At 43.4% G+C, this 114,242-nt stretch overlaps 2 protein-coding genes across 3 annotated transcripts; both read right to left on the reverse strand.

The window, feature by feature from the left end:
* Window positions 1-11,415: 11,415 nt before the first annotated feature.
* rabl2 (RAB, member of RAS oncogene family-like 2) lies at window positions 11,416-35,084 on the reverse strand. Of its 2 annotated transcripts, none has more exons than XM_060843129.1 (8): window positions 33,436-35,084; window positions 29,521-29,550; window positions 23,670-23,749; window positions 21,033-21,112; window positions 19,786-19,897; window positions 17,825-17,922; window positions 16,797-16,880; window positions 11,416-12,525 (listed from the first exon to the last, which is right to left on the reverse strand). In XM_060843129.1, exons 1-8 carry the CDS (start codon window positions 33,540-33,542, stop codon window positions 12,445-12,447), a joined length of 672 nt encoding a protein of 223 aa, XP_060699112.1. In that variant the 5' UTR covers window positions 33,543-35,084; the 3' UTR covers window positions 11,416-12,444. The 2 variants fall into 2 exon arrangements, with proteins under 2 accessions (XP_060699112.1, XP_060699113.1); XM_060843130.1 differs by having other exon boundaries at window positions 33,401-33,456.
* A 10,028-nt stretch (window positions 35,085-45,112) lies between these two features.
* On the reverse strand, window positions 45,113-110,876 carry LOC132826691 (hematopoietic lineage cell-specific protein-like). The gene is made up of 15 exons (XM_060842761.1): window positions 110,790-110,876; window positions 93,805-93,890; window positions 85,975-86,048; window positions 83,112-83,241; window positions 82,435-82,545; window positions 80,657-80,711; window positions 73,206-73,316; window positions 72,248-72,358; window positions 68,982-69,037; window positions 67,562-67,631; window positions 65,863-66,011; window positions 60,966-61,196; window positions 58,075-58,198; window positions 57,720-57,788; window positions 45,113-46,714 (listed from the first exon to the last, which is right to left on the reverse strand). Exons 2-15 carry the CDS (start codon window positions 93,886-93,888, stop codon window positions 46,578-46,580), a joined length of 1,512 nt encoding a protein of 503 aa, XP_060698744.1. The 5' UTR covers window positions 93,889-93,890; window positions 110,790-110,876; the 3' UTR covers window positions 45,113-46,577.
* Between the last annotated feature and the right edge of the window lie 3,366 nt (window positions 110,877-114,242).

A 114,242-nucleotide genomic window follows, 5' to 3' on the forward strand; every position in this document is an offset into this window, starting at 1 on the left:
AGTAAGTGTGGTAAGGGCTTTATTTGGTGAGGGAGGGTTGGGGCATCAAGTTCAAGACATGTGGTGCCCTTCGAAGGGCAATGCCATTACATTCTAATCAACCTGTTCAGAGATGTTATTACCCCCCTCTGGAGCAGGTGGGAGTTGAACCCAGGTCTCCTGGCTCAGAGATAGGGACACAATGACTGCACCACAGGAACCCTATCCACCATGACATAGGGATGTTTCTTTTCCCATCACCAAATCATCCGTCGTATTTTTCCTGTGTGAATCACCATCAGTAAATCACCTGTGTTTTCCAATTGATTCATTTACATGGAAAGGCTGTTCAAGGCAAAGCAGAAGGTGAGGGAGAAGTTGGGAGGGAGGGAAGGGACTAAATCAAAATGGAGTTGGAAGGGGAAGTAAAGCACACCTTCCTCTCAAAGTCCTCTCCGTGGTTACCCTAGCATGAACGTAGCCACAGAAAAGAGGCAAGTTACACAATTATCCATACACTGAAGACAAAGCACACCTGCATGCACTACAATCCTTCTGAGTCTGAGGCCTTAGCCTCCTGCATGCAGAACAACTCCTGGCCCCAAACACACCAGACCATAGCACACAAGATAAAGCAAGAAATGAGGGAACTAAATGCAAAATCAGGGTGAGCTGTGAGGAGGATGTACAGATGCTGCAGTGTGATTTGGACAGGCTGGGAGGGTGGCCAAATGCATGGCATATGCCATTTAATGTGGATAAGTGTGGGAGCAAAGCTAGGAATGCAAATAATTATTTGAATGGCTGTAAATTGAGAGAGGCGTATGTTCAACAACACCTGAGCATCCTTGTGCACAAGTCACTAAACATAAGTACGCCAGTACAGCAGGCAGCGAAGAAGGCAAACTAAATGCAGGCCTTCATAGCAAGAGAATTTGAGGACAGAAACAAGGATGTCTTGTTGCAATTGTACAGGGCATTGGTGAGGTTACATCTGGAATACTGTGTGCAGTTGTCGTCTCCTTGTCTGAGGAAGGATGCTCTTGCTCTCGAGTGATTTCAGCGAAGGTTTACAAAACTGATTTCTGGGAGTAACAGGACTGACATATAAAGAGACATTGAATCCTGTAGGTGTCATGGACTTGGTGTATTACTCCCACAACCAGCTGTCGAGGCAGGGCACTGAAGTACTCACTAATGAGTGCTCACCATCAGGTGCACTACTCTAGATAAATTACCCATGAGGTTTCAGTATCTGAGCTGGTGCGGGGTACAGGAGACAGCTTCACCACCTAGTCTTCTGAAGCCTCTGTACTGTTTCTCTCAATCTTGTGTGGCTGTATGCTACTTGTCTCTCTAAGAAGTTGGACGCAGACCGCTCGGGGTCACGTAACTACACACACTGATCCATTCAATGTAGCGCGCATGCAGCCCCGGACATCTAAGGGCATCACAGACCGATTATTGCTCAGAGATAGAGAAGGGTTTATTTTGTAGGGTGGCCATCTTATCCACAGCCATTATAGACATCCTACTTGCAGCAGACAGGAGAGAGAATGGCGAGAGCAAAGACTAGAGGTCATAATATGTTAACCTGACCTGCAATTGGAGGTAGGACAACAATGGACCATGCATCATACTTGGTTGCTGGGACATAGGGGTTTCTGTCTTCATCAGAATGAAGCAAGATTCTCTCTTTCTTGGGATTGAAAAGCCAAATGTCAGCTCACCAACCACCCTTACTACCTTTTCAGGCTATCATTGGCTGTTTTCTCCTGAAATGAGAGAAAAGGGTGGATTGAGTGGTACAAACGCGGGTAGTACAGTTGTTAGTGCTGATACAGCGGGGAAAAGTGGTGAGCTGACAGTGAGTGAGTGTGTAGGCAACACAGGCTCTGCAAGGTTAGCAGGGTGGGCTGAATGACAGCAAGTGAGAAAAGATATTGCATATGACAGTGAACCTCGGTGGGAAATGGGTTCAGTAGCTGAGATAGAGTATGAGCTAGCAGAGAGAAAACAGTGGCTCCAATCCTGGCAGAGCAGAGATGATCAGTCACCTTCTTATACTGCTGGTGGTTCTCCCAAACCAGGAAGGCCACACTGACCTCAAAGCATGCTGCCCGGGTGAGGTGTTGTGGCTTCCTCTGGTGGTCCTCTGGGCATGGAATGTCCCCCTTCTGCACCAGCCCTTCCATCATGACCTCCAGGTTCCTGTCCGCAAATCAGGGCATCAATAGCCCCATATTCACCATGTCCGAAACGTCGATTCTCCTGCTCCTCGAATGCTGCCTGATCTGTTGTGTTTTTCCAGCACCATTCTAACTTGAGTCTGATCTCCAGCATCTGCCGTCCTCACTTTCTAAATATCCACCATGTCTGGGGCAATCATCCTGAGCCATGCAGGGCAGCTCTGGACTAATGCTGCCTGACCGAATGCACAATGGCATTTTAACAATGGTGTCAGCAGCACGGATCTCAGAACATTCCAGCAATAATTAGTACTTCTGGTTACTGCTTGTGAGAGAATCAAGTTAGCATCAGACAAGAGGGGCATTATAGAGGCATGGTGGTTGGCTAATGAGGTGCATTCAGGATAATTGCGAAAGAGAACATGCTGGCCCTGCAGATGCCCTCCATGAACTTCGACAAAAATGACATTTGGATAATATATGATAACATTCAGCCCATAGGTCATTTTCTGTCAACATGCTTCCTAAGATTTAACCGTGGTGGTAACTAGCTCACTTGGCATTGAGAGGGAAGGGCAAAGAATGGTGGATAGGGTTTGAGTTGGCATGAATGGACATTAAATTGTCATTGGCAAAAATTACGGGGCATGTGATCTTTACTCAGAGAGTAGTAAGGGTATGGAATGTTTTGCCTGCAATGATCGTAGATTCACCAACATTAAGTGCATTTAAGTCATCATTGGACAAGCATATGGATGTACATAGAATAGTGTAGGTTAGAAGGGCTTCAGATTGGTATGACTGGTCGGCGCAACATCTGTTAGATGTGAATAGTGATTAAAAATCCACGCAGTGCCGCAGAGAAGATGCTCACTGGTTGCACTGTGAGCTCTTGCTCTCTCTTGCTGCCTATCATTTCCCAAAGACCCATTCCTTCAGTCCACATTCACCCAGAGTCACTCCTCATCTCTGCGACTCAGTCCTTCACTCCTCATCACTCGGACTGTATCTCTCTCTCAATTCCCATCACTCAGACTCATACCTTCAGTCTTCATCACTGTGACTCAGTATTCAGTCCCCACTGTCTATTCCCACTCCCTTAATCCTCCATCTAAATTCATCAAGATCTACCTCAGGTTTCCCCCAAGCACCTCTTCATATTCAAAATTCTCCTCATTATGGTCAAGTTCGTACATGGCTCCACTCATTGACTATCTTAGTAAGTGTTTCTAGTCTTCCAGTGTCTACATACTCATTCAGGAATGCATGCTGATTTAAGTTATACCATCAATGGTAAGAGATATGGAGCTCTCTAGTGCTAAGCTCTGGAATTCCTTCACTAAACCTCTCCCTCATTCTGTTATACTTTTAAAAATACTATTTCTTTTACTAAGCTATCTGTTGTTAAATGTCTTTGTCATTTTCATATATGGCTCAGAATTATTTTTTGTTTAATAATGCTCCTGTGAAGCAACTTCAGAATTTTTACTACATCAAAAACATTTTACAAAGTCATAATTTTGTTGTTTGACAGGGAAAATGAGAGTGAGTGAGAAAGAGACACAGAAAGATAGATAGAGAGAGAGAAAATGAGTTGGATAAAGACCCGTTTGCACAGCTGTCTAAGATGTGGACATCTTTTGCAAGTTACTGAACCTACAGCAAATGAATCCCAAATATCTTCCAATAAACATTACTCCCCGAGCCCTACATCACCCTGCACAGTGCAACCAGTGAGCATCTTCTCTGCGGCACTGCGTGGATTTTTAATCACTATTCACATCTAACAGATGTTCTGCTCAGTCCACAGAGGGACCTGACTGACTCTCAGCTCCGATACTCTGTGTAATTAGGTTGAATCTGTCTTACTGCTTATTAACAAGTGCCTTTGGGGAGCGTGGGAGCACAGCATGCTTATAAGAGAGGTACATCAGTTCCAGTCAACTGAGTCAGCAATTCTGCTGCTGTGCACATGACTCCAGTGATGATAATGTTATACAGACATCTATATACCCACACACACAGTTCCTGCACACATGCTGGTACCCTTTCTTACTCACTTCACATAACATGCACCACTTGTCTTGATACTCTGTACACACATCTTACCATACATGTACAATCCCCACATCCACAAGAATGACCAGCACACACACACAACCATCCCTCTCCCAGGTGCACACGCTCACCATCAGGTTCCATTCAGATTTAATCAGCTCACTCCCCCTAAATACACTCAAAAGAAATGCTGAAACAAAATACTATTTCAGAGATGTTCTGGTCCACAATCCACTCAGTGCAAACTCATTAACTGGAGCTGCATATTTTAAATATTTATTTAGATATCACAGTGAATTGCAATTACTGATAATTATTATTTATAGGCCAGATCTTTGGACTGAAATGTTTTGTACAGTTTCTATCCTGAGAGAACTGTTTTTTTTTGTTATCTATTTATTTGAATTGCTGCAATAATGGAGGTGATAGTGTTTCTGTTTCAATCTCATTGAAAAATTCATAACTGGTTATTTTTCAGGGCCAGCCTGGTCTAATGGGCAGATAGAACAATATTGTCCAAAAAAATCCTGTCTATATCACTGGGTAGAAAACTGAAACGCAATATCATTGCAAATGAAACCAGGAGAGTCACAGCAGAGGGAATACTTGGGACAGTGGGGAGAAGTGGTTTGAAAGGAGATATAAGAATGGTGAGGATCAGCCAACAACAGTCTGCATTCCATGAGTGAACTAAAGAAAACAGAAGAGCACCTATATTCAGAGTTTGGAATAATCTGGCAGATGCGACAGGAGACAAGCTTTTGCAGATGTTCAGATTTGTCCAAGTGGGATGGAATTTGAAGGAAACAACTTTTTCTCAGTTTTTATTTAATACCACAGACTGAGATTCCAAATCTGACATTGATATCTTTACACATAAAATTAGTGCAATGGTCAGGGCCCAGCATGTGCAGACAGAATGAGATAAGACATTAAAACGTGTTCCACTTATTCAAACAGTCACCTTGGAACCCATACATTGATAAAGGTGAATCACAGCCTCTGTCCTAGTGTGTAATTTTGGCTCAGGCAAGTTTGTGGACATCAAAAGAATGGGGCCTCATTCTTTCGACAGCAACTTTTTGCTTCGTTTGCTGGCCAATCTAGTACGTTTATTCCAAGTAAGGCAGTGAGTCATATAGGTCAGCGAGACCAAAGGTTCCTTTTATGACCTGTAGCCCACTGGTTTATTTCTGCTCGCACAGCTCTCCAGTGCCCTTTGAGACATGCAAAACCAGTCAGTTCCATACTACTTAACAAGACAAAGTAGGGCATCAATGGAAGACAGATCTGGACATAACAGTAATGTTCCAAACGATGGAATAAACTGCTTGTGCTCATCATTTAATCTCACATAGAAGCGCATTGAAGGACAACAGGTCTACATGGTACAGGTAATCCTAATTCCAACTACAGCCCAGAGTTTATCAAAGATACAAATAAAAGTTCAATGTGGGGAAGTGTTGAAATTACAAACTTGGGAAAAAGAATTTTGAGGACAAAATACTTTTACAAAAAGATGAGAGATTTGTAAACAGAGTCATAGAGATGTACAACACAGAAACAGACCCTTCAGTCCAACACGTCCATGCCGACCAGATATCCCAACCCAATCTAGTCTCATCTGCCAGCACCCGCTCCATATCCCTTCAAACCCTTCCTATTCATATACCCATCCAAATGCCTCTTAAATGTTGCAATTGTACAAGTTTCCACCACTTCCTCTGACAGTTCATTCCATACACACACCATCTTCTGCATGAAAAAGTTGCCCCTTAGGTCTCTTTTCTATCTTTCCCCTCTCATCCTAAACCTATACCCTCTAGTTCTGAACTCCCCCACCCCAGGGAAAACACCTTGTCTATTTATCCTATCCATGCTCCTCATGATTTTATAAGCCTCTATAAGGTTACCCCTCAGCCTTCGACATTCCAGGGAAAACAGCCCTAGCCTATTCAACCTCTCCCTATAGCTCAAATCCTCCAACCCTGCCAGCATCATCCTTGTAAATCTTTTCTGAACCCTTTCAAGGTTCACAGCGTCCTTCCAATAGGAAGGAGACCAGAATTACACACAATATTCCAACAGTGGCCTAATCAATGTCCTGTACAGCCGCAACATGACCTCCCAACTCCTGTAATCAATACTCTGACCAATAAAGGAAAGCATACCAAACACCTTCTTCACTATCCTATCTAGCTGTGACTCCATTTTCAAGGAGCTATGAACCTGCACTCCAAGGTCTCCTTGTTCAGTAACACTCTCTCGGTCCTTACCGTTAAGTGTATAAGTCCTGCTAAGATTTGCTTTCCCAAAATGCAGCAGTTCGTACTGAGAGAAATTTGGATGAGCCTGTACACAAAACACAAAGTTAACATGAAAAACTTGAAATTAGGAAAATTCTAACAAAGGGGTTGGAGCAAGGAAGTGTTGTTACGAGGGTTTTGGTGAGATTGTTCCTGAAATATTTTGTACAACTTTGATCTCTATGCCTAAAGAAGGACATGCTTGCCTTAAAGGCAGTAAAACAAAGCCTCATCAGATTGATTTCTGGAATGAGAGATTGAATAAAACGTATTAATATTCACTGGCATTTACAATGAGAAGGTAGTTCACTGAAACATAAGAAGGATTTATTAGGTTATCTGCTGAGAAGCTACTTCTCCTGGTTAGAACTAGGATCATAGAATCCTTACAGTGCACAAAGAGATCATTTGGGCCACCGAGTCTGCACCAGCCTTTCAAACAGCATCACACCCAGATTAACCCCTTACCCTATCTCTGTAACCCTATATTTACCATGGCTAACCCACCCAGCCTGCACATCTTTGGACTGTGGGAGGAAACTGGAACACCCAGTGGAAATCCATGCAGATACGGGGAGAATTTACAAACTCCACACAGACTGCAATCAGCCTCAGGTCCCTGGTGCTGTGAGGCAGCGGTGCTAACCCTCTGGACCCATAGTCTCAGGAAAAGGAGTCGGTTGTTTAGAACTGAGAGCAAGAGAAATTTCTTCACTCAGAGAGCTGAGTATCTCTACTCAGGGACTGGGAACATGTAGTCAACTACGCATTCAAGACTGTGATCTATAGACCTTTTTCAAAACTGAAGGGAATGAAAGGATTTGGGAATAGTGCAGGAAGATGGAATTGAAATAGAGATTCAGCCGTGAATTGTCTGAACTGGAGATCAGATTCAAGTGCTGAAAATGTGTTGCTGGAAAGGTGCAGCAGGTCAGGCAGCATCCAAGGAGCAGGAGAATCGATGTTTCAGGCATGAGCCCTTCTTCAAGTGATTCAAGTGGTTTACATTTGCTCCTATTCCTTGTGCTCCCAACTACATTTCAATTATATTACAACTGAAGGCTCCTTCTGAAAAAATAACTTATGATATGCAACTATAAGGTTCAAGATCAATAAGTATAAGTGCAAATTATTAAATAATGCCAGTTATGAATAGATATGCTGAGACCACTGAAGGATCAGAGGTGATGCACTGATCTAGTTCTTTAAACTTTCTGAATGAAACACAAAAAGGCTGAAGTCCAGGTTAATTCATGGCTTTCCTATGCAGAGACTTTTAGCAATAAATGCAGAATACTTCTTCAACAGCTGCAGATTTTACACAGGAATTTATTTCTCTGGAAAACTGCCCAATGTGGAGTTTTATTGACTCAGCAGAATTGCCATGCGTAAGATGCATCACCAGCCTGAAATAATTTTACAACCATATTAAAAAGTCAAAAAAGTAATTTACAGATTAACATTGATCTAAGGTTATACTTTGGGTAGGGGCATTCAATCTAAGCTCGAGTCAAATACGATAAGGAAAATAAAAATAATAACACAGACAAGTTCCAACAGTATTTACAAAATAATCACCTTCTCAGACAGACCCTGGAAACAAAGAATGACTTGTTTTTTATACACTCCAGAGCTGTGGGTACTGAGGTAACTAAAGCTCGATCCACACACCCTGCTGCAGGCAGGCTTTGAAGAGATGGGTGGATGGATTGCTGGGGTTTTTGCATACTTCCTACTGCTTATGCTTAGCCTCCATTTGGGCCAATGGAAGATGCTCAAGATGGTTAACATCTCAACAAGGTGGGGTGGCCTTACACAAGATGGTGCATATTTTCACTGAAGCTCTTTTTTATTCATTCACAGAGTGAAGACCATCATTTTTGGCCATCCCTAATCGCCCAGAGGGCAGTTAAGTATCACCACATTGCTGTGGGTCTGGAGTCAGATGTAGACCAGACTAGGTAAGGATGGCAGTTTCATTCCCGAAAGGAATTAGTGAACCAGATGGGCTTTTCCAACAATTGACAAAGGACCCATGATCATTATTAGACTCTTAATTCCAGATATTCTTATTGAATTCAAATTCCACCACGTACCACGGTGAGATTCAAACCTGGGTTCCCAAAACATTGGTCTCTGGATTAACAATTCAGTGGTAATACTACCAGGCCATTGCCTCCCTCCTCTTGAAGCGCTTTCTCTGATAACTGGCTTCCTCAACAAAGTTTGGAGTAGGGAGTTCACTTCAGAAGTCTTATGTCAGGCATGCAGAGAATGTCACTCATCCATTGCAGCGGATGACTGTAATCAGTGGGGATGTTGGCTTACAACATTGATATTGGAATGGTTTTCTGCCATTGGATTGGCAGTACTGTTCAGAGATATCATTGAGGATACTTCAAGGGATTTGAGATATCTGCTGTATGCTGTCCTTATCCTCAATGCATACAGAAAATCAGGTAGCACCACTATGCTGCAGATGTGTTGTCAGGTTTCAGGTCTTTATCATCAAACGCTTTTCTTCAGAAAGCCAAATACTGAGCAAACGCACTGGAGGCAGTTTTGAATTTCATCATGTGTGAATGTCTGCACTTACTGTAACGAGGCTCCACAGGAATGAGAATTGATCCACATTGTCAGTGACTTGCCATGGACCCTGACAGCTGGGGGACAGTGTTGCTCAAGTGAGTGAAAGCTAGCAGAGGACTAGTGACTTCCAGGCATGTAGACAAAGGCGCACTCTCTCATATGCCACAGTGAACATGTTGGCAATGCCACAGTTAGTGCACATACCATCACTATCAAACAATGACAAGACAAAATACAGGAGAGAGACAGAATGTTATCTTTATACCACGTTGCCAAGCAATCTCTCCCTCAATGTCATCAATACTAAAGATTCAATCATCAACTTTAGGAAGCAGTGAGGAGGGCATGCCCCTATTGACATCAGTTGAACTGATGTGGAAATAATTGAGAGCATCAAGTTCCTAGCAGTGATGATCACCAATGATCTGTCCTGGCCACCTACCCTGATGCAACAGTCAGGAAGGTACAACACCTCACCTTCCTCAGGAGGCTAGGGAAATTTGGTATTTTATAAATGCACCATTAAATCCCTATAATGTTGAAATAAAGCCATTCAGACCATCGTGTTCACCCAACCTTCCTAACAATATCCATTCAGACCCACCTCCCTACTTTATCCCTGTAACCCCGCCTTTCCCATGGCTAACCCACCCAGCCTGGACACAATGGACAATTTAGTATGGCCAATCCACCTAATCTGTACATTGTTGGTCTGTGGGAGGAAACCCACACAGATGCGAGGAGAATGTGCAAACTCCACACAGACAGACAGTCACTAAAGGTGGAATTGAACCATGACCCTGGTGTTGTGAGGCAGCAATGCTAACCACTAAGCCACTGTGCCACCCTAGAAAGCATTCAATCTGGATACATTATGATTTGGTAAGGCAACTGCTCTACCCAGAACTGTAAATTAACTACAGAGAGTTGCAACACAGCTCAGTCGATCATGCAAGCCAACCTTTCATCCATTGACTCCATGTACACTTCCTGCTATCTCAGAAAGGCAACTATCATTAAAGACTCCTCCCACCCCAGTGATAATCTCTTCCAACCTCATACAAAAGCTTAAACACACGTACCAATAGGTTCAAGAACAGCGACCTCCCTGCTGTTATTACACTTCTGAACGGACCACTCAAATTTCAAATCTGATATTGATCTTATATTTTGTGCACCTTCTTTGCAGCTGTAACTCTGTATTCCTCACTCTGTTTTATCACCCAATGATCATCATTTGGTATGATCTGCCTGTACTGCACACAAAACAAAACTTTTCACTGCACCTAGGTACATGTGACAATAATAAATCAATTCAAATATCTGTGTACTGCAGCTTGTCAACCAAGGTTGGGATGGTCCTGGCTCTGGACTGATAGCAGTGCACAGTGAAAGGTCTCCAGATTATCCATTGGAGAATCTCCACAAAAATAGGAAGCTCCACAGATACGGGGACAGAGTGTGACAGTGAGGAAGACAGAGGAAACCACAGTGTGATGAGATACCCTTGCTTGATACCAGTTTCCACACATTTTGGGTCTGCGGTGGATCTGAGAATTGTAGCACTCGGACAATAATCTTTAGATCCCATATCCATGTTAGACACAGAGTAACGTTCCTGCTATACTGTCTGATCGATGCATTTGGAGACGTAATTCTGGATCATCCCATTGCAACACATTCTTGTTCATCGTCAGGTCAAGGTCACTTCAAAGCTGCAAGTGCACCTCTCATAGAAACCTGACTCAACTCAAAGCCAAAATAGAAAAGGTGCATTCAATATACCTGCTTCAAGCCATTAAAACCACTGGCTAAATTTATTGGGGAAAGCACCAGGCCTCCTCCTCCTTTCCAAACTTTAACACAACAGCCTAGTCAACTGAAGGAGCTCCTGGACTGAAACAGACAGCTGGGTCTGGTCCGTCTGTTCTGTAACATGCCCGAATGCCAAAGGATGCAAATTGCTCCATATTGCTTCCTAACTCGAAGTACGATATAGTTTGCAGTTTCCAGATTCTCTCCACAGTCTCACCATCTTAAGTTGCAATCCTCAGCAGTAGGCTATGTAAATGTAGAAAATACCAAAGGCAAGATGGAACAATGTGGATCCATATCCTTGCTGATCATGCTCTTTGCTGCCTCAGGATAAAAGGCAGTTGTGACAAGTTGCACTGAGCCCTGGCTGAGGTATGAGCAGGGACTCTGAGCTCAGCCGAGCTGCTGAGTATCATATTCAATGATCGGATTTTTAAATGGATTCATTTCAGACTATAAACCATGAGAGCATTTGAATTGTTTTTAATTAATGCCACACTGAGTTGATACACTAAGTAGAGATGAGCACTAAAAAGTCCTTCAAGCGTAAAAACATAAATGTAGCAACACCTGTGCTTTGAACTTTCCTACCCCCTGAAGATGCTGACTCCTCCCTGGGTATGGATTCTAAGTATTCTCCTGCACAAAGGGCTCAGGGACTGCTTGCGGGCAAACTGCACCTCTGTCCAGAGGATGGCAGCCCAAGCTAATCCGACATTACATTATATTTGCATGAATCCAAACACACAGACTTTTCAACAGGAGACAGTGGGTAATAATTAAGAGCAGGAACTCCAGTTTCTTCTCCCCTTCACAGTTCAATGATACACCAATGGTACAGAGGTTTGGCAAAGGTGATCTGAATCAGTGGCTTGGAACAGCCAGTACCACACCAACAGGTATTTTATCCCATCCTGTGGACCAGAGGACTCCACACCACTTGATTTCTTTCTCACCCAACACTGATGACAGCAACTCCACAATAGTTTTTTTAAAAGCCCCATGAAGAGGGGTCAAGCCAAGAGGGGTCAAGCCAAGAGGGTCACACAACAGACACATTTTCAAGTGCAGTGGAAGATCACTAGAAAAACAGACCTTGGGGATGGGGAACAATTCTTGCACATTGCTACTCAGAGGCAAAGAGGGTTGATACAGGAATGTCATGGGATATAAACAGCAGAGCTGCAAGACATTGTGCTGCTCTCACACCGTTCCCACCCTACCCAACATCTATACAACTGCTGTTTGTGCTCCAGTTTCTTTTTGTTTAAATAGTTGAGCAGCTTGAGTGAGGAGAATAAGGGAGAATAAAGTCCTCCGCAGGCCCGGAAATGAATTTGCCATCACACTTATAAATCAGCCATGCTATGAAGTAGCTTCCTTATTCAGTGTGTCGAGGTGAATGTTAGAAGATGAAAGTTCAGAGATGAGTTTCTTCCCACAATGTAGAACAGAGTGCATCAGAGCCTTCACTCCAATATTAAGGCTCCTCTCCTTGGCAAACATCATCATGGTGATTGGGTTTTCTCATTTTTTGATTTGTCATCATCTTTGGCAGCAATATCTTCCTTTACTTCCAAGTCAAAGTTCTGGTGGAGAAGGGAGAAGGTAGAGTCAGCCTGGTGTATAAGTTAGAAACACATATCCGTCACCTGACTGCTGCAGGAGTCCCACAGCCTCACCTTCTCTCCATTTCCACATACTAGTCCCAAAATGATCCCCCCACTGCCTCACTCTCTCCACTTAATTATAACGTTACCAAACTAACATTATATAAAAATCTGCAGCAGCCAATATAAACAAGTAAGAGTCAAATCTTAGAGCAGTGTGAAACTCAACCAATGCCAGACTGTTTTTAAGCACTGAGACAACTGGCAGTTAAGATCAAGCAACCATCATTAAATGCAACAAGAGAGATTTCACGCCTCACGGAGCACGAGGGGCAGAGAGCCGGGCTCACGGAGCACGAGGGGCAGAGAGCCGGGCTCACGGAGCACGAGGGGCAGAGAGCCGGGCTCACGGAGCACGAGGGGCAGAGAGCCGGGCTCACGGAGCAAGATAAAAACTAATTCCACAATATGTATACTTACCTACATGCTCTGAGATAGCATTCCCATGGCCAATGACCAATGTGCTGGTAGAAATTTGGAGGGTGCGACAACATTTACTGGTTGACTTTTTATTAACTGGGTATAACACTAGGCCCAGTCATCTCAATGCAGCACAACAGTACCACCTGCCAGGACAGCACTGAAACTGCAGTACAATGCTGCTGGAATATTAGCAGAGTACTGGATAACTAAAGGCTGGCAGTGGTGAGATATGTATGAAGAAGAGGCAATTTAAGCAAACAGCACATTGTACAAAACTGATAGAGAGGGCGACAAAGTCAGCAACACACAAGAGGAAATCATACACACAAATGGAAAGATAAAGATGCTGGTTGTGGCACAGAGTGTGCAGAAGTGTGGCGTGTGGGGAGAGGCTACAGATTGAGGCAGAGTGTGGCAGGTGATACACACTCAGACAGATCGCAGGGCAGCACAAAGAATTTTATGTATTTTTTTTAAACTGATGGAATGGCAAGGCTAGACAGAGGCGACACATTCTCTTCCAAAATTGGTTCAAATTGCCTTAGTTAGATCTTTTCACAATGTAAAACATTCCCCACCAATCCCTCCCCAGCTAATACTTTATGTAACAAGCCAAGGCCTTGTCACTGCTGGAACCGAAATTGCAGAGAGCAGGTTAATCTCACAAACTGACATCTATTCTCTGCCCCACTGAGCTCAGAATGAGATCCATTCTCCCAACAATCATCTTGCAAATGAGGTTTAGTAAATGCAAACTTTCAGAAAGGATAAAAAAACCCATCTGTGTTCGATTAGCTAATCTCAGTCAAAATGTCATCTATTACTACAACTTCCAAGAGTGCCCTGAGCTTGGGACTAGATGAGGGTATAGTCAGTCAGGATTCTCCCTCAGGTTTGCCGAGACTCCCTGCTGGAATCAGTGGGTTTGAGAATGCTCGGTGAGAATGCGAGCAGGACCCTTGCTGTCAAACAGCTGTCTTGACCAGTAAATGAAGAATTGGGAAGACCGTATGAAGGGATGCTGGGAGGCAGTTGTTATTTGCAAGAAAACCTAACCTCCTCTTCCACTGGGTGAGAGAAATATCAGCTAGTTCTCACTAAGTCTCTCTGACCTATGGCTCCTTTCTAATCAAATTTAATGCAGGTTCAGAAATGGCATTGCATCTCCCTCTGGAAATTTTGTAACCCTTTAACCGTAACAGTGACTTCTGAACACTTCCCAACACTTTAGGTTAGATTAGATTCCCCACAGTATGGAAACAGGCCCTTCGGCCTAACAAGTCCAGACCAACCCTCCGAGGAGTAACCCACCCAGACCCGTTCCACTACCCCTACATTTACCCCTGACTAATACATCTATCAATTTAGCATGACCAATTTACCTGACCTGCCCATCTTTGGACTGTGGGAGGAACCCAGAGCACCCAGAGGAAACCCACACAGACACGGGGAGAATGTGCAAACTCCACAGAGTCACCCGAGGCAGGAATCAACCCCGGGGCTCTGGCGCTGGGAGGCAGCAGTGCTAAGCATGGAGCCACCGTGCAGCCCCATGGCCTGCCTTTCATTCTCTGAAAGCCAAAGGAAGCTGGGTTGAACTGAGAGCTTTCTCATGCTGAGCCAGTTGATATTTTAAGAGGAACCTGTGCTGGCTGCAGGATCCATGATGACAGGCAACCTTATCTCAAAAGAGCACAGGATTCCAGATTCCCGTCCTCTTCATTTTCCAACATCTTAATTTCATCATCTTTCACTGTCTTGTTGAAATGATCTTTCCCGTCATTCCCAGTTCTCTCTTAAAATAAAATTCCCTGCACAAAATGTCCTTGGTTCTCATTACCAGCACAATGCTGTCCTCTCCCAGCCACACTTGTTGTTCAGTCCATTCTAAGGACCAGCACGTATCTTGACTTCAGGGTGTAATGAAGGACACAATGACCTGTTCTTTTACAGCTAACACATATTGACAAACCAGCCACAATTCAGAATATTTTTCTTTCAGAGGATGTGGGCCTGGTTGGCTAGGCCATTTGTTATCCACCTCAAACTGCCATTGAGAAGCCTTCTTAAACCGGGTGGAGTTTAAAGACTAACTCTTCTCTTTTTGTTTGGATTGTGACCCAGAAGGATACTGTTTTAAGCCAAGTAAACAGCAGAAGGAGATGCTGCACTTTTAAAGACAAGTTATTGGAATTCATTGTGAGTTGCAGTTTCACAACTGTGTTCAAACAACGGGACGATTGCTCGATTCATCAGTGTCGGCTGTGTGTGTATTCAGGGCAGTTTTGCTCAAAGACAGTCTGTTCATTAGATTTTGAATCAGGATGAGCTGAGAGAGTCAGCAGTGTTCAGCAGGACAATCATCTGACTGGTTCCTGGGCTTGGGGACAGCCTGTCCATGAATACAGTAGCGGAAAGCCTTCAGATCCTAAAACGGCAGCATTTCTGTCACTGCTTGCTGAGCAGAAACAAAGAATTGGAAGATAGCCAGTTATTCTCATCTACTATTTGTCAACAATTTGCTGTCTCCAGCCAGTGACTGAGGCCAAAAGATGAGCATACTAACTAATCAGTATCTACAGTAAAGCAATGAACTTGGAAAGAAGATCAGAGATTAGGAGGAGTCGGAAAACAGCAAAAGGACACCTCACTGCATCCTGTGGACTCATGCTATTGAACCATGTCCCCTTATGTTTGTCCTCCATCAGAAACACTTACGTTCTTTTGTTTCACTATGTCCATCTGCACATTCATGCAGAGGTTTAAGGGGTAGAGTTTAAGTTATATTTTGTTTGCCTGTGGTTATTTTAAATAAACTGCAGCTTCCTGTTAAGTCCAGAAACTTGATCAGTGTAACGTTAACCTAATTATCCAGGAAATGTGGGGACTTTGAGTTGTGTGGTTACACCTTTAACTTTTGCGACAAGCAAGGTATCAGTGAGACTCTGGTAGCGGCACATTTTCCTAAATGGGTTGTGACAGGTGCAAGCACATAGTGAAGAAGAGGTCACGTAACTGTAGGTCAGGAGAGCAACTTACAGGTAGGGATATACACATACATCAGCTGCCTTTGTCCTTCTAAGGGCAGAGGTCATAAACGCGGAAGGTGCTGTTGAGCAGCTTTGATGAGTTGCTGCAGTACATGTTGTAAATGACACACATGAGATTAAACATTTAAGATGGGTGATGGGATGCCAATCAAACAGGTTGCTTTGCCCTGAATGGTGTTCGTCCTCCAGAATGTTGCGGGAGGTGTACAATCCAGGCAAATGGAGAGTACTTCATCACAGTCTCGACTTGTGTCTTGTAGATAGTAGATGACTTTGTAGAGTCAGGTAGTGAATTACTTGCCATAGAATTCACAGTCCTTGACCTCTCTTTTAGTCAAAGTAGCCATATATTACCAATCAATGGTAATCCCCAGAATGTTGACTGTGAGGGATTCAGCAATGATAACGAATGTCAAGAGGAGGTGGTGAGGTTGTTGGAGATGGTCATTCCCTGGCACTTGTGTTTTAGCAATGCCAGTTTCTTTTATTTGCACTTCTAATCATTTCCCAGCAGCCTCTTCTGAAAACCACAAATCCAGAGAAGACAGAAGCAAGCCTGACCACAGTCACATCTGGACTCGAACCTGAGCCACTTGCCTGTGGAACATGAGCAGAGAAAGTACAAGACCGCAGGTACTCCAGTTAATTCCTGAGGCTGAAGGTGCTGTGAAGGTTCTACAGGTGAATTCACACCTACCCCAGCAACTGAACACTCACCTCCAGCTCCCGCATGACTTCATCCATGAAATCATTGGTGTTCTGTTTGTACGACACCGCTAGCTTTATTGTGTCCCGAAACAGCTGTAGAGAAAAGAACAGGAAAGGATGAAGATGCAGGTATAGGTATTTAAGGAAACCATAATTTTGCATGTTTTATAGCACCTTTTGCAATCCTGGGCACCACAAAGCGCTTTAGAGTTAACAATGAAGCATAGGCACACAATAACATTGTCAAATTATGATCGCAATTACGTACACATAAGCTTCCAAAAACTCTGTTGAGATACTGATTACATCATTTTTGTCTATCTTACAGTTGTGGCCCCAAATTTTGGTCCGGTCCACAGGTGGAAAAATAATTTATATATTCACCTAATAAAACTACAATAATCTTAAAGGCTTCAATTTAGACCTGCCCTCAGTCTTCTCCTTCATAGGCAAAGGAAGCTTCAGACTTTTCAATAATCCCAGATAACCTTTAATTTTGGTGAAAATCTTTTTTTTTGCATTTATACTGGTGCCTGTTTCCTATAATAGAAAGGAGGATTGTTCAAACACGCCAGGTGTAGTCAAAAGCAAAAATAGACATTGTGAGACAAACTCAGGAGGTCTGGCAGCTTCTGTGGACAGAAAACAGTAAATATTTTGAGGCCAGTGACCCTTCAGGTTTACTACATATTTATCATAATTTCTGCTTTCCAACTCCATTCCCTTAGAAACAAATCTAGTGCTTCATTTGACTCTTTTTAAAATGGTCTTCTTAACACATCAAAAGTGGAGAATTACTGCACTACCCTTTCACTATCTCACAGGGGGAATTATTACTGAAATAAGAGCCAAGTTGAAAAAGACAAGAATCAGATTTATGATTGGACGATAGGTTATATAATCTGCCCACCTCTGCTCCATCTCAACCACTGGACTGCAGCCTACAAAATGGCTCCCAGTGGGTACATGCACAAAAAGGTGCTTCAGTTACACAAATGAAATGAATGTATTGCCCTCTGTGTACACACCACACTTGCCTTGACAACATTGGTACCATCTGCCGCTGACACAAAATAAAAAGGTAGCCCCTGTTTCTTGGCGAAGTTGAAGCTTTTCTGTGTGATTTTCAGATCAGCTGAAAGACAGAGAGCAGCAAGTAGTTAATTTAGTAGTAATCACAGTGCCTGTTCACAGTACTAATTCTCCTGAGCATGGAATAGCCAACAAAAGAATATTTGAGCCCTCACATTCCATCTCTTGCCACAACATGCACGGTTACCTTCTCCTTCTGTCCTCTCTCCCTGCTGTCTGCCCCTTACCCACTGTGCTTCTCATCTTTACTTCCCAAGAAAAGTCTCAGGAAAGTGAGCTCAGTGAAACAGCTCTGGTTCCTTATCAATTACGAAGAGGTGTTCTCCGTCCCAGTACTGTGGCTACCACCTCACTGCAGACAAGGATGATCTGAGACCTCTAATAGCTTGAGCATGCCATTTCAGTATGGCATGATTGGGTTACTTTAGACTCATCAAGTTTAAGGAGAATTGAACAATGTGCATGACAGTAGATAGGATAAGAAAGGAGTAATTATCTTAGTCAGAAATATTTGTTTTTACATCTTCCTTTCTCCCCAGTGTCAGTCCACTATCTACAAAACACAAGTTCAAAGCAAGATGGGATATTCACCACTTGCCTGGATGAGTGCAGCTCCACTGACACTCAAGCAGCTCTCAGCAACATCCAGAACGAAGCAATCTTCCCAACTGGCACTATATCCACTATATTCACTCTCTTTGCCATCAGCAACTGGTAACTGCATCTACAAGATGCACTGCAGCAACTCAACAAGGCTCCTTTGACTGCATCTTCCAAACCCTTGACCTCTACCACGCAGGATAAATGGCAGTGGATGCATGTGAATACCATGACTTGCAAGTACCCCTCCAAGAGTACTCAGAACCTGGCTGGACCAATTGGTGGAGGTATTCACCAATAACTTCAACCTCTCCTTACGACAAGTCAAAGTCCCTGTCTGCTTCAAGAAGACCACTGTGATCCCGGTACCTAAGAAAGCACATGCAATGTGCCTTAATGACGACCTCCCAATGGCTCTCACCTCAATAATCCCAAAGTGATTCAAAAGGCTGGTCACGGCCCATGTCAACTCCAGTCTCTCATCCTGCCTCGATCCTCTACAAATTGCCTATCGATATAACAGGTCCACAGCAGACCCTGTATCTCTTGCTCTGCACTTTTATCTGGAACGTCTGGACAACAAGGACACCTACATCAAACTCCTGCTCATTGACGACAGCTACACAGTACATGTGACAATGCATCAAATCAAATCAAATTAAATCATCCTGATTTGGAACTTTGTTGCAGTGCTTTAACTGTGACCGGGTCCAAGTCTGGAATTCCCTCCTTGACAGCATTGTGTGTCTACACTGTACTAACTGCAGCAGTTCAAGAAAGCACCTCATCACCGTTTTCTCAAGGGCAGTTCGAGATGGGCCACAAATGCTGTCCTAGCCAGCAAAGGCAATACCCCATTAATTAATTTTAAAAAACCTGAAGGATGTTAAGACAATCATACCTGCACTCCCGTGTCCACTCTTGAATGAGCACACCCAGACATTTTTATTCTTTTCTATCCCTATTTAAATCACTCCAAAATACTTCACATGTGATGAGGTTTTGGAAGATTAGGTAGACAAGACCAGCACTTAATATGTGCCAAACAAAACTTATGAAGAACACCCAGGAAATTCGTTGCAGAAACAGTGAAATGGACGTACAGGATGAAATTCCCAAAATCCTTAGCAGCCAAATATGATAACAAAGTGTGAAATTCCTCCTAATCAATAAGCTGAATGAGCTTTGTCATTAGCATCTACGTATGGTCTCTTGTCTTGTTCATTTAAAACTTCATATGGAGAAGAAAGACCAGAATAAAAGTCATTGCTTCTCACACTGCCAGATAAATAATCTTCAAACTTACCGTCTATTTTGTTAGCAACAACCACACAGGGGATTTCTGGCCGAGACTCCCTCAGCTCTGTGTACCAATTAGTCAGGTTTTTGTAAGTTATCTTCCGCTGGACATCAAACACCTAACATCAAAATTTTTAAACATGAAATTAGTTTTCTTCTAATTAATAGTATCTGGTCTGTTCTTTCTGCACCTTGACAGATATGAGACAGAGTAAACTCCCTCTAAACATGATGTCAACTATTTCCCACAGCAATGACATGCTGGATTCAGTATACAGAAAGTCATCATAGAATCCGTACAGCGTGGAAACAGGCCATTTGGCCCATCGAATCCACACTGACCCTCCGAACAGCATCCCACCAGATGCAGCTCCCTACTTTATCCCTATAACCATGCATTTCCAAGGGCTAATCTAGCTAGCCTACATATTCCTATACACTACGGGCAAATTAACATGGTCAATCCCCCTCAACTGCACATCTTTGGACTGTGGTAGGAAACCAGAACACCCAGAGGAAACCCATGCAGACCGGGGAGAACATGAAACTCCACACCGACTGTTACCCGAGGCTGGATTCAAACTCAGGTCCCTGGCACTGTGAGGCATTTAACACTGAATGTTGGTGTTTCAAATGTGGAAGTGGCAGACATGTTACAGGCTGCTCACTACAGGTTCTACTGCTTCATTGGAAATTATAGTTTATTGGCCCGTTGGTGAGAAACTCTAACGTTACCTGAAAAACAAAGCGGGTCTCATCACAGATGGGTAGTTCAAGTATGAGTCAAATGTCAATGGAAGATTTTAATCAAGCCACCTTTGACAGCAGATTTGTTACTGATGCAGACAGGTGTGTGAAACTCTGGGAAATTGTTGGCGATCAGTAATCCCATAATGGTAGGTGTGGCAATGAGTACTCGGATCTTTCCACTCCAACTCCAGGTAAGGCTGCCAGTGGGATCTGGCTGGGGGGGGGGGGGGGGGGGATTTGCTGTTAGGTCACACAGATTTAAAACATTCTCAAAGCATTGACATTGCCTAGTTGTGTCTGATGTCCTTGGACTTTGCGAAGATTTCTATGTCACAACTCAGATTAACATGTTTACTTTGTATCAGGCAAAATGAATCTCACTCTATGTTGTGTTTGGAGTATAATGAGATGATATATTTCAATCTATTAGTTAGTGATAATGCACTTTATTTCTGAAATAAATAATTTTATATTTTGTACTGAATTGGAATTAAGACCACTCACCATTATACAAGCATGTGCCTTATGGTAATAAGATGGGTGCATACTCTGAAAACGTTCCTGGCCTGCTGTATCCCAGAAATCTGTGAAAGAAAACACCCAGTTTCACCTTCTCTATTTCAAATCATAAATGTTAAAATTAAGGAGATCCTAGCCAACAAATTATTTTCGCTATGTCTAAACCTCACCCACTCTTGATCATAACCCTTCTTTCACAAGTGTTTCAATCCATTCTCCTTGCATACTTAACTGCCCCAATTCCTCGGTTTGGATCATGTTCTTCCACAGAATCGTAAAGAGGACACTATCCTCTCACTTCTTTTGGTTTCAACCTTGGTTCAATGATAGATTCTCAGACACGAGCAAAAGCGTGATGTTTGCAAGCTTTCAAGATTTCAGCACATAACCTAAGCCAAACCTTCAGGGCAGTACTGAGGAACACTGCACTATCAGACGGGCTGTCTTTCAGATGAGACATTAAAGAGAGGACACATCTGACCTCAGGCTAGGAATACTGAAGATCCCACTGCACATTGAAAAAGAACACAGGAATTCTGATGCTCTAGCCAAAATTTATTCCACTTTCACTAAAATTGATGATTTGGTCATTTACCTTACTGCTGTTTTATGCAAAATGGACACATTTTCAGAACTACAATACATCAAAATTATTTCATTTGATGTGTTGGGCTTTCTGACATTCTAAGGTTGTGAAAGATGCAACATGAATTTCATTTATGTTGTTTTTTCCCTTTCAATTTGATCTTTACCTCAACTACATTATCCAACTTTGGAGACCTATTCCCTGATCCTATGTGCAAACAAAATTTTCAATCTTTGTCTAAAAAGTTTGAACTGTCCCACGGGATCCATAGGCTATTAGGAGGAGAGATTCCCACTGTTTTCTGTGAATAGCGTTTTCGTATTTAATTGCTAAATGGCCAGGCTCTAACAGGACCACTAACTATCTATTGTATGAAAATTTTGATGACTTGACAACTCAACCAGTCAGCAAATTCAGAATATTTTCAGTGCAGAAGGGTTTGACCCAATCAAGTCCTGACAGCAAGCCAATAAGTCCCACTTTCCCTCTCTAACCCCATAGACTAACAAATCACTTCAATTTTCCTCAAGTGACCATTCAAATTTCTTTTGAAATCACAGTTTCCACTAACCTGATGGGCAGCAAGTGCCAGGTCAGAACCATGCAATGCATAAAAGGTTTTCCTCACGTGCCCCCTGAAACGCTTGCCCAAAACCATAAATCTGTGTTCCTTCATCCTTCAGTCATCAGCTAATAAGAGTGTTCCATGTCTATCTTATCCAAAACTGTCATAGTCTTGCATCTCACACTCAAATCTTCCTCAATCTCACCACCTTCTCACCAACCCAGACTTGTAGTGAAAATCCCTCATACTTGTATCATTCTGGTAAATCTCCTGTGCTGCTCCTCAAGAGTCCTTACGTTTTTTTCCAAATTCTGGTGGCCAGAAGTGGATACGATATTTGAGTTTTGGCCTAATCAAAGCTTAATTTTGATTCAGCAGAACTCGCTTTTGTATTCAATACTTACTTAACTTGAAACCTAAAATCTCTAGGCTTTGGTAATTACTTTCTCAGTATGTCCTACCACCACCTGATAACAATGCACACGAAACCCCAGGCCCCCCTTTCACTCCACAATCTTTCGAACTACCATTAACTCAAATACCCTTGTCTTTATCCTTTCACCAAAATGTAGCACCCATCTGCTTGGTGTCTTCCCATTCTATTAGCCATTCTCTCATTATCATCCTTATTCTTTTCTTCTAAGTTTGATGTCATTCACAAATTTTGAAATTTAATTATGCATTTCAATACCCTGGACCTAGTACTGACTCGTGCAGAAAAAAAACACACTAATATCTTTCAGTCTGAAACAATAATCTTTAATGCTTTCTGTCCTTTAAAGAAATTTTACATCCGACCTGACATTTAAATTTCATTTGCTATAATTTTGTTAACCAGCCTGTGTGTGCATTTTGTCAAACACTTAAAATCCATCCAGGTATTATCCACTTCATCAATCTTCTCTAATACTTCATCAAAAAATTCAATTAGTCAAGCACAATCTGCCAATTACGAATCCAAGCAAGGTTTCCCTCATTAACCCAAACCTCTTCAAGTGAGTGCATATTGTTTTTCCCTTTTATTTTCAAAACATTCTGGATGTACGTTTGCTCGCTGAACTGGAAGGTTCTTTTCCTGACGTTTCGTCACCCTACTAGCTAACATCTTCGGTGGGCCTCAGGTGAAACACTGCTGATAATTCCTTTCTATTTATATGTTTGGGTTTCTTTGGGTCGGTGATGTCATTTCCTGTGGCCTGAGACCCACTGAAGATGTTAGCTAGTAGGATGACGAAATGTCTGGAAATAAATCTTCCAGCTCATTGAATAAACCTACATCCAGAATCTCAACCTGAGCTACAAATCTTCTCAAAACTCGTTTCAAAACATTATTGTTGCTAAATTAGCTAGCCTGCAGTTATTAGGGCTGCATTCAAATCTGAGTGGGGGGTTTTTCCTGAATAGACAGGACCCCTCTCCTTTAGTTTTGGTGCAATGAAAGTCAAGAATAATTCAGAAATGTAACACTTACCCACAAGAACAGTCTTGTCATTGACAGTGGTGGTGTACTTGTACAGTGTGAGCGCATAAGTGGACAACTGCTGAGGGCGACTGCAATCTGAGTTAAGGTATAAAAGACTCACACAGAAAATAAAATTATCCTGCGAAATAAATAAAAATGATATACAAGTTTTACATTTAACATTTTCAACATATTACACTATCGCTCATTTGTGATACAGCTACAAAAAACGGTTGCCAGAGTCATACAGCATGGAAACAGACACTTCGGTCCAACATGTCGAACATGTTCCCAAACTAAACTAGTCGCACCTGCCTGCGCTTGGCCCATATCCTTCCAAACCTTTCATGTCTACGTATTTACCCAAATGTCTTTTAAACATTGTAACTACATCTGCATCCACCACTTCCTCTGCCAGTTCATTCCACACACTAACCACTGTAAAAAAAAGTTGCCCCTCTTGTTGTTTTTTAAAATTTTTCTCCTCGCACCTTAAAAATATGCCTCCCAGTTTTGAACTCCCTCACCTTATGGAAATTACCTTTGCTGTTCATCATATCTATGCCTCTCTTGATTTTATAAACCTCTATAAAGACACCCTCAACTTCCGATGCTCTAGTGAAAGAATATTTTTCTAACTCAAACCCTCCACTCTGGCAACATTCTGGTAAATCTTTTCCGAACCCTCTCCAAGTTAATAATATCCTTCTATAATAGGTTGACAGAACTGCATACAGTACCCCAGAAAAGGCCTCACCAATGTCCCAGATACTGTGACATCCCAACAACTATACTAAAGTCTGAGTATTGAAGGCAAGCTGCTAAATACCTTCATAACCACCTTGCCTACCTGTGATGCAAATTTCAAAGAATTATGTACCTGAACTTCTCGGTCTCTCTGTCCTACAACATTACTCAAGGTCCTACCATTAATCATGTAAGTCCAGCCTTTGTTAGTTTTACAAACTGCAATATCCTGCATTTATCCAAACTCCATCTGCCACTCCTCAACTCACTGACCCAATTGATCAAGATCTCTTTGTAATCTCAGATAACCTTTCTCACTGTCCACAATACCACCAATTTTGATGGCATCCACAAACTTACTAACCCTGCCTCCCATATTCTCATCCAAATAATTTACATAAATGGCAAACAAAAGTGGAACCAGTACTGATCCCGATGAAACACCGTTGGTCACAGGCCTCAGTCTGACAAACAATGTTCCAGCACTACCCTCTTTCTCCCACCGGAAAGCCAATTTGTACCCAATTGGTAAGCTCATCCTGAATCCTGTGTGATCTACCTTTATTGATCGATCTACCATGTGGAACCTTATCAAAGGATTTTCTAAAGTCCAACATCTACCACTCTGCCCTCATCAATCATTTTATTACTTCCTCAAAAAAACTCAGTCAGGTTTGTAAGACACGATTTCAACTGGATTAAGGCAAATTTTAATGGTATGAGACACAATTTCCTTCGCACATACTTGGCTTCTCCAAATGCATGTAAATCCTACCTTTCAGAATAATTTCCACCAAATTACACATCACCAATGTCAGACTGACAGGTCTATAGTTCCCAGGTTTCTCCTTACAGCCTTTCTCAAATAAAGGCATAACATTTGCCACCTTCAGTCCTGTGGCACCTCACCCATGCTTAATGATGATACAAATATTTCTGCTAGGGGCCCCACAATTTCCTCTCTAACTTTCCACAATGTCCGAGGACACACTTGATCAGGTCCTGGAAATTTATTCACCTTTATGTTCCTTTCCTGTAACGTATACAGTTTTTAAAACATCAATATTTATTTCCGAGTTATTGAGCCCCCATTTCTAGTTGCGCAGTAAAAACTGACTCGAAATTTACTATCTCTTTCATCTCCTGAAGTTTAACACAAATTTGACTTCACTGATTTTTAAGGGGTCCTACTCTCTCTAGTTCCTCTTTTGCCCTTAATGTACTTATAGAACGTCTTTATTTTATCCTTAACCTTATCTGACAAGGCTATCTCATATCCCCTCTTTTCCTTCCTACTTTCCCTCTTAAGAATGCTCCTACACTCTTTCGTGTCAGTTTATACTCTTCAAGGGATTCATTTGATCTCAGTTGTCTATATTTAATATATGATTATTGTTTATTCTTGATGTGCACCTCAATATCTTTATTCTTCCATTGTTTTCCACTTTTATCAGCCTTACCTTTCACTCTAACAGGAACATAATGCCTCTGAACTCTCGTTCTCACACTTTTGAAAGTGTCTAACTTGTCAGTCGTCCCTTTACCAGTGAACCAACCATTCCAATCAACTTTTGAAAATTTTTGTCTCATACCATTAAAATTTGCCTTAATCCAATTGAAAACTTTAACTTTTACATATTATAGTGTTGTGCATTTATATAACCCTTCAATGTCGTAACGTTCCAACGCACTTCACTTGAATGTATTCACGCCATATTTGACATAGAGTCACATATGGAGATTTTACAGCAGATGGCCAAAACCTTAATCAAAGAGGTAGCTTCTTAAAAGGTGGAATGATTGGCAAAGACAATTTTTTTTAAAAAACCATGAAATTACTTTGTATCTTTTTTTCCAAAAAAAACAAACTTATGTCACATTGGAAACAACATGAACATACTCCAGATGTTAGAAAATTGAAATTAAAGCAGCACTGCACACTCATTCAACTGAAACTCTGATATTTCCTCGTTCCACAGATGTTGCCTGCTTTGACAAGCATGCCCAAATTTCATGCAAAACATTACAAGCTGCTACAAATGGTGAAATTGACTTCAGTTCACGAATAGCTACAATTATCTAGATGAATGGCGAGTTGTTTTTTTAAACCGCCAGTAGCAATACTTCAGAGAGTGTGAAGTTGGTGTAGGATTGGATTCACATTAATAGGTTTAGAGTATTATTACAGGTCATTGGTCAACAAGACAGTTCTTACTGCAATCTAACTAGTTTCCTTTACTGAGAACTTTTCAATTCCAGAATTTTTAAATGAATTCAAAGCCACCTAGCTTGCTGGGATCTAAACTCTCATTCTCGAGTTTACTACCTTAGTAATATAAGCATTGTGTTACCAGGTCTGTAGCATTAGTAAAGGTAATGTATAAGTACAAAAGAGTATTAATTACATCCCACCAGCCTCCATTTCCAAAGGCCTGTGACCAGTGGACGGCCACAAGGATTGGTGCTGGTTCCACTATTTTTCATCATTTACATAAATGATCTGGATGTGAGCATAAGTAGTACAGTCAGTAAGTTTGCAGATGACACCAAAATTGGAGGTGTAGTGGACAGCGAAGGAGGTTACCTCAGATTACAATGGGATCTTGATCAGATGGCCCAATGGGCTGAGAAGTGGCAGATGGAGTTTAATTCAGATAAATGTGACGTGCTGCATTTTGGGAAAGCAAATCTTAGCAGGACTTATACACTTAATGGTAAGGTCCTAGAGAGTGTTGCTGAACAAAGAGACCTTGGAGTGCAGGTTCATAGCTCCTTGAAAGTAGAGTCACAGGTAGATAGGATAGTGAAAAAGGCATTTGGTATGCTTTCCTTTATTGGTCAGAGTTGGAAGGTCATGTTGCGACTGTACAGGAGATTGGTTAGGCCACTGTTGGAATATTGCGTGCAATTCTGGTCTCCTTCGTATCAGAAAGATGTTGTGAAACTTGAAAGGATTCAGAAAGGACTTACAAGAATGTTGCCAGGGTTAGAGGATTTGAGCTATAGGGAGAGGCTGAACAGGCTGGGGCTGTTTTCCCTGCAGGTCGGAGGCTGAGGGATGACGATAGGATAAATAGACAAAGCCCCTTCCCTAGGGTCAGGGAGTCCAGAACTAGAGGGGATAGGTTGAAGGTGAGAGTGGAAAGACGTAAAAGAGACCTGAGGGGCAACTTTTTCACGGAGAGGGTGGTACGTGTATGGAATGAGCTGCCGGAGGGAGTGGTGGAGGCTGGTACAATTGCCACATTTAAAATGCATCTGGATGAGTATATGAATAGGAAGGGTTTGGAGGGATATGGGCCGGGTGCTGGCAGGTGGGACTAGATTGGGTTGGGATATCTGGTCGACATGGACAAGTTGGACCAAAGGGTCTGTTTCCATGCTGTACATCTCTATGACTCCATGATTGTAACCTGCCATTTATATCACATCCAATGGATAACACACCAGGTGCATATTCCCCTCCCCTATCTTGTCAGCATTTCACAGGGACGGTTTCCTCTGGGACACCCTGGTCTGCTCCTCCTCCACTTCCAAAAATCTATTTACTCCCACGACACCTTTCTCTGCAATCACAAAAGGTATAACACCTGACTGTTTACCTCCTACCTCCTCACTATCCAAGGGCCCAGACACACATACAGATGAAGCAGGGAGTTGCCTGCATTTCATACAAATCCAGTCTACTGTATTCGCTGATAATGTGGCGGCCTCTACATCAGGGAGATGAAACACAGACTGGGTGACAACTTTGCAGAACACCAATCATCTCTCTGTAAAAATGACCAAGCTTCCAGTTGTTTGTCACTTCAATGTAACACCGGTGTTTCCAAGCCAACATTGCTGCCTCAGGCCTGATGCAGTGTTCCAGCGAGGCTCTACACCAGCTCAGAGTAGCATCTCATCTTTTGTTTGGGGATCTTGCAACCTCTCAGACTCAACGTCGAGTTCAATAATTTTAGAGCCTGATTATATCCTTCCAGCTTTTTTTAAACTTACCCCCACAAACTGGTCTGGTCAGAACATGGGCTGCTTTCAGCACAGACAACCCATTCTCCCCCACTCTTAGCTCTCATGATCACTTTTACAGCTTCTTTTTTCTGTTCAGCTTACTATCAACAATCCCTATCTACTAATCCCTTTAAAATCTCTCTCTTGTCTCTGTTTCCACCTAACCATTCTCTTTCCCACCCACCCCCCCTTCTCCCCCAATAACACCAGGCTTCAATACAAATACCACTTTTACCCAGCTGCGATCAGTTCTAAAGAAGGGTTAATGGACTCAAAACGTTAACCCCACAGATGCTGGCAGACTTGCTGAGTTTCTCCAGTAATTTCTGATTTTCTATTAAATATCACTGTTGGGGCTGTATTCTCAATACTCACATTCTAATGGCCCATTCATGGCAATTTTTAATCTGCCTGTATATTTATTGGTGAAATGAAAAGTAATATGTACAAGTAAGAGACTTGGTTACTGAATAATGACAGAAGATTGTTAAGCAAATATACATGTGTAAAGTACACTTAACTATTTTGAGTTCAACTATTTTAAAATCGATACAAGTGATAAAGAAAGGTGTTGCAGGTTTGACAGTAGCTGTTTCGTTCTCTAGTATGATCCAGTACATTTTTCATGAGGCTACTTCTAGCAAAGGACTTTTCACCCCCTGGAAATCTGAAATATAACCTATAAAATAGATTCACCTGATTAGTGCAAGAGAAAGAATGGCGTTAGAATCAGTGGGGACAGGTGATCAGAGCTGGTGAGGTCAAGCCAGACTTTTGTTAGAATATAGAACAATACCACGCAGAACAGGCCCTTTGGCCCTTGATGTTGTGCCGACCTGTGAATTATTTTCATCTCATCCCCCTACACTAGCCCATCATCATCCATGTGCTTATCTAAGGATTGGTTAAATCTCCCGAATGCGGCTGAGTTGACTACATTAGCAGGTAGGGCATTCCACGCCCTAACCACACTCTGTGTAAAGAACCTGCCTCTGATGTCTGTCTTAAATCTATCATCCCTCAATTTGTAGTTATGCCCCCTCGTTCATGTTCCCATCCCTTGGTGCGTGACCTTGTTGTCCTTAGAGAGCTCAAAGGATACTATCCATCCATCAGGAACCGTTCCATTAACCTGCAAAAGTACACCATCAAAATTATATTAGTACAATTTCTTATCTTTCTTGATTGACTGCCCCAATGTCTTTTACACCACCTCAGAATTTCCCATTTGAGGATGACTTACCCATCTGTAAAATCCCCTGGAACTCCAGAACTCCCAAAAATCAACACCAAACCCTTGGAGTAGAAAGTGAGGACTGCAGATGCTGGAGATCAGAGCTGAAAATGTGTTGCTGGAAGAGCGCAGCAGGTCAGGCAGCATCCAAGGAACAGGAGATTCGACGTTTCGGGCATAAGTCGAAACGTCGATTCTCCTGTTCCTTGGATGCTGCCTGACCCGCTGTGCTTTTCCAGCAACACATTTTCAACCACACCCTTGGAGTTTCTTTCACCTGTATCACTGTTAGTGGTACTGTCGAAGCTATTGACTTTGAAGAGACAGGGTATCTGACTTTGGTTGTTTTTTTGGAACTTTCAAAACAGCAAATTCTGAACCTATGACCAGGGAGCAAAAGCAGGTCATTCAGCCCCTTGAGTCTGCTCTACTATTCAATAAGACCATAGTTGATTTGTTTTGAATTCCACATTCTCATCTACCCCTCATAACCTTTGATCCCCCACCCAACAAGAACCTACCTCCACCTTAAGTATATTCAAGACCCTACCTTCACTGTCTTCTGAACGAGATAATTCCAAGAGTATACAACTCTCTCAGCAAAAAAAGAGCAACTCCTACTTTATAAACTGATTTTTTTTTAAGATTACCTACAGTGTGGAAACAGGCCCTTCGGCCCAACAACTCCACACTGACCCGCCGAAGCGCAACCCACCCATACCCCTACACTTACCCCTTCACCTAACACTACGGGCAATTTAGCATGGCCAATTCACCTAACCGGCACATTTTTGGACTGTGGGAGGAAACCGGAGCACCCGGAGGAAACCCACGCAGACACGGGAAGAATGTGCAAACTCCACACAGTCAGTCGCCTGAGGCGGGAAATGAACCCAGGTCTCTGGCGCTGTGAGGCATCAGTGCTAACCACTGATGTCCCCTAGTTCTGCACTTGCCCACAAGAGAAAGCATACTTTCCATGTTCACATAACTTCCCTTTCTCAAAACTGTACTGTTGATTGCCTTGAGATTTCCAAAGTATCCAACCTTAACCTCCTTAATGATCAATAATTGACGCTTTCCCCATGACAGACATCAAGCTAACTGGCCTACAATTTGCTGTTTTTTGCCTCCTTTTCTTCTTGCATACAGCAGTTATAATTGTTACTTTCCTATCTGACAGAACTTTTACAGAATCTAGCAAATTTGGAAAAAGAACGCATTGGTTTCTTCATTCAAAGTTTAAAATATTACTCTTAAACCTACTTTTCTCCCTTTCAAACTGAATGTTAAATACAAGCAACGTGTCGTTGTCGTTACCCAGAGGTGCCTTTATTGAAGTGGTTAGTTATCCTGTTGCATTATGCAATACGAAATCCAATGTAACCCACTCTCTCGGTGGTTCCAGAACATGCTGCTCCAAGAAATTCTCAAAAAAATGCTATAAACTCCTTATCCAGCCTACTATTGCCATTCTGATTTTTCCAGTTTATGTGTACATTAAAATCACCATGATTACTGAATTCTCTTAATCATAAGCATCCGACCCTGTCACTACCTTCCAGGTGCTCTGCTATTTCATCTTTTATGATGGACTTTAGCATTTTCCTCCTACTGGTGTCAAGCTAACTGGTCTATTATGCTCTGCTCTCTTACAGCTTTCCTTCTTAAATAGTGGAATTACATTAGGCTAGCCTTCAATCCATAGGAATTGTTCCAGAGTCCATGGAATTTTGGAAAATGACCACTAGTATACCTTCTACTTCGAGGACCACTTCCTTCAGTCCTTTGGGATGAAGGTTATCAGGTTGTGGGAATTTATCTGCCTTGAACCTCATTAGTTTCCCCAGTACCAATTCCCTACCAATACTAACAAATCTGTCAATTCCTCTTACACACACACACTATTTCCTCCTAGCACTACATTCCATTTTGCTACCACTCTGAATTAGCTGCTTGTACCACGGTACCATGGTCAGTCAGCTGATCCACCCTGCACCTCATCCAAAGTAGAAAGAACCTCAAACCAGTTGGACAACTGCAAAGGCTGAGCCACCTACTCTCTTGGACTCTGGGTACCCTTACCTGCCTCACTTGCAGTCACACCCTCCTTTTCTTAAACACTGACCAAATTGGAAGAGCACATTGCAAGGGGCATAACCAACACCTATCATGACATATTCAGGTCTCCCTCCTTGATGTGCTGTACTGTTTGTAGTTCAGCCTTTAGTTCATAAACTCTAAACACTTACCAAACGCGGATTTACCCTGGACCACACTCACATCCAGGAGTTCCTACATGCTGCAGCTATAACACACCGCCTGCCATCCTTATTGTGTTTTAGTTGGCTATCTAAATAAGCTATTTAATTATATATGTATATATATATTTTTTTTAACACATCTTATTTACCCTATTAGCTCTTGTACTCTTGTAAATCTTAGAAAAATATTGTACACCTTAATCACTTACCAGGTGCCCACCAGCTAGCTCCTTCCCTGTAGCAGAGTAAGAACCAATACCAACCTACCAGCAAGCTGCCTCCATGTCTTTCTTTTTTCTGCTCTTCTGATGCTGACTGCTTCTTGGCCCTTTCTTCGCTGCTCTTTGTGTAACTACTGCTTCACATCTGCCTTCATTTCTTTTGTCCCCTCCAAAACATTCAGCCTATATTCCACCAGAACATTTCCATCCTTATTTCCAAGTGTCAGAAGGCTCTGGAATGCAGCATGGTTCACGTACATGGGATTTAAACATAGGTTGGCAGATTTAGTTTCACCACAGCACTACAGTTACTCTCCAACCAGGACCTCACATCATTTCAGTAGCAGCCTGTTTTCTAGGGCAACTTCCAGCTTGTCCCTGCTCACCACAGCTTCTTCTCCAACTCATGCAAGAAACCTGAGGACCTTGACATTCCAATAAGTGTGACCTACGTTTACTTAATTTTACTTCCCCTTCCTTACTTTTCCTCAGATTTCTCTCCTCTTTACCATCCTGTCCAACAAACCTACCAGTTCTAATCATGAAAGGTGACTGAGGGCCACACCAGCAGCATGGTACAGAATAAGCATTCATGTCAAACCAAATTGAGGCCTGCAGGAGAAAGACAAGGAAGGCTAATTTCCTGTTCCTTGGATGCTGCCTGACCTGCTGTGCTTTTCCAGCAACACATTTTCAGCTCTGATCTCCAGCATCTGCAGACCTCACTTTCTCCTTGAAAACGGGCACAGTCTGACTGCACTGAATGGCCTGTTATTATGCTTGTACATTCTATGTAATTTTGATTGGTCATTTTCATGTGTTCCTAAATGATTAGATAAGCACCCTGGTTATGGAATGCTTGATTATTGTGGCACAGATACAAAGAGACTAGGACCATCACAGGTTCCAAGTCCATACTAGATAATCCCTGCATTGGATCAACCCTCCCGTCAGTAACCTCTGGGAGAGGGATGGGAGAAAAGTATGCAAGGGATTGTCCTTCTCTTTATCTTTAAGCAAATCCTGCCAGACAAGGTGAGAATGCACCTGTCATCAGATGACACACCAAGCCAGGTTTACAATGCCCTGACCCCTATAATCAAACAGCCCTTGTTGTCCAGGCTCTGAAATGAGGGTCAGTGGGTGAAATATTGGAGGGTTGGTATAATCTGTCCCATAACAAAGAGCTGCTGTTCCAGGACAGGATGGGGACGAATAACACCCAATTGTTTTGCTGTAATCTGTCTCTTTACATTTACATACCTGCCAATGTATGCTCACCCAAACGTTTTACTCACTTGGACTTCCCAACGGCACTGTCACCGAGACAGATAATTTTGATGTGTTCATCGCCATCGTACTTATCTTGGTTCAGGTCAGAGAGACTACTACTCTCTGTGGCCATATTCTTGCCAAAAATGTCACAGTTTCGAATGACTGCACTTGATCTTCTCCACTAACTGCTGGCTGTGTGTGCCTGCTGCTCCTGCAAGCACTCTACACACTCTAGAACTCCCACTCTGCCTCTAATCTGCCGACTAATCTGCACATAACAATTACCAATTCTCCCACTCTCTCTTCTTATATCCTTCCTTGGGTCACTGGTCTTTTCGTGTATTATTCAAAAAGCCAAACTATCCCCAATTTAAGCCCAACATAAACTCCTGACCAGTGTTCTATTTCTAAAATAGACTGATTACTTCAGTGCTGAACGCTTCTTTATTCATCTTCCCACTGGTCTCACAGTATCCAGTTCCATAAGTCTTACCCTGCCCCTAATTATTTTCTGTTCGTCTATATTTCGATTCTGCGTCAGTCTTTTAATCTCAGACTCCACTTCCTGTCCTATGATCCAGACACCTCTTCTTAACCTATCTGTCACGATATGTTCTCTTAGTTTGGCTATCCCTGCACTTCCTTCGTGAATTAGTTTCTCTCTCGCTCTGTCCCTCTGTATTTGTATCGTTAACAGAAGTCTTGATTCTCTTACCCTCTGACACTGTTTCTTTGCTTTTCTGTCCAAACTTTTCACACACTAAATCTTTTCACACGTGTTTTGCTCCCAGATGTTGCTATTAACGAATGCCTTCACTGTGTCAGCCGAAAGTCAGTTTCTCTCTAAGGGTCTAATTTTAAATCACTGCCTCAGGTACCTCTGTCTCTCTGATTCTCAGTAATCTCAGTCTTGGCCAACTGCCCCTTGATCAAGTTTTTTTTAAAAATGTTGCACTTTGTGAGTGTGCTTTTTGTAATAGCATTATTTTTATATCTCACACCATTTCTTCTGCATAGGTTTCAATTGTTCTTAGCTGTCTAACTGGCTGCACCTTTCTGTGTCTCAATTTCTACGTCTCACACTCACACTCTGAATATAACTGCCCCTTTATCTTTCTGTCCCCTCACTCCCTTTATAAGTTTACTTTGCTGTCCATAAGTTTTTTTCTCTCAGACCTCTTAGCCCCAATAAAATTATAAATAAAAATAATCACAGCATGTCAATTTTGCTCTGTAGCTAAGTTTACCAATATGTATATGTTCCCTTTCTCTTCATATCTCTACCTACGTATACAACCATGTTATACACCACCCCTTTGCTGATTATCCCTCAGCTTCTTTTAATGCCAATCTGTGTTCATAACTAAGCCTAACCTGTCTCTATCCCTCTATCTGTATTCCTTTTGCTCCAAATTTCTCCCTTTGCTTCTATTCCTATTTCTTTTCCCTCTCTACGTTGAAGCCTGTGTCCCTTTCTCTTTAGCCCAGTCTCTCTAGTTTTTTCTCTCCCTCACTCCGTCTCCTTTTCTATTTCTCACTAATCCTCCCTCCTCTTCTATTTTTGTTACTCTGTGTCCCTATTTCTCTCCCTATCTCTCTCTCTTTTACTATTCCTCCCTCTCCCACTATTCCTCTCTATTTCTTTTTCTCTCTCCCTTCCAACTCTATTCTTATCTCTCTATTCCTCCCTATTTCTCTCAATCTCTCTCGCTCTATTCCTCCCCCTCTCTATTCTCCCTCCCTCTCTTTATTCCTCCCCCCCCTCTCTCTCTCTCTATTCCTCCCCCCCTCTCTCTCTCTATTCCTCCCCCTCTCTCTCTCTCTATTCCTCCCCCCCCTCTCTCTCTCTCTCTCTCTATTCCTCCCCCCTCTCTCTCTCTCTCTATTCCTCCCCCCTCTCTCTCTCTCTCTCTATTCCTCCCCCCCTCTCTCTCTCTCTCTCTATTCCTCCCCCCCTCTCTCTCTCTCTCTCTATTCCTCCCCCCCTCTCTCTCTCTCTCTCTATTCCTCCCCCCCCCTCTCTCTCTCTCTCTATTCCTCCCCCCCTCTCTCTCTCTCTCTCTATTCCTCCCCCCCTCTCTCTCTCTCTCTCTATTCCTCCCCCCCTCTCTCTCTCTCTCTCTATTCCTCCCCCCTCTCTCTCTCTCTCTATTCCTCCCCTCTCTCTCTCTCTATTCCTCCCCCCCCTCTCTCTCTCTATTCCTCCCCCCTCTCTCTCTCTATTCCTCCCCCCTCTCTCTCTCTCTCTCTATTCCTCCCCCCTCTCCCTCTCTCTCTCTCTCTCTCTCTATTCCTCCCCCCTCTCCCTCTCTCTCTCTCTCTCTCTATTCCTCCCCTCTCTCTCTCTCTATTCCTCCCCCCCTCTCTCTCTCTCTATTCCTCCCCCCCCTCTCTCTCTCTATTCCTCCCCCCTCTCTCTCTCTCTATTCCTCCCCCCTCTCTCTCTCTCTATTCCTCCCCCCTCTCTCTCTCTATTCCTCCCCCCTCTCCCTCTCTCTCTCTCTCTCTCTATTCCTCCCCCCTCTCTCTCTCTATTCCTCCCCCCCTCTCTCTCTCTCTCTATTCCTCCCCCCCTCTCTCTCTCTCTCTATTCCTCCCCCCCTCTCTCTCTATTCCTCCCCCCCTCTCTCTCTCTCTCTATTCCTCCCCCCCTCTCTCTCTCTCTCTATTCCTCCCCCCCTCTCTCTCTCTCTCTATTCCTCCCCCCCTCTCTCTCTCTATTCCTCCCCCCTCTCTCTCTCTCTCTCTATTCCTCCCCCCTCTCTCTCTCTCTCTCTATTCCTCCCCCCTCTCTCTCTCTCTCTCTATTCCTCCCCCCTCTCCCTCTCTCTCTCTATTCCTCCCCCCTCTCCCTCTCTCTCTCTCTCTCTCTATTCCTCCCCTCTCTCTCTCTCTCTCTATTCCTCCCCCCCTCTCTCTCTCTCTATTCCTCCCCCCTCTCTCTCTCTATTCCTCCCCCCTCTCTCTCTCTCTCTCTCTATTCCTCCCCCCTCTCCCTCTCTCTCTCTCTCTATTCCTCCCCCCTCTCTCTCTCTCTATTCCTCCCCCCCTCTCTCTCTCTATTCCTCCCCCCCTCTCTCTCTCTATTCCTCCCCCTCTCTATTCCTCCCCCTCTCTATTCCTCCCTCTCTCTCTATTTCTTTCTTTCTTCCTTCCTCTCTCTCTCCCTCTATTCCTCTCTCTCTCTCTCTCTCTCTCTCCCTCCCTCTCTCTCTAATCTGTCTCCTCTCTTTCTGTTCCTCTGTTTCTTGCAGCTATGCAACAGACGCCAAGAAGGGCCCCGGTAGGAGCTGTCTAAGGAATGCCTGGACGGTCGACGCCAGTACCGATCTATAAATGGGACTAATACAACAAATATTACAAACGGGATAAAATATAAACAACAACTAAGTAAAGTCCGTCACCGGCACGCTTTCCACAGGATCCCAACTGGACAGCCTAAACCATTCCCGATACCATTCTCCGAAGACCCCAGTCCCGCCTCCAGGGGACGGCCGGCCCATCGTGTAGCCCCGCCCCTCTGGAGCCCCGCCCCTCTGTAGAGTCCCCCTTCGTGGCACCACTCCCACATTGTGTACCTTTCTATGAGGAGCCCCGCCTCCACAATAAGCCCCGCCTCCACAATAAGCCCCGCCTCCCTGAGGTCCCACCCTAACCCCAGAATGAGAAATCCCATCATTATCTTATTTTCATTTCAGATTTTCAGCATTTTGCAGAGGGAAGGTTACACAATAACTGCTGTTATATCTCAGATCATTCCGCTTGCAGGAATAGGATAGAATATTCACAGCCACATGCACTTTTACATGAAAAATACAGTGGGAAGTTTGATAAGATGCCCCACCATGGCGCCTACATCAATGATAAAGAAAAATAAAGTTTATCAATTTCACCAACACCTTCCACCCTGCCCTCAGGTTCACCTGGACCATCTTGAACACCTCCCTCCTCTTCCTTGACCTTACTATCTCCATTTCCGGTGACCGACTCAACACAGACATCTCATTCGAACCCACCGACTCCCACAGCTATCTGGACAACACCTCCTCCCTCCCTGCCTCCCTATCCCTTACTCCCAAACCCTCCAACTCTGCCGCATCTGCTCCCAGAAGGAGCAATTCCATTCCAGAACATCCCAGATGGCCTCCTTCAAGGATCGCAAACTCTTCTCCCATGAGGTCAACAATGCCCTCCAGCGCATCTTCTCCACTCCCTTCACCTCTGCCCTTGAACATCACAATAAGGATAGAACTCCCCTGATCCTCCCCTTCCACCCCATCAATTTCTGCCATTTCTGCCACCTGCAGTCAGACCCCACCACCAGAGATATATTTCCCTCCCGCCCCATGAGCACTACGCAGAGGATGTTCCCTCCGTGACTCCCTCGTTAGGTCCAAACCCGTCCCCCCACTAACCCTCCGTTCACTCCTGGCACCATCCCTTGCCACTGCAGGACGTGTAAAACCTGCGCCCACACTTTCCCCTCATCTCCATCCAAGACTCCAAAGAATCCTTTCACATTGGGCAGAGATTTTCCTGCACATCCAAACACCTCATCTACTGTGTCTGTTGCTCCCGAGGTGGTCTCCTGTACACTGGGGAGACAGGACGCTAACTTGCAGAATGGTTCACCGAATATCTCCAGTACACACACACACACACCCAACAACTCCACCGCCTTGTGACTGACCATGTCACCTCCCGCTCCCACTCTGCCAAGGACATGCAAGTTATGGGCCTCCTCCACTGCCAAAACAAGCCACCCAAAGCTTGGAGGAGGAACGCCTTAGCATTCTCCAACCACACAGCATCAATGTTGATTTTACCAGTCTTCTCAACTCCCCTCTCCCCACCTTATCCCAGACCCAGCCCTCCAACTCAGCAGCACCCTCTTGAACTGTCCAACTGTCCATCTTGCTTCCCATCCTATCTGCTCCACCCTCTGCTCCAAACTATCACCATCACCCCCCACCTTCATTTACCTCTTGGCTTCCAAGCTATCTTCTCCCCCAACCGCACCCCCCCCCCCTCCCATTTATCTCTCAGGCCCCTTGGGCACCACCACCCCATCCCTCCATTTCTGATAAAGGGCTTCTGCTCGAAATGTCAACTTTCCTGCTCCTCGGCTGCTGCCTGACCTGCTGTGCTTTCCCAGCACCACACTTTTTGACTCTGATCTCCAGCATCTGCAGTCCTCACTTTCTCCAAAGTTCATTGCAGTTTGGTTAACGGCTCCAGGGTTCGAGGAAAGCCAATTAAGGAACAATGAACCCTGAAGTTGCAGCCTGGATGAGACTGCCTTGTCGGGCTGCTAGAACACTGGACCAGAAGCCTCTGCTGAAGAAGACCACCACGCCAGGCCGAGACGGCCTTCCTGGACAATAAACAGGCGGCTGGAATACCTGTATGCTGAAGATGAAGAAGACCTCCAAGTGGGACAAAACCATCACACAGGGAGACTGTCATGCTGTGCTGAGACTGCCATCTCTCCTCCTTCAGATGCTCTGACCCAGCAGCAGACTCAGAGGCTGGCCTGAGAGTCATGGACAGGGGAGTGAGTCCGGCTTGATGATGCTTCTCCTTTAACAAGATTATGTTGTCCTTGTTTTTGTTTCTCAGGTGGTCATAAAAGACTCAGGTTCCGAAAAATCTGGGTTTCAATGGATTTTGGGGCTAATTTAATTATAGCTAACAGACATTGTCTCAGGCAAAAGGCTTTTAAGTTTATAAAAACACTTGTACAATGAAAAGGGAGTGGCCAGTTCTCTCAGTTCAGCTTTTCCTCTGGTTTTGGTTTGGTCTGGCTATTCACTGAAAGCAGTCAGGCAGTTGTGAAAGCTGCTGGATCCAAAGAAGCAGGTCCAGGCAGATCTTCCTCTCCCTCTGACATCTCTGCTGTAAGACAAGGGGTGTTTATGGGGATTGTTGCAAGTATTGGGAACAGCATCTTTACGTTGGGGTAATCTGCTGGGTTTTTGGATTGGTGAAGTTATTCAGTATTCTGTTTTCTTTTGTTTGTGTTTCATTTGGTAATCTTGTAAATAAATTCTGTTTTGTTTAAAACTAAGCGGTTTGATCAGCTGCATCACTCTTGGAAAATCCATGTTACACTTGCTTAAAACAATGAACAAAGTTCGGGTCTGAGCTACTTGCTTGAAACGTTTTGAAGGGGTCTGGCCTGGTCCATAACAACCTGCTTCCTGTTCACCGGGAGATCCTGGGCTGGAGGAGAGCTGTGTCTGGCTCGTCCCCTGTTTCTTCCACTGCCACCAACACCAGAGGCCTCCTCCCTGACCTGTCACTCTCCAGATTCCAAAAAAAAACAAAGAAAAAAGAAAAGAGAAAGAGCCAAAGGAAAAAAAACACAGAAAGAAAGCTGATGGCAGTGGATGAGCCCTGGGCTCAGCCTACCTACTCCGCCACCACCTTGATTAAAAAAAATTCCACCAAAGTACAGCAGATGCTGGGACATTGAGTAATTTTAAGGAAAAGATAGACAGATGAATAATTAATAATCATGGAATCCACACAGTGTGTAAGCAGGCCATTTAGCCCATCAAGTTCGCACTGAACCTTCAAAGAACATCCAACCCAGAACCACCCCCTAACCTATCCACGTAACCCTGCATTTCCCATGGCTAATCCATCTCATCAGCCCATCCCTAGACACTATGGAGCAATTTAGCATGGTCAATCCACCTAACCTGCACATCTTTTGCTTGTGAGAGAAAACTGGATCGCCTGCAGGAAATTCACGGTGACCCAAGGCTCGAATCAAAGCCGAATCCCTGGTGCTATGAGACAGCAGTTTGAACCATTGATGTGTTGAAGGGTTGAGAACGGGCAGCAAAGTGAAGGTGAGGCCACAATAAGATCACCATGATCTTATTAAAAGCTGGAGCAGGCTGAATTGTCAACTCCTGCTCCTAGTTCTTGTGTTCCTCTGTAATATCAACTTTGAACTGCCACATGATGTACTTTATAAATGTAGTTTGAAAGCAAAATCTCCAAACCAAAGAATAAGGGATGTTGTTTACTGATGTGGTTAAGACTTAAAACAGAAGGAAAAACTGAGGGACGCAGCTTGGTTGAATGTTTGTTGACTAAAATACTGTTGTATCTTTTAGGGCACAGTTGAGGTGAAGTGTTAAAAGTTTAACTAGGAGGTGAAGAAGTTTCAGCTGGACAGATGAGATGTCATTTGGCCCCCATCACTCAGGCGGAAAAAGATTTTATTAAGAAAGGAATAACGCTGTTGTATCTTTACATTGGGTTGCCAAGGTTCTAGGAAATGAGAATTAATCTCCCAGCTGGGCTACCCAAGAGAACAATAGCCGAGATATTAAAAGAATTAGATGCTTTTTGATTTTCTACGAACAATTTAGTTGATTGGTTATGTAACTGATGTAATAGGTTGTTTCACTGGATTGAGCTGTAGAAGGCAGGAGATTATATAATTGACACAGCAAGTGCATGCTTGAGCAGAACTGGCAAGCCAATTTATCCATCACTTTACAGCCAATGAGTGTTTTTGTATAATGTGGGGGTAGCCTTGCCTTCTGTACAATAATGGCTTATGATTAGATTAGATTACTTACAGTGTGGAAACAGGCTCTTCGGCCCAACAAGTCCAGACCATCCCTCCGAAGAGCAACCCACCCAGACCCATTCCCCTACATATACCCCATTCACCTAACACTACGGGCAATTTAGCATGGCCAATTCACCTAAGCTGCACATTTTTGGACTGTGGGAGGAAACCGGAGCACCTGGAGGAAACCCACGCAGACACAGGGAGAATGTTCAAACTCCACACAGACAGTTGCCTGAGGCAGGAATTGAACCCTATCCTCTGGCACTGTGAGACAGCAGTGCTAACCACTGTGCCACTGTGCCGCCCAGATGTCTGTATGTATGGAATGAGCCACCAGAGGAAGCCTTATGTTTAAGATGACCTGGAGTGGCTCAGGAACCTCACCATCTCCAGCTGTTTTGTATTTGCTGTAATGTAAGACAATGATCGAAGAAGCTGCTGGTCTCTGTTTACCCTGAGCCCTTTTCTTGGCTGACTGTCCTTTTTGTTTCTGCTTACTTTTTCCAATCCCCTCCCAAACAATCATCCATCAGAGATTACGTTCATTAGCAACTGCCTTCCAGTCATCAGTATCAATGTCAGTCATTTTCATATCTCACTTACAAAGTGTGAGAGTTTGTACTGCCATTTGTAGTATGGCATGTCAGAATGTAGCCATATATAAGCTTGAGAACCAAGATATAGCCTACTTGAGTTTTCTCCACAGCTCAATAAGATTTAACCTGTAACTTACGCCTAGAGAGCACAGGTTTAAGGTGAGAGGTATAAAGGGACCTTAGGGGCAAATGTTTCACACAGAGAGTGGTGCATGTTTGGAATGAGCTACGAGAGGAGCAGGTGGAGGTGGGTACAATTACAACATTTAAAAGGCATCTGGTTGGATACATAATAAAAAGGTTTTAGAAGTATATGGGCCAAATGCTGGCAAACGGAACTAGGTTAATGTAGAATATTTGGTGAGCATGGACGGGTTGAATTGAAGGCTGTATTTCTATGCTGTACATTTCTAAGATTCTTCAGATTTTCCCACCCAATATTCATATCCACTGCTTCCCTTCATCTCCAAAAATATATCAATTTCTGACTCAACTGGCTGAATAAAAGAAATTGCTGCCAGTAATAGAAATATCACAAACCAATTAAAGGACACCAATTAAAGCTTTTTGACAAAGAAAACAATGCGAACATGGTTAGAATCTTGAATAGCCGGCTCGAGAGTATGGTGGGGGCAGATTAAATGAAAGCCATAAAAAAAGTAAGTACCTGAATTTTGTTTTAAAATGCAGGGTCAGAATGTGGGAGAATGGGATTAGATGACTCTTGTAGAGAGGCAGTAGAGACACAACAGGCAGAATGGCTTCTTGTTTATAGCTATTCTATGATACTATGAGAACCTGCAGTGATGTCATTCCCATGCAGTAACTGGCCTTGTCTTTTGAGCTGACAAGGAATGTGGTTTTAGAAGATCTTGTTGAATGTTATTCTTAATGAGTGGCTCTATGTGAGAATATTTTTTTAAAAAAGCTATTGCTTGTGATAAGATTTCCAGTCCTATTTTTGGCTTGAGAAACCAGAGAGCAAATGTACACTTCATTGTTGAGTGACTACATGTTAAATAACCCAGGCATTCCCTCCTGGTTATAAAACATTGAATGCTTCAGTACCGTTTTAAATGAAACTGGTGCATGTATGAATCCTTTGAAAGTCAGCAGTAATTTTACTTTTTGATTTCGGATAGATAGGCTTATTAGAAATGCTTAATGATGGAGTCATTAAATAATCAGCTTTGTCTGATAAAACCTGGCCATTTGCTGTCTTGTTTTGATCTTGGAAACTCCGGGCTTACAGAGGCCTTTGGTGCAATGCTCATTAATGGTACGAAAGCAATTTCAACCATTGGGTCATTGATCTAGCTTGACTAGAAGTTCTGTGTCCAATGCATGCTCAGTTTCACACAGGCTGAGCAGATTTCAACTCACATCCTCATCTAATGTGTTTCAGTCATTTCAACATTTCATGTTGCAGGACTGAGTCAAAGCTACAGAGAGCTAAAAGCCATGTACAGATCACACAAATCAGCATCGAAAAAATGATTCTGGGAACTTTGAAAATTTCTATTTTGGTGTCATAAAATGGCTTAAAGGCCAGGGATAAAAATAAATGCTGATTTATTTTACTTTTGTACAAATCTATCTTTCATGGTAATTATAATCTGTAGCTTAGCTGGATATAAAATACCCTGTTAATGTGATAATTTCAATCACGGGCATAAAAACAACTAACGATCATTAATAGAATCTATATGGGCTGTGGAAGGGAATTAATTGGGAAGGAGACTAAGGGCTTGGAGGGGATATAACACTGATTAATTGGATGCAGCTTGATATGAGAAAGAAGGCTTGAAAAACTGTTTCATTACAACAATATAGGTTTCAAACCAGAAAGATAAACAGTTGTTTGGTCATATAGAACTGGAATATTGCTGAAAAGGGAGTCACAAGTGTTATATCTTGCACTCATCAGGACAAACACAAGAATTCCATATTTCACTAATTTGCACGCCAGGGGAGAAGGATACCGACTGATTGGCTAATCAGCATTGACAGGCTCAAGCATATCTTTTGTGTTTGTCTTGGGAAATGTACAATGAAAGTGTTCAGCAACATAACTCTCTTTTCAACAATCGTCAGGCAATATACTAATGTGCTTCAGGGAAGGTAATTGCCATCCTTACTTGGTCTGGTCTACATGTGACTCACAAACCCCAGCAATATGGTTAACTCTTAACTGCCTTCTGGACAATTAGGGATGGACACTGAATGATGGCCCAGCCTTTGACAGCCATATTCCATGAATGAATTACCAAACTATAAAAGTTACTAAATTCGAGACTGTGGAATTCATATCTAGGCTTTGTGTTTGAGGCAGGCATTGGGTCAACTTTGAACACTAAATTGGATTGTGGCTGAAAGAAAAGAGAAAGAAAACTTAGTGGGCGGCACGGTGGCACATAGTGGGCGGCACGGTGGCACAGTGGGCGGCACGGTGGCATTAGTGGGCAGCACGGTGGCATTAGTGGGCGGCACGGTGGCACAGTGGTTAGCACTGCTGCCTCACAGCGCCTGAGACCCGGGTTCAATTCCCGACTCAGGCGACTGACTGTGTGGAGTTTGCACGTTCTCCCCGTGTCTGCGTGGGTTTCCTCCGGGTGCTCCGGTTTCCTCCCACAGTCCAAAGATGTGCGGGTCAGGTGAATTGGCCATGCTAAATTGCCCGTAGTGTTAGGTTACGGGTAAATGTAGGGGTATGGGTGGGTTGCGCTTCGGCGGGTCGGTGGTGGACTTGTTGGGCCGAAGGGCCTGTTTCCACACTGTAAGTCTAATCTAATCTAATCTAATCTAATCTTATTGCAACAAATGTGATTTGGAGCATTTGCTCACATGTTGTATGCATACTGACAAAAACACAGTCCATTTATTTGAGAGTGGTTGGAGAGAGATCAGTAGCTACAGTATAGAAAAGCACCAGTGTGGTATCTCTGTACTGTCTCCTCATCACAACTTCCAGATTTATCCTGAACAAGCTGTGTCAGCCGCTGTCTGTTTCAGGCTTATGATTTCCATCTCCTAATGGCTGAAAAATCCAATGGTATCTGCTCTATCAGACGTTTCCAAGTGTAATTAACAGAATTGATCAGCTGGAGCATCACAATCTTCCCCTGGCATTATTAAAACTCATTAGATATACTCCAGGAGCGATTGTTATAGTTTCTCCTACAATGTCCCATCAAATATTCCGGAGGTTTGTACAGTGTGTGATAAATAACTCTTCACTCACAAAGTGAAAGCTCTGTGCTGACACCAGGCTGAATCAAGTTAAACATATTAAGGCTGCTGTGTGAATGTCTTGCAAACCTTTCCTGATATATCCCACTCTGGAGCTGTAATCATGGAAGGTCCAGACTGCAGTAATATGAAAGGTTTTTCACTGTTATGGAAAAGTTATATTACAACATACAATTGGTTCATCAAGGTACGAGTCTTAGGATCATAACTATAGGAACAATGGGAGAAATGAGAGGAAATATTTTCACACACACAGCACTATTAAAACATGAATGTTTTATTACAAGGAGCTATTCAGGCAGACACCAGAATAACAATTAAAAAGGAATTGAATGAGAATTTGAACACTTTTCCAGCATATGCAAAGTCAATTTATAATTCCAGCAACTTGAAGCATTGTGAGCTAACCTCACAGGTCCCTGATCGTTGTGTTAGTTCAGCAACATGGAGTGTAGTTTGCACTCGTGCACAAAGGTAGCTGTCATCATCACAAAGTTTTCATGAGCGATGATTTGAGGCTATCCAGTTAAGAAATGCCAAAGTGCAAAATGACCAGTTGATGGGGTCAGAGACAATACAGTGATTAAAAGGGGACATCTGCTGTCACTTTAGATCATAAGTCAGTGAGGAAAATTCAAAATGTGACCAACTGATATGAAATAAAGCAAAGGACACATCTGAGCTTGGGACCAGGACGAGGAGAAAACTTGCTGGTGATCACAGAACCCACTGGTGGCTGATAGCCGTAAGGTGCTTAGTAAGAAAATAAACAGAGGCAAATACACAAAAGTACTCAGAGTATTAGTCTTCCATTTCCCTAACCCTATATAGTACTCATTCCTGGAGCACGTGGATAACAAAAATACCTATGTCAAGCTTCAACTTATTGACTATAGTTCCACCTTCAAAATTACCTGAACTGCCTGTATTGCACACAAAACAGAACTTTTCACTGTACTTAGGTACATGTGACAAGAATAAATCAAATCAAATCCACAGTCTTCCCAGAAATAGGGCACAAAAGACAAATCTCCTAAGGGGCATAGGACAAATAGTCAGATCAAGGAACAATATCTTGCAGTACAAGACAACTGGTCATCCGGTCAACCATGTTAAGTACTTTGAAGATGGAGAGAGATGGAGCAATGGAGTTAATTGATAACAAGATGTTATCACAATGTTTATTCATCAATTTTGTGTCTGAAGGAGGAATACATGGAGGAGCTGTTTTACCATGAGATAAAGTAGACCGCAAGGAGCCTGACAGAAAATACTTCATTATTTGCAGCTGAGTAAACATCAGTCGAATGTGTAGTGAGCAATTCTAATCTGAAAACTCATTATTCCACACTAAATAGAAGAATGATAAATGGAAAGTCAAGGAATTTGCTCCCCAGGCAAAGCCAGCAAGTTTGGCAATTAGATAAGAATTTGGAAAGGAAAACATAAAGGATACAGGGAAATAAGATTAGAATAAGTAGATCTGAATTAGCGCTGACAGACAGGGATAGTTGGTATTCAAATTTTCTATGCTGGGATCTGTCAATGTGGTAACTCTTTCAATCATAGAAACAGCAGAATTTGGGTTTTAATGAGAAGCAGAAGAAATTATTTATGTTTTGCAGATGCAATATTATTAAAATCTTGATAAGTTTTAAATCCAGTTGTGGGAGGTTTGGTATTGATAGAGAAAGGTGAGATAAACTCCATTTGCATTGGTCTATGCTCACTGTATCAGCTCCACATAATTGGCTGGGAAGAGTCCGACCTTGCCATTGCATTGGCCCTGCCACCAGCCCTCATCAACCATCTCGATGTTTGTAATGATGTCTTTGGGATCAAAGGAGATTTCGTCGTCACCCTCTGTAACATATTCAAAGGAGAACTGATGGTCAATACAAAAGCAAGTTGCTGTCGAATCAAGCCAAACATTTCTGCAATGGCTGCAATGGGGAGCAGCAAATTATTTCCCGATTCTTTAAGAAAGCTTTGTATTTATATAGCACCTTTTCAAACCTTCGCATGTCCAAATAGCATTACAATCAATGAAGTGCATTTGAAGCATAGTCACTGTTATAATGTAGGGAAGACAACAGCCAAACAGTGTACCAGAATTCTATACAAACATTAATAATGAATAAATAATCTGCTCTAGCAATGTTATTTGAGGATAATATTACTACTGTTCATTGAATAGGACAATCAGACTTTTGCTGTCATTGTGATTATACTTCAAACTTCCTTTATCAGCTGTAAAGCTGTTTGTGGCATCCTGAAGGCATCAAAAGGCAGGACAAGACACTGCTTTCTTTACGTCCATTTCTACCCCACCCAACAGAGCAATGGGACCTCAATTTAATATTAGATTAGATTACTTACAGTGTGGAAACAGGCCCTTCAGCCCAACAAGTACACACCAACCCACCGAAGCGCAACCCACCCAGACCCATTCCCCTACATTTACCCTTTCACCTAATACTACGGGCAATTTAGCATGGCCATTTCACCTAACCTGCACATCTTTGGACTGTGGGAGGAAACCGGAACACCCGGAGGAAACCCACGCAGGCACGGGGAGAATGTGCAAACTCCACACAGCCTGAGGCGGGAATTGAACACGGGTCTCTGGTGCTGTGAGGCAGCAGTGCTAACCACTGTGCCACCGTGCCACCCAATAGCTAATCTGAAGGACAGCACTCTGGCAGTACAGCATGTCTCTTGCAATTTAAACCATCACTCGTTAACTGGCTCTGTGGTTACCACATTTGGGGAGTGCATGGGGCTCATTTGGAAGAACAGCAGTTAGTTTCTGAAAGCCTTGTAGAGGTGAGAGTGCTGCCCACCAAGTCATGGCTGGCATTGACGCATGAGGTGCTTTAATGGGAGCTAAGTGTGTAACAAAGACAGATTTGAGGACTTGGAGTGTAAAAGAGACATTGGAATTATGTTGTGAATGATGAGCTTCATAGGGGTTGAGGCACAAGGGTTCAGTTCATACTCCAGCTGAAAGGCTGTGGTAAGTGATAAAGAGAAGGATCTGTATTAGAGCTTCAGCTTTTTACCATAATGTCACAAACATATCATTATGATTCTGCAGATTTGTAAGGATAACTTGCTAAAAGCACATTATTGTGTCAAAAACTTTGAATTTAGAATTAAGTTAAAAGCCAGTGGACTGGGAGATAAATGTTTTAAACAAAGGTCAGTCACAACAGACAGCTGTTTCCATGGATATTTATGTAAAGTTTGTCAGACTCTGCAATCTCTAGACTATCTGTAAAGAATCATTTAAATGCAATAGGATCCTCCGGAGATGTGCACTCGATCTTCTAAAGGTCTGAAAGACTTCCTGGCTTCTGAGAAAACAAGAGACAGGAACAATACTTCAAAGGGACTTCTAAGTGGGTAACATGTTTGCCTATTGGGACATCATCTCATTTGAAATTAACAGAGCAGCCATTTTTACTTTAGCTTGAAAGTCATTATTTTGGAACCGCCAGCAAAAATTCTGAGAGATATCATTGGAGGACATTCTCAGCCAAGGGAACACAAAGGAAGGTAGCCAGGAATGAACTTTTATTCAGTCAAAAGAATCCAGGCAATCTCTAAGTGCTGTAACTGTGAGACCAGTGAGGAACAAAAAGCTTTCACTCTCTCCCCTTCTCCCAAAACCTGCTGACCACCAGCCAGTACACCTGTACTGGCAAAACCATGTACCACAGAGCTAATCACGTCAGATTCGTTTGAATCTGACTTCAAGTTTCAACCTATCACTTTGGAAAGAGAAATTTTAAGAAGTAATAAGTCTGCAATGATCTTGGAAACTGATCTTTATAAGCATCTTTCATCCTTACCTACTTCTAATGTTTATATATATCCTTTTAGCTAATAGCCCTAGTTTTGCAAACAAAAGACAAACAGTTATCTTGTTTAAGAGTAAACCTTTGCTGCTGGATATTTTATAAAATCAAAATTAAATGGGGCCTACATATGAACTTGTACAAATTCTTGAACAAATCTGAGGATATGTTTGTTGTGTGGTTGTAATAATTAATACCAATGAACTGGATGATGGATTGGAGAGTTGTGAATCCAAGTGTGCAGATGACAGTGAAGTAGGAGACAGTAATTTTTGCATAAGCAAGCAGCAGATTACAAGAGGATTTGGATAGGCCTCACTGGGTGGGCAAATTAATAGCAAGTCAAGTCGAATGAGGTCATCCACTTTCGATCGAGAAAAGGCAAATCAGAACTTTTTTTTTAAATGGTGAGAAACTAGAAACTGTGAAAGAACAAAGGAATTCAGATGCAAATTGATATAAATTGCTACAAGCTAATAGTAAGGTACAAAAAGGTGAGCAAAAGGTGAATGGAATGTGAATGTTTATCCCATTGGGCTGAATTACTAATGAAAGGAAAAGATATTTATTTGTACACAATTTTAGTCAGATGCCATCTGTAATACTGCAGTCAGTTCTGGGCATCCATTTCTATGGAAGGGTATAAAAGACTTGCAGCTAATACAATGACGCTGCACCAGAATTACACTGCAGTGGAAATTGTTAAATTATAAGGTCAGATTGCATTAACCTGGCTCGTAATTTACAATTTCAGCATATGTTTTGAGGTTTTTGAATGATAAAAGAATTAATAGGAATAGGAGTAGTCCTTTTTTAATGAAAAATTGTATGTGAGATATGAGCATAGCTGGCCGGTTCAGCATCTATTGTCCACCATTAATTTCCCTTGACAAACTAAAGATGAGCTATTTTATAATCTGCAGTAATTGCACAGTTCAGCTAATAGGTAGTACCACGATTTTGAACTAGCAACAATGAAGAAATGCTGATTAGTTTCTAAATCAGATTTGTGTATCACCTTGGAAGCAAATTTGCTGATGGTGATATTCCTATGTGCCAGCTGCCCTTTAGTCTCCTAATTGGGAGAGGTCACAGGTTCGGAAATACCATCAAAGAAGAATTGGTGAACTGCTTCAGTGCATCCTATCGATTGGACACACTGATGCCACATGGTGGTGCTAGATGGAATGAATGGGGACTGGGTAAATGATCAAATCATTCCCTTTGTCCTGGTTAGTGTCAGGTTTCTTGAATGTTGCTAGAGATACACACTTATCCAAGCAAGTGGACAGTATTCCATCATATCCCAGTCTTGTATCTTATAGATACTAGAAAAATTCTGGAGATTCACAAGTTAGGTTATTCAGCACGGAATTTCCAGCCTCTCACCTGCTCATGAAGATAAAGCATTTATATAGCTGGTCTACTTTGGTTTTATAAGACCATAAGATATTGGAGTGGAAGTAAGGCCATTCTGCCCATCGGATCCACTCTGCCATTCAATCATGGCTGATGGGCATTTCAACTCCACTTACCCACACTCTCCCCGTGTCCCTTAATTCCTTGTGAGATTAAGAATTTATCAATCTCTGCCTTGAAAACACTTAATGTCCCGGCCTCCACTGCACTTCATGACAATGAATTCCACAGGCCCACCATGCTCTGGATGAAGAAATGTCTTCTCATTTCCATTCTAAATTGATCCTCTCTAATTTTAAGGCTGTGCCCATGGGTCCTAGTACCCCGCCAGACAGAAATAATTTCCCAGCGTTCACCCTTTCGAAGCCATGCATTACCTTCTATTAGATCTCCCCTCAACCTTCTTAATTCTAATGAATACAATCCCAGAATCCTCAGCCGTTCATCATATGTTAGGCCTACCATTCCAGGGATCATCCGTGTGAATCTCCGCTGGACACGCTCCGGTGCCAGGATGTCCTTCCTGAGGTGTGGGGCCCAAAACTGGATGCAGTACTCTAAATGGGGCCTAACCAGAGCTTTATAAAGTGTCAGGAGCACATCATTGCTTTTATATTCCAGCCGTCTTGAGACAAATGACAACATTACATTTGCTCTCTTAACCACGGACTTAACCTGCAAGTCAACCTTTAGAGAATCCTGGCCAAGCATTCCCAGATCCCTTTGTACTTTGGCTTTAAGAACTTTCTCACCGTTTAGAAAATAGTCCATGTCTGTATTCTTTTTTTCCAAAGTGCAAGACCTCGCATTTGCTCACAGCGAATTTCATTAGCCATTTCCTGAACCACTCTTCTAAACCGTCTAAAGCTTTCTGCAGCCTCCCCACCTCCTCAGTGCTACCTGCCTGATAACCTAACTTCGTATCATTGGCGAACTTCGCCAGAATGCCCCAGTTCCTTCATCCAGATCATTAATATATGCGGCCCCAACACTGAACCCTGCGGGACACCACTTGTCACTAGCTGCCATTCCAAAAACAACCTTTTATCCCAACTCTCTGCCTTTTGTCAGACAGCCAATCCTCAATCCATGCCAGTAGCTCACTTCGAACACCATGGCACCTCACCTTACTCAGCAGCCTACTGTGAGGCACCTTATAAAAGGCCTTTTGGAAGTCTAGGTTGATAACATCCACTGGGGTTCCCTGGTCTAACTTACTTATTACCTCTTCAAAGAATTCTAACAGGTTTGTCAGGCATGACCTCCCTTTACTAAATCCATGCTGACTTGTTCTAATCCGACCCTGCACTACCATGTTGGATCAATGGTAATGACCAGAATGTTAATGGTGGCAAACTCACAGTCATAAGTAATCACTGCTGCTAGTAATCTCATTGAAAGTCAATAGGAGGTGGTCAGAGATCATTATTATCTAGTACTTACATGACATTCGCACCACATAAGTTTCCAATCCTTAACTCCAGACTCCCCTCTCACTTCCCCTTCTCCACCCATACAAACTTGTATAGGTTCCCTCTATTTCCATTGACTCAGATTTTCCTTGGCTCCTTGATGCCACTCTGGTTTTAACTCTGGATCTTTTTAGTTCTGCAGATTTGACCACATTTTGACAAAAGCAGTATTGGAGTCTGGAGCTGACTGATCCTGTCAGGATCCCAACTGAGTATAGATGAGCAAGTTATCGATGAGTAAAGTGCCACTTGATAACACTGATAAAGGCATCTTCTACCACTTTGCTAATGATCAAAGGTAACCTGGACAAAAACTGGTTGGGTTGGAACTGTCCTGATTTTTGTGGAAGGGACAATTTTCCACATTGATGGGTGGATGCCAGTTTGTGGTCTCCTCTACATCGGTGAGACAGGATGCCTTCTTGCGGATCATTTCAGAGAACATCTCTGGGCCACCTGCACTCAACAACCCCACCACCCCATGGCTGAAAATGTCAACTTCCCCTCCCACCCCATCAAGGACATGCAGGTCCTGGGCCATCTCTACCATCAAACCATTACCGTCCGACACCTGGAGGAGGAACGCCTCATATTCCGCCTTGGGATCTTGCAACCACACGGGATCAATGTGGATTTCAACAGCTTCCACATTTCCTCTCCCCCCACATTACCCCAGCCCCAAGCCTCCAACTCGGCACCACCTTCCGGACTTGTTCCATCACCCCCTCCCCCAACCTATCACCTTCTTCCTCACCTTCATCCACTTATCGCTTTCTCAGCTACCTTTCCTAAAACCCCACCCCCTCCTATTTATCTCTCAGTCTCAACCCACAAGCCTCATTCCTGATGAAGGGCTTATGCCCGAAACGTCGATTCTTCTGCTCCTCAGATGCTGCCTGGCCTGCTGTGCTTTTCCAGCACTACACTCTCAACTCTGTATTGGAATAACCTAACTTGAAGTGTTGCTAGTTCTAGAGCATGTCTTCAGTACTCCAACTCAGGATGCTGTTATTCATAGATTCTTCAGTGTTCAGTATGGTCTGCCATTGCTTTACGCTATGTGGAGTGAATTTAATTGGCTGAAGACTGGAAATCTGAAGTCAGATGGAGTATAATGTAAGCAAATGTGAGTTCATGCACTGTGATGAGAGGAATCAAAAGGCAGACTATTATTTAAATAAATAAAGATTCAAAAACAGTGCAGCAAAGAGCTATCTGGTGTTCTGCAGATGCAACAAGTAATTAAGTAGGCAAATGGAATTTGGGATTATGGATTAGTGGTGCTGGAAGAGCACAGCAGTTCAGGCAGCATCCAACGAGCAGCGAAATCGATGTTTTGGGCAAAAGCCCTTCATCAGGAATAAAGGCAGTGAGCCTGAAGCGTGGAGAGATAAGCTAGAGGAGGGTAGGGAGAAAGTAGCATAGAGTACCATAGGTGAGTGGGGGAGGGGATGAAGGTGATAGGTCAGGGAGGAGAGAGTGGAGTGGATAGGTAGAAAAGGAGATAGGCAGGTAGGACAAGTCTGGACAAGTCATGGGGACAGTGCTGAGCTGGAAGTTTGGAACTAGGGTGAGGTGGGGGAAGGGGAAATGAGGAAACTGTTGAAGTCCACATTGATGACCTGGGGTTGAAGTGTTCCGAGGCGGAAGATGAGGCGTTCTTCCTCCAGGTGTCTGGTGGTGAGGGAGCGGCGGTGAAGGAGGCCCAGGCCTCCACCCTACCCGCCTTCGCATAAACCAAATCATGCGTCGACATTTCCGCCACCTCCAAAAAGACTCCACCCCCAGGGATATATTTCCCTCCCCACCCCTTTCTGCCTTCCGGAAAGACCGTTCCCTCCGTGACTACATGGTCAGGTCCACGCCCACCTCCAATCCACCCTCCCATCCTGGCACCTTCCCCTGACACCACAGGAACTGTAAAACCTGCGCCCACACCTCCTCCCTCACTCTATACAAGGCCCTAAAGGAGCCTTCCACATCCATCAAAGTTTTACCTGCACATCCACTAATATCATTTATTGTATCCGTTGCTCACGATGTGGTCTCCTCTACACTGGGGAGACTGGGCGCCTCTAGCAGAGCGCTTTAGGGAACATCTCCGGGACACCCACAGCAATCAACCACACCTCCCCGTGGCCCAACATTTCAACTCCCCCTCCCACTCTGCCGAGGACATGGAGGTCCTGGGCCTCCTTCACCGCCGCTCCCTCACCACCAGACGCCTGGAGGAAGAACGCCTCATCTTCCGCCTCGGAACACTTCAACCCCAGGGCATCAATGTGGACTTCAACAGTTTCCTCATTTCCCCTTCCCCCACCTCACCCTAGTTCCAAACTTCCAGCTCAGCACTGTCCCCATGACTTGTCCGGACTTGTCCTACCTGCCTATCTCCTTTTCCACCTATCCACTCCACCCTCTCCTCCCTGACCTATCACCTTCATCACCTCCCCCACTCACCCATTGTACTCTATGCTACTTTCTCCCCATCCCCACCCTCCTCTAGCTTATCTCTCCATGCTTCAGGCTCTCTGCCTTTATTCCTGATGAAGGGCTTTTGCCCGAAATGTCAATTTCGCTGCTCGTTGGCTGCTGCCTGAACTGCTGTGCTCTTCCAGCACCACTGATCCAGAATCTGGTTTCCAGCATCTGCAGTCATTGTTTTTACCAAATGGAATTTTGGCCTTTACCGCTACTGGGGTTGGAATATAAATGGATGGAAGTGTTGTTGCAACTGTACTGGGAGCTGGTGATACCATACTTGGAACAGTATATACCGTTTTGGTCCGTGAATTTAAGAAATGATATACAAGTACTGAGGGAAGTTCAAAATGGTTCATTGGGCTGATTCTCGGGATAAAGGAGTTGACTTATCAAGAAGGGTGAAACAGGTGAGGCCTTTATTTATTAGAATTTTAAAAATGAAAAGTGTTATATTGAAACATGTGAGATTCTGAGGGCACTTGACATTGTAGATGTTAAAAGGATGTTTCAACTAGGAGGAGAATCTCAAAAATGGAGGCACAATGTAGATGTACAAAGGGACTTGGGTATCCTAATCAATAAGTCACTGAAGGCCAACATGCAAACGCAGTAAGCTGTTAGGAAGGCTAATGGAACATTAACTTTTATTGCAAGAGGATTTGAGTACAGCAGTGGTGAAGCCTTGCATCAGTTGTGTTAGAACACACTGTAACACTGGGTGTAGTTTGGATCTCCTTCTCTCAGGTAGGATATTATTACTACAGAGGAAGTACAACAAAAGTTCATCAGACTTGTTTCTCAGGTGGCAGGACTGTCCTATGAAGCCAGATAGTGCAAATGGGCCTGCATTCTCTAGAATTTCAATGAATGAAGGATGATCTCATTGAAACTTCAGAATACTCAAAGAGATGGACAGGGTAAATGCCCTGGTTGGAAAATCTAGAACCAGGTGGTATAATTTAAAAATAAATGGAGTGCCATCTAGGACTGAAATGAGGAGACTTTTTTTTACTCAGAATCTGGTAAATAGAGTCATGCAGTCATAAAGTCATACAGCATGGCAACAGAGCCTTCGGTCCAACTCATAGAATAATAGAGTCATACAGCACGGCAACAGAGCCTTCGGTTCAATTCATAGAATCATAGCCCTATTCCTGATTAAGGGCTTTTGCCCGAAACATTGATTTTCCTGCTCCTCGGATGCTGCCTGACATGCTGTGCCTTTCCAGCACCACTCTAAACTAGACTCATAAAATCATAGAATCATAGCACGGCAACAGAGCCTTCGGTCCAACTTGTAGAATCATAGAGTCATTCAGCACGGCAACAGAGCCTTCGGTCCAACTTGTAGAATTATAGAGTCATACAGCACGGCAACAGAGCCTTTGGTCCAACTCATAGAATCATAGAGTCATACAGCACGGCAACAGAGCCTTCGGTCCAACTCATAGAATCATAGAGTTATTCAGCATGCAAAAAGGTCCTTTGGTCAAACCATTCCATGCCAACCTTGTTCCCAAAACAAACTAGTTCCACCTGCCTGCATTTGGCCCATATCCCTCCAAACCTTTCCTAATCATGTACTTATCCAAATGTCTTTTAAGTTTTGTAACTTTACTCGCATCCACCACATCCTCTGGTAGTTCATTCTATACACTAACCACTAAAACAGTTGCCCCTCATGGTCTTTTTAAAACTTTCTCCTCTCACCTTAAAAATACATCACTTTGTTTTGAACTCCATCACCTTATGGAAAAGACCTTTGCTATTCATCTTATCAATGCCCCTCAAGATGATTCATAAATGTGTATAAGGTTACCCTCTACCTCCTGCACTCTAGTGAAAAAAGTTACAGCTTATCCCTCTCCTTCTAACTCAAAACCTTCATTCCTGGCAACATCCTGGTAAATATTTTCTGAACCCTCTCCAGTTTAATGACATCTTTGCTATAACAAGGCGACCAGAACTGCACACAGTACTGTAAAAAAGGCCTCACCAATGTCCTATGCTATCTCAACATGACATCCCAACTCCTATACTCTAGAGATTTATCTAACTTTGTGTTTTATAAGACCTCTGCCACTTCCTCTTCAGTAATGTGAGCTGTTTTCAATACATCGATATTTCCTTCACTGAGCTCTCTAACCTCCATTTTTTACTTGACAGTAAAAACTGACACAAAATATTCATTTAAAATCTCTCCTGTCTCCCAAAGTTCAATACAAAGATGATCTTGTTGATCTTTAAAGGGTCCTACTCTCTCTTTTCCTCTTAATGTTCTTGTAGAACCTCTTTGTGTTATCGTTAACCTTATCTGTCAAGGCTATCTCAATATCCCCTCTTTTTCTTCCTGATATGCCTCTTAAGAATGCCCCTACATTCTTTATATTCTTCAAGAGATTCATTTGATGCAAGTTGTCTATATCTTATATATGATTCTTTTTATTTTTGACTAGAATCTCAATATTATTATTCATTCATTGTTCCCTGTTCATACCAGCCAAGTTTTTACCGAAATACAATACCTCACATTTGGAATTCTGGCGATGGAAGCTCAGTTGTTGAGTATATTTTAAATTCAGGTTGATAAGTCTTTGGTTATTGAGACTGGAAAGGGTTATGGAGATAGTATGAGTACAAGGGGCAGTGTTTGATCAACCATGGTCAGATTAAATGGCGGGGCAGACTTGACAGGCAGGATTGCCTACTCCCTGTGTTCGTACATTTACAAAATAAGAGGACACTCACTTAAAACAGAGATGCGCAGGACTTTTTTTCCTTTGAAGATAGTGAATATCTGAAATAATCTAACCCAGAGAATTATGAAAGCTAGATCACTAAAAATGTTTAAGGAGGGGGTAGATGTTTGAAATACCAGGGAGTTGAGGGTATGGAAGAGGAGTTAAGGACTGAGGCAATTCAGCCGTGATTCTATTGAATGGCAAGGCAGGCCTGAGGGGTTAAATGGCCTATTCCTGTCCTATTTCTTTTGTTTCATATCTCAACAACTGATCTATCTCTCATTTTAAGATTATGGCCCATTGCTATGCAATTCCCAGAGTAAATGATTTACTTTTTTTGATCTTATAACTCCTTTAATAACCTTATATACCTCAATCACCCCTTAATTTTCTATATGAAGGGATAACACAAATAATTAACACAACCTGCCATCATAATTTAACTTGCAAAGCCCGTTTTGGTGAAATCATTTGTGTTCAGAACATCTGGAAACAACCTTGAAATTAGACTGAGCAACACCAGGAAACCCTTCTCCGATAGAAATTCTGGAATGTTTTCCCAGGATGTCTTTCAATCAAATACAGGACTGATGTTTCCAGATTTTTGGGAGGCAAGGGCATCACACAAGACCTTTTTTTTTTAGTAAAAGCGAGTCAATGGAGTTGAAGTACAGGTTAGCTGTGTTCAAATAAAATGGCAGAATAACTGGACCCCTCCTGCTCCCCGACAGGAAGTCAACTGACAGATGACATGAAGTAGAACTGTCAAACTCAGGGAGAGGTTTACTGTCCACGCTTCACCAGGGACTGGGCTAAGCAAGCTAAGTAGTGAGGTTTGTGTGAAACACTTTGCAATGAATTACTTTATTTATTTATTATATCAATGACTTACCTCCTTGGTAATCATACAAAGCTACTGCAGTCACACCAGAATTGGCAACGTCATAAATATTCTCTGCATCTATAAATAAATTATAACAACAAGATTTTAAGCAACAGAAAATGATACAGGTCCTATAATTTTGATGATTTTAGCCATTACCTGACAGTATTTTTAAACCCATCTGTCCACTGTTCTTCCATATCCCTTAAATGTGATTATTGTTAAAGTTCCCAAACACACCAATGCCCTCATTTATACCAACTCACACTCCTCCCCATACCCTCAAAACCATTTTTCCCCACAGCACAATCCAGAGTATATTATCCTTCACATGCATCCAGATGATCTAGAGACGGTATCTCACCAGCTTCGGCCTCTGTGTTCACTGGTGCCAACTCCTCATAGTCTCCCTGATCATCCACATTTTCCTTGGGCACTGTTTGCTGAGAATAGTCCATAATGTTTTCATAGTCTTCATCAGTCACTTGCTGTAAAGCATAACAGATAGGCAAGCAATTTAAAACTAAATGTCACACTCAGCAAGATGGGCAATTGGCATTACTACAATGGGCTCTACAATGAGAGGTGACCTTTGGCCTTTGCTGATTAATACAGACATGGAATTCCCAAGTGGATAGGGTCAGCCTCGCCTGTCACATGCTCACGCCTGACATAATGAAATCGCTTTGCTATGAGGTCTAAGCTGATCACCCAAATCCACCGAAATCCTTCATTACATCATCAGATTGCAATCTGTATGTTTAATCAGACCTTGACTGTCATTCTTACTCTGGCCCAAGTGAATTATTTTCCACTGAGATAACAATAAATTAAAACCAACAAGTAGGAACGTGCTAATGAGCCTCAAAAAATAAAGTTTAGGCATCTCCTACTTGGAATGGGCAATACAGTGAACCCTCCCATCCTCAACTCCATTACCATACCATAGTAAAGTCCTTGGAAACCCTTGCCCCAAAGAACATAAGGCATCACAGTGCGCAGTAGGCCCTTTGGCCCTCGATTTTGCACTGACCTGTGGAACCAATCTGAAGCCCATATATCCTACATTATTCCATTTTCATCTATATGTTTATCCAATGATTCTTTAAATGTCCTTAAAGTTGGGGAGTCCACTCCTGTTGCTGACAGTGCATTCCACGCCCCTACTACTTTCTGAGTAAAGACACTACCTCTAACATCTGTCCCATATCTATCATCCCTCAAATGAAAGCTATGTACCCTCATGTTTGCCATCACCATCTGAGGAAAAAGGCTCTCCCTGTCCACCTGATCTCACTCACTGATTATTTTATATGTCACAATTAAGTCTCCTCTCAACCATCTCTCTAATGAAAACAGCCTCAAGTCCCTCAGCCTTTCCTCATAAGACCTTCCCTCCATACCAGGCAATATCCTAGTAAATCTCCTCTGAACCCTTTCCAAAACCTACACATCCTTCCTATAATGTGGTGACCAGAACTGTACACAATACTCCAAGTGTGGCCACACCAGAGTTTTGTACAGCTGCAGCATGACCTTGTGCCTCTGAAACTCAATCCCTCTATCAATAAAAGCTAACACACTGTATGCCTTCTTAACAATCCTACAACCTGGGTGGCAACTTTCAAGGATCTACGTACATGGACATTGAGATCTCTCTGCTCATCTACACTACCAAGAATCTTACCATTAGCCCAGTACTTTGCATTCCAGTTACTCTGTCTAAAATGAATCACCTCACACTTTTCCGCATTAAACTCTATTTGCCACCTCTCAGCCCAGCTCTGCAGCTTATCTATATCCACTTGTAATCTGCAACATTCTTTGGCATTACTCACAACTCCACCGACCTTAGCGTCATCCGCAAATTTATTAACTCTATCTGAATTCTGCAATTTGAGTCACTCCACCACTGATAGCCATGTTTTGAGCTTCAAGAACACTAAGCTCTGAAATCCCCTCCCTAAACATCTCTGCCTCTCTTCCTTTAAGACATCCCTCAGAACCTACTACTTTGACCAAGCATTTGCTCAGCTGCCCTATTATTTCCTCATGTAGCTCCGTGCTATACATTGCTTTATGATGCCCATGTGAAGTGACTTAATGCGTTTTATTGGGTTTAAAGTGCAAGTTGTTGCAATTGCAGTAACTCCCTCTGTACTATTTCATCAACCACTTCCAGGCACATACAGCATAGTTACCTTTAGAATGAAGCTCCCTCTACACTTTCCCCAAGCACTTCTGGGACAGATACAGTATATACCTAGTAACTCTCCCTCTGCGTAATTCCATTATCTATAGGATGGATAGAGTATGCAGTTACATACAGAGTAAAGCACTCTAATCAAAAGGGCAGGTAAAGTGTAATGTTCCCTCTGCCAACTATCACACTGAGTGACTTTTTATTAGAATGGCACTTATTATCAGATCAGTTAGAATACAGGAACAAGGATGTACTGCTATGGCTTATAAGGCTCTGGTCAGATCGCATTTAGAATATTGTGAGCAGTTTTGGACCCCGTATCTAAGGAAGGTTGTGCTGCCCTTGGAAGGGGTCCACAGGCAGTTTACAACAATGACCCTGGGGATGAAGGACTCATCATATGAGGAGCAGTTGAGGACCTTGGGTTTGTACACGATGGAGTTTAGAATAATGAGGGGGATCTCATTGAAATTTACAGAATACAGAGAGACCTGGACGGAGTGAATGTGAAAATGTTTCCCCTCATACGAGAAATTAGAACCTGGCGGCACAGCCTCAGAGTGAAGGGACGATCTTTTAGAAATAAGATGAGAAGAAATTTCTTCAGCCAGAGGATGGAGAATCGATGGAATGTATTACTGCAGTGGGCTGTGGAAGCTAAGTTATTGAATGTATTGAAGACGTACTTAGATAGTTCCTTGATTAGTAAGGAGATCAAAGGTTGCAGGGAGATGGGATTGAGAAACATATCAGCCACGATTGAATGGCGAAGCAGACTTAATGGGCTGAATGGCCTAATTCTGCTGCTCTATTTTACGGTTTTATGTGTCTCCCCATTTCCCAAAGTGGCCACCATCTGGTCTTCTAATGCCAACCCTGGCTGAAACAATGGCTTTGTGCTTAGGTCTCATGGTGACTCTGTGATTGCCCAAAAATATTCCATGTAGAAACATTACTTTGGGTAGAAAATGCTTGAGAAAGTACACGGAACGCTGTAGAAACTTTAATGTTCTGCCTCGTCCTTTGGTGGTTAATGATCAGATCTCCATTACCTCCTGGCAAGACTCAGGATTGTCATAGACTGCGGCTTCATCAGGCTCTGGCTCTGGTTCTGGTTCTAGTTCTGGCTCTGGTTCTGGCTGTGGCTCTGGCTGGGGTTCTGGCTCTGGCTCTGGCTCTGGCTCATTCATTGTTTTTTGACCCCGGGTTCGAGGAATAGGTGGAAGCTGTTTTGTTCTCGGAGGTTCTTGTATTTCTGCCTCTTCCTCCTGGCACACTTCCTCCTGTGAATGAAGAGGGTTAAAGGTTAATGTGGGAGGAATCTTTTGAAGCCGACTGCATTGTAGAAGTGATCAGTTCCCAACACATCTGACTGATGACCTCTCAACCCAGTAAGTTTTTGAACTCTCTGTTTAATCCATCCCACTTGGCTCAATTCTCTCTCTCGTGTCTTCCCAAGGAAGATCACCATCCCCCCACCCAACCCAATCAGTGCTTCCTTTCACTTCCCCTCCCGCATTTTTTTTAAACCAACTCATTTTATTTCCTGTTCTAACCCTGCACCAAGGCCTCAAGCTCTTTTCAGACATTTTCTCAGATGCCTGAGATTCTGACATCACAAATCGAGCTGTTTGTTCACATGTGAAGCCTGATGGTATATGTGTGAGGTCCGCCCTGTCTGAAGACCCCACACAACTGCCCATTCAACAGGAGTGGTTTCAGTGACTGGTCTTCCTATCACCAACGTTTGAATCTTTCATCAGTCTGGCATAGACAAAGGATTCAGATCAGTGGTACACAGCCATACAGTAAACAAACTTGCTGACACGTTATGTGAAGACACACTCCCAGGCTTGCAATAATGTGTGCAGTCAGAGAGCCATGTGGATGACTCTGTGAGTGAATGGTGAGAAGGAGCTGCCAATCCATGTGATGATGAACAGCGTTTTGCACTCCACACTATGTTCATGGATTGTTTGCCTTGACCCAGTGACAGCAGACTGCTCCTCACTCAGCAGGTCGAAGCTTCATAGTCTCAATCCAGAGCTTGGAACCCACTTCAAAGGGGCAGGGAGAGTTGTACCCTCAGAGGGCAGTATTAAGGGTGTGCCACACTCTCAGAGGGCATACAGAGAGTGTGCTGCACTCTCAGAGGGGCAGTACTGAGGGAGTTCCGCACTTGAGAGGGCAGCAGTGAGGGAATGCTGCACTCTCAGAGGGCAGTACTGAGGAACGTTGCACTCTAGAGGGGCAACACTGAGGGGGTGCCACACTCTCAGAGGGCAGCACTGAGGGAGTGCTGCACTCTAGAGGGGCAACACTGAGTGAGTGTTGCACTACAGAGGGCAGTAGTGAGGGAGTGCTGCACTCTCAGAGGGCAGTACTGAGAAGGTGCTGCACTCTCAGAGGGCAGTACCAAGGGAATGCCGCACTCTTAGAGGGGCAGTACCGAGGGGATGTTGCACTCTCAGAGGGACAGCACTGAGGGAGTGCCACACTCTTAAAGGGGTAGTACTCAGGGAGTGCCACACTCTCAGAGGAGCAGTACTGAGGAGGTATTGCACTCTCAGAGGGGCAGCACTGAGGGAGTGCCACACTCTCAGAGGGACAGCACTGAGGGAGTGTCACACACTCAGAGGGGCAGCACTGAAGGCATGCCACACTCTCAGAGGGGCAGCACTGAGGGAGTGCCACACTTTCAGAGGGGCAGCACTGAGGGAGTGCCACGCTCTCAGAGGGGCAGCACTGAAGGCATGCCACACTCTCAGGGTTCAGAATTGACAGAGTGCTACACTCTGGTGAGGCCGTGTTGATGGAATGCTGCATTGCTGGTGAACCAGTGCTGCATTATTGACCAGCTGCCTTTCAGGTACAACATCAAAGCTGCTCACGTGTTACCGATGGGTATAATTTACTGGGATAATTTTACAAACAAGACACTTGTGTCAGAAATCTTATTCCTGACAAAAAAAAACTCAAAACTGTTTCTAACAGCAGTCACCATTACAGAGAAAGATCTATCTACAGTAAAAGACAAAGGTCAAACAAGTGCACTTCTTCCTCATAAAATGGGATGGAGGCAATAAACGTACCACACAGCTGGCCAAAGTGTTAGTACAGAGTAGGAAACTACACATAGCTCAAAGCTCACTTCCAGTGAGATACCAACTGGCTGTCACTCATTTAGAGTTATGGAGAAGTACAGCACAGAAACAGACCTTTCCATCCAACTCGTCCATGCTGACCAGATATCCTAAATTAATCTCGTCCCATTTGCCAGCATTTGGCCCATATCCCTCTAAACCCTTCGTATTCATATACCCATCCAGATGCCTTTTAAATGTTGTTATTGTACCAGCCTCCACCACTTATTCTGGCAGCTCGTTCCTTATATGCACCACCCTCTGCGTGAAAAAGTTTCCCCTTTTTGATTAGATTAGATTCCCTACAGTGTGGAAACAGGGCCTTCGGCCCAACAAGTCCATACCGACCCTCCGAAGAGTAACCCACCCAGACCCATTTCACTTAGGTCCCTTTTCAATCATTCTCTTCTCATCTTAAACCTATGCCCTCTAGTTTTGGACTTCCCACCCTGGGGAAAAAGATCTTAACCATTCACCCTGTCCATGCCCCTCATGATTTTATAAGCCTCTATAAGGTCAGCCTTCAGCCTCTGGTACTCCGGGGAAAATAGTCCCAGCCTATTCAGCCTCTTTCTACAGCACAAACCCTCCAACTCTGACAACATCCTTGTAAATCTTTTCTGAACTCTTTCAAGTTTCACACCATCCTTTCTATAACAGAGAGATCAGAATTCAAAGGTGGCCAAGCCATTGTCCTGTACAGGGGCAACATGACCTCCCAACTCCTATACTCAATGCACTGACCTACAAAGGCAAGCATACCAAACACCACATTCATTTAGATCTTGGAATCCATTGTGAAAGATGAGATTTCTGAATACTTGGAAGTGTATGGTAAAATAGGGCAAAGTCAGCAAGGTTTCATCAAGGGGAGGTCATGCCTGACAAATCTGCTAGAATTCTCTGAGGAAGTAACAAGCAGGTTAGACCAAGGAGGGCCAATGGATGTTATCCACCTAGTCTTCAAGAAGGCCTTTGACAAGGTGCCGTACAGCAGGCTACTGAGTAAGATAAGAGCCCATGGTGTTAGAGGCAAGGTGCTGGCATGGATAGAAGCTTGGCTGTCAGGCAGAGAGTGGGGCTAAAAGGGTCCTTCTCAGGATGGCAGCCAGTGACAAGTGGTGTTCTGCAAGGTTCAGTGTTGGGACCACAGCTTTTCACTTCATACATTAACAATCTAGATGAAGGAACTGAGGGCATTCTAGCTAAGTTTGCAGCTGATACAAAAATAGATAGAGGAACAGATAGCATTGAGGAGATGAGGAGGCTGCAGAAGGATTTGACAGGTTCGCAGAGTGGGCAAAGAAGTGGCAGATGGAGTACAACATGGGAAAATGTAAATTCATGCACTTTGGTAGGAAGCATAGAGGAATGGATTATTTTCTAAATAGGGAGAAAATTCAGAAGTCGGAAGTGCAAAGAAACTTGGGAGATCTAGCAAGGATTCTCTCAAGGTAAACTTGCAGGTTGAGTCAGTAGTTAGGAATGATGGCATTTATTTTGAGAGGGCTTGAATATAAAAACAGGGCTGTACTTCTGAGGCTTTATAAGACCGTGGTCAGACCACATTTGGAGTATTGTGGGCAGTTTTGGGCCCCATGCCTCAGGAAGCCCTGGAGCGGGTTCAGAGGAGGTTCGTGAGAATGGTCCCAGGAGTGAAAAGCTTAACATATGAGGAACATTTGAGGATGCCAGGTCTATACTCAATGAAGTTTAGAAAGATGAGAGGGAATCTAATTGAAACATACAGAATGCTGGATCGCCTGGACAGAGTAGATGTTGGGAAGATGTTTCCATTGATAGGAGAGACTCGGACCAGAGGGCACAGCCTTAGGCAAAAGAAAAGACCTTTTAGAATGGAGATCAGGAGAAACCTCTTCAGCCAGAGAGTGGTGAATCTATGGAATTCATTGTCCCAGAAGGCTGTGAAGGCCAGGTCATTGCATATATTTAAGAGTGAGATAGATAGGTTCTTGAGTATCAGGGGATCAAGGGTTACGGGGAGAAAGCAGGTGAGAAATTTATCAGCCATGACTGAATGGCGGGCAGACTTGATGGGTTGAAGGGCCTAATTTCTGGCTCTATGTCTTATGCTCTTATCCTATTTACCTGTCACTCCACTATCGAGGAACTTTGAACCTGCATTCCAAAATCTCTTTGTTCAGCAACACTCCCCAAGGCCTTACCATTAAGTGTATAAGTCCTGCTCTGATGTGCCTTTCCAAAGTGCAGCATGTCATATTTATCAAAATTAAACTCCATCCGCAACTCCTTGGCCCATTGGCCTATCTGATCAAGATCCCATTGTACTTTGAGGTAACCTTCTTTGCTGTCCACTACACCTCCAATTTTGGTGTCATCTGTAAACTTACTAACCACACCTCCTGTGTTCAAATCCAAATCATTTATAGAAAGCATAAAAAGTCATCGATCCAGCAACAACCCTTTTGACACACCGCTGGTCACAGGCCTCCAATTTGAAAAGTAACCCTCCCCCACCACCCTCCGTCTTCTATCTTTGAGCCAGTTCTGTATCCAAGTGGCTAGTTGTCCATGTACTCCATGTGGTTGAACCTTGTTAATCAGTCTACCTTGTCAAACGCTTTACTGAAGTCCATATAGATCACGTCTACCACTCTGCCCCCATCAATCCTCTTTGTTACTTCTTCAAAAAACTCTATCAAGTTTGTGAGACATGATTTCCCACCCACAAAGCCATGTTGACCATCCCTAATCAGTCCTTGCCTGTCCAAATGTATGTAAATCCTATCCCTCAGAAATCCCCCCAGGTCTGTCACTTGCTTACCTGCTGCTTCCTTTGTGCCTGCTCTCGCTCCTGTTTCTCTCGGGCTTGTCTCCGAGCCCTCTCCTCCTCCGCTCGCTTCTTGTTCTCTTCTTCACTGGCTTTAGCCAAGTTCTCGAACCTGGCCTTCAGGCTACTTGCACCACTGTTGGCTGCAGATACAAAGCCAGAGATGGTCTGTGAGAAAAATGGGGTATGGGGAACAGATAGACACAGAGATAAAAGGAGGAGAGGGAGAAAGAGAGAACAAAAAGGGAGGAAGAGAGCGTGGGAAGAGAGGAAAGGAGAAAATGGAGGGGGGAAGAAAGGAAAATAAGAGAAAATGGATGACAAATTCATTTGAGTTGAGACAGGAGATTCTGGGAGAAGGGAGACTAAGGGAGGAATAGGATTAAAAGACAGGCAAGGAAGGTGAGAATCAGAAATAAGAGAGATAGATATAGGTTTGTTCTGAGGAAGAGTCACCTGACCCAAAACATTAACATTGATTTCTCTTCATAGATGCTGCCTGACGTGCTGAGTGTTTCCAGCAATTTGTGTTCTTAATTGGATATAGGTTTGGTTCTCAGATGTGAAAAGAATGATGGAGGGAGGACGTCAAGTGGTAGAAAATGTGCAAGTTAAAAAGTGTAATACAGAGAGAGTAACAGAGGATGCCTCGGTTATTAAAATCAGTTCATGACACAATATGTACATGTGAGTATAATGGAACAGGGTGACAAAACACTGACACAGGGAGCACAGAAAGAAGGTGGAAATACTGACACACAGAACACTATCATAGTGTGTGGGAACATTGTCAAACTGGAACTCCCATCTTCCTTATGTATTGAAACTGAAACATTGTATGTATGTAACAGGGTATATGGAGAATGTGATCTGCTGTGGCTATCAGACCACTCATCATTACAGAGAACAGGAATGCATCAGTCCAATGACCAGTCAGCACTGGCCAAACTTATTCCAGACTGGCAGCACTGGAGTTGGCCTCAGTACCTCTGGGCTAAACCGTGACAGAGGAGATGAAGTAGCGCAGGAATAAAAGCCATGGACCAGTATTCCAGCTGCTGATTGATTAGATTAGATTGCTTACAGTGTGGAAACAGGCCCTTCGGCCCAACAAGTCCACACCGACCCGCCGAAGCGCTACCCACCCATACCCCTACATTTACCCCTCACCTAACACTACAGGCAATTTAGCATGGCCAATTCACCTGACCCGCAGATCTTTGGACTGTGGGAGGAAACCGGAGCACCCAGAGGAAACCCACACAGACACGGGGAGAACGTGCAAACTCCACACAGTCTGTCGCCTGAGTCGGGAATTGAACCCGGGTCTCAGGCGCCATGAAGCAGCAGTGCTAACCACTGTGCCACCGTGCTGCCCACCTCTGTTAATTCCCTAAGAGGGACATGGGTGTGTCACTGGCACAGAAGGGTGTGATGAGTCTTGGATGTAATGACACCTCTTGCTGAGAGTCCCTGTCTGGGCTCAGACATTGATGAGCTACTGGGAGCTTGTCTGATTCTCAGTGAATAGAACTTAGGTAAGGGTCAGAGCATCCAGGGAAACCATAGAGGAATGGAGAGACAGGAAACTGAAAAGTAACTATGTGAATCGTTTGCCAATTAAGATGATGGAACCAACTTGGCACCATCTACACTTATATTCCATCATTCCAGATCGGCTACACCAACTCACAAGCTTCTACAGGCCTTGTCTTTTGATAGGACGAGGTTGGACTCTCCATCTCAGTGAAAGAGGCAGCGTTCTGGAACATGAATTGAGAAACCAGTCAGTCAACCAACAGTTTAACGAGAGAGTAAAAACAGACCTGAGCTTCAGTTAGAAACCATACCATAAGGACATTTAGATATAGGAGCAGAATTAGGCCATTCAGTCCATCGGCCCCGCCATCTGATCATAGCTGGTAGGTTTCTGACTCCTATTCTCCTGTTCACTCCCTATAACCCTTGACACCCTTACTAATCAAGATCCTTGCCCAGAGACTAGCGGTCCTGCAGAATGCCAATCCCATACACACACTTCCCTGCTCAAGGGCAAGAAAAGACAAAACAGGTTTTGTATCCCCTGGAAGTCTTCTGTACACCTCTGAAAGGCCAGGTCCAAAGCACAGGCCTGGCCTGTGGATTTCTCTACTATAGCTCAATCTTTCAGCTGAGGGACAAATCCCTGGGGAGAACGATAAGGGTTTATAAAATAGCAATTAGGATGTAAATGTGACATTGCTAAGGGTGAGCGTGATTTACCAGTGAACTTAAGGCCAAACTTTCTCCTTCCACAGGGCTTCAAGAGCCCTGGCTGTGGGACAGGCAGAATAATCAGGAGGGCTCTTCAACTAAAGCCAGCACGTGTCAGCAGCTGCCTGGGGACACCACATGTTCCCTGCAGAGAACAATCACTTTATTTCAACTCTATCTGCTAATTCACCAAAAATTTCCAAATCAACTCCCAACTTTCCCTCCAATTCTGCGTGCTTTCATTTTAGTCATAACTTTTTATGACAGATTTCATTCTTCCAGGGGCACAGTAAGGGCATAAATGTAAATTCAGGTCATAAGCTTAAGTCCTGGGTAAGGGCTCGAACCTACAATCCTTTCAGGTGAGACTTGCTACCTCCAAGCCTCATTGACACATAAAAGATTCAACTCAATGAAGTTGAAGAAGAATTTTGAAAGTTAATCTGAACAGGAAATGTAAGAGGTACAACAATGTAGATATCCGTCAATGTACTGTTGGCATGGAAATGATAAAACATCAATCAAGCTATTGGAGCCATGTATCTGAATACTTGACTCTCTAGTCTGCTGGAACATTGATGTAAAGAGTCATGGTTTAAAAGGCAACGCAGCAGCAAGGGGAAGAGCAAGTAAGTAAGTCAAAGTGCAAAGCCAAGCTTGGGTTTACAATATTAGAATCATTGGGTCATACAGCATCGAAGCAGACCGTTCAGTCCAACTCATCCATGTCAACCAGGTGTCTGAAACTGAACTAGTCCCATTTGCCTGGGTTTAGCCCATTGTTGGAAAAAATGGGGACGTTCCATGGCTTGCGTTGTTACATAGAGCTGTGACACATCTGACGGAGTTTAAATGAGTACCTTGTCCATCCGGTCCTGCTGTACTCCATATCGCCCACCGAAGCCCTTGGCGTAATCTGTAGAAGGAAGGCAAACAACACAGAAATGACAAAAAGGAGTAAAAGCTCTGTTTGATCTCTCCTAACGGCACTTCCAGGGAATTGATGTCAATCATGGTGCTCTGAGATTGGCTAACTCAGCATGCGCCAAGCATTGAACATGGGGCCTTTAACAAGGCCCAGTGTCATAGCGAGCTATACAAGTGGGAACTGGAAGCTCCTTGAGTACCTGTCAATTGGATCATGAGTGATCTATATCCGAATACCAGTTGTGCAATTGGGAAAGGTCTGGGATTTTGCAGCATTATCATGCCTTGCAGTTGCTTGCCTAAGGGGCAATGTGGTGTGTGCTTAACATCTCTATTTCACCAGAAGCATATTAGTTCATCCCTTAACTCTATCCACAGAGGAGTGGGTAGTGCTAGAGTACTGGTGGGCAGCTAATGATCCAATACACAAAATGGGAGATGGAATAAAACTGCGGGTAAAAGTCCATTCAGTGGGAAAATCCTGGGATCTATACTACAAACAACAGAAGCACATCCAGAAACAGGAAATACTTTCAAAAATAGTAAGCACAGAATCTGAAGTGTTTAGTCATCTTTAATTAATTTCATTAAATTACTTGAATTGTAATGGAGAGTACAAAATAACAACATCAAACAGTATTTATATAGCACTCTTTTTATTTTGCATAGAATATGAGCTGTTTTTTTGGTCCATTTCCAATTGTGCTTGAGAAAGTGTTGGTGTGGTATGTTCTTGAATATTGTTGTCCTATTTAGGACAGATCAATCCACAGTGCAGTTGAAATGAGCACAGTGCTGTCCTGTTACACTTTTTCTTACAACTGTGTAATTATAATATAAAGTATTTTGTAAAGAAGGCTTATCTACCTTTGTCAAATGGGCACAGAAACTTCAAAGGTGGCTTGCTGAAGTCACATGACTGTTGCACAGCTCTATGACTCTACTCTTGTTGATTCACTACAGCCAAGAATGCAGACAGACTGATGTGTTACCAATCACAAAAGGCAGCACTTAGGATTCCATTCACCCTCAGGAAAGCAATGGGCCCTTCTAAAATTGTGAGAATTCAAAGCTTCTGAGAGAATAGGGCACAGGAAGGACACTACCAAGAATTCCAGCAAAATTGGCTTTGTTTTGTGGAACAGTGCTTCATCAAAGATACGTAGCAGCAATTTTAAGTTTTCACCTGTGAGCAATCAGTTGTAAACTATCATTTTGAGCAACAATTAAAACAGAACTCTGAAAGAGGCCATCAGAGATCGAGGGGGTCACCAATAGGAACACAAAAGGAGGTCAACCAACGACAGGTCTACAATACTGTTGTGATTGGAACTGGGTGGATCCCATAGTTTATATGTGTCAGCCAGGGTCAATCAGGGAGCCCTGGCTGACAGATATAAACAGGGACATCTCCTGATGTCAGGGACAGACTCTGAGCTGGCTGTCACAGCCAGTGCACTGTGCCCATGTAAATAAATGAGTGACTTGGTGATGGGATACTGGCCTCTGTGCAGTTATTTCAAATACTGAACCAGGTTATCATAGGCCACAACCAGCAGTGTCATAAATGTAAAATAAAGGGAATTTCACTTCCTCCCAGAACCTGTACTGCTCAAGCCACCTGTGAGAAAAATCTCCAATAATTCGACTACAGAAACCATCACAGTGTCGGACTTTAACTTTCAATCCCTTCACCTTAGAAAGAGAACTCTTTAAACAAGGCAAGCCCTCAACACTAACAGGCCAATCTTGCTTTCATCATTATTTGTATCTTTTACCAATGCCTCTTAAGCCTTATATCTGCATTTCAGCCAATAATTGTATTCCTTTTTACTTTGACATAAGAATTTCAGTGGTGATTATTCAAAAACTAGCCTTTGATCATTTTAAGGTCAAATGCTGGCCAAGTTTAATTTAGAACATTCAAAAAAGACCCACAGAGGGCTGAAATGAGCTGTACAAATTTTCAGTCTTCACAAACAGAGTTGCTATAGCAATGGCATCTTCATAAACATGATGTTATCCAAACCTCTGCTGCCTGTGTCCTTACTGTCACTATGTGCTGTTCAACTGTTTGCTGACCTGATTGAGCAGTACCCCATCTTTAATTTTCTTGTTCAATTTTGTTTTCAAATCACTCCATGGCCTTCCCCTTCTGAGCAGTCTCCTCCAGCACACAAACTCTACACGATATCTGCTTTAATTCTGAACTCTTCAGGATTCATGATTTTAACTGCTCCACCGTTGTCTCACCTGCCTACGTCCTAAGTTCTGCAATTCCCACCCTAAATCTCTGGTTATCTTGATCTCTTTTTCCTCCTTTTAAAGCCTACCTCTTTGACCATCTGTCCTAAGGATTTATCAGGTTGATGTCAAACTTTGCTCCAAACTGCACAATGCACTACTTTGGAACCAATCATTATGTTCAAGGTGCTATAAAAATGCGAGTTATTGTTGATGAATTTCAGTTTGAGTGAGAATGCCCCCCAAGTTCTCATCGCACTCAGTAGGAGATCAGGCTTCTCTCCCCCACTTGGCATTGTAAATATATAAATGGCTGATTGATGAGTACAGGGAGCCACTCCACTGAGCTCTCGCACCTCGATGCCAATATTGGAATTTTCCACCAGAGGTAAGATCACCAGACTGTCCCAAAGTGAAAGCGTGAACTACAATGAGATGCAGTCAATAAATGACATACCTGAATCGTTTGTATCCCCTTGTATGCAGGATACAGATACAGACAGTCCTTGAATTGCTGCAGGCATTGGCGGAAGGGGTTATGGGTTATGTTTGAAATGGGTCATTTGACCTCAGCTAATCAGATGTCGATTGCTTGGGTTGCTTGAAATGGCAATGCCAACCTTCCCTTTACACAGGAGGACGAGCTGTAACCCCTCCTGCCCGATGTGGGCATACAGACACTGTCCCTCCCCAACCCAGCGTCTTCCCTCAGAATAATTGTGGGGGAGGAGGCTGTTGTCAGGGATTAAAACAGAGCTGACCAAAGTCTGGCCTTACTGATGGTCATTCAAGGCCTGGCGGATCTCTGACAAAACTCCCCATTGTCACTAGCTCATTATTGTCTGGTATTATCTGGGGAGGGCAGGGAGGGGGGCACGGGGTGGGGGTGGGGGAGAGGTGGGGGGGCAGTGCACCCATATTTATTTACTGCCAAGATCTTCACTCTGCCCCTCACCTGTCTGTGATTCATGAAGCTTGACCTCCTCCTTATGATCCCAACCGTGTGCAGTTTTATCCTGGTGGTCCTTCTGTACTCCATACTTCCCTCCAAACCCTTTCGCATAATCTGCAAGGCAATTGCATCAATCTCACATTCTTGGTGCCATTATATCATGCAGTCAGTCAGGTGAATGCACTAAGTTGATTCATGCGAAGAGGGTGAATTCTCAGAGACTTTATCTCTTCCCATTTGGATTAAGTAGAGCCAATAGTGAAGGGATGAAAATCTCCCCCAGGTGGTTTCACGGGACACAAACTAAGACACTTCCTGAAGCTATTATGCTAAAATAATCATAATATAGCCGTCTCAATCAGGAAGATTTATTCAGGGAATGTAAAGCAGGGAGAGGGTTTTGCATTAGTGGGTGTAATTAGGAGGTGCCGTTCTGTATGGGGGATGGGGAATGGGATCATGAGAAGTGAGGGAGCAGTTGTACCATTCTGTGTGCGTGGATGGGAGATATAGGAATACAAGGTATCAGTTTGTGTGAATGGGTGAGATTGGGTTGCACAGTGGCTCAGTGGTTAACGCTGCTGCTTCACAATGCTGGGAACGCATGCTCGATTCCAGCCTCTGGCAACCCTGTGTGGAGTTGCAGATTCTCCCTGTGTCTGCGCGGGTTTCCTCTGGGTGCTCCAGTTTCCTCCCAACACTCCAAAGATTAGGTTGATTGGCCATGGTAAATTGCACATAGTGTCCAGGTATGTGCAGGCTTGGTGGATTAGCCATGGGAAATGCAGGGATGGAAGAGGGGAGGTGGATCTGGGTGGGATGATCTTTGGCAAGTTGGTGCAGACTTGATGGGCACTGTAGGGATTTGATGTGGGAATGGGAAGTACCATTCTGAATGGGAATGCATGGGAATAGGAGGTAGCAGCCTGTGAGAGTAGCAGGAGGGGTGTGATGAACATACCTTTCTGTGAATCATGTTTCTCAGTTGTTCCCTTGTAGTCATATCCCAGAGCAGATTTATCCACCTTGTCCTTTTCAACTCCGTATTTCCCTCCAAATCCTTTGGCATAATCTGAGAGAGTTGAAGAAACAATCAAATCAGGGTAAATCTCTAACCATTTGACTCACTGTGGTTTTGCCAAACCTGTAAAGGCGCTCCACAAGTTAATCCAAACTCTGCTCTTTCCCGGATGTTACTCCTCAAGGAGGAAGGGGCTGGTAATCAAGCCCCACTACGCCAGGAATCATGCCAAAAGCATGAATGTTTTACTGAATCACCAAAATGGTCAATTTGTTTCCATTTATTACTCATTAATAGAACATACGAGATTTTCACCAGGTTTCTCTAATAAATGCAAAGATAACTTGTTTCTTGTAACCAAATTCACTCTTTAAACTTATGACAAAAATTGGCTAAGAACTAAGCTGTATTCAAGATTTAATCTTTTCTCTTAATCTTGGATAAACACATTGGGGAAAAAAGCAAGACAATACAGCTCTGCAGAGGTAGTAGACAGTTTATTAATTTGAAATGGATTGAAGGGCTATGGGGAGTGGGTAGGAAAGGGGAGTTGAGGCTGAGATGAGGTCAGCCATTATTGTATTAAATGCCGGCGCTGCCTCGTGCTCCCACGAGGAGGTTGAACAGTTCATCAACTTTACTAACACCTTCCATCCCGACCTGAAATTCACCTGGACTGTCTCAGACTCCTCCCTCCCCTTCCTAGACCTTTCCATTTCTATCTCGGGCGACCGACTCAACACAGACATCTATTATAAACCGACTGACTCCCACAGCTACCTGGACTACACCTCCTCCCACCCTGCCCCCTGTAAAAACGCCATCCCATATTCCCAATTCCTTCGTCTCCGCCGCATCTGCTCCCAGGAGGACCAATTCCAACACCGCACAACCCAGATGGCCTCCTTCTTCAAGGACCGCAGATTCCCCCCAGACGTGATCGACGATGCCCTCCACCGCATCTCCTCCACTTCCCGCTCCTCCGCCCTTGAGCCCCGCTCCTCCAACCGCCACCAAGACAGAACCCCACTGGTTCTCACCTACCACCCCACCAACCTGCGCATACAACGTATTATCCGCCGCCATTTCCGCCACCTCCAAACGGACCCCACCACCAAGGATATATTTCCCTCCCCTCCCCTATCAGCGTTCCGCAAGGACCACTCCCTTCGTGACTCCCTTGTCAGATCCACACCCCCCACCAACCCAACCTCCACCCCCGGCACCTTCCCCTGCAACCGCAGGAAATGTAAAACTTGCGCCCACACCTCCACACTCACTTCCCTCCAAGGCCCCAAGGGATCCTTCCATATCCGCCACAAGTTCACCTGTACCTCCACACACATCATCTATTGCATCCGCTGCACCCGATGTGGCCTCCTCTATATTGGTGAGACAGGCCGCTTACTTGCGGAACGCTTCAGAGAACACCTCTGGGCCGCCCGAACCAACCAACCCAATCACCCCGTGGCTCAACACTTTAACTCCCCCTCCCACTCCACCGAGGACATGCAGGTCCTTGGACTCCTCCACCGGCAGAACACAACTACACGACGGCTGGAGGAGGAGCGCCTCATCTTCCGCCTGGGAACCCTCCAACCACAAGGTATGAATTCAGATTTCTCCAGCTTCCTCATTTCCCCTCCCCCCACCTTGTCTCAGTCGGTTCCCTCAACTCAGCACCGCCCTCCTAACCTGCAATCCTCTTCCTGACCTCTCCGCCCCCACCCCACTCCGGCCTATCACCCTCACCTTGACCTCCTTCCACCTATCCCACCTCCATCGCCCCTCCCCCTAGTCCCTCCTCCCTACCTTTTATCTCAGCCGGCTTGGCTCTCTCTCTCTTATTCCTGATGAAGGGCTTATGCTCGAAACGTCGAATTCTCTATTCCTGAGATGCTGCCTAACCTGCTGTGCTTTGACCAGCAACACATTTGCAGCTGTATTAAATGCTGAGAAGCCTTGAGGGTCTGAATTGCTTACTCCAGCTCCGAGTTCTTTATGGTGATGTGGATTTTAAAAAGTGAATAGGAAAATTCCTTGGTGGACCAAGGGTCATAGAGTCAGAGAGATGTACAGCACAGAAACAGACCCTTCAGTTCAACTCATCCATGCTGACCAGATATCCGAACCGAATCTAGTCCCACCTGCCAACACCCAACCTGTATCCCTCCAAACCCTTCCTATTCATATACCCATCCTTTTAAATGTTGCAGTTGTACCAGCCTCCACCACTTCCTCTGGCAGCCCATTTCACACATGTACTACCCTCTGCCTGAAAAAGTTTTCACTTAGGTCTCTTATACCTTTCCCCTCTCACACTAAACTGATGCCTTGTAGTTCTGGACTCTTCCACCCCAGAGAAAAGACCTTGTCTATTTATCCTATCCATGTCCCTCATGATTTTATAAACCTCCATAATGTCACCCCTCAGCCTCTGATGCTCCAGGGAAAACAGCCCCAGCCTATTCAGCCTCTCCCTGTAGCTCAAATCCTCCAGCCCTGGCAACATCCTTGTAAATCTTTTCTGAACTCTTACAAGTTTCACAACAACTTTCCGATAGGAAGGAGACCAGAATTGCATGCAATATTCCAACAGTGGCCTAACCAATGTACTGTACAGCCGCAACATGACCTCCTAACTCCTGTACTTAGTATCTGTCCAATATAGGAAAGCAAATCAAATGCCTTTTTCACTATCCTATCTACCTGTGACTCTATATTCAAGAAGCTAAGAACCTGCATTCCGAGATCTCTTTGTTCAGCAACACTCCCTAAGACGTTACCATTAAGTGTATACGTCCTGCTAAGTTTGCTTTCCCAAAATGCAATACTTCACGTTTATCTAAATTAAACTCCATCTGCCACTTCTCAGCCCATTGGCCCATCTGGTCCACATCCTGTTGTAATCTGAGGTAACCTTCTTCATTGTCCACTACATGTCCAATTTTGGCATCATCTGCAAACTTACTAACTATACCTCTTATGCTCTTATCCAAATCATTTAGGTAAATGACAAAAAGTAGTGGACCCAGCACCAATTCTTGCGGCACACCACTGGTCATAGGCCTCCAGGCTGAAGAGCAACCATCCTCCATCACCCTCTGTCTTCTACATTCGAGCCAGTTCTATACCTAAATGTACAGTCTTCCAGCACCTCACCTGTGACTATCTATGATACAAATATCTCAGCAAAGGGCCCAGCACTCACTTCCCTAACTTCCCACAGAGTTTGAGGGGACACCTGATCAGGTCCTGGGGACTTGTCCACTCTTATGCATTTCAAGACATCCAGCACTTCCTTCTCTGTAATATGGACATTTTTCAAGATGTCTCCATCTATTTCTCTACATTTTATATCCTCCATGTCCTTCTCCACAGCAAACACTGATGCAAAATACTCGTTTAGTATCTCCCCCATCTCCTGCGGCTCCACACAAAGGCCGCCTTGCTGATCTTTGAGGGGCCCTATTCTGTCCCTAGTTACCCTTTAGTCCCTAATGTATTTGTAAAACCCCTTTGGATTCTCCTTAACTCTATTTGCCAAAGCTATCTCATGTCCCCTTTTTGGCCTCCTGATTTCTCTCTTAAGTATACTCCTACTGCCTTTATACTCTTCTAAGTTTTCACTTGATCTATCCTGTCTATACCTGACATATGCTTCCTTCTTAAGTCCAATCTCAAAACATAAAATGGGGAGATCTCAAAATATAAAATGCTGACAGCTGTAGAATTGATGAGGTATTCAAATAACAGTGAATCCAGATGAAAGTCGATTAGAAATCTTGATATTTGACTTTTGGGATCTTTCAATATTTTAGCCAAGAGAGAGGGATCATTGCAGCTAGTTCTGCTTTAGGATTTTTTTCCTAGCTTTTCAAGGGAGACACCAAGTCATGCTTTTCCCAGCTTGGAAGTCTTTCTTCAGCTGACATAGTTGGATATACTGAATTCACATCAATTCCAGACCAGAGACTGTTGCTAGACAATCTTCAGCATACAGCCTCTTGTAGGTTGTCCAGCATTTAACACCATGAAACACAGCTCTCATCTTTCTTAAACTTGCCTTTCTTCTACAAAGTTAGCTGAAGTTTTGTAAACAGCGGGTGAACCACCACACGTTTCAAACTTCTGACGTTTCAGTTCCAAGAGATTACTTGGCAAACACTCTTCAACCCAGAAATGGTTCAAAATCTTGTTCCGTCTTCCAGCTTCTTTCACATATTTTTAAGCAAATCACATTTCCAAAAATGTATGAGGAGAAAGTGAGGACTGCAGATGCTGGAGATCAGAGCTGAAAATGTGTTGCTGGAAAAGCGCAGCTGGTCAGGCTTGTTGATGAATTTGATTATCACACACCCAGATAAATACAGAGAGTATCACACACCCAGATAAATACAGAGAGTATCACACACACAGATAAATACAGAGAGTTATCACAGACCCAGATAAATACAGAGAGTATCACACACCCAGATAAATACAGAGAGTTATCACACACCCAGATAAATACAGAGAGAGTTATCACACACCCAGATAAATACAGAGAGTTATCACACACCCAGATAAATACAGAGAGTATCACACACCCAGATAAATACAGAGAGAGTTATCACACAACCAGATAAATACAGAGAGTTATCACAGACCCAGATAAATACAGAGAGTATCACACACCCAGATAAATACAGAGAGTTATCACACACCCAGATAAATAGAGAGTATCACACACCCAGATAAATACAGAGAGAGTTATCACACACCCAGATAAATACAGAGTTATCACAGACCCAGATAAATACAGAGAGTTATCACACACCCAGATAAATACAGAGAGTATCACAGACCCAGATAAATACAGAGAGAGTTATCACACACCCAGATAAATACAGAGAGTTATCACAGACCCAGATAAATACAGAGAGTATCACACACCCAGATAAATACAGAGAGTTATCACACACCCAGATAAATACAGAGAGTATCACACACCCAGATAAATACAGAGAGAGTTATCACACACCCAGATAAATACAGAGAGTTATCACAGACCCAGATAAATACAGAGAGTATCACACACTCAGATAAATACAGAGAGAGTTATCACACACCCAGATAAATACAGAGAGTATCACAGACCCAGATAAATACAGAGAGTATCACACACCCAGATATATACAGAGAGAGTTATCACAGACCCAGATAAATAGAGAGTTATCACAGACCCAGATAAATACAGAGTTATCACACACCCAGATAAATACAGAGAGTATCACACACCCAGATAAATACAGAGTATCTCACACCCAGATAAATACAGAGAGTTATCACACACCCAGATAAATACAGAGAGTATCACACACTCAGATAAATACAGAGAGAGTTATCACACACCCAGATAAATACAGAGAGTATCACAGACCCAGATAAATACAGAGAGTATCACACACCCAGATATATACAGAGAGAGTTATCACAGACCCAGATAAATAGAGAGTTATCACAGACCCAGATAAATACAGAGTTATCACACACCCAGATAAATACAGAGAGTATCACACACCCAGATAAATACAGAGTATCTCACACCCAGATAAATACAGAGAGTTATCACAAACCCAGATAAATACAGAGAGTATCACACACCCAGATAAATACAGAGAGTATCATACACCCAGATAAATACAGAGAGTATCACACATCCAGATAAATTTAGAGAGTATCACAGACCCAGATAAATACAGAGAGTATCACACACCCAGATAAATACAGAGAGTATCACACACCCAGATAAATACAGAGGGTATCACACACCCAGATAAATACAGAGAGTATCATACACCCAGATAAATACAGAGAGTATCACACACCCAGATAAATACAGAGAGTATCATACACCCAGATAAATACAGAAAGTATCAGACACTCTGTTAAATACAGAGAATATCACACACCTAGAGAAATTCAGAGAGTGTCACACACCTGGGTTGATACAAAGCATGCTGCACACTAGAAAATGTTGAAGATATCACACACTGGGACAAATATACAGAGTACTTTACATAAACGCTGGAAAATACAAAAGCTTTCATGCAGCCAGATAAAAAGTCTATTACACACATGGGCAAATGCAGATTACTACAAGTTCAGATTATTATTACTGGGAAACTTTGCTCTAAAATAGACAGAACCACATATCTTTAAGTTTGATCTGTATTTCTGTATAGTGTTAAGAATGGAAGACGCTTTTCTAGTTTCATTTTTGATATCTGCAGATAGCACTGGGTTGTCTGGAAATTACTTTATATAACTTTAAATAAAGTCTTTCCTCACAGGGCAACAGATCAGTTCTTTCGAAAACAATGATGAAAGAGGAAGAATATTCGGCTGTTGTCACGTACGAGGGTAAAGTGACAAATTCTTTTTTTTTGAAAGAGGGACTTCTGAAAGGTCTATCAATGTGTAGGATACTTTCAGAGAGAAGCAGGTCATTCAGAGAGAAAAGGTCTTTAAGATCAGCAGTACAGTTCAGAAGTCTCCAAAGCAACCAGGGCAGAATTAAAGAAGACCTAAATGGCTTTGGAGTTAGTAAGAGAAAATCTCCAGAAACAGGATGACTTAAGGTGTCAGAGAGGAAGGTATCTAACAAGGCTGTGAACGCAGAAATGTAAGGAACAAATGTTAAGAAGTGAGTGAGCTGTGTTATAGTTTGCTGAAGGTATACATTGAAGAAACATTAACAAAAGAAGATAGCACAGGGAGAACGGACAGGTTCGCTGTAAAAAAAGCCAAATACAGCTGTGCCAACTGAACAAAGAACTTTAATGTGGAAATGGGGGAGCATTCATAGAAGCTTGAGGATGGGGTGGCACAGTAGCTCAGTGGTTCGCACTGCTAGGGACCTGGGTTCAATTCCAGCCTCAGGTGACTGTCTGTGTAGAGTTTACACATTCTCCCCCTTTCTGTGTAGGTTTCCTCTGGGTGCTCTGGTTTCCTCCCACATTCTGAAGATAACTGGATCAGGTGAGTTAGCCATGCTAAATTGCCTGTAGTGTTAGGTGCATTAGTAGGGAGTAGGCGTGTGGGTGGACTACTCTTCATAGGGCTGGTATGAACTTGTTGGGCCAAAGGGCCTGTTTCCGTATTGTAGGGAATCTAATCTGTAAGGTTCCTATTGAGAGCGCAAGAAGCAAGCCATTATTTGATATTTATTATCAGACCATTTCAAATTGTTTTTATACAGTGTTTCTTTTCTTTTGCAGGAATAAATTTTGATTTTCTATTGGTAAAAGTACATTGATCTGTGACAGACTACCATGGGAAACAAAGTGTGAACATAAACCATACGATCTATCAGTTCAGAGTCACTTTCAGCTCGGATTATAACTAACCTTTTTGGGAAGAATGTTTGTCCATCTCTCCTTTGTACTCATACCCGACAGCAGACTGCAAGAGAGACCAACAAGACTGAGTTATGGAAGAAAAGAGTAATGAACACAAAGATGGATATCAAAATGACCACATGCACATGGGGTCGGTGATGTTGGTTAATCGGGCATCCCTTGGTCAGAGTGAATCTGCGTGTGCGCGGCTGACAGAATTCCTTTAAATGTATAATAATATCACACCATCCACACATGAACAGATGGCCCCACTGAGGTCATAATTCCAGAAGCAGGGAACACTTTTGCGAGTGGGATGGGGACAAAGGTCATGAAGCAGCAACAGCCATTGAATTGGGAAGCTCCTCATGGTGATGGGGGACACAGATGGTGGCTGTGGGCTCAATTTCGACTTTTTGGTGCCATTTGGTGGGGGGAGGGGGGGTGAGTGGGAGGTGAAGTGTGTAAGGAACACTGATGACACCAGGGACATTTCCCCCCCCCCCACCTCAGAGTGCCAGGATCTGGGAATAAAGATACTCTCCCACTGTTTGGAAAGCTGCTATGTTCATCACTCGGCTGTGAGGTAGCTCTGTAGGGTACAGTTTCTGCCTGTGCATTCCTTGCGTCCCCTGTGGGAACATCCCTGTAAAACACAGCCTTTTGAGAAATATTCTACAGGAGTCTTCATATTTACATAAACATATTTAGGAACAAAGATGAACAAGAAAAGGCAAATGACCTTCTTCCAGTGATCAACTCCACCCACCCCGATATCTGGCATCCCTTGTCCCCCTTAACCACATTTTTCCATATTCCTCATCTCCCACCTTACTCCGTATCCCTCATCACCTCCTATCCAACATCTCAATTCCCCTCATCCCCCTACCGACCATCCCAATATTCCACATCCCCATCCATTCTGTCCCACATGCCTCACTAACTCCCCCCTCACCTTCCCATATCCCTCGTGAACCCCAACTCATCCTTTCCTTCATCCCCTTTCTTCCCTCACCTTTGCCCCATATCACTCCTTGTCCCATCTTCTCCTTATATTCTTTAACTTTCCCTCTCTGTAAAAATACAAATATTTTTATATTTAAAAATACAATGTCCATTGAATTGAAATTTTGTCTGATAACAAACCTGTGAATTGCTTTGGAATATTTCACTATTTTAAAGCTGCTATATAAACAAATTCACTGTTGTTTTTATTCACTGTAAATGATCCCATCAAACAAAAAAAACAGGATAGTTACAGGCTGAGTAAGATACAGAGTATAATTCCATCTGAACTATTCAAACAATTCAGGCTGGGACAAACTGAGTTAGACACAGTAAAACTCCCTTTACACTGTCCCATCAAATACCCCCGGGACAGGTACAATCTCAGTTTAGATACATGGTATAAAGTTCACTCAGTGATGCTTCAATAATCATCAGAGCTGAAAATGTGTTGCTGGTTAAAGCACATGAGGTCAGGCAGCATCCAAGGAACAGGAAATTCGACATTTCGGGCCAGAGCCATTCATCAGGAATATTTCAATAATCATCATTAAACATTAGTTAAGGCCAGGTGACGTTCTATGTCTGGTTTCTATAGCCAGTGAATGCTGGTGGATGCATTGAGTAATAGCTGAGTCACTGACTGCTGCCAGAGACTGCAGACCTTTCTACTCCTGTGTGTGGACTGGAGGAGGTCCCTCAGGTTAAAAGGTCTCTGCCCCTCTACTCTGCTGTCACACCCACAGACTCACAGTCACTGGAGAGTTCCATTTTACCCTTACCTTGTCTGTCCGATCTCTCTGAACTCCATACTTCCCACCGAATCCCTTGGCTGCATCGGTCTGTGACGAATGCTTTTCAACATTTGCTACGTACTCATTTCCTAAGGCAGACTGGGGGAAGAGGAAATCCAAGAATGAGAGCATGCACACAAAATGCCCGTCATCCCCAGAGACAGCGTTCCATTGGCATTGTGTAACCCAGAGGTTACATTTGGGCTGAGTCCTGGTGAAACTATTGCCAATGTCGACAGTTAATGACGCCACTCAATCACTCCACACTCACACAGTTCCCCAGTCACTCCAGGCTCAGCCGTCACTCCCAGCTCCCCCATTGTTTCCTTCTCATCCAAAACATCATCTTAGGAGTGGTGGCAAGCAAACAGTATGCCTGCTATATTGTTCTGGGCATTCTCCCACTCCAGTGCAGTTCCTCTCCTGTTCTAGAAGGTTTCAGCTCATCTTTCTAAGACCCTGCCTCTTCTGTTACTGCAGCCTGCTGTTCTAGAACACTGTCTGCCTTTACTAGCATGCACCTTCTTCTGGTCCTGGCATACTGCTGCTCCTGCTCCAGATCATTCTGGAAACGGTTCAGTATGTGAAGTTTGTGATCCAGATTTCCATTCCTAGTAGCATTCAAGAAAATGTGGGAGCACAGACAAACTGGAATGATAAATTACCTTGTCCATTCGATCCTTCTGAATCCCAAACTTGCCACCATATCCGTACGATGCCTTTGCTCCTTCCTCCAGCTCTTTCTTCTTTATGGTCTCATGATCTTTTGAGACGTTTTGCCTCAGCTCATGGACACTGCCAAAATAAAAACCCAGGGGGTCATAGCTCAGGGTTGGAGCAGTGTTTTACAGGAATGTGCATTCACCGTATGAATCTACGTGCCCAAGGAGGGAGAGGACGAAGAGCGGTAGACCAGACCTACCTTATCCTACGGTCCAGTTGTAGAAGAAAACAAATCTAGGAAGTGCACCATTCTGAGTCCACCAGACAAGGACAGGACTTCATCCCTGTTTATCTGGGAGACACTTTAGTCCATGTCTCAGTTTTCCCAGCTTCATACCCTGAGGTAGCCTGAATTTTAAAGAGGGGTCTGGCAGTGAAACCTTTGTGTACCAGCAAGAAATGAAGAAAGCTGCAACACCCCCAACCCCTGCCAGCCAGCTGGACAGCAATACATCCCTGCTCCAGTCAGTCAGAGGAAACCAAGTGAACAGCAGCACAGTAAATTGCACTGGATGAATGTGAAAGATGTTCAGCTACATCACATTCGAACTGTGCACTCCCTCCCTTTCTGATTGCTCCCCCTCCCTTTGTTAAGGGATCACTCAGTATAAGGGTTTCAGTTATCAGGATGCCAATATCTTTATTCATGCTACTTCTCATTATCTCTTACACAGGACTCTGCAATTCGATACTGAAGGTCTTTCAATGCATTTCATTGCATCATCCCTCAACATAAACCTAACTGATCCATCACTGAAGTATTCAGTTGTTTCCTTAAATGCATCCAAATTCTCATGTCCGTCACTCTTCCTGCTAACTCCATTTTGCCGGGAATCTTCCCCCATACAAGGAAATCTTTAATGCGTGGCCCAAACCCAATCTTTACTCCCTGATCCTCTTGTTCTCCTGTCTCATCTTTCCCTCAGTTTTGGACGTGGTGATGTGCAAATGAAGCTGGAGAATGAGGTCCTTAGCTTCACTGAGAAGGGATTGGTGGGCTCCCTATTGGGTAAGTAGCTGTTTGTACAACATGATCGTTTGCCAGGTCACTTTACCAGAATCATCCGAGTACTCTGGGAATTGAGACATATGTGGGTTGGAGGTGGCAAGTTCATTCCCTGAAGCCCGTGGCCCACTTGCAAGATTTGAACCTGTTTGGTATTAAACTCTCTGCATTTTACTTTTGCCACCAAGTCTGAGGAGCCCAAACTAGTCCAGACTTCACTCAAAAGCTCTTTGCTCTGACCATAGTGGTCAGCTTCGCTGTTCGGCTGGGCATAGACTGTCGGGCGCAGAAACAGGCTGTCATCATGGGCAGGAACAATCTGGGTAAAGATGCTTCACACATGAGGAAATTGACAACTTAAATTAATCTAAAAATGCAGTTGAATGTTTACGCGGCATTTTATTTCCTCACGATGCACCAAGATATTTCACAGACTTTGAAAGGCTTTCGCGTTGTGTAAGCAAACATAGTAGCCAATAGGATTCAGCAAAGAACAATGAAGCAAATGGATGGGGAAACTAATTTTAATAATACTAGGAAAGGGATGAATGTTGGTCAGTAAAGCAGAAGAACTCATCTTAACTTCTCTAAATGCACTGTGGGTATACAAAACCCATCTTTGTAGGATTTCTCAGTTTAATATCCCAATCATAAGCCTTTTCATTTATTCTTCCCAAAGTTCCAGGTATCATTTCACCATTTGGAGCCCAGGTCCCACTGCCAGCCTCTGTAGAGAGGTGGATGTGACTTTACCACCAGAGGGCACTCTCAGGGGAGGACAGGCACAATCATCTTTCTCAACATTTCAATCAACTTCAGGAAATAAAGCTTTATTTTGTGGTTATTCACAAATCAAGAAGGGACTGCAATCTCTTCTTCTCGGTGAACAAACTTTGCAGCTGTTGAGGCCACCTCCAATCTGAGAGAGTCCGGAAACTTCTTGTCTCTGCACAGTTGTGATGTGCAGTCTTCAGATGCCCTAATTTGGTGATTGGCCTTTTGCAAGAGCAGCTTACGACATCCTTGTCTGTAGTCAATGCACCAGCAGCTTTGTCACCCCTCCTCCATTAAGGAAACCACAGAAATTACTAAAACAGGAAACTTGAAGAATAAGAACAAGAATATAAGCGACAGGCTGAGGACAATGACCTCCTCAATTTTAGGACTGAGCTATTGACAATTGACTTGCCTTCCCATCCAGTGCTGCTAAATTCTGCTTTGCACTGTCCAGAAACTCCTATGTGTTAAACTCATTACTTTAACAGAAACAGAGGTTGCTGGAAAAGCTCAGCAGGTCTGGCAGCATCTGTGAAGACAAATCAGAGTTAATGTTTCGGGTTCGGTGATCCTTCTTCAGGACAGTGGATAAAGGGATCCAGTGGCACTACTTTCAGAAAGAACGAGGGTGGCGGGAGGGCTCTCCATTTGGTCATTATCATGTTGCTGTTTGCTGTGTGCAAGCTGGCTGTCACATTTGCTGTTTTATTATGACTACACTGTACTTCATTGTCAGTAAAGTGCATCATCTGATGGTCATGAATGGTTTTACATAAATGCAAGTTTTTCTTCATGTAACAGCACCTCTCTTCCCTCTGGCCTTGACCACTGAGGAACACCACATGCTCCATTGTCCCTGGCTCTGAATTCTGCAATTTTCTAATACAATTGTGTGGGTGTTGAAGGCCCCTACTGGCAGTAGGACCATGCCCAAGTAGTCCCTCCACTGTTCTGCTGCAATATTTCCCTGTTGTTATTAAATCAGGGCGTATCCCACATTTGCAGTCCCTCCCAATACTTACTTGATGTGCTGGGGCCGGCCTGACCCTGTGACAGTCTTTGCTCCCCATCGCTGCTCCTGCTCTGAAATGTCGTTCTGAAACAAGAGAAATTGGAACCATATCAATCGGAATATTCCGCATGGGCAGGACATTATTTCAGTCTCACAGTAGAGGGCTAAAAACACAGCAAAATACTGCCGATCCAAGAAATCTGAAGTGAAAACAGAATATGATGGAGAAACTAGAGACATCCCACACTCAAAACATTCCTCTTGCCTCAGATGCTGCCAGACCTGCATAGTTTCACCAGCATTTCCCATTTTTATTTGGTACGGGTTCAAACCTGTTCCAGGCAGTGTCGGAGCTGGATTTCCAGCACAGAATTCTGGATTAACACTGAAACAGGCTTCATCTGGATGGCAGCACTGAAACAGAACTGCCACTATTGGAGAGACTGTACTGATAGAGCTCCACACTACCTCTGACAGTATTCAGAGAGCACTGTACTGTTGGAGAGACAGTACTGATAGAGTTCCACACTGTCAGGGGCAGGACTGAGGGAGTACTGCACTGTTGGAGAGTAAATATTGTTGTAGTTTTGTGTTTATTGGCACAATTGTACCAATTTCACACGTGGATTGGTAAATGCACTGAAATCTTTCTATTTGAAGACCATGTTCACGAAGCAGATTTTTTCCCAAGTTCAGCAAATGTTGGTCCAAGGAAAGTAGTTTTAATCCGTCATATCATTTGCGACAACATTAGCTGTTGTTCACATGCTCCGTACCCTGGTTACTTGCACATTAGTATGTTTCATCTTAAAGTGATTTCACAACAAATATTGAGAGATGGTAAACAGAGAGGAAAAAGGAGGAGGAAGGGTTTTAGTAATGAGAGAGCACTGTCCGAGAGTGGTGTAAAAGGATTACAACAGAGTTGGAAAGGAAGTATTGAGGTGTCAGTGCGAGGTCAGAAGAGTCAATCTACATATATTACACCAGTGTCGTGTCTCTCTTCCTTGAACTGAAGACGTTTCAGAGTTCTCATAGCGTACTGGAAATGTTTCATCTTCCCCCACCATTGGCCTCTAATCCTATTGTTGTCGGGTTGAAGTTCCATCACTCTGTCCTTTCGGGTTTTGTGTTATATAGCTGTTGGGACAGTATGCGGTAAATATTCTTTGCACCATTTGGTTAGGCAAGTTCAGCTAAGGTTTCTACTCAGTGATCCTGCAAGAAACTGAGTGTCTGCTTCCTGATCAAGCTCAGCAATGATGTCTCACATGATGCCTAATCTAGCAACACACATAGGAGTAGTCTATTCAGTCCATCGTGTCCATGTCACTATTCAACATGACCATAGATGCTCCTCCATCTCAGTGCCATACTCCATCTTACACCCCATATACCTTGACACCTTTACTCTCTAGAAATATATTTATTCCTTAATTATATTCAGTGACTGGCCCTCCACAGCATTCTACAGCAGACAAGTCCACAGGGTTACTATCTTCCAAGTGAAGAGATTTCTTCTCATCTCAGTCTGAATTGGCCCAGCAGATATTCTGAGATTGTGATCCCCCCTGTTCTGGACCTCCATATCAGGGGATCCCTGTAACCAGACTATCCAGCCCTATTGGACCTTTACATGTTTCAATCAGATCATCTTTCATTCTTGTAAACTCCAATGAACACAGGGCCAGTCGGCCCAACTCCCAATAAACCTGCCATCCCAGGAATTATGCTGGTGAACCTTTGCACTACTCCTTCTATGACAAATGTATCTTTTCAAAAATAAAGGGGCCAAACCTGCACTCAACCTCCTGATGTAGTCTCACCAAGGCTCTGTACAGCTTCAGTGCGATTTATACTCAAATCCTCTCACAATGAAGGGGGACAAACTACAAGCCTTCCTAACAGCTTGCTGCACCCGTTTGCTTACTTTCAATGGCCAATGTACAAGACAAAATTTGTACATTAACATTTCCCAATTTATCATCATTTAACTTCCATCTCCCCAGACTGTTTCCCCTTTAAAAATAAACAACTTCAAATGAGGCACATCACCTTTCACCAGCTAATATTTACCCACTCATTCATTTTGTCTGAACTGGCCTGAGGCCACTTTACATCTTCTTGTCCACTCACAATCCTAAGTATTTCTGTGTTGTCAGAACTCTTGGGAAATATTGCTTTTTATGCTTCTGTCGCCTAAATTGTTCATATATTGTCAATCACTCTGGAAATAATCCATTCATTCTTAATTCTTTTCCTGCCTGGCAACCAATTCTCCATCCATGGTACAATCCACAATCCATCATCTGATTCACAATCCACGATCCAATTCATAATCCACAATCCAATTCACAAGCTATCATTAAATTCACAATCCAAGATCCAATTCCCAATTCATGATCTAATTCACAATCCACGATCCAGTTCATAATCCACAATTCAATTCACAATCCATCATCTTGCAATTCTGGTCTCCTTCTTATGGGAAGGTTGTTGTGAAACTTGAAAGGGTTCAGAAAAGATTTACAACGATGTTGCCAAGGATGGAGGGTTTGAGATATAGGGAGAGGCTGATTGGCCAGGGCTGTTTTCCCTGGAGCGTCAGAGGCTGAGGGGTGACCTTATAGAGATTTATAAAATCATGAGGGGCGTGCTTAGGATAAATAGACAAGGTCTTTTCCCTGGGGTGGTGGAGTCCAGAATTAGAGGGCATAGGTCTCGAATGAGAAGAGAAAAATTGAAAATGGATCTGAGGGGCAGTTTTTTAACGCAGAGGGGGCGTGTTTATGAAATGAGCTGCAGAGGAAGTGGTGGAGGCTGATACAAGTACAGCATTTAAAAAGTATCTGGATGGGTGCATGAATAGGAAGGGTTGAGAGGGATATGGGCCAAGTGCTGGCAAATAGGTTGGGATATCTAGTCAGCATGGACGAGTTGGACCAATGGGTCTGTTTCTGTGCTGTACATATCTCAAACCCTATCTAACTCTCAATCCGTGTTCTAGTTTTCGATCTACACAATTCCAGGCTCAGACAAGAAAGACCCGTTGAGTATAGCACAGGATTTAACTGGCACCATTTGAACAGCCCCAGGAAGAAGGAAACAAAGTAGACAGTAGGTTTCAGGATTGAGATGTTACAATTCCATTGACATTATTCATTGTACTGTAACCACTACAATCTGAAAAGTGTGGGACCAGGTCATTTCTGGATTTTGGAATTTCTCGACTGTATTAAGAACAGAAATGTTCAGCAGCTTTTCATTTCCTGTCATCAGCAGAAAGGACAAACAAGAAAAAGAAATTTCAAATGATATCAAGATTTCACCTCTTTTTTATTCAAATTCCCACCACCAGGAAGATAGGAAAACACCCGAGTGGTCTGTGACAAGCAGTGCCCTTCACATCAAAGGGTAATGCTGTGTGATCAAACAGTGAAGGGGAGGGAATCCCCTGTTTTTATTTCTTTCTCTTTTTCTTTTTCTGCGGAAGTGCTTATTTTTTCCCCAGCACCCATGGAGTGTGTAGGTGTGAGACACAGTGAGAGACACAAAGTGCATGAATCTTTATTCAATTTCCACCACCAGGAAGATAGGAAAACACCCGGGTGGCCAGTGACAAGCAGTGCCCTTCACATCAAAGGGCAATGCTGTGCGATCAAACAGTGAAGGGAGAGATCAAGATTTCATTCTTCAGGGAAAAGACTGCTCATTGGTTGGTAAATTGACTCTGATTGGCTGAGCTGTTGCCATGGCAAAAGCATCATGAACTACAGATTCCTTAGAGAATGATGTTAGAGTGCCTAACCTTTAATGTGAGATTTGTAAAACAGTATTGTCAATATTTACCTGTCACCAAACATGGAGATAAAATATTATACAGCAGTGATAAAATTATTTTATTTACCCAAATACTGCATCTTCCATTTTTCAGCTCCCAATGTGCTATACCAAAATAAGTTTGTGAGTTGCTTGGATCTATTTAAAAACATTCTGGATGCTCCCATGTTTCCAAACCATTGACTTGCTGATTGGGGATGTTGCAGTGTATCTGCAGAGTTTTACCCTAGCAGGAAAGTGAAAGGACAGTACTTCTCCCACTGCACGAACCAGTTCCCATGATAGACAACAACTGCTGAGTCAAAACACATGGTGCTGGAAAAGTACAGCCGGCCAGGCAGCATCTGAGGAGCAGGAGAATCAATGTTTTGAGCAGAAACTCTTCATCAGGAAGAACTTCTGCACTGCCCTATCAAATCCTCAGCACTGAACTGATTGTGTGCATTGATTCCACAGCTCAGAAAAGTTCATAGAACATAGAACATAGAACAATACAGCACAGAACAGGCCCTTCGGCCCATGATGTTGTGCCGAATATTTATCCTAGATTAAGCACCCATCCATGCACCTATCCAATTGCCGCTTAAAGGTCGCCATTGATTCTGACTCTACCACTCCCACGGGCAGCGCATTCCATGCCCCCACCACTCTCTGGGTAAAGAACCCACCCCTGACATCTCCCCTATACCTTCCACCCTTCACCTTAAATTTATGTCCCCTTGTAATACTCTGTTGTACCCGGGGAAAAAGTTTCTGACTGTCTATCTATTCCTCTGATCATCTTATAAACCTCTATCAAGTCACCCCTCATCCTTCGCCTTCCAACGAGAAAAGGCCGAGAACTCTCAATCTATCCTCGTACGACCTATTCTCCATTCCAGGCAACATCCTGGTAAATCTTCTCTGCACCCTCTCCAAAGCTTCCACATCTTTCCTAAAGTGAGGCGACCAGAACTGCACACAGTACTCCAAATGTGGCCTAACCAAAGTCCTGTACAGCTGCAACATCACTTCACGACTCTTGAATTCAATCCCTCTGCTAATGAACGCATCCGATGGACAATTCTGTTTTCCACAATAGATGTGCTTTTTATCCATCCCAACTGAACAAATATTAGAAGAGGTAATGATCACATTACGTGGGCTCTGTCAGAACACACCTTGATTATTGTTTTCAGTTCTTTTTCCTAGAAAAGCAGAGAGCTGTTCAGGTACTTGGGAGAGGGCAGAGAGGAGGAACCAGGAGGGAATGAGAAAATACTGGAGCCACTGGGCTTCTCAAACAGGAAGGCAAGTGTTGAAAAGGTATTCTTACTGGAATGGTCAACCTGAAATTCTAGTTTAAGAGTAACTTCGTGAAAGCAAATGGACAAAGATTGAACCTGACACCAGTTAAACTCAGGGGACTGATTGTTCTTTGTTGGATGTGTGATCCACATTTGTGATGGACTCCCAGAGAAAGAAGTGGAACCAAAAGTTGTGAATTATATAAAAACTTCGTTTTAATTCATTTACAGGATGTGGGTATCGCTGGCTAGGCCTGCATTTATTGCGCATCCCTAATTACCCAGAAGGCAGTTGAGAGTCAACCATATTGCTGTGGGTCTAGAGTCACGTGTAGGCCAGTCCAGGTAAGGGTGGCGGTTTCCATCCCTAAAGGACATGAGTGAACAAGATGGGATTTTCCTGACAATTGACAGTGTTCATCATTCGACTTCTAATTCCTGAATTTTATTGAATTCAAACTCCACAGTCTACCATGGTGGGATTTGAACCCAGGTCCTCAGAACATTACCTGGGTCTCCAGATCACTAGTCTAACAGTAATATCATCACATCAGAGTTGGAGGGGAGACAGACGGAGAAAAGGGAAGGGGAAGAGGGTGAGATGAGAGGAGAAAAATAGGAGGAAAGAGCAGTTGAGAAAGGCAGAAAGTGAGAGGCAAGAGGAAAGGGTTGAGAGATGTGGGAAGTGGGTTGGGGAAGGAAGGTAAGGCGGCATGAAGGAAGAGTGGGAATGGAAGGGGAGGAAGTGAACAGAAGGAGAGGCAATTGAGGGGAAGTGGGGGGGGAGGAGCAGGAAATGAATGAGGAGAGGGAGACAAAGCAGAGAAGGTATCAAGGAAAATTAAAATTTACAAGAGCAGAAAGAGAGAGAAGAGGCAAAGGGGGATGGGAATAGAATGAGCTGAAATGAATGGTATCAGTATGGTCTGCTGCTCTCTCCTGGGCTTTGGTTTAGTAAAGCAGAAGATGGGGTAGTGCAGTTAAGGAGAAGGCAAACTGATCACAGCAGGAACACTGGCTAGAAGGGGAAGTTCAAGTTGACCACACTTCCTGTTTTTCAGCTGATGGTCCATAGTTTAAGATCAGCATTGTTGCCTGCCAATGATGTCTGTGTTATATTCTTCACGTTAGCATCATAAATTACAAAAATATTCCAAAAATAAGTTTTAAATAACAGAATTGTTAAGGCTGCATTGATCTCAAACTAAGTGGAGGTTATGATCATGTGATGGGTATGCCTCTGTGCAAATAATCTCGGAAATCTGAAGCTTAAATCCCTGAGAACTTGAATTCAGTTTTTTTGTTAAAAAAAACAAACGAGTAAAAATCACATCAGTAAGACTGACCAGTGGAGCTATCTGATTACCTTAGATATCCAACCTATCAACTTTATCAACATCCTGCTATGTGTTGAAGACTGTGCTCCAGAATTCGACCTGCCTCCTAGCCACACTGCTGTAAGGAAAGGCTCCAGGATTTCAACCACTCAACACAGTCACACACTCAATCTATACACAATGACACACATGCATATACTGTCAACCTACACAACTCACATCCTATACATGCATTCAAACACTCAACCTATACATGGACACTCAACCCACACAAATACACATACCCATGATCTCAACCCAAACACACACACTCAACACACACACACACACACACACACCCTCACAGACAGACACACACACACACACAGTCAACTCACACACAGACACAGAGAGACACACACACTAGTAAATAGACAGGGACATAAAGAAAATGAAAGGTGCACTATCAGAGAGACGAATAAGTCATGAAATTGCCAATGACACCCACACTCCACACTCCAGCTCAACATTTTCCCTCTTCTTATGCATGGGGTGAACAGACTTTCCACCGGACCATTTTGTTGTTTTCTATCTTTCCCAGTTTACTTTCCAAATGTTACCAGCTCCCCACCATTGAAGGTGTTAGTTCCTTACAGGGAACATAGCTCTCCAGATATCCAGTGTCCTGCTTTGTGATCTTTTACAATGTATGAGCCAAAGAATTCAGTGCAGGAAGACTCTTCCATCAGACAGAGCCACATGCTCACTCCTGTCCTTATCCCAACCTACATCCAAAGACAAGAGCTTCCAGCAGGGGGAGAAACAAAGGAGCAAGAATTTTCCTGAGTGCAGGGAAGACTAATGGCATTATGGCGATAAGTGGAACTAACCCAACAATCACCAACGATTCAACGTGGCTTCCTCTTTGTCTGTAACTCAGCTTCAGATTGAATAATTAACTGCCCTGCCAGTTGCGCTTTTCCAGCAACACATTTTCAGCTCTGATCTCCAGCATCTGCAGACCTCACTTTCTCCTCCCTGCTGAAGTGAAGCCCAGCTCAGACCGAGAAAAGGAAGAAGTCATTCTATTACAACTTTATATAAAGACTGACTTTCAAAGTTTGTCATTGAATCCTCCAGGTTTGAGTGAGACTACCTGGACTGATATAGGACCAAATCAGTCACCAGAGTCATACTCCATGACTTTATTAACTGCTATAGACCTACATCACTCCAGATATTCTCATTCAAACCTGGAGGGTTCAATGATGGAACATTGAAATTCAGGTATACAGAGAATAGAGGACAAGGCCATTCAGTGTGGCAATTTCATTTCCGGGGAATTTTCTAGACCGCTTTAAAGTTCGGAATTTATTGAAACAAAAATGGATTACTCACAACGAAGTCAGGATCTGTTTCCCAATCATCCCCATCCTTCTCCACTTCCACTTTGACGTTATGGCCCACTGCAGATTTCCACATTCCTGAGAGCCAAAAGGAAAAGGTTTTAGTAAACAAACCAGCAATAACGTTCTCCCCGTGTCTGCGTGGGTTTCCTCCGGGTGCTCCGGTTTCCTCCCACAAACCAAAGATGTGCGGGTCAGGTGAATTGGCCATGCTAAAATTGCCCATAGTGTTAGGTAATGGGTATGGGTGGGTTGCGCTTCGGCGGGTCGGTGTGGACTTGTTGGGCCGAAGGGCCTGTTTCCACACTGTAAGTAATCTAATCTAAAAAAACGTGAAACCAGCTAATTGAGATCTCCCTCAGACCCGTTTATATGTGAGCCTCTTGAGGACTCCATCCCACCCACTGAATCCATGAAGAGAAGGTTCTGCTAAAGTATATACAAAATCCATCCAGGTGGTGGAGAACAGGAGGGCTCCTCTTACAAAGATTCACATTCGGGGGAATACTGATATTTAGTTAGTATTGCTCTGATGTGTTTTCTATTGACTGGGTGCTGTCAGTGAATATGCAATCCTCACAGCCAGTTCCATCATGACCGTTCCTTCATCATACACTGATGTCAGAATCCAAAGCTCAAGAAATGTTAAAATTCATCCATCAGCAAATAACCCACCTCCTTTGAATGTTACTGCCTCACTTTGAGGTTATTTATACACGACCTAACATGAGTGTAACTGAGCATGTTGCAAAAGAAAATCTCAAGTCCCTTATGCTTTGGTGTGTAACATTTTACACAAAACAGTTAGATAGAGTACAACATAATCCATGCAAGCTGAGATAGAGCCTTTAACTAATCACAACAGCACCTGCATAAATTTTATAATGCCAGATTAACTGTTCCCCCACATCACCTATTGGATAACTCACAATTTAATTGTTACAAGGTGACCCTGACCCTGAATAAATGGTGATTCCGTACAGTAACACAGTTGGTCACCCCTACTCTGAATAAACAGTAACTGTGTATAGTTACACAATGAGTGATCCTTACCCTGTATAAACAGTGTATCTACGCAGATGCACAGTGAGTCACCTCTACCAATTTTGCCATAATCTTTCTGAATTTACTAATATTAATATCGTGAGGAGCTCTCAAAAGCTTCCAACTGCTACACGGTGAGGGACCCCTTCCCTGAATAAATAGTGACTGTGTACAGTTACATTCTGAGTGATTTTTATCTTGAATAGACAGTAGTTACACAGTAAGCGACTCATAACCTGAATAAATAGTGACTACTAACAATTACATAGTGAGTGAGCCTTATACTGAATAAACAGTGTGTCTGTACAGTTACACAGTGAGTGACCATACTCTGAATAAACAGTGTATCTGCACAGTTACACAGTGAGTGACCATACACTGAATAAACAGTGTGTCTGTACAATTACACAGTGAGTGACCATACGCTGAATAAACAGTGTATCTGTACAGTTACACAGTGGGTGACCATACCCTGAATAAACAGAGTACATTTGCACACTTAAACAGGGAGTGAACATACTCTGAATAAACAGTGTACCTGCAGTTACACAGTGAGTGACCATACACTGAATAAACAGTGTACCTGCACAGTTACACAGTGAGTGACCAAACCCCGAATAAACAGTGTGTCTGTACAGTTACACAGTGGGTGACCATACCCTGAATAAACACTGTATCAGTACAGTTACACAATGAGTGTCCATACCCTGAAAAAAAGTGTATCTGCACAGTTACACAGTGAGTGACCATACATTGAATAAACAGTATATCTGTACAGTTACAACAGTAAGTGATCAAACCCCGAATAAACAGTGTATCTGTACAGTTACACAATGAGTGTCCATACCCTGAATAAACAGTGTACCTGCACAGTTACACAGTGAGTGACCAAACCCCGAATAAACAGTGTGTATGTACAGTTACACAATGAGTGTCCATACCCTGAAAGAAAACAGTGTATCTACACAGTTACACAGTGAGTGACCATACCTTGAATAAACAGTGTAACTGTACAGTTACACAGTGAGTGGCCATACCCTGAATAAACAGTGTATCTGTACAGTTACACAGTGAGTGGCCATACCCTGAATAAACAGTGTATCTGTACAGTTACACAGTGAGAGACCATACCCTGAATAAACAGTGCATCTGTACAGTTACACAGTGAGCGACCATACGCTGAATAAACAGTGTATCTGCACAGTTATGCAGTGAGAGACCATACCCTGAACAAACAGTGTATCTGTACAGTTACACAGTGAGTGACCATATCCAGAATAAACAGTGCAGCTCCACAGTAACATAGTGAATGACCATACCTGAATAGACAGTGTATGTGCACAGTTACATTGTGAGAGATCATACCTTGAACAAACAGGGTATCTGTAGAGTTACACAGTGAGTGACCGAACCCCGAATAAACGGTGTATCTGTACAGTTACACAGTGAGAGATCATACACTGAATAAGCAGTGTATCTGTAACGTTACATAGAGAATGACCATACCCTGAATAGACACTGTATCTGTACAGTTACACAGTGAGTAACCATACCCTGAACAAAGAGTGTATTTGTACAGTTATGCAGTGAGAGACCATACCCTGAACATACCGTAATCTGTACAGTTACACAATGAGTGACCATACCCTGAATAAAGAGTGTATCTGTACAGCTACACAGTGTGTGACCATACCCTGAATAAACAGTGTATCTGTACAGTTACACAATGAGTGACCATACCCTGAATAAACAATGTATCTGTACAGCTACACAGTGTGTGACCATACCCTGAAGAAACAGTGTATCTGTACAGTTACACAATGAGTGACCATACCCTGAATAAACACTGTATCTGTACAGCTACACAGTGTGTGACCATACCCTGAATAAACAATGCATCTCTACAGTTACACAGTGAGTGGACATACCCTGAATAAACAGTGTATCTGTACAGTTATGCAGTGAGAGATCGTAACCTGAACAAACAGCGTATCTGTACAGTTACACAGAGAGTGTCCATAACTGGACAAAACAGTGTATGTTCACAATTTTAAAATGAGAGACCTTACACCGAATAAAAAGTGTATCTACACAATTAAACAGTGAGATATCATACCCTGAATAAGCAGTGTATCTGTAAAGTTACACAGAGAGTGACCATACCCTGAATAGACACTGTATCTGTACAGTTACACAGTGAGTAACCATACCCTGAACAAAGAGTGGATCTGTACAATTACGCAGTTAGAGACCATACCCTGAACATACCGTAATCTGTACAGTTACAGTGTGTGACCATACCCTGATTAAAAAGTGTATCTGCACAGTTGCACAATGAGTGACCACACCCTGAATAAACACTGTATCTGTACAGTTACACAGTGAGTGGACATACACTGAATAAACACGGTATCTGCAGAGTTACACAGTGAGTGACCATACACTGAATAAACAGTGTATCTGCACAGTTACACAGTGAGTGTCCATACCCTGAATATACAGTGTATCTGCACAGTTACACAGTGAGTGACTATACCTTGAATCAACAGTGTATCTGTACAATTACACAGTGAGTGGCCATACCCAGAATAAACAGTGTATCTGCACAGTTACACAGTGAGTGACCATACCTTGAATCAACAGTGTATCTGCACAGTTACGCAGTGAGAGACCATACCCTGAACATTCCGTAGTCTGTACAGTTACACAGTGACTATACCCTGAATAAACAGTGTATCTGCACAGTTACAAAGTGAGTGGCCGTACCCTGAATACACAGTGTATCTGTACAGTTACACAGTGAGTGTCCATACCCCGAATAAACACTGAATGGTACAGTTACACAGTGAGTGTCCATACCCTGAACAGTGTATCTGTACAGTTATACAGTGAGTGACCATACACTGAATAAACAGTCTTTCTGTATAGGTACACAGTGAGTGTCCATACCCTGAATAAACACTGTATCTGTACAGGTACACAGTGAGTAACCATACCCTGAATAAACAGTGCATCTGCACAGATACACAGTGAGTGACCACACCTTGAAAAAACAGTGTCGCTCCACAGTTATACCGTGACAGACCATACCCTGAATCAACAGTGTATCTGCACAGTTACACAGCGTGTGATCATACCTGAACAACCAGTGTAGCTCCACAGTTACACATTGAGTGACCATAAACTGAATAAACAATGTATCTGTACAATTGCGCAGTGAGTGGCCATACCCTGATTAAACAGTGTATGTGTACAGTTACACAGTGAGAGACCACATTATGAATAAACAGCGTATCAGTACAGTTACACAATGAGTGACCATACCCTGAATAAACAGTGTATCTGCACATTTACACAGTGAGTGACCACACCTCGAATAAACAGTGTAGCCCCACAGTTACACAGTGAGAGCCCCTACCTTGTATAAACAGTGTACCTGCACAGTTACACGGTGAGTGACCAAACCCCGAATAAACAGTGTACCTGCACAGTTACACAGTGAGTGACCATACACTGAATAAACAGTGTACCTGCACAGTTACACAGTGAGTGACCAAACCCCGAATAAACAGTGTGTCTGTACAGTTACACAGTGAGTGACCATACCCTGAATAAACACTGTATCAGTACAGTTACACAATGAGTGTCCATACCCTGAAAAAAAGTGTATCTGCACAGTTACACAGTGAGTGACCATACATTGAATAAACAGTATATCTGTACAGTTACAACAGTAAGTGATCAAACCCCGAATAAACAGTGTATCTGTGCAGTTACACAATGAGTGTCCATACCCTGAATAAACAGTGTACCTGCACAGTTACACAGTGAGTGACCAAACCCCGAATAAACAGTGTGTATGTACAGTTACACAATGAGTGTCCATACCCTGAAAGAAAACAGTGTATCTGCACAGTTACACAGTGAGTGACCATACCTTGAATAAACAGTGTAACTGTACAGTTACAACAGTAAGTGATCAAACCCTGAATAAACAGTGTATCTGCACAGTTACACAGTGAGTGACCATACACTGAATAAACAGTGCACCTGCACAGATACACAGTGAGTGACCAAACCCCGAATAAACAGTGTATCTGTACAGTTACACAATGAGTGATCATATCCTGAATAAACAGTGTATCGGTACAGTTACACAGTGAATGGTCATACCCTCAATAAACAGTGTAACTGCACAGTTACACAGTGAGTGACGATACCCTGAATAAACAGTGTATCTGCACTGTTATTCAGTGAGTGACAATACCCTGAATAAATAGCATATGTGCACAGTTACACAGTGAGCGACCATGCGCTGAATAAACAGTGTATCTGCACTGTTATTCAGTGAGTGACCATACCCTGAATAAATAGCGTATGCACAGTTACACAGTGAGAGACCATACCCTGAATAAATAGCATATGTGCACAGTTACACAGTGAGAGACCATACCCTGAACAAACTGTGTATCTGTAGAGTTACACAGTGAGTGGCCAAACCCTGAATAAACAGTGTATCTGCACAGTTACACAGTGAGTGGCCATACCCTGAATAAACAGTGTATCTGTACAGTTACACAGTGAGTGGCCATACCCTGAATAAACAGTGTATCTGTACAGTTACACAGTGAGAGACCATACCCTGAATAAACAGTGCATCTGTACAGTTACACAGTGAGCGACCATACGCTGAATACACAGTGTATCTGCACAGTTATGCAGTGAGAGACCATACCCTGAACAAACAGTGTATCTGTACAGTTACACAGTGAGTGACCATATCCAGAATAAACAGTGCAGCTCCACAGTAACATAGTGAATGACCATACCTGAATAGACAGTGTATGTGCACAGTTACATTGTGAGAGATCATACCTTGAACAAACAGGGTATCTGTAGAGTTACACAGTGAGTGACCGAACCCCGAATAAACAGTGTATCTGTACAGTTACACAGTGAGAGATCATACACTGAATAAGCAGTGTATCTGTAACGTTACATAGAGAATGACCATACCCTGAATAGACACTGTATCTGTACAGTTACACAGTGAGTAACCATACCCTGAACAAAGAGTGTATTTGTACAGTTATGCAGTGAGAGACCATACCCTGAATATACCGTAATCTGTACAGTTACACAATGAGTGACCATACCCTGAATAAAGAGTGTATCTGTACAGCTACACAGTGTGTGACCATACCCTGAATAAACAGTGTATCTGTACAGTTACACAATGAGTGACCATACCCTGAATAAACAATGTATCTGTACAGCTACACAGTGTGTGACCATACCCTGAAGAAACAGTGTATCTGTACAGTTACACAATGAGTGACCATACCCTGAATAAACACTGTATCTGTACAGCTACACAGTGTGTGACCATACCCTGAATAAACAATGCATCTCTACAGTTACACAGTGAGTGGACATACCCTGAATAAACAGTGTATCTGTACAGTTATGCAGTGAGAGATCGTAACCTGAACAAACAGTGTATCTGTACAGTTACACAGAGAGTGTCCATAACTGGACAAAACAGTGTGTGTTCACAATTTTAAAATGAGAGACCTTACACCGAATAAAAAGTGTATCTACACAATTAAACAGTGAGATATCATACCCTGAATAAGCAGTGTATCTGTAAAGTTACACAGAGAGTGACCATACCCTGAATAGACACTGTATCTGTACAGTTACACAGTGAGTAACCATACCCTGAACAAAGAGTGGATCTGTACAATTACGCAGTTAGAGACCATACCCTGAACATACCGTAATCTGTACAGTTACAGTGTGTGACCATACCCTGAATAAACAGTGTATCTGCACAGTTGCACAATGAGTGACCACACCCTGAATAAACACTGTATCTGTACAGTTACACAGTGAGTGGACATACACTGAATAAACACGGTATCTGCAGAGTTACACAGTGAGTGACCATACACTGAATAAACAGTGTATCTGCACAGTTACACAGTGAGTGTCCATACCCTGAATATACAGTGTATCTGCACAGTTACACAGTGAGTGTCCATACCCTGAATATACAGTGTATCTGCACAGTTACACAGTGAGTGACTATACCTTGAATCAACAGTGTATCTGTACAATTACACAGTGAGTGGCCATACGCAGAATAAACAGTGTATCTGCACAGTTACACAGTGAGTGACCATACCTTGAATCAACAGTGTATCTGCACAGTTACACAGTGAGAGACCATACCCTGAACATTCCGTAGTCTGTACAGTTACACAGTAAGTGACTATACCCTGAATAAACAGTGTATCTGCACAGTTACAAAGTGAGTGGCCGTACCCTGAATACACAGTGTATCTGTACAGTTACACAGTGAGTGTCCATACCCCGAATAAACACTGAATGGTACAGTTACACAGTGAGTGTCCATACCCTGAACAGTGTATCTGTACAGTTATACAGTGAGTGACCATCCACTGAATAAACACTGTATGTGCAAAGTTACACAGTGAGTGACCATACACTGAATAAACAGTCTTTCTGTATAGGTACACAGTGAGTGTCCATACCCTGAATAAACACTGTATCTGTACAGGTACACAGTGAGTAACCATACCCTGAATAAACAGTGCATCTGCACAGATACACAGTGAGTGACCACACCTTGAAAAAACAGTGTCGCTCCACAGTTATACCGTGACAGACCATACCCTGAATCAACAGTGTATCTGCACAGTTACACAGCGTGTGATCATACCTGAACAACCAGTGTAGCTCCACAGTTACACATTGTTTATTCAGTTTATGGTCACTCAATGTATCTGTACAATTGCGCAGTGAGTGGCCATACCCTGATTAAACAGTGTATCTGCACATTTACACAGTGAGTGACCACACCTCGAATAAACAGTGTAGCCCCACAGTTACACAGTGAGTGACCATACCCTGAATAAACAGTGTATCTGTACAGTTACACAGTGAGGGACCATACCCTGAATAAACAGTGTATGTGCACAGTTACACAGAGAGTGTCCAAACCTGGACAAAACATTGTATGTGCACAATTACAAAATGAGAGACCTTACCCCAAATAAAACGAGTATCTGCACAGTTACAAAGTGAGAGACCATACCCCGAATACACAGTGTATCTGCAAAGTTTCGCAGTGAGAGATCATACCCAGAAGAAACAGTGTATCTGTACACTTACACAGTGAGCGACCATACGTTGAACAGTGTATCTTGACTGTTATACAGTGAGGGACCATACCCTGAATAAACAGTGTATGTGCACAGTTACATTGTGAGAGACCATACCCTGAACAAAAAGGGTATCTGTAGAGTTACACAGTGAGTGACCAAACCACGATTAAACAGTGTATCTGCACATTTGCACAGTGAGTGACCATACCCTGAACAAAGAGTGTATCTGTACAGTTACGCAGTGAGAGACCATATCCTGAACAAACCGTTATCTGCACAGTTGCACAGCGAGTGACCATACACCGAATACACAGTGTATCTGCTCTGTTATACAGTGAGTGACCATATCCTGAATAAACAGTGTACGTACACAGTTACACAGTGAGTGTCCACATCCGGACAAAACACTGTATGTGCACAATTACAAAATGAGAGACCTTACCCCGAACACACAATGTATCTGCACAGTTACACAGTGAGTGACCAAACACAGAAAAAACAGTGTAACTGCACAATTACACAATGATAGACTATACCCTGAACAAACAGTGTATCTGCACAGTTAGACAGTGAGTGACCATACCCTGAATAAACACTGTATCTGTACAGTTACACAGTCAGTGACCATACCCTGAATAAACAGTGTATCTGTACAGTTACACAGTGAGTGACCATACCCTGAATGAACAGTGCATCTGAACAATTTCACGCTGAGTGACCATACCCAGAACAAACAGTGTATTGGACAGTTACACAGTGAATGGCCACACCCAGAATAAACACTGTATCTGTACAGTTACACAGTGAGTATCCATACCCGGAATAAACAGTGTATCTGCATAGTTACACAGTGAGTGACCATACCCTGAATAAAGAGTGTATCTGTACAGTTACACAGTGAGTGACCAAACCCTGAATAAACACTGTATGTGCACAGTTACACATTGAGTCACCACACCCTGAATAAACAGTGTATCTGTACAGTTACACAGTGAGTGACCATACCCTCAATAAACAGTGTATCTGTACAGTTACACAGTGAGTGACCACACCCTCAATAAACAGTGTATCTGTACAGTTACACAGTGAGTGACCATGCCTTGAACAAATAGTGTATCTGCACAGTTACACAGTGAGTGGCCATACCCTGAATAAACAGAGTATCTGAACAATTACACGCTGAGTGACCATACCCTGAATAAACAGTATATCTGCACAGTTACATAGTGAATGGCCACACCCGGAATAAACACTGTATCTGTACAGTTACACAATGAGTGACCATACGCAGAATAAACAGTGTATCTGCACAGTTGCACAATGAGTGACCATACCCTGAATAAACACTGTATCTGCACAGTTACACAGTGAGTGACTATACCCTGAATAAATAGTGTGTCTGCACAGTTGCACAGTGAGTGTCCATATCCTGAATAAACACTGTATCTGTACAATTACACAGTGAGTGACCATACCCTGAATAAAGAGTGTTCCTGTACAGTTACACAGTGAGTGACCATAACCTGAATAGACCGTGTATCCGTACAGTTACACAGTGAGCGACCATACCCTGAATAAACAGTGCATGTGCACAATTACAAAATGAGAGACCTTACACCGAATAAAAAGTGTATTTGCACAGTTACACAGTGAGAGACCATACCCCAAATACACAGTGTATCTGTACAATTACACAGTGAGTGACCATGCCTTGAACAAACGTGTATGTGTACAATTACACAGTGAGTGACCATACCCTGAATAAACACTGTATCTGCACAGTAACACAGTGAGTGACCACACCTTGAAAAAACAGTGTATGTGCACAGTTACACAGTGAGTGACCATTCCCTGAATAAACAGTGTATCTGTACAGTTACACAGTGAGTGTCCATACCCTGAATAAACAGTGTTTCTGTACAGGGACACAGTGAGTGTCCATACCCTGAATAAACACTGTATCTTCACAGATACACAGAAAGTGTCCATACCCTGATTAGACAGTGTATGTGCACAATTACAAAGTGAGAGATCTTACCCCGAATAAACAGTGTATCTCTACAGTTACACAGAGAGTGACCATATCCTGAATAAACACTGTATCTGTGCAGTTACACAATGAGTGACCATATGTTGAATAAAGAGTGTATCTGTACAGTTACACAGCGAGTGACCGTTCCCTGAATAAACACTGTATCTGTATAGTTACACAGTGAGTGACCATTCCTTGAACAAACTGGGTATCTGCACAGTTACACAGTGAGTGGCCATACCCTAAATAAACAGTGTATCTGAACAATTACACGCTGAGTGACCATACCTAGAACAAAAAGTGTATCTGCACAGTTACTCAGTGAATGGCCACCCCCGGAATAAACACTGTATCTGTACAGTTACACAATGAGTGACCATACCCTGAATAAACAGTGTATCTGCACAGTTACACAGTGAGTGACTATATCCAGAATAAACAGTGTATCTGTACAGTTACACAGTGAGTGTCCATGTCCTGAATAAACAGTGTATCTGTACAGTTACACAGTCAGTGACCATACCCTGAATAAACAATGTATCTGCACAGTTACACAGTGAGTGACCATACCCTGAATGAACAGTGCATCTGAACAATTTCACGCTGAGTGACCATACCCAGAACAAACAGTGTATTGGACAGTTACACAGTGAATGGCCACACCCAGAATAAACACTGTATCTGTACAGTTACACAGTGAGTATCCATACCCGGAATAAACAGTGTATCTGCATAGTTACACAGTGAGTGACCATACCCTGAATAAAGAGTGTATCTGTACAGTTACACAGTGAGTGACCAAACCCTGAATAAACACTGTATGTGCACAGTTACACAGTGAGTGACCACACCTCGAACAAACTGTGTATCTGTACAGTTACACAGTGAGTGGCCATACCCTGAATAAACAGTGTATCTGCACAGTTACACAGTGAGTGGCCATACCCTGAATAAACAGTGTATCTGCACAGTTACACAATGAGTGATCATACCCTGAATAAACAGTCTATCTGTACAGTTACACAGTGAGTAACCATACCCTGTACATAGAGTGTATCTGTACAGTTACACATTGAGTGACCATCCCCTGAACAAACAGTGTATCTGTACAATTACACAGTGAGTGACCACACCCTGAATAAACAGTGTATCTGTACAGTTACACAGTGAGTGCCCATACCCTGAATAAACTGTGTATCTGCACAGTTACAGTGAGTGACCATACCTTGAATTAACAGTGTATCTGCACAGTTACAGTGAGTGACCATACCTTGAATTAACAGTGTATCTGCACAGTTACACTGTGAGCCCACTCTACCTATTTTTGCCATTGTCTTTCCCGAATTTACAAATGTTAATATCATGAGTCGCTCTGAAGTGCTCACTTTTTCTTCCTCCAACACTGCACAACCCCTTCTAGCCTTCCATCCTCCCAGAATACATCAGTGTAACCTAGATTAATCGCACCATCTCCAATTTGCTCTCCCTGAGCCTGTCTGATGAAGGCTGTTTTCTCCTGCCCACTGTCACCCTCACATAGAAATGTAACACCCCCACCCAACCGTCGCAACACCTCAATACACATATACTATGGAAATCCTGCCCACCCCCAGTCTTCCCTTCACTGTACAAGAATGAACACGGCTTCACCTAACTGCAAAAACTCTCATAATATTCAAGCAGTATTTAGATATTCACTTGTGTTGACATAGTCTCTGGTCTCGGAAACAAAAGGCAGAAGATGGCATTCGCGTAGTCAGATCTTTTCTGACCAGCATGGATACAGTGGGCCAAATGACTTCCTCCTATCATGGAAACATATGAAATACAGCTGTCCTCTTTGTAGTTCTCCTTTTCGAGCCTGTGCTTTCTGTTTCACAGTTTATTTGATATATTTGTATTTGTTCTGAGCCTCAGTTCTTGTCATGTTCAGACTTCTTCTCTTGTATCTCTGTGCAAAACTGACCTGAGTGAAACTAAATGTTCTGCCATTGATTCATTGCTGAACTCCAAACTGCACTTTGATCTTTCAGTGAAAACTTCCAACCTATCAGAATTGTTAACTCTTCCCCAAATATGCAACTTACCTTAAAATAGAACAGCCTTAAAAATTAAACATCATTCAGCAGCAGGGCCTGTGATACGTACAGGCCATATCCTGCTCAATATATTGAGTAGGTGTAAACGGAAACAGCATTTCCAGTTTATTATCTTCAGCAAGAGGTTAACTACTTGATTAATTAATCTATTTTATTTCCTCATTCTGCATTGTTAATTAAAGTTTAACAATAGCTTCTTAAACTGATAGGAAGAGGAACCGTTTACTCTCCATGTTACACAAAATGAGAAGTTGATTAACCCAGGAGAGAGTAAAATCTAGTTACAAATCAATTTGTTTATTTAGTCATTCAATTTTCCTCCTGTATATGGGCATTGCAGCCCATTCCTAACTGCTTTTAAGAAGGTGCCAATGAGTGCCAACTTGAATCATTGGAGTCTATCTGGTGATGGTGCACCCATCGGTGCTGTTGGGCTGGAATGTCAATAAGACAGTAGGATGATAGACTACAGGAACTGCCAGATCTTGTTATTCATTAACACTCTGCTTCTGAGGGCCATGCCAGAAAAACAGATGATTTTCTCATGTTCGAATTTTACAACAAAAGGACCATCCCCCAAAGTGTCCAGATTGAAAACACACCCAAAAGAAAATCTGGTCAGAAAGCTCTTTATTTTCTCAACAATCAGTGAAAGGCCTAACTTTATAAGCCTCTTTCTAAAGATATAATACTGTTAATACCCCAATGAATCTGCATTTCAATTGTTCCATTGATTTTATATCCTTGCTATAATGCAATGTCTAAAACAGGCATTCACAAAACAGCTGGAGATCTCTTGTTCTATAGTATAATTCCCTCAATTAGATTCCAGCCATTAACTTGATTCTGAGTATCTGTCATTCTACTAATAAATCACCCAAATGCCTGATTATATTTTAGCTTCTATCTCAAACTTGGCTATCTGTTACTTTGTAGATATGTAACCACTGAGATTCCAGTGTCTCCCTCCCTTGCTGGGTACCTGTATTCACTGCAGGTGACCAGCCCCACCAGGATGACCCATGGATTCTTCACTGAATGGACACTCAATCCGTCCCCATCCATGGCCACCCCTTCCTGCCTGGATTAGCTTGCTCTCACATTGAATAACTTCTCCTTTGATTCAACTCATTTCCTCCAAATAAAAACTGTGGCTCTAGGAATCAGTATGGGTCTGGGTGAAAGCTGTCTTCTCTTTGAATTGATTGAACACTCTTTGCCCCAGTCATAGAGTCATACAGCATGGAAACAGATCCTCTGGTCTGACCATGCTGACCATAATCTTAAACTAAACCAGTCCCACCTTGTTCCATATCCCTCCAAACATTTCTTATTCATGAGCTTACTCAAATGTCTTTTAACTGTACCCAATCCACCACTTCCTCTGGAAGTCATTCCACACATGAACCACTCACTTAAAAAGTTGTCTCTCGCATCTTTTAAAAAAAAGTTCTCCTCTTACATTAAAAATATACCCCCCTAATCTTGAAATCACTAACCCTAGGAAAAAGACACCTGTCATTCACCTTATCCATGCCCCTCATGATTTTATAAACCTCTAGAAGGTCACCTCTTAGCCTCCTACACTCCAATGAGAAAAGTCCCAGTCTATCCAGCTTCTCCTTATGACTCAAACCCTCCATTCCTGGCCACATTCAGGTAAATCTCTTTTGAATCATCTCCAGCTTAATAATATCCTTCCTATAACAAGGCGACCAGAACTGAACACAGTACTCCAGAAAAGGTCTCACAATACAATGCTTAAAAATGTATTGCTGGAAAAGCGCAGTAGGTCAGGCAGCATCCAAAGAGCAGGAGAATCGACGTTTTGGGCATAAGCCCTTCTTCAGGAATGCTTATGCCCGAAACTTTGATTCTCCTGTTCCTTTGATGCTGCCTGACCAGCTGCGCTTTTCCAGCAACACATTTTTAAGCTCTGATCTCCAGCATCTGCAGTCCACACTTTCTCCAACCACAATACAACGTCCGGCCTCCTACACTGTAATGTCTGAGCAATGAAGGCAAGCGTGCTAAACGCCTTCTTAACCACTCTATTTACGTGTGACGCATACTTCGAAGAATTATGAGCCTGAACCCCTAGGATTCTCTGTTCTACAACATTTCCAAAGCCTGAATTTTAATTTGTAAATCCGATTCAGATCCCTTTCCACAGCTCCTTTCCCAGTACACTGATAATTATATGGGCGCCAATTCCTGCTCTCCCCTACAACTGAGATTTTCACCAACTTTATTTCCAATTTTCACCCTTTCATCTTCTGACTTTATATCTCACTCTTTCCTTTCCTTCCTTACCATTCTGTCCCCATTTCCAGGAATAGGTTCTCAAACAATATTCAATATAAGCACAGAAAGTCCCATTGCTGCCTTGATCAAACTACCTACTATTTCATTTCCTGTAAGGACTCAGTTCCATTTTCCCAATTCTCCATCTCCATTATATTGACTCCAATAATGCAACCTTCTGAGCCACAGCTTCTTACAATTTTTCCTCTTTCCTCCACTGAGGGTATCTCCTGTGGTAGACAGGGCCCTCAACCATACACTTGCTCATGTCTGTTGCCATCCTCCTCCCCTCTCTTCCAGGATCTGTGGTAGGGTTCCTCTTGTCCTTATTAGGCTCTTTATTAATGGTGGCTCAGTGGTTAGCACTGTTGCCTCACAGCAGCAGGGACCTAGGTTCAATTCCAGCCTCGGACGACTGTCTGTGTGGAGTTTGCACATTCTCCCTGTGTTTGTGTGGGTTTCCTCCGGGTGCTTTGGCTTCCTCCCACAGTCCAAAGATGTGCAGGTCAGGTGAATTGGCCAGGCTAAATTGCCCGTAGTGTTCAGTGCATTAATCAGAGGGAAATGGGTCTGGGTGGGTTACTCTTCAGAGGATCAGTGTGGACTTGTGGGACCAAAGGGCCTGTTTCCACACTGTAGGGAATCTAATCTAATCTATAAGACCCCCTGTCATTTGCACCCATTCCAGCACAACATAACCAAAGTTGTCCTTCCCGTTCCACCTCTTTCAGTATTCCAAAGAGACGGTTCACTCTGTAATATCCTAGTCTACTCCTCAGTCCCCCCAACACCCCATTCCCCTCCCACTGCACCTTTCAGCATAAATGCAGTGGCTGCAAAACTTACCTCTACCTCTTCCCATCTCACTGTTTAACATCCCAAAGACTGTTTGCAGATGGAACAGAGCTTTATGAAGAGTATATGTGTTACATATTTTCATTTCAGTGTAGTATATGCTTGCTCACAATGCAATGTCTTCCACAATGGGGATTCCAATGTCTGCTTGCTGGATTGCTTCCACTCAGCCTACAAGCATCACCCCTCTCTCCTCATTCCTGAAGAAGGGCTCATGCCCGAAACATCGATTCTCCTGCTCCTTGGATGCTGCCTGACCTGCTGCGCTTTTCCAGCACCACATTTTCAGCTTACACCTGAAACATCAACTTGTCCACCTCCTGACGCTGCCTGACCTGTTGCCTGTCTACCCAGGCCTTTGGTTGCCTGCTGTTTTAACTCTCTTCTTATTTCCACTGAAGCCCCTGGGTTTGACAATCCAACACCTGGAGAAATTCCAGGTCCTGCCCTCATTTCTTGAGTCGCTCAACCAACACAATTTTGAAGTTTCAAATGCCCGAATGGGGCCAGTGGTGAGTTTGGTGACCAACCAGTAGCACTGAGCGTTGCCAGCAGGTGGGAATTGTTTGTGAAGCAGACGGCAGCCATGATGGGGACTAATATTACCTTGTCATATACAGCAGGCAGCTTCTCACAAGGCCCATCCACCTCAATGTGACTGACACCATCCAAAGGGTCAAATTCTGGGGAATGCACCTGAACTGACAAAGATTCCTCTGGTTTTGGTGATTTTCATTGAAAAGAATTTCCCTTCTCCCTGCTTGCAGGGTCACAGCCCTGGGCTGTTCAGGTTTGCTGAATTCTCATGTGAAAATTACAGTCCGGTCTCTCCCAGCTGGGGAACCACATCTTCAGAGAATCCAACAGGCCGTGAATTGGCGCTGACCCAGGATCCCTGTTCCCAGTCTCTCCTGTTTCCCACTTTGAGGAATGGAGTGCATCCCAGGACATGAGGATCCAGGCATGATCCCCCAGAGCAATGATCTTTAAACCGCCCTCGCACCCATTCCCTACCCTATGAGCAAGAGAAGGGGTGGCAGTGGGATGGGCATTGTCAAGGACACTGAGGATGTCAGAGCTGCTGAGGAAAGTCAGCATTTTCCTTTCAGATCTTCACCAACTGCAATCTGTTCCATTCCCTGAGAGACCTGTAACTGAGTTGATAGGCCATCTGGACCCATCCATTAGGTGGAACTCACTCACAGGTATCCCATTATTCCAGGTAAATATTCCTGAGAGAGACCAGGGGTCTCAGGAAGGTATTCCTATAGCGCCTGCCTCTCCGAGGTGGGCTTGAAGCCGTGAAGTTAATAGAGAGCCGGGTTTGAAGGGAGGTGTCTGGTGAAAGTGACCCTGCAATGTCTCTCTCTGATTAATGATTAACACAGCACTTCCAGGGGGGGCGCTTGGAAAGTTACCCGAAAGTTTGGGAAAGTTCCGGAAACTTTCTTACCTGCTGGATGAGTGGGGGAATCTATCGGTCCCGGGATTGTTCGCTTCGGTTCTTGCGAAGACGCTGGGCTGAGGATCACGGGGACGCGCGTAGTTTTAAACCAGGAAGGGACACCCTGCGTGTGCGCGCAACGTGCAGATGTCAGCCACAAGTAGAGAGCTGTACATTTCAGAGTGGGAACGAGAGACTCTGTTTATTTTTTGTCCCTCCACCCAAACTGTCAGACCTGCTGTGTTTCTCCGGCACTGTGTGGTTTGAGTTCAGGTTCCCAGCAGGTGCAGGTTGGTTTGTTATTAAATATAGAAAAGGCCTGCTTGGATAAGAGATGGGCAGCAATGATAGGGGGCAGTGTTTGCCCTGACCAGGCCTGGTGAACAATTCCACAGGACAGGCCAGTGCACCACATACTGCTCCTGGAGAAGGGGAGGGAGCTGGTAGACAGCAGGTAGTCTGTGGTGCCAAACCCTGGACTGCAATTGGAACTGTCCCCCTTCAGAATCACTGGGATCACAGCCAATATTCCAGGCTCAGGGCAGATCCTCAGACCAGGATCCAGGATAGATCAGCTTCCTGACCTGGGATTGGATCCAGAACTGGATTAAATTCCGGACCTGGGAATGGATCCAGAACTGGATTAACATCCTGACCTGGGATTGGATCCAGAACTGGATCAACTTCCTGACCTGGGACTGAATCCAAGCTCCAAATCCAAACTGAGGCTATAGCCCACTCATGACCCACTCCTGGATCATGGCTTTAGGAAGCCTGGACCAGCCAGTGGACATGGAACTGGAGCCTGTAGATACCACCACGCACTAGCCTCAATTGTATCAGCAGGATCCAGGTGTTCAGCACTCATTGGGAACTCAGGCTAACAATGTCAGATATGAGCAACCCTTTGACTGATGGACTGAATGGCATACTCCTGCTCCTACTCTTATGGACTGAGTGACTCACTCCCCGCCACCTCCAGCCACCCACAGTGGTCTTAGAAGTAACACAGGGCCAAAGAAACAGCTCTCTACTGCCTACTGGTGGCCAATAATCCAGTCACTGCAGGTGATCGCGGATGAGGTAACTCCATTCTCTGGCATCTCCAGCTCACTTCATCAAACAGACATTCACACGTTGTAAAGAGAGTTTGACCATTTGGATTGTCCAAGTTAGCCCTCCTACAGCCAGCAATTACATCATAGCATCTTTTCCACTACATACCATCTGGAAACCCACTGTTCCACAATGAAGGGACCAGTGGGATCACGTATCACACTATTTTATCCATTCCCCCAATTCCGTGGTTGGCTTCCAATCATCTAGTCGCTGTAAACTTCAGTTGTTCCCAAACTCTGATGTCTGTGTATCCCAGCTCAGTGACAGACATTCAACCGGAAACTTGCTGCCTACTGATCGATATTAGCTTTTGTTTCTCCCGCTTTCCAATTCGACTCGCAGTGTTCAAATCCATCTATCAGCCCTGGCAGCCCTGAAATGCTTTGAGGTCTGTGCTCCTGCAGCTCTGACCTCTTATGCATCTGCAGTTTTCATTTATGCTGGTAGCAGTGACCAGGCTTTCATCTACACCAGCTCAAAGTTCAGGAATTCCTTCCTCAAACCATACTGCCTTCCTCTCCTTTAAGATGCTCCTCAAAAGTCTATTTCTTTCACTCAAGTTTTGGTCTCCTGCCTTAATACTTCCTTACATGGCTCTGTCAAATCTAGATCACTACTACAGAGTGCAGGGGTGTCTTACTTCTCAAGGGAAGCTGGAAGGAGAACATCTATTCCTTTTCAGTTATCATGAAGCACATTACCATCGTCAAAATAAGCACACAACACGTATCCTGCCAGGGACAAGCCAAGACAAGTTGAATACTTCCCGTCTGACACTCCCTCACCCCAGTGCTCAGGCATGTAGCCTGACGCTGCATACCAGTCACACTCAACAGGATTGCTACACAGGACTGCCACCGCCTGCACAGAGCCCACTGTGAGGAATGAACCACAGACTGTATCCAAGGGAGCATGAGGGCAAGGCAAAGTGTGAAGAAGAAGGTATCAGGAAGAAGGGACAGGAGCACCTTTAATGGTCATTCATGGGATGTGCGCTTTCCCAGCAATTTTTACCTGTTTCAAATTGCTTTTAAGTCATGGTGAGCTACCTTATCAAACTACTGTAGTCCAGTTGCTGTAGGGTGACCCACAATGCCATTATGAAGGGGGTTTCAGGATTTTGACCCTGCAATACTTCAAAACGGTGATATAGTTTCATGTCAGGATGGTGAGTAGCTTGAGGCAAACTTGCAGTTTATCCAGCTCCCATTACCTATAAGAACTTAAGAAATAGTCACAGGACATTCACCCCCCAACCCAAGCCAACGCCACCGTTCCATAAGACGATGGCTGCTGTGCCCCAGCCTTCAACACCTCTTTCATGCCAGCTCCTCAAGGCCCTGTACTTCCCAATATCTCAATATCCATCCATTTCCTCTTTAAATGTTTTGTAACCTTAAACTTCACAACATCTGGGGGTAAAGAATTCCAAATAATCACTACCTTGAGAGAAGGAATTCTTTTGCATCTTAGTTTTAAATTGAATTGAATCGATTGTCCAGTGTACCGAGGCATGGAGAAAAGCTTTGTCTTGTGACCAATACAGGCAGATCACAGAGCTACGTGGCATAGATAATAAATAGTAGATAAACAGCAGCAAAAACAAAGACACAGGTACAGGTGAATATTATGAATTTGTGAGTCCATTCAGTATTCTAACAGTAGGGTAGAAACTGTTGCAACACTGGCTGGCGCATGTGTTCAGGGCTTCTGTACTTTCTCCCCGATGGTAGAGGCTTGGAAAAACATTGCCAGGGTGGGATGGATCTTTGAGAATGCTGGCTGCCTTTCCTTGACAGTGGGCCTGGCAGATGAATTCTATAGATGGGAAGTTGGCCTTTGTGATTGTCTGGGTTGAGTTCACCACTCTCTGTAACCGTCTCCGATTTTGGATGGTACAGTTGCCATACCAAGATAGAGATACAACCACAATGCTCTCTATGGCGCATCTATAAACGTTGGCAAGGGTATTCGTCATCATGTCAAATTTACTCAGCTACTTGAGGAAGAAGAGATGTTGTTGGGCCTTTGTAACCAGTGCGTTCACATGAAGAGTCCAAGAAAGCTTTTTGTGGATGACCACTCCCAGGAGCTCGACACTCTCCACTTGTTCCACCTCCGTGCTGTGGTCGGGGGCATGAGTAACATCCTGCTGAAAGTCAATAATAAGTTCCTTGGTTTTGCTGGCATTGAGAGCTAGGTTGTTCTCAATGCACCATTTTTCCAGATCTTCCACCTCCTCTCTGTAGTCTGTTTCATTGCTATATGAGATTCAACCGACTGTGGTGGTGTCATCAGTGAACTTGTAAATGGCATTAGTCTGGTATTTGGCGACGCAGTCAT

This window comes from Hemiscyllium ocellatum, chromosome 23, assembly GCF_020745735.1.
Source record: "Hemiscyllium ocellatum isolate sHemOce1 chromosome 23, sHemOce1.pat.X.cur, whole genome shotgun sequence".
Taxonomy (NCBI): domain Eukaryota; kingdom Metazoa; phylum Chordata; class Chondrichthyes; order Orectolobiformes; family Hemiscylliidae; genus Hemiscyllium; species Hemiscyllium ocellatum.

Coding starts and splice junctions, on each gene's coding strand:
- rabl2 (XM_060843129.1), bottom strand. CDS start 33,542: ATGGCCACAGAGAGTAGTAGTCTCTCTGACCTGAACCAAGATAAGTAC. Junction 23,750..29,520: donor CGGTTCCTGATGGATGGATA/GTATCCTTTGAG, acceptor CTCAGATTGCAG/TCGCCCTCAGCAGTTGTCCA. Junction 17,923..19,785: donor TGTTGCTAACAAAATAGACG/GTAAGTTTGAAG, acceptor TCTGTCTTTCAG/CTGATCTGAAAATCACACAG.
- LOC132826691 (XM_060842761.1), bottom strand. CDS start 93,888: ATGTGGAAATCTGCAGTGGGCCATAACGTCAAAGTGGAAGTGGAGAAG. Junction 83,242..85,974: donor GGCCGGCCCCAGCACATCAA/GTAAGTATTGGG, acceptor TTATTTTGGCAG/TGTCCATGAGCTGAGGCAAA. Junction 66,012..67,561: donor GACAAGGCCTGTAGAAGCTT/GTGAGTTGGTGT, acceptor TTGTATCTGCAG/CCAACAGTGGTGCAAGTAGC.